This window comes from Anthonomus grandis, chromosome 12 (genome assembly GCF_022605725.1).
Source record: "Anthonomus grandis grandis chromosome 12, icAntGran1.3, whole genome shotgun sequence".
Lineage (NCBI taxonomy): Eukaryota > Metazoa > Arthropoda > Insecta > Coleoptera > Curculionidae > Anthonomus > Anthonomus grandis.
This window is the reverse complement of record NC_065557.1, coordinates 7,445,883-7,590,061: the sequence shown is the minus strand read 5'-3', so window position 1 is coordinate 7,590,061 and position 144,179 is coordinate 7,445,883. Positions and strand designations below refer to the sequence as shown.

The 144,179-nt window shown below is 31.3% G+C and overlaps 2 protein-coding genes and 1 non-coding gene across 3 annotated transcripts; all 3 read left to right on the top strand.

The window, feature by feature from the left end:
* Positions 1-30,080: 30,080 nt before the first annotated feature.
* Positions 30,081-88,121, top strand: LOC126743379 (putative transcription factor SOX-14). The gene is made up of 2 exons (XM_050450438.1): positions 30,081-30,829; positions 84,760-88,121. The coding sequence occupies exons 1-2, from the start codon at positions 30,710-30,712 to the stop codon at positions 85,663-85,665; spliced, it is 1,026 nt and encodes a 341-aa protein (XP_050306395.1). The 5' UTR covers positions 30,081-30,709; the 3' UTR covers positions 85,666-88,121.
* Positions 88,122-134,018: 45,897 nt separating this feature from the next.
* On the top strand, positions 134,019-135,391 carry LOC126743298 (uncharacterized). Its single transcript, XM_050450327.1, has 3 exons — positions 134,019-134,126; positions 134,172-134,439; positions 134,559-135,391. Exons 1-3 carry the CDS (start codon positions 134,019-134,021, stop codon positions 135,389-135,391), a joined length of 1,209 nt encoding a protein of 402 aa, XP_050306284.1.
* A 7,128-nt stretch (positions 135,392-142,519) lies between these two features.
* Trnah-gug (transfer RNA histidin (anticodon GUG)) lies at positions 142,520-142,591 on the top strand. The gene has a single exon. It is a non-coding gene; the product is annotated as a tRNA-His (tRNA).
* The last annotated feature ends 1,588 nt before the right edge of the window (positions 142,592-144,179 follow it).

Sequence of the window (144,179 nt, the reverse complement as noted above, 5' to 3'; positions counted from 1 at the left end):
GTGGCAACAAAAATTTTTTGACTTATGGAATGGAAATGAGAATCCAGTGGTTAAAAAAGTGCCAGGTAAAAGCATTATTATATATAATATGTTTTATTTAATTAGGTTTGACTTTGTATCGTTTTACGAGCTGTAACTGTAGGCACCAGTAAAGACGTTGAATTTGCTGATGAAGAAGTTGGTAATGATAAAGAATTTATGGAGAATTTACAAAAGAAATTATGTCTTCAACAGATCAATACTGCCGTAGCTCAAGAAACAGCCGCTAGAGCTGTAGAAAAGGCAGCAGGAGCTGTAGAGCAATTTGTAGAGGATTACTTCGCGCGACATCAGGAGAATTTTTAAATTTATTTAGAATTTATAGGTACCTATAAAAACGTATATATTTACTATTAAAATTATTAATGTATGGATAATATGTCTTTTGTTGTTGAAAGGGAAATAAGATTTCAGTTTATTTACTTTTCCTATATGTTTATTAAGTTTAATTATTTTGTCAATGTTTTCATAAGAAAAAGTTAAATATAATATACAGGGTGTCCCACGATGAACTGCGGCGATTTTGGCAGATTTTTATTGCTATCAACGCTGCCAAATTTTCAAAATTTTCCACTAAAGCCTACTTTTCGAGAAATCGATCGCCACAGTTCGTCGTGGAACGCCCTGTATGTATAATATATAATTCAAATAACAAAAAAAAAATTTATTGTTTCAACGTTATCTGTAGATCAGTGTTGCAATTTCATTTCGAAACTGGATACCTCGGCGTCTTATTTCAGCGTTATTTGGTTCAGCATATAATTCAGGCATAACTACTTCTTCTGCTATATCAATTTTATTAAAATGTTCATCTGGATCGTTTAAAATGTTTGCACGGTTATGTAAAATAAATCCAGACATGATATATCGGCATACTCTATCTGTTTTAAGTCGAATTGTGTAATTTAACATAGGAAATCTTTTTTTTAACTAACCAAAGCATCTTTCGATAATAACACGTCGTTCTCTTGCATATATTGTTTTAAAATATTTTTCAGTGTTTGTTGCGGGATCTTTAAATGGTGTCAACATCCAAGGAGTTACACCATATCCAGAATCACCCAATAGACAAATTCTCTCTTCATTATTAACCATAATAGGGTAAGTAGGACTATTGTACCAAATTCTGGAATCATGGACAGATCCAGGCCAGGAAGCATCAACACTAGTAAAAATTTCTGCACTATTACATGTTGCTTGAACATTTATGCTAGAAACTCCTTTTCTGTTAATATATTCGTCGCCATATACATATGGTTTTCAAATTTTAACGTGAGTGCAATCAATGGCACCGATGACATAAGGTATTGAGTTATGTGCTGCCCATTCATCTTTAGCTGTATTGATTGTATTTTGGGTAGCCGGAAATTTAATCCAATGATTTTTCTTGCGACAGATTTCATGTGACACTTTATTAATAATTCTTAAAACAGTTGATTGATTAACTCCAAAAACAAGCAAAACTTAAGTACATACTACATTTCTCTTGAAAATCGTAGCATCTAGTAGGTACTTCAAATGTTAGTAAACACTTTTGGTAAATACTACTCGATGTAGCAAGTTCTGGAAAAAATAGAAGTATCTACTTTAAAATAAAGTTTCTTCTCAGATTTTAAGTACATACTTCGTAGAAAATGCAGCAGGTACTATACGTATTAGCAGGTACTACATTTTAATTCATACCACCCATTGGCTGCTTTGGATTGAGCGCAACATCTACACAGGGGGCAGAGGGGACATTTTGTTGATAAACATGCTTCGTATTCCAAGTGATTAACTGGCATTGAGAACATTCGTACATAAAGGGATTAAGAAACAAACTACCAAATACTATGTTTTATTATTTCTTCCCAAAAGGTTTTAAAGTGTCATTAGATTGAAGAGAATAACAAAACAAATACTTTGAATACAACTTTTAATAAATATTGATCTTGAAATCTATATAATCTTACAGCCAAAAACTAAACCAAAATCTTTAAGAAATATAAGAACATAGTGTATTAAACTTATAAACTATTAAAATAAATATTTTTCAAATATTTAAGCTGTTAATTGATTAGCAGCCTAATTAGAAATTTTATCGGATGTGTATTACATTGGCTTAAAATGTCCAGTATTGATACAATGTAATTATAACACTGTATCTAAACAATAATAATTTTGAAAATGGTATAGGTATTAACTAATAAAATTATATACATATTCGATTAAATATAGGTTTTTCCCCTCAATTTTAACAGAACAAAATAAAGTGATATAATAAATCATTATAATTAGCAGAAACTGAGTTGCATTCTTTATTATGAAACAAACGAACGAGTGAATCTTGTTTAATAACGAAATTTTTTAATTTAGATTCTTTAAATCACCAAATTGCCACACACAGCGGCAACGCTGTAGATTTTGTTCAGAAATATTTTCGCGATAAAGGTATTTGGCAACTGCGCTCGTTGTCTACTTTTGTACAGTATTAGTATTAAAAGGATGTTTTGAGTGGTTTCAGTGCATTTTTTTAATTAACATTAGGACTAAAAAATCCCTTTTTGCTGAAAAATTATAAAGAAGTCCAAAGAGGGTTACATATATTGGAAAAAAGGAAATTCAAATCATTCCTTTCACAGGCGAGTTAGGTGTCAATGCTGTCATCCATAGGTAATAATATTATAAAAGATGGCATATTTGTGAAGTATCTATTAAGTATTGGATACCAAAATAGTAATAAAAATGTGTAATTAAGGATATTATTGTAATCTAGCAAATTTATTGCTTATTCGAATCCGAAATGCCGCAAAATTAATGTGTGCAAAAATGAAGGTAGTGTCTGGTCGATATCCAGCAACCAAATCGAGAACGCAGCATATGTCGGTTGCCAGCAACATATTTATAGTCGGCGCCCATTATTATTTAATCAATATAATGCCCATATCTCCTGGAGTTCCAAAGAAGTTTTAATAATTTTTTGTCTAGATATTAACAATGGATAATTAAATCGGTTTTTAAATAGTGGGTATAAACCGAGACAAACTAAGGAAATTAATGGTTACCTTCCAAAGGTTTTAAATCAAACTTAGGTTAACTTCCTTAAATTAAATTAAACTTAGGTTAAGATAAAAAGGTTAACTGCCAAAGGATTTAAATTAAACATTTTTCTGTAATATATAATAAACATTTAAACGGATTTCAGATGGTTACAAACCTCTACAAACGAAAGTTTTTTAATTAAAAATTATTGAGTTAGATGTTATAAATGGCTCTAACTTTTCCTTATAGCCGTAAGGATTTACATAGACCTTTATATTATATTAAAAAATATTAACATTCCTTGAGAATTTCAGGAGATACGGGCATTATATCGATTAAATAACAGCGGGCGCAGACTATAAATAGGTCGCTGGCAAACGACATGTGCTGCGTTCTATATATTGGTTGCTAACACAAAGTGGCAATATCGGATAAGTGCATTGTAAACATAGAGGTATTTTACGTTGCCAAGTTGCGTTGAAAAGTTAAAAATTGGAAGGTTGATTTGACATCATTGTCTAAGAGATGGTGAACTTAAAAAACCTCGCCTATGGTTTGCAGATAGGCCTATTCTAGGCATTCAATGTTCTAACGACAATAGCATATAGATAATGATAATAGCAGGGCTTTTTATACCTCCAATGAACAAATTTTTTCGTCTTTGAGTACCTAATTCCCATTTCTTCTTATGTTTAAATACTTTCCCACATAGCAAATTTATATAATATGTAAATGCTATGTATATTCATAATATCCTGACGTATATACATACAATGACTATTTGTAATGCTCTGTTTATTTTATGGATATGAAATAAATATACATTTGTCACACACTAGGTAATACATGGAATATACTATTAGTACGTACTGTGCATATCCTGAATATACTAGATATTTAAGCTATATTCAAGGGTTATATTCTATGGATGTCTCATAAATATCTATTATATTCTATGTATCTTTATAGAATATACAAATACAATTTTTAATATTCCAGGATATTTAATAAATATTTCTAAGGTATATAGGTACCTATATCCATTAAAGATGATCTGGATATACCATATACAGTACTTTCATTTCAAAACAATCCACCCTTAATAACTTTCTTAAAAAAAAAAAAAAAAAAAAAAAAAAAAAAAAAAAACACGTCAAAATAGATATACAGGGGGACGTTTAATTATGCATTTACTGAAGTTCTGTCAATCACCTCCTCACCTCCAGCTAACCTCACTTTAATGTCAAAATAGAACCCCCATCGTGTGATACATCATAGTAAGGAGCGTAAAATTCTCTATTCAACGGTACTAAAAAAAATTAAATCTGTAAAATAATCTGTAATCTGTAATCTGTAAATGAAAGCACTGTATGCATAATTTCCTAGGTAACAAAATAACGTCTTAAATACGTCATTTTTCGTACTTTCTGGTCTAAATGACGAGTTATTTTGACGTCCTTCCTACCTTAAAGTAACGTACAACTGTTACATCCAAAATGAAGTCCTAAATAAAAGCTAAAAGACGTCTTAAACATAATTGAAAAAGGCTTTTGGAAGACGTCAAATATTTACATAGGACAAAGTTTAAAGACTATTTTAGATCATTTAAAACCACCTAAAATAGTATAAGTAACCTTAAGGTCTTAAAATAGTTTTTGAGGACTTGAATATTGAGAAAAAATATTTTTACTTAAATTCCAAATATATATTTATTTATTCATTTGTAAGTATAACAAAATAAAGCAGATATTCGTTGATCAAGAAAATTCTAAAAAAGGAGTAAGGAGAATAGGAGGAAACATTCAGCACAAAAATACTGACAACTCTTAATTTTAATAAAAGGAAGTTCGCGCCGATGTTTGCCATGTTTTTCTGTATTTTTTTTAAATTTATAAACAAGATTAGATCAAGATCTAAACGCTGTATAAAATAAAACTTTTTTGTATATAAACGGTATATTTCGGGCGGCAGAACATTGCAAATAGAAGTACATATTACAATTACATTATAACCAATGTAGTTTTTAACATACCTACACTTATAAAACAAATATTTAAAATTATCTATTGTTCTTAAGGCATTCTAATAGAAATTAATGATTTTATTGTTTAATTTAAAATTAAATCAAATAACAAAATGTGAAAAGGACTTTGCCAAACGGAGTTTGGAGAGTGTCAACATAGACTGCAACTGAAAAAGGCTATAAAAAAAATTGTTTTATTGCACAATATGGCCGCCCACTTTGTTCATGAATACATGACAGAAGCAAGTAAAATAGTCATTAAAAAAAATAATTCTTGTCTATATTTAAACTCTTAAAATATGAAATAATATACCTGATCTAATCCAATTTGGCTTTTGTTTTCTTAAGAGAAGTCATTGTCGATGTATATATCGAAGGTATAGGCGACGGTAATATTCACAAAATATATACATTTATTATTTATACTTGAACATAAAAAAATTAAGTTAATCTCAATGTGTAATATATATACATAGAACATACACTTTCATTTTTTGCACTTTCTGGACTTGATAGGTATATACAGTGGATATCGCATGCTATGTGGGTTAGTCTATCTCCTATGTTTAATCTCTATTTAAATGTCTGTAAGCACTGAATTTTCAATTTGTTACCAAAATACCAGAGGACTTAACTAAAACTATTGATTTTTACCAATCTATGTGTGCTGCTCAATTTGACTGTGTATCAATAACTTCATCTTAATTGAAGCCTGATGTCCTGAACTCGGAGTTATTTCCTCCTGGCTACAATGTTTTTAGACTGGATCGTAGTGCTGTAGTGAGTGGAAAAAGTGATGGTGGTGAACTCAGACCAAGATTATGTAACACCAATAATACAATTGAAGATATATGGGTCAGTGTCGTCTTAAATTGAAGTAATAAATTGCTAATTTGTACTGTTTATGTCCCCCCTCATGCATCTTGGAATAACTATAAATATTTCTAAAAGTAGAGTCTGTCCTAAGTAATAAAAGTAATGAAAAAGTTTTATTGCTAGGTGATTTTAACTTGCCTAATTTATCCTGGTCGCGTAACAACAAACTAAATTCTGATAACGCCATTGATTCATATAGTAAATGTTTTACTGTTTCAATTTAACAATTTAATTATGTTTTGAATTCAAGGAATAGGATTTTAGATTTAGTTGGAGGTACTAAATCCTTAATAACAGAGGTACTTAAGACAACTTCATTAATTATACAGTTGTTAATGAAAAGGTTCGGAATGGAAAACTCTTCGGTGGAATGATTTATTTTTATCTTGAAGGATGAACTGGAAAAAATATGAGCTACGGTCAGACTATGATAATTTCTCCAAATTACGCAAAACTGTAAAACTAAATATGAGTAAGGACTATTAGGCTTACATTGCTAAAGCAGAGCAAAATCTTAAGCTTGACACAAAATACTTTAGGTGGTTTAATAATAATAAAAAAAATACCAAAAATTTTCCGTTAAAAATGACCTTTAAAAATCAATATGCTACGAATGACTCTGACATTTGTGACCTTTTCTCTTAGTTTTTTAGCAGTGTCTTTGAGCCATCTAATACTTCATCATCAATTAATGTTATCCAATCAAGAGAATGTTTTACGATTGATGATATTCCCAGAGATAATATTAAAAAAAGGTTTCCCTCAATATTTTTGAAATCATGTCCTAGTCTTTGTGAGCCCCTATATGTACTGTATAATCAATGTATTTCAACTGGTAAATACCCTCGGTTTTAAAAAGTGGCCCAAGTTGTCTCTTTTTTTAAATCAGGAAGAAAAGTAATGCAGAGAGCCTCCTTGATAAAAACCAGTTTAAATATTAATGTGGTTAATTATAATTCGGCTTGATCCGTTTGTCAGATGAAGATTAGTTTAGGACAGGCATAATGCTGATCATGAACGAGAGTGTTACTGTTGATTGTAATTTTAAGTAATCAGTTATAAGGTGCATATACTAATAAAAGTCGTCTTATAATCAATTTATGTTATTTTTTATATTTTCTTTGGTTTTTACAGTCTTTTTGAAACATAACACTTATGAGGAGAAGATCTTTACATCCATAGTTGAAAGGCATCTGAGTATACCAAAGTTCCTTCTGAATAAAGAAAAATTATTTATTTGTTTTTCTTGCTGCAGCATGAGACGAAGTACCCTTTCATCCATTATCATCTACTCCGTATAGTCTCCTTATATATACAAGATTTTAAGTAATACTTTGTTTTTAAATAAATAGAGCTCTAACAAGTAATAAGTAATAGGGACAGTGCATAGAACCCAGAAGTTTAAAACTTTAATTAATAGCATTTTGTTCATGTAGGTAAATTTTGAGTTTTCTTATGTCCTTATTTGTTTTTTTTGCAAATTTTTGCAAACAATGAATATAACAGGAATTACTATTATCTATTTAGTCATCTGATTTGGAGCCGCCTAGTCTTACAATCAAGTAAATAACTTTCAAGTATATTACTATATAAGTACCTATATTTAAAAAAAAAATTAAATCGTCATGACTAACACTAGTTGTTTATCAGATTTTTATCAACTATACATAATCAATTTATTATTAAAAATCACCTGATATTCTATAACAAATGAGATTAAACAATGACTAAATTTGGAAATGAACTAAAACACGTACGTTGTGGGGATCACATATGACTTTTCTTAGAATTAAAATAATTATCTTTGATGTTATTATAATTTTATTTTGATGCAATATTGCGTCATAAAAGTCAACTGTTCCGATACATACATATATAAAAAAGAGAAAAACGGCATGTCCTTTGGCATTTTTACTATATACAATATTATATTCATTTACCGACTGCGGCCATCTGCTTGCCGTCAAAAGTGAACCCCTTAGCAAAAATGATTATCCCAAATTATGCAAAACACACAGAGAACTTCAACGGTTATTTCAGTGCCACAAATGTCGAATGAAATGTCTAAAATAAAACATTTTGCGCTCGATTGCGTAACATCATCTTATTAAGTACCGAGGAAAAGACGTGTCGTTGATAATCGGTTCTTCACATTTTTCAACGGAATTTATCGGCAGGCGATCTACCACAAATGCAAATAACAAAACGGTGGTGCCTTTTAATGGGTTTAGTCCGGTAGGAAATGCTGTAAAATTAACTTAATACGAATTAAGTAAAGAATTAGGAGAGAAATGTGGTTAGACATGGCTAAATTTCTATCCAGTTTTTTACCTATATCCTCCTCTTAGTACACCTTGTATGTATAGTTTTTCTAAGTTTACATGAAAAGGGCAAAAGTTAAAAATCGATACACTATAGAGTGTGATGATTGTGAAATAGACAATCCATTAGCATTTTTATACAACTTTTCGGGTACACTTTTCTCTACCTTGCCTACCGCCTGAATATTCTTCACTTTCAGTGCCAATTTGCGGCATTTTGCTACCTACCGTTAAAACATACGAACAAGATTTAAATAGTAAAAATTTTGAAATTCAGGAGCAATGTGTTTGGCACCAGCTACAAAATTTTCATCCAACATGTTATTTATCATGGACATAATGCCTATAAGGCGTTTGTATAATTTATTGTAATTGATATTTTTTTTATTAAATATTCTAAATAATTGCCTAATATTTTACAGTTTTAAAAATAAAAATAGGCCTCCAGCTATAAGCAAAACACAGCTTCTACAAAAACATATTATTTAGTTGGCTTCAGAAATCAATGCTTTTGCTAAAAAATTGTTGTCTCCTTATTGGGGATTTAATTCCAAAGCAAAATAAGATATGATATTTATATTTAAGCTTGCTAAATATTATTTATATTACTACAGTAAGATTCATAACTCGTGAATATGTAGATGTCCATTGAACTGTCATATCTAAACATACACTAAATTATTTAGAAGGCTAAAGTTAAAACATAATTTTTTAGTACATAACACTAGTTTATTAATTAAGATTGGTAATGTTTGTAATGTTTTTTCTATCCATTTTAAATCAAAGTATTAATAGTTTAAAGCTATTATTATATACTAGCAAAAGAGGTATATATACTAGAAAAAATGGATTTTCAGAGCACATTTGAATTTGGTTTTGAAGACTTAGATTTTTTTGTGAGGATTCTAGAACTGTTCACAACTATATTTTCAAAGAACATTTTGCTGTGATTTGAGTGTAATTTAACAGAATGAAATACACTTCCAATAATATAATGTCTATTCATTGTGTAAACTTTTTACCCATTTTTGATATCATTCAAAAAACAATTCTTACGGAAAGAGGTCAATTAATATATTTTACTTTAAATAAGTTACACGCATTGAAACTTAGTGAACATTGCATGCTTATATGGTTGAAAATAATGCTAATTTTTTTTTGCTTTAAATGGAAGAAGCTTATATCCCTTGGTATTGTTTTCTTTTAATGCACAACTTACTAGTACTAATCGAGTTAATTTTTTGTTTGTATAAAAATAATATCTTGGGAAAGTTAAGAAAAACAGTGATTATATAAAAAAAAAATTAATTCTTAGAAGGGCATTTTTGTGCCTTGAGCTTTACTTTGTAAAGTGCTTCCATCAATGTGATAAATATAAATTTTTTTAATGAAGAAATAACTTTATTATTCCTATATTTTTAGGCATAACTTAAATGGGTATGGTGCTCATTTTAAATTAATTTTTAATCCGTCCATATTATGTTATATTATAATTTAATAAATGTTCGTTTATGCCAATGTAAGGTACCCGGGGGTAATAAGGCCCACCTAAGAAATTATAATTATTATCTACGAAAGAAATTTACTTTTTCAAAACTTTTATTATTATAAAAAATATAAAAGGGTATAAACAACATAATGGTAATGTTTGAACACAAAATAATCGTACTTATAAGTCGAGACGCGAACAATAAAAAAATTGGCTTCTGGGCCTTAAAGCATGCAAGTGCATATAATGAACAAAAAACAAGTCAAACGATTAAACAACACTAAAAAAATAAAAAGAAAATATTAAAATAATGATATCCAAACATAAATATCAAAAAAATCCTTTTGGGCGTTAATATCTGCATTGACATATAATAAGATTTGAATGAGAAATAAAAAAAAACAGTTCAACAAAATACTGAGAGAATAAAAAATAAATGTACACACTAAAAAAACAGTATCAAAAAAAGGTAAAATATGTTATTAAGCATAAATCTAATACTTAAAGCATATAGCCTGGACACAAGAAATTTTCAGTATCGTCCTCAGTCAAACCAACACAATCCTCATGGACCCAAAAACCACAAGCAGCACATCGTCTCACATCTGCTACATAGTCTTCGTAGCAAATCACACAGTGCCATTCCTCGTTATGTTCTGATGCAATGGAAGACACAGATTCAGATGACGATTTAGCGGTATTCGGTGAGGCTGGAACGGGATCAAGACTCCACCTCCTTTAAAAATACGGATCGTTTGACTTCAACTGCTTTGTAATTTACAGCTTTACGTCATGGAGCAGTTTTTTTTTGACTAGATCTGGTGTTGGTAACACTTCCGCGAAGGAATTATTCAGAGAGATTAATTTTCTACGTAATTCACTTAAAGGCAGGTAGTTATCAAAGTGATATTCCGAATCATCGGCGGCGGCGGTCGTCTCCTGGTAAGGTCTCTCAGTTACAAGACTTGGGGCAAATGCTTCAATGGGAAGAACATCCTTATCATAAGGGCAAATCCCCGTAGCTCGAAAGCCGCTTGTAATATTTTCAATGGACATTGCTTGCTACCATGTAGGTGTAAAAATCACGCTGGCTGTTTAAATCACGTGTAGGATGTTTATCCCAGTACTTTAATAATTCATCGTCCCTATAAGCTTCAAATGCTCAAAATATAGCTTTGTCCATCGGCTGAAGCTCATGGGTGGTGTTACTCGGCAGATAATATAAGTGAATGTCATGAGCTTCTGGTGGCATCCAAATGGCATTTGGCCCCATCAAAATTACTGGCGGAGGCGACATGTATTCAATGAAATGGTCTAGCCACTTATCACGTTTCTATCGTCATGCTCCCTTTAGGAGTCATCATAACTTTTGTGCCAGCCGGTAAGCCATCTGAGTAGGTTGGCTTCATTCTCTTGCCCTTAAAAAGAATGACAGGCAGTATGACAAGTCCGAGAGCATTAGCGCAAGCGACAATAGTTGCGTTTTCAACGTGTTCATGAGAAATGAAATGCACTCGTTTTGCTCCTTTGGCTGCTAGAACGTTTTGTTGGTGAAGAGTCAAGCGACAACCCTTCTCGTCCATATTATAAATTTTTGATTCTTTATTTTTTTAACTGAGTGCACTCCAACAAACCTCCTAGTTTTTTGAAATGATCTTCTACGATAAAACGATTTAATTTTTGGGCTCTTGCGGGATTCATGAATTGAGATCGACGTTTTGATATTCTCGGATGATTTTTTAGAGAAGTCCTTATCCACTCTCTACCAGCGAGTCGTTTTTCCTCATTGAAGCAATGCCTAATTTTCTTTTGCTCAACATACCTGAACACAGACCTTCTTAATGCTTTTGGTGTAAGCGGAAAACCTTTATCGGCTAGCCGAATTATTTTATTCTCAAGATCAGTCTCTTCATTATCGGTTAAAATGGTTTTTCTACCTAGTTTTCTCTTTACGCTTTGTGATTTAATGTGGTTCCTAAGTATTCTTCTCGGTACTCCGCATTTTTGTTCCACCCAGCGCTAAGATTTTCCCTCGCTAATATACTTTAATGCCTCTCTCATCATCTCTTCATCCCAATTTGCCCTTATCCCTCTGCCTTTTTTACCTATCTTCTGCAAACGAATAAATAAATCTAAGGAATAAGTGTATTCATGGCGGCAAAAAATAAAGCCCAAGCCTTTTTTCAATACTGTGCAGAAAATAAGGCCCGGGCCTTATAACCTGTAGCACACTAAAATTTATTTTGAGGTTATGAAACAACAAACAAACCCAACATAAAATGAAACGCTGCATAAAATAAAACTATCAAATACATAGGTTATCGTGCATATATAATTAATATTTTAGGCGCTTTCCATCGGGCAAACCAGCGTTGGGCCTTAATATCTGGTGGGCCTTATTACCCCCGGTTACCTTATTTTTATTAATCTGTATTTTGATACGACTTGATTTTAGGCCGGAGAACTATTTGTCTGTTACTTAGCAAAAGTTTCTTTTATTAAACTCAAGTATCAAAAAACTGCTCTGTGATACTTTAGTACTATCACCGTTAAATTTTTGCGATACAATTTATGGACCATGTCTCGATAACTCCGACTCAGGTAGAATTCAAAAACTTCAAAACTCTTGCTTAAGACTTATATTTGGTATAAGAAGACGGCAACATATTTCTTATAAATTAAAAGAAGCAGGTTGGCTAAATATGCACAATAGACGAATATTACATATTTTATGTTTTTCTTACAAAATTCTTAAATCAAAAACTCCGCCTTACTTACTTGAAAAGCTTACTTATCGTACTGATGTGCATAATCTTAATATAAGACGTAAAAATCTTTTAACAATTCCTTGCCATAGCAAAGAACTCTTTAAGCGATCCTTTTCTTATGTCGTACCAAATTTGATTAATAGGTTCAAAATAATTAATTTAACTGTCACTGAAAAAACCTTTAAATTAAAAACCAAGCTTCTTCTTTTAAATCAAACTTAATTTTTCTTGAATGCCTTTCTTTATTAAAATACTACGCACATGCTAACTAACTGAATGCAACGTTAAATATTCTATTAACATTTATTATTCAAAAATTAACTGTTTAAAAAAAAAAGTAGAAAAAAGAAGAATTTTTTCATTCCGTTTCATCCATTTTTCCCCCTACTGCTTTTTCCCCTCATAAGTATATGCCTACCTATTTATTTTTTTTTAGTTTGTCTATAAGAATTGTTTTTTTTTCTCTCACTTCTTCTATTATAAGCCTTAACAGAATCCAGGAAGTTGTTTCCTTCTTTTCTGGAAGTCTGAATGCATGGCTTTTTAGTTGCCTTATATACTTGTGTTAACTAAATTCTTTATATATCCTATTGTTTTTAATATGCTCTCTTTGTTTAATATTCTAATATTCAATTCCATGTATATAATCATATTACCTACTGTAATTATGCTTTTTTTTGTATTGGTGGCTAATAAACGTCTTATTATTATTATTATTATTAAACAAACATTAACAATATTTCCAAATTATGTTAAATTAAACAAAAAAAAATTTTTTTTAATTTTTTTTTGTTTAATTATTATCTATGTAGATAAAAATTACAAATAAACTTAAACTAATGGTTTTTACTTGATATTTTTCCATATGACTTCAAACATTTAAAATTTATTTAACATTTGGGAAGTATTAAGATAAAAGTTAAAAGTTTGGTACGGCATAATCCTTGCCTCATTGTAAATACGTATCAAACTAAGAAGCCATCTGTTGTCTCTCTTTATTTATTTCTCTGATTCTATGACTTTAATTATTCATTAATCTCACCTAATTCAATATAATACTTGACCGGACTAAAACCAAATTATCAGATGATTTCAATAGGCACCTTACTACCATAAGGCAGACTTTACACCTGTCACCTTTCGAACCACATCCGTTGACCATCGTGGACATTTTGGCATGAAATTCCAGTGCCGTCGCATATTTTAATATTTCATTCTTGCGGGTATCGATTACTTCATTTTTAATTAGTTCCAACAGGTTAATTAGGTATAGTTTGACTTTTTCGATTAGTGGTAGTTTTATGGATTATAGAGTTAATGAGTGCCCTGTTTGGTTGTAGTAAAAAGTGGGTTTTTTAGTTGCCTTTAATTAGTTCACTTTAGAAGTTTTAATAGTTCACTTAAGAAAATGATGATTTTCGGATATAATTACGGAAGAAAATGTAAAATACGCTTTAAAATGTGGTTTATTACCTGTGAGAGTTGTTCTTAGCCAATGGGTCTCTACAATGCAAATTTACTCAACAGTCATCCTTCTTATATTGTTAGACATAAACTCGAACATCACATAAAAATAATAAAAAAAAGGATATTTACTGTTCTGTCAACTTTTGGCAATAATAAAATATACTCACCGGGAAACTTCCGTTCCCTTGCATCATCTCAGTCAACATCAATTTACACAATGTCACATTTCAATATATACATATGTCAAACATGTTATCTTCCTTTATTTGACGACTAGCTAGTGTCAACTAGAATAGTAAGGTCTTCCCCAGACGCTCCACTGCCGCTAAACAGTAAGCATCTCAACGAATTATACAAAGGATATATTACTACTATAACCTTCTGTTTATTCGTGTCAATCGAGCCCCAGGTAAGGCCCCAGTCTTACCAGACAGCACTCGTGGAATTGCGCATTCGTTCCTAATTGAACAGAGGCTTTCACACCTATTTGTGCGGGCATCTTCAAGATGCGCAAAATAAAAACAGATCTGTACAAACTTACTCATAACGGCCACATATCTACTCAAGATCAACTATTTCTCACATATTCACCACTATTAAATTTAGCAGCCTGATTTAACCAGTAAACACAACTCTTTTTCCAACACACCAACTTACACACATTTCTCTCAAACGTTGCTTTCTGACTGCCTGTCATTTAATATCTTTGGGTGTCCTCTTGACTCAATAAATATTAGAGATCTTTAGCTATAAACGTTATTTTAAATATATCAAGTTATTAATTGATTATGGAATTAATTAAATTGAGATAGAATTATTATAGATCAATAAAAGAGTTTTGTTTTAAATGAGAATACATATATTAAAATATAAAATAAAAAAAATATAATATAATAAAATGATAAAAATAAAATATGTTTTACAAAAAACACTATTATTTTCAACTGATCTAAACACTATTTATTAGAAAATGAAACGATTATATAGAAGAAGGTGGAAAAATCGAATTCTCATTTATATATCCCTATTTGAAAATTAAAAGAGGATGGGAATAAAATCATGTTTTTCAGGTATAATAGGATACATTACGAGAGAAAAACACTATTTCCAGGTGATTCAAACACTACTTAGAAAATGTAACGACGATATAAAAAAAGGTGGAAAAATCGAACTCATTTATATATCTCTCTTTCAGTCTAAAAATTAGAAAAGGATGGGAATAAAATGATGTTTTTCGGGTATAATTAGACACATTACGGGAGAAAAACACTATTTTTAGGCAATCCAAAGACTATTTAGAAAATGAAACGATGATATAGAAAAAGGTGGAAAAATCTAACTCTCATTTATGTATCTCTATTTCAGTCTAAAAATTAGAAAAGTATGGGAATAAAATAATGTTTTTTTCGGGTATAATTAGATACCTTACGGGAGAAAAACAGGAGAATTCTTATTTATGTGAATACATAAAATATTTTGTTTACTTTTCCCGGTTTCCCTGTAGAAATAAGGATTAAAGATTTTTGTTGTTGTTTTTTCAGGTTGATTACGTAGGAGAAAGTATTAATTTAAATAATTTTCAATTTTTTTGAGCTAATAAATTTTCAAAAAAGTCTTTTACGGATTTTGAAAAATATGCTTATTTCTGAAAATAGGTTGTCTTAGATTTTCTCCCACTGTACGGAAAATTAAATGAACACTTATATACCCGATTATTTCTAGAGATATGATTAAAATACCTATAAAGAAAATGTTTTTTTGGCATATTTTTTTCAAAAATCAAAAAAGGCTTTTCATACTTATTTTTTGCAAAAATACTTGAAAAACTTTTCGATTAGCCATAAAAGGAAGAATTTAATATCATAAGGAAAAATTTTAGGTTTCCCACAGGTTTTGAGAAAATTGCATATTTGTAAGAATTTTTCTACATTTTCTCCCACTGTATGAAAAATTAAAGTAATATTTATTTATCTGAAGTCATGAACATTTTTCGGATATTTGTGTTTCTCTTAATTTGTAGATTTTTCAAAAAATAAAATATGAATTTTGAAAAAAATTATAAACCTTAGTATTTTGACCAAGAATCTTTTATTTTTTATTGCTTCTTTTGTGCACAAGTCGCTACTTAAGAGTAAATTTTACAGTTTGCCCAAAAAACTTTAAAAAAAATTCGAAAATTTCATCGGAAATTTAATTTTTCCGAAGGGGTCAAGTACTTTCTCTAACATTAAATTTGTAAAATACTCTCTTTGATTTTCTTGTATAATACCCTAATTTTTTTAAGCAAAAACTCTGATTTTCAAAGGGAATATTACTGAAAATCTTTACAGACTAAAAACAAGCTAAAATATACCTTCTGGAACCTAAAATAAAATCATGTAAATAAATGACACATACCTAAGAATTGAATGCTGATAAATATAATGAGTCTCAGGTACGTCGCAAGACCTTCCTACCCCATTTAATATAACGTGTCCCTCGAAACCTATAACAGAAAAAAAAGAACTCGTTGAAAAGCTCACCAAGGGGGGTAACTATCCTAAGAAACAGAATTAAAATAGTAACTATGCAATCCCTCAAAATGAATATAATACACTTCAACGAGATTTACGACCCCCTCGGCGCGTTCGATTTCATCCGCTCACTTTTTTTCTTTTCTTTTATTTTTTTTTTAATTCGACAGAACGGCCGGCCATCGGTACTTTACATGAACCAAAATTATCTGATTTAAGTTGAAAGCCATAAATTTTAATCAGGCTTTTATTAACTGGAATTAATCATTTCAGCTGCGCTTGTAGGGAGTAACGAACGAACGGTGATGCGACGTGTATAATGGACAAAAAGGGTTGATTTCGGATTAAGAAGGGATTAAAGAGTAGTGGTTTTGCAAGTTCTCTTTTCATCATTGGGCTGATATTGACAGCTGTCATCTTGTCAATGGGCAAAGTGTGAAAGTTTTTATTTGGATCAAAAGATATGTATCACATCTGTTAAGAGTTCTGGGTTTTAGTGTGACAACACCAGAGAATTTGATTTTAGGAAGACAACAAATTCATCACATCTTTTTGTATTTTTAGCCTATATTATCGCCAAGCTTTCTCCACCTAATTAGTTTCACATCTCAAAGCTTCAGCAATGAAAGTGTGAAGGGCATTAAAAGTGTTCTTGCCAGGAAATACTTGAAAATTTATTTGCATTTATTGGGACTGTGTTTTTTTCTATTGATAGTTCAAGTCAATGAGCATTCTGCACAGAATTTATGAAAGGACAAGAGAAGCCTTATTTTATTTTCATATAATGATTTCAGACTACAAAACATCAGCATTGAAGAAACATTTTGAACTTTTATGTTATTTTCAAACGGTCCACTGAATCTACTGTTTGTTAACTTTGAAAATAACTTTTAACTTAATAAGTTAGTTGTGCTAAAATATTCAATGATAACATTTCATTCATCAAAGAATTATTTATTCAATGATTCTTTGATCACTCAATTTCATAGTTTCAACCTTCAACCAAGTAAATAGAGGTAGTTCCAAAGGTCCTGCTTCTTGATCGTCTTGTAAGAAAATTATTATTTTCTGTAGTTGTGTGACAGCTACAGCCATGGAATAAATAGCTTTATCCAGGAAATTTTTATCGTTTCAGTCTGATAAAAGAGATACTAAAAGCCTTAAGTTGATATAAGAAAATTTAAAAAAAATCAGAGCTTTAAATAAAATGAGATAAAAATACGAAAGTACGAAAGGTTCAACTTTTTAATTAAGAACTCTTGTGAGAAAAACCTTATTTTCTGTAGCTGTCGCAGTACTACAGCCATAAAATAAATATCGCCTTATAGGTTATTTAATTTTAAGCTGATATAGGAGATTCTAAAAAATATTACAAAGGCTTTAAGGAAAATGAAGTAGTAATCCCAAAGGTCTAACTTCTGAATTAAGGACATCATAAACATATTAAAAAGAAACCTATATTTAGTATGAAATATAAGAATAACAAATATTTTTATAGCTGTGGTAGAGCTATATCCATGAAATAAAGATTCTCGTAACTAAGAACTCTTCATCAAAAAAATAATAATTTCTGTAAGTGCAATAGAGCTACAGTCATGAAATAAAAAGAATTCAGAAGCGATTTAATAGCCTTTAAGATGATATGAGAATCTTTAAAAAATAATAAAAGAGATTTAAGTGAAATGAGGTAGAAATCCCAAAGGTCCAACCTGCTAATCAAGAACCTTGTAATAAAAATGCAATTTTTCATAGCTATGCGACAGCTACAGTTATGAATAAATATAATCTTGCAGGTCATTTAATAGGCTTCAAACTGATATAAAAAACTTAAAAAAATATTAAAGGGGCTTTAAGTGAAATGAGGTAGAAATCCCAAAGGTCCAACTTCTTAATCAAGAACTTTTGTAAGAAAAATATTATTATGTTTTGTAGGTCTAGTAAAGCTACAGCCATGAATACACAGCGTTTTTGTAGCTGTGTGACACCTACAGCCATGGAATACACAGCTTCGTACAGAGAATTTTATGCGTTTCAATCTGATATAAGAAACTTTAGAAAACCTTAAAAGGGCTTTACATAAAATAAGGTGAAAGCCGAAGGTCAAATTTTGTAGTCAAAAATTCTTGTAAGAAAAATATTATTTTCTGTAGCTATGGTAAGGCTATAGCTATGAAATAAATAGCATCTTATAGGACATTTAATAGGCTTTAAGCTAATAGAAGAAATTTTTAAAAATAATAAAACAATAAACGTACCAGAGAAAAGAGGTAGAATTTCCAATAGTTCAACATCTTAATCAAGATTTCTTGTAAGAAAAATATTATTTTCTGTAGCTGTGTGATAGTTATAGCTATGAAATAAATAGCTTTGTACAAGGCATTTAACACATTTTAACCTAATATAAGAAACTTTAAAAAATATTATTAAGTGCTTTAAATAAAATGAGGTAGAAATACTGAAGGTCCAACTTCTTAAAAAAGAACTTTTATAAGAAAAATATTATTTTCCGTAGCTCTGTAATAGCCACAGCCATGGAATAAACAGCTTCGTACAGGATATTTAATGCATTTTAATTCCATATAAGAAACTTTGGCAAATCTTAAAAGGGCTTTAAGTGAAATGGGGTAGAAGTCCCTAAGGTCCAACTTCTTAGTCAAAAACTCTTGTAAGAAAAATATTATTTTCTGTAGCTGTGTGATAGCTACAGCCGCGACATCATCATCTTCGTACAGGGAATTTTATATGTTTTAACCTGATATAAAAGACTAGACGCGTGATTTTATCAGCGATTCTAGTTTTGTTTTTCCCCTCAATAACTATTATCTAAAGCAGATCGTGATTTCCTCGAAAAAATATGTAGATCAATATTCGAACGTCAAGTTTTATATAATATATTCATGAATATCTGTAGGTGTAATAAAAAAACATCTGATGTTAAAATTTACCATAACTAATGAGCATTTCTTTGGCCTGACCATGAGAACACATTTCTAAATAATTATATTAACGTGTATATTGTTCTAAACGCGGCAAAATTACTTAATTATAGGCTTTGCGGGTACGTTATTTACATTCAGAGCGGCATCTTACGTAATTTTTTACTAGGAAATCGCTCCTATTTACCCAGTGTAAATACAATGATTCAAAAAAGAATGGGACTAGATTTATTCTTTAAGTGGTAAACTATTTACCGTCAAAAAATGAAATAAATAGTTCTTAGGATTATTTAAGAGAGTGTTCATTTTTTTTTTGTAGAAATGTCTATTTTACAACCATAATTAAATGCTGTGGAAAAATATGCAGTGAACTACGTAAAAATTAGAGGGATTAAAGTTTAAAGAATAAATATTTATTGCACAATTCAATGACTAATATAACTCCTAACATTAAAAAGTAAAACAATAATTTTTTAATCGAAAAATTATTCATACTTCTTAAAGTTACTGATAATTAAAATGTAAATTCAAGAAAAACCTGTAAATTTACAAAAAATAATAATTCAAGCCTGATATTATAATTTGGAGATTTTTCTTTTATTTACAGAAGTGAATTTATGCACTTTCAAATTCTATTATTTAAATAATAATTCAAGGACTATTTCGTTATAAAACAAATTAAATTTAGGTTTTTTTTCAGAAAGGTATTTGGGTATTGTCAGTTTTAAAGCCAATGAAACCCGTGGTGGACTTCATTACCGTTATTTAATATATTTTTTGTTGGCAACACTAAATGTTCAGAGTGACCAACATTAAACGGACACAACCACTATAAAAATGGCGGCCACCAGGCAGTGGTCATTTTTGGGTATTGTGGCCATATGCATTAGTAGTTCAGGTATATTTATTAAGTTTGTGCATCATTGGGATTCTAAAATCACGACTCGACACGATCACTCGATATGACTGATTCTAAATAACATTCTCAATTGTAAGTATAACGGATTGCCTAGTTTTTGGCGATTTGTAAACGACGCTTCGGTATATCGTCTGCAACAGTCGATGTAGCTTTTTCCATGTATCGCACTATTCTTATTTAAAGGTATTTGGTTCACTGTTTCTCAAAACCAAATTATTGTAATTGTCTGTCTGTGTTATTTATCATAGAATAATATATAGAGTTTATTTTTACTATATAAACTTTTGCTAATTGCAAACCCTCATAAAATCATCTATTTTGATTTTTATAGAGGGTTGTACCTATTAATGTGGAAACTCTGTTTATAGAAGGAAAGTAGAAGTAGTTAAGTACAAACAGAAAGAAAATAAAAGTGTTTTATTAACTAAATTTGTTATCATCATTTCCATGGTATTAGGATTTATAAGATTCAAATTTATCAGAATAATAAAACAAATATTTTAAAGTACATGCATCTATCCTAAGTTAATTGAAACTTTGTCTCATTTCAGGTGAGGATTACTTTTTTTCATAAATTTTAACGAAACTCTTAAAGTACACGAAAAATACTCAGACCTAATAACGCAACTAACTTATCGCATCTATTCTTAACTAAATGTAACTTTTTATTTTGTTTTCTTTTAAACATAACCTCCCAAAAACTTTAATTGTTTTATTTTCCTACAATTGGCACAGCTGAAATTTGCCAGACTGACCAACATCGAAAGGACACAATCACGCAAAATGGCGGCCCACTAGTAGTGGTCATTTACTTTTCATTGAATTGGCAGTCCAGGTATATTTATTAGATGCCACTAAAAAGCACCCGATTCCTGCTGGCGATCGTGTATGTTCGTAGAAAAATTCAGTCGTTTGATGTCAATGACGTGAATGACAAGAATAACGACACGAATGTACCCGCTTTTTTTGCGTTTGTTGGCTGGTTGTTTACTTTTGTAAAAAAGCTCCAACTAATTTGATCGTTTGATTATTGCAATTATACTGAACTTTCCTTTGTTTCTTTGTGAAATATTGACCATATTGTTGCTTATAGTGTTTTAAAATAATACCTGAAAAGCTGTATTAATTCCAATTCAGCGATTTTAGCTGTAAAGATGGACGGCCCTACTCAAAACCATCAGAATCAGGACCAAACTATCAACAAAAATATGTGCCACTTATGCAGTAAAATGTTTTCTTCCATTTCAGCTAAGAACAAACATATTAAGGTTATTCATAAGCAGCAGCTCCCAGATAACCCAAAGTCACACATTTCTTGTTCCTTATGCAAAGAGTATTCTTGTGAGACTTCAAGTTCATTTACAGGTAAGTCATGATATCAAAATAGAGTCCTCAACTTTCCATTTTTCCAGCGAAGAAAGATTTGAGGAATAATTAAGAGAGCATAAAATAAGCACAAACTATGCACTTGTTCGCACAAGGAAAATTGAAGACAAGATTGAAAAAGTATATTGTTGCAATCGAAGCGATTTTAGAGGTAAATTTGTAGCAATTTCAATTCTAGCAAAGTATTTATTACATACTGTACAGATTCATTGTACTATTTAGTGAAAGATTGTTAAGCATAAAAGCAAATGTAGTAAGAGAACAATAAAATGTAGTAGTTCCATTAAAATGAATGGTGTATGTCCTTCTCGTTTAAATGTCAAGATTTATGGTGCAGGTAACATTATATAGTCCTTTAGGGTATCCAAACAACGGGCCTGGATGATCACCAGTAGCATGGCTGTAAGCCTTATTTTTGTATTGTCTTTATGGTGTGTGAGCAAAGGAAGGGAAGCGATTCTGTTTTAGGTGAACTCCTTGGGGAACGTTCTTCCAATAATATTGAAGCTAGCCATAGTGTAAAAATTGAAACGTTTGTTAATGAGAAGACGACTGAAAATCAATAAGTAGCAGTATAATCATTGAACAAGCAATGAGCAAGAGAAATTGAAATGGAGAGCATATCAAACTTTTTAAGATCTTTAAATGATGAAACTTATGATAAGTAAGTTATCTTTTTATAAAATTATATAAGATGTATTAACATATACCTGTAAATGTCTAGGTGCATGAGACAACTGACATCAATGATGGAACAGGTAAATAAGACAAATACAGCTAAACGAAAAATGGACAAACAAGTTTATTTTCCATCAAAGAAGAAGAAGGAGCAGTAAATAAAAATAATAAATTGTATATTTTTTCTATTTATCAGTATTTTTTTAATATATTAGTAGGTATATTTTTATAGGTTTAAGTATATGTGTATATGTGTATTATAATTTTTTATGTAAGTTTTAGGCAAATATTTGAAAAAACATTACCTATCTCATAAGTTTCTTGTAGTTTCTTCGAGTATTAATCGAAACTGCGAATTGTGAATTAATATTTTAGCATAAAATAATTAAGTTTCTTTTCAAATCAGTTATATACAATATACATGTCTTTGCAGCATTTATAAAATAAAACTTTTAATATATGGTACGTTTATATAACAGTATAACTAATTAAATCCATTGTGTTTTCACTTACCAAAATTACCTCTCTACCTAGGTATAAAAGTTATTAAACAAATTAGGTACTTATTTCAAAAAGTTTACTAACATTTATATATTTAAGATTAAAATAAAATAATATTTTAAATTATATCCAAAATCAAATAAATCCATGTCCGCCCAAAGAAATTTTTAAAACTATTTATTAAAAAAAAAATAATTCAATTTCCATTCCATTGGATCGTTCAACCAAACTGCATTTTTTTGATACTTGCATTAGGGTATTATATATAAAATTAATTATTCAATTTTCTTGTTTGCATCCTTTATTTATATTTAATTTATTTAAAGAATCAATAATTATTATTATTCTAGAAACGCTATTTTTTATTTTAAGTAAATTATTATTATTATTTACATTAATTCTTATTACCAGAAACCGCTGCTTCTAGCAGCAAACATTGCTCTTTTGTTGGTTGCCCGCCAATCCCGCCTTTTAAACAATATTTAAATATCCGAATAGGACAGTCGGTGATAGCCGAATGGTGGCGGGAATCGGGTGCTTTTTAGTGGCGTCGATATTTATTAAGTTCGTGAATGAGACTCATAAAACATATCTTGACAGACGACTCTAACGTTACTGAAAAGCACACAACACAAATATATAGAGAAGTGGTGGTTGCATACAAACTGATAGAAATTCTTGGGACAAATCAGGTGGCATCCTCTCGCTTGGCAACGGAAACTGTTGTAACTAACTTGACAGTTTGACGTAACTAATTGGACCAATCAAAATGATACAAAGGCGTAACCAAATTAAGGCGGGAAAATTCAAATTTCATTTAATAAGAAATCTCATGTTATTTACACGCAATATTCAAAGCAAACACCTAATCATAAAGGACTAAAGGTTACTTTTTGATTAGGTGTTCGGTGTGCATCAGATATTGATCAGGATAAAATAAAATTCTTGAACTTTATAATAATAGTGTACAACATATCACCAAATTCAAAATGGAAATAAGACAATGTTTTTTACTTTAATACATTTATTATTTAATTTTCCTGAAAAATAATTAATTAAAAATATATAAAAAATATATAAGTAAGATAAAATTAAAATTATATACATAATATACAATAATTCATTATAACAGATATTATATAAATTAGAATTAATCTAAAAATGTTTATGCCAGCCCAACCAGATTAGAAAATATTGTAAAGATTTTTGTGTTACGTTCTTATCATACATGTAAAGATATTACCATTAGGTTAATAATATCCCTTTTTACTAACACAAACAGATTCTATAGAGGATAATATATTAATAATAAATGTTTTTTATTCGCAAAAATACAATACACAAAATATTTATAAGCTTAGTACATGCAAATGAAAGGCCGACAAATTCAAATTTCCACAGTGCAGATTCTAGTCTTCAACATTGTGACCCGGAAAACATTTTATAAAGTATATAGTTCAATTACTAATTAGTTAAATTAAATATTTTATAATAAATCTTCTTTGTAAAAAAATATATATTTCACTGCTGAATGAATTATCTTAATCTATATATTAAACTATCGTTTAATATATATTTCTTTCAGTTTCTTAAAAGAAAAATTAAACTTATTCTAAAAACTAATTAATATTCCTGTAACAGAGTATTATCTAAAAAAACAATATAACAAAAAAAAACACATGAATATATGATATATGATATTGAAAAAAAAACTTAATTCAAAGACAAATGCCTACAGAAAATTAAAAAAAAAACAAGTTATAACAAAAACATTCACCCTGATCCATCCGCACTGCAAAACTTATAAAGAAATTCTCTAAATAATTCACATGAAAAGTAATGACAAAACAAATTTTTAAATAAATATGTATTGTAGTGTAAAGCCAGCAGTTTTTAAAATTTGGTGGAGAGAACCGATCAGAACAAATTCTATAGCTTAAAGTTTTAATAAAATTTACATTGCATACTTACCTCATGTTTTTCTTCTAATAGGGACTGAAGGAAATTGAAAAAATCTTTTTGTTTACCAGAACCATTTAAAATAAACCTATCTATCCTTAATTATTTAAGCCAATCTTTTAATTGTCGAAAGGAAATGAGAGGCAATATTTATCACAATCAAGTTAAAAATTAAATATTTGAAAGGTGAAATATCTTGATTGAAACCAACTGAATTAGATTTTTTTACAGACTAAAAATTGACGATACAAAAAAATAACGGTAATAAATAAAATAACATTTTCTTTCTGCAAATCAATTAAAATATTAATTGATGATAATAATATTTTAATTGATATTAAAAATTATTATCATCATATAAAATTATTTTTTTCCTAAAAGTAATCATAGGAAAAAAAGTTATTTATTTAAAATAGCATCCTTAAAACAATTCCAACCCACGCTTTTAGCATACCGCATACGTTTAAGGGCCAAATTATGGACCGGCTGGTAAAGTGTGTGGAAAAGTTATTGTGCTGGTAACATTAAAAATTGAATTATGAACTTCTTGTTTGTCTTACTAGCGGGATAATTCTTGCTTACCAGTAGAATAAGTTAACAACAGGAAAAAGCAGCGTATGAAAGGTTGGTTTACCAGGAAATTTATAACCTCAAATTTTCCAAAGAGTTGGAGCTTGCATAGTTTTGCAAGAAGTTTGTGTATAATATTCTAAAATTTGTTCTTAATCTGTAAGGATATTTTGTAATTTTTCATCTGGTTAAATCTCTCTTTATTTAATATAATAATGCCCGACATACATCTAAGAACTCCCATATAGGAACGTCAAATTTGAGCCATAATTCATATTTGGTCACTTACTATCATCATCATATCTTGAAGGCAGTCCCTCAACACTCAGTGTTATTAAATTATAAATTATTTCCTCATAGGTGGTAAAAGGTGTTATACAGTAGTGCAACCAGTTTTAAATATTTTAAATATTTATATTTATTTATATTTTTTTAAATATTTTCTGTTTGTTTTATACCCTCATACTTTGTTCGAAGATTATTCAGGGTTGGAAGCACTCCTGACATAGGCTTTTATACATTTAACTCTACTGTCAATTTTTTCCCAGGCCTGATCTTTTTCTTTCCAAGATGTTGCATCAGTCTTTTTTGATTCAATTGTACCTGCATATTGACTTACTAAATTACAGAGCAAAATAACTTCTTTTTCAAAAAAGTTTACCGACCTCTTTTTTTTTATCAGGTTATTGAAATATTGAAATAAAACATTGAAATATTTATTGGAATGGTTATTGAACAAAGTCTTTCCTTTTCAAAAATTTTGTAATTTTTAACTAGGTTTACCAACAAATCTTCAGTAAATATCTTTCTAAATTTTATAAAGTTATTGCATTCAATTAGCGCTAAAAATTGTATGTCTGTAAAGTTCTTAAATCTTTCTGTTAATTGTACAACTATTGTATTAAGAATTTCAAAATAAAGACCTTTCATATTTTCGTCAGACTTTTCTTTAAGATTATATGAAAAACTGGTGGTTTGTTTGGCATTATTAACTAAATTAGCTGATTTTGTTTTTAAATTATAAAAAATATCATCCGTCCCTAATTCGCTCAGTTGCGTAATACATGTATCAACATATTTTTTGCATATGACAACATCAAATGTTTTTTTTTGTAAAATGTCATAAAGAAAATCTGTTTTTAAGAAAATTTCGCTTCGGAAAAACACATTTAAAAGAAATACAAATTCAAATTCTAAAAAAGATTTTAGAAATCCCTTAGCACTATTAATAGAGACCGCACCTGAAGATCGATCATTCATATTATTTTCAAACACGGAGATAAATTTGAGGTATTCATTTGTTAGTAGCAAAACATCTTGGATCTGGATGCCCATCTGGTTTCGCAAAAGGACGGGATTCGTTTACCAATCAGGTTGTCTGCAACCACTCTTCGTTTGGCCGACTGATGAAAGAAATTAGGGTTTCCAGATAAAGTAGCAAAAAATATTCGACATTCCTTAATAGATTTGCATCCGTTTTGAAGTACCACATTTAGTTTATGGGCTTAACAGTGAATAAAAGTTGCTTCAGGAGCATCATTTTTAATTTTCATTTGCAAACCGTTAATGTGACCAGCCATGACACTTGCTCCATCATACATAGATAGCACTGTGCCACGAGCTTTTCTCTGTAATTAAATCGAGATAAAACGCTGGCAACTAATGTGTATAAGGCTTCTGAAGTTCGGTCATCACTCACATCGTAAAAACCCAAAAATCGTTCATAAATATTTAGAGATTTTTTCTCTACATATCTTAGTAACATTGCACACTGAGATTTTTCAGTAATATCGGTGGTATCATCTACAATTACGGCAAAAAACTCGTGTCTTTAAGTTGCTGATTAATCTCTTCTTTAATTACTTCACTTATGCAAAAAATAAAATCATTTTGAATGGTTTTGGAACAAAATGATTTTCCAAGCTTTTTAATATGATTTCGTAGTTCTTCATTATATTTTATTTTAGAATTAAAAACTTCAATAAAGTTTTCCCTATTTTCCGAACCTTCACCCTCTCGATGACCACAAAATGACAGTTCTTGTTTTGCTAGGAGTTTAGTGGTATCAATTAAGTTACTAGGTAACATTCTGTTTTTTCTAACTTTCTCATTGTATATGATTTTACAATGTGAGACATTTTCCTGTAGTAAATCTTTTATTCTTGACATGTTTTTTTCTAGTCTTTTTAAATTCATAAATGATGTTAAATGCCTGATTCCGCATGCTTTTATGCTGATCGTTGCAAATTTTTAAGGTCATAGTATCCTTCTTTGACCCAGACAGACTTTACATGTAAAAGAAGAACACATACCCAACAAAATAATTTTTGAGCATATATACTCCCACACAATCAAGGATGGGTATTGTACCAAGATGATTGAAAGGAACGAAGATACTTTGAGCCTGAAATGTAATTAGTACTATTGTGGTTGATCGACCTATATTTTTACAATGTTTAAGATTTTAAAAGAAATGGTTTAAGGAAAATTTGAAATAAATAAATATAATATAATCATTATTTTCTAATATTTAGGTCGATCAACATTTAAAAGAGGATGAATAATGAAGAAAGGTATAGTAAGTTCAATTTTATATATTTAGTCATTAAAAAAAATTATAAAAAAAAACATAATTTGGCATAAGTAGGTTTACTTTAAATCGGTTGAGTATATGTGGTTTGGAACTTCATGTATGGCAGGAAACAAGAATAAAATTGTATATGTATAAATATTCAAATAGATTAGATTTTATAACAATATGTTATTTTATTCTTAAAAATAATTAGTATTATTAAATAAAAAATAATAACATAAATATTATGATATATTATGATTATTTTTTATATTACATTATTAGTAGAAGTTTACTAGATACTAATATTTTAAAGATGAAATATAAAAAAAATATATTGCCATACGTGAAATTTGAACTACTCGTTTCCAAATTATTATCATCGCCCTTTTTTTACCTGATCTTTTATCTTCTTTTAAATTGCATAAAGATGGCTGGGGTCTACCAATAGTAAGAATCTCTCTTTTTTCATTTTCTGTTCTTCTGGAAAACGGAATTTCCAGCAAAGTAGTGGGTCATATTCAGGCCCAAAACAGGCATAACTTTTTATAATTAATTAAAAATGTTTTGTAAAGTCTAAATCACAAACATTTAACACTACAAACAGTACAAAAACAAATATTTCATGTTTATTCAAAAAAAAATTTATTCGTGCTGTTCTCCGCCTGCCACTTGACTGCCAGCGGGCTTTTCCAACTTTGAAATCGTTCCGTACCGGGTATCTTTCGGTTTTTCATGCGGCGACAGCGAAAATCGCCTCAATCGAACCAGTCGGTGGGGATATTTTGTGATTGCGCGGGCGGGTATAGCTCAAAGAGCACGTTCATAAAGTTAAATGTTGAGTACCGCTGACCAATAGGTTTTACCGGATTTATATACTATTTTTTTACCGAAATTAATTTTAAAAGGTCTTAAATATTGATTGATGTTCATTTTTTAAACGAATGCTACTATATAATATCGTATTTTTTTAAATAATTATGCAAGGTGAGGCGTCGCCTCCCTTGCCTCACCGGCAAATCCGCCACTGTACGCCACATTACGTATTAATACTAGTAGTAACAGAAAGAATATCGGATTTGGCACAAAACCAGTATACAAGTACCTTTAACTATTATCACAAATTAAAAACCAAACACTTCCATTATTTTTGTTTATTTTATTTATTTTCTCTGGACTGGATATTCATAACCCTAATCTTTCTTTTTTTCTTAAGAATATCATACCGGCCACAACAATTATGTTGTTGCCAAACTGTAAACCTTCTGCTACTTAACAACAGGTTAAAATTTGGTTCATAATTCCTCTTACAGCTATTGGTAGGTTTACCGAGAGGATGGAATTTATCTGCCTGATAACACACAGGAACGTTACCAGCTGGTCCGTAATTTGGCCCTAAATCAAAAACAAACTCAATTACTCAAATGTTATGACAAATGTTGTAATATCAGTCAATGTCAACGTCATTTCTGAGAGCTCCTGTCAATTTTGCGAAGCAAGATGGCCGATATACGATTCCGATTTTCACCATACAAGCTTCATACATGTGCTGACAAGACAACTTTGACATGACGTAGGGTTGTCCAAAAAAATCCTGGTATACCTAGGGTTGTGAGGAAACAAAAGTTTTATGAAACATTCTAATTTATTGAAAAAAATCAAGACATCCTGAATTTCCTTGAAAAAGAAACATTTAAACCGAAACAAAAAAAAAGTAATCCGCTAAAAAATTCATACTGCATTTTCCAAGCCATTTATCGACCAACTTTAACCAGAAACCAATTAAACTATTACGGCTTCATGCATACAACTATTATGACTAATAACCAACCCATTCCGCAATAATATACATAATAATAATATAGTTTTATTAGTCATATTTTCCAACGGGTCTTAGTTCAAGCAAGTTCAAAAGCGCTCCCCGTCAGGTGCTGCCGCCTCGCTTTGGAGCGGCTTAGGGGCGAACTAAAGTGGCAAAAGCTCCGACGTGGGTGGGGGGAATCACATTACGACGACGGACAGTACAGCGAGCGGATCGAGAAGTTTAGTTCGCATCTAGAGAGCGTTGACTGCAATTGTTTTTTTTCAAGTATTTATTAATAATTATTATTGTCGTTTCGAGATCGTGGTGTGCCGTGGACGACAAAACCAACCGTCTGTAGAGTAGTGTTTTGTTTTTTTCTTCTTGTTAAAAAGATCAAAGGTTTGCCGCATAATATATGTGACTTTATTATAATTTTTTTTTTAAAAGGACGGAATTGCATTTAAAAAACGAATTTATTAACTGTCTCGAGACGCACTAAAGGAGCGTGCTGCGTTCGAATCGAATCAGCTGTTGGTGTGTGCGGTTCGCGCACGCGCCCCTCGTCCCCCTCCAAAGTGCCGCGGTGGGGGTAACCAGAACAGCTGTGAATAAAGATACACACTCAAAACATCAGAACAGACTTGTCAGTGGTGTCAAACCGTTCGGTCGTCCGGTTTTAATATAAGATAATGCTAAGTAAAGTCAAGTGTTGCTAAGTTTGATCGGCACTTGAGGACTTAGACAGATTTTCTTAAATCATTTTCTTTTTTTGGTCATTTATTATCAAAGAAGAACAATATTTCGAGTTGTGCGCGAGTGCGTCCTTCGGAACTAAACAATTTTTATTTTTTTTTTTGGAAAAAAGTTATGGTGCCACAGCAAATGGAGGGTGTTAAATCTGAATTCCCTCAAAACGGTGGGGACCTGGTGTTTGGTTCTCAACTAGTTGATAAAAATTCGTCCACCCCTTACTCCGATGCTACCCAGGTAGGTAGTTTCACACATTTCAGGGAATTTTCTTCTTTTTTGATAACAGTGAGCGAAAAAAATAAGAATAGTGAAATTTTTTTGTGCAGTGCATAGTACGAAATCTCGATTTGGATTTGGCGGATTTTTTGGATTCGTTTTTGGACTATTTTATATTGCGTAAAGGTAACTTTTTTCTACTTTATTTTCTGATCTTAGGACCATCCATCTATAATTAGCAACCAAATAAACAATTTAAAAGTTACTATAGGTACCCTCATTGGAATTTCTTTAAACTAATTTTATACTTTTTACAAAAAGTCAACTTATCAAAATAATAGGTAATTAATTAAAGAATTAACTTGGTCTAGTAGGTATAGCTCTTGAATGCAAGAAGTCCTTGTAGAATAAATGTAATTTTTTTATAAGGAATATTTTAATAATTACCACAGATACCCACTTCACCCTTTGAAATATAAGGAAATAAACCAACTGAGCAAAATAATAATTTGTCAAAGTCCAGGCAATTGTTCTCAAATCAAAGCCTCCGTTTGAAGGACATTTTCAAAATTAAAATCACTTTAAGGCATTTTTTTGCACTTTAAATACAAAGAATCAAAACAATAGGTAACTGGTAAAATGCTTTAAAATCTTTTAAAGAACTTACCTTAATACCTAGGTACCACTTGAACACTATGGGCAAATACCATGAAATCTCTAGTATAGGGCTAAATAAATAATCAATTCTGATAATTACTAAACTTTTCCTAATTCAATAGAGGTCCTGACGGTTCTATCTGAGAAATTTTGTAAAAATTATATGGAAAATTGAGGGAACATATTGATTAATATTTTCCTCTTGATTGTTTTATTATTAGTCTTAACCTAGGGAAGCAAAAGGATTTTTTTCTAATATTACTAGAAATTCCATGATTACTTTATATATAAATATATGTAGGTATTGGGAAATGGTTCTGGAAATCATGAAAAATCCCTCCCAACTCTCCATTAAAACTCACTCTTTCCACCAAGATTCTTATATCAAGTTAAACAATTGATAATTAAATTAAAATACCAGGACTAATTTAATGAATATTTAAATTCATATAATGATATTATATTTTTAATGAAATGGCATGAACAGGGTTTACTCAGCATTTTACTCTGGAATTGGGAGTTAATACCTATATATAATTGGGAATAATTTATTGGACTGTTTATTTGAACTGTAATTTGTTAAAATGAGGTTTTGTTGTAATTTTGACTAAGTGCACCTTGGACCAAGACTAGGCAATTTTATTTTAAATCTGTTAGGGAACTTATCAAAATAATATAAGCGAGTAGGTATATTTGAATATTTAAAAGGAAAAAAAGCCCTATTATAGGCTAAATATATAATAAATTCTTATAATTACTTAACTTTTCCTAATTCAATAGAGACCTTGATAATTCTATAAAAGAAATTTTGTAAAAATAATATTGGAAAATTCAGTAATATACTGACTAATATTTACCTCAATATTGTTGCATATCCAAGTAATCAAACTTAAATATTTCTCAAAAGTAAGAAAAGTTTAATAAAAACAGCTCGGAAATTCCAGACAAAATTAGAAAATAATTATATTAAGTATTTAATATATTTTATATTATTATGAAAAAGAACAAATCTAAAGTTTCTGAACATTTTTAGCAAACTTATAATAGGGAATTATCCGATAGAAACCCATGTATAAATAACAATAAAATTTCCTTTTCTTAGTTTAAAACCACAGATTCTTACCCTAGTGAGGCGAAAAGGCATTTTCTCTAATATTACCTACATGGAATTCCTAGACTATTAGTAGGGAATTCCACCAGTCTATAAATAACAATAAAAATTCCTTTTCTTAGCTTAAAATCACTGGGAAATCCTAAATTATATTTTTCAAAGTTTTACCCTAGGGAGAGAAATTTTTCTATTACATTTCATGCCAAGACTACACTATAAAAACACTGGTATAAAGTTTGGATTTTTAAATTTAACCTAAAATAATAAAATTGAAACCCTAAGGACTAATTAAAAAGCATATTACATTTGGGACTTATAAAAATATGCAGCACTGAGACTGTCGAGGAATTGACACTGAATGTCTATTGCAAAATTGGGCTTATTAAAATAACATCTAAATTATTAAATTTTATGTTGATTGAGTGTGAAAAATCAAGTTAAATAAGGAAATAAAACGCTTCCAGAATATTTGCCAGATAAATAATCAAGGGTTTTCTATAATTTTTTTAGTCAAAGACCTTTTTCCACATAGAACAAAAAGTTTTAAATAACCTTCAACAGGTTTTTGCACCAAGTAACTTAAAAAACAAATTCCAAGGTGCAGTTAAAATCAATGGAAAAATGTAAATCATATTTTTCAGTCTCACCTTAGGGAGGGAAAAGGACATTTTTTCTAATATTACATGAAATTCAACTATTTTATATCCTTCTTATCTTAAGAGATTTTTCTGGAAATACTGAAATTTTTTTTAAATAATCCACTGAAATCCTAGATTCTTATATATAGAATTTGACTTAAACAGCTGATCGAAAGTCTTAAACTAGATTTTTTAAATAATCAAATTAAAACCCGAAGACTATTTAAATTAAAATATTTAAGTTTAGTTATGATATTATATTTTTAATAAAATTGCATATACAGAGTTTACTCAGTATCTTGCCCATACATATATTATAAATTGTACAATTTAAAGTCCTACATATTTACCTTACTCGGAGAATTTCTCTTAAAGGAAAAATTGTATTTAGGCAGAAAGCATAATACATTTAGACTCAATATAGAAATATGCCTTAATATATATTTGTTCAAATATATTTTTTTTTTGTAATTTTGGCTAAGTGCAGCATTGTACTGTCGAGGAATTATAATCTATGCTAATTGCAAAGTGGATCATAATTATTAATTTGTTAAGTTGATTGGGTGATTGTAAAAAATCAAGTTAAATAGAGAATGGAAATTTTCTCTAATATTACATGGAATTCCAAGACTATTTTATATAATGGAAATCTTGAAAAATCCCAAATCTTTGCATTAAAATCCATTCTAAGATTCATGTATATGGAGTTTGACTTAAAAACCTGATATAGGAAGTTTTAAACTAGCTCCTAAAGTTTAATCTAAAATAATCAAATTACAGTGCCAAGGCTAATTAAATTAATATTTAAATTTAGTTATAATATTATATTTTCAACAAAACTGCATAAAGAGGATTTACTCTAGAGGATATAAAGAGGATCTTACTAGAATTTTATTCCTATGTTATCAATTGTACAATTTTAAATCTTCATGTTTTTTTTTTTTTGTAGTTTTGACTAAGTGCAGCATTTCAATATCGAGGAAAGTAGATCTTAGTTATTAATTTTTTAAGTTGATTGAGTGTTCAAGTCAAAATCAAGTTACATAAGGAAATAAAAAACTCTTAGAACATTTGAGAAAATTAGCCCTATAATCAAATATGTTCTATGAATTTTTTAGTCGAAAGCATTTTTTCCGACAGAACAAAAAATCATAAATCAACAGGTTTTTGCACTAAGTCACTTAAAAAAAAATCCTTAAAAAACACATTTCGAGATGCAATTAAAATCAATGGAAAACCCTATTCCAAGACCATTTGACATATTTTTATCGTAGAAGATGTTTCTGAAATTCTTGAAATCTCAAAACATTTCAATAAAAACCACTTTAAGACTCTTATATGGATTTTGACTTTTTCTGAACCAAATTTTTTTGATGACTTCAATTATTTTATAAATTTACATTAGTTTGAATTTTTAAAACAGTGCAAATGCACTGATACCAAGGATATATAACGTTCACAGTATGTAACCTTAACCAACTAAAATATAAATTTAAAAGAGAATTTTTCAACTGAGTCCATGTGTTTAGTAACTTCTGGTAAACTAGTATTTGCTGGGGCTTTATTCGCTGGACTAGGTAAACCTACATGAGTCCTATAATGATATCATCCCAGTAGATGTCATGTTTAGTCCTAGTATAATGTTGTATCCTAGTATATTCTTGTCCACACATGCCTCGGCACTTAGCCCTATAATCAGGAATCTTCTATGATTTGTCTTTTAGAACTTATAAAAATCAACGTTTAATCTTCAACAGATTTTTACTTAAAAAACAAATTCCGAGACGCACTTAAAATCCCCTCCAAACGAAACAAAAACAATCAAAAAAATGACGCTTATCTTTAAATTATTTTTAATCCGAAAAATGAGGTCGTTGAATGTTTTCAGAAATTTCACCAAAATATTATGATGATTATTAATCCGCTGGTAAATAACGCGGTTTTTGTTTTTATAAATACATCATCCACCGCCTAAGTCCTCTTATATTTACGTATTTATTAAAAACACGCGGTTTTTGAAAATCCGGCTCGCGAAGGACCGCGGGAAAAAAAACATGATCAGATTGAAACTTTCATGTACCCCGTTTACGTAACGTAATTTCTCAAAATACCGGCCCACACACGCACTTGAAATCCCGTCCAAAAAACTATTTTTACTTTCTAATTTTAGATTTTTTTTTTGCCAGGGGGACACCTGTTCCACCACTATATTTAGGGCTCCAGTATTCACATTGTGGGGGTTGTAAAGACAGGTAGTCTGAACCATAAAAGATAAGACTTTATGGCAGTTATAAATTAGAAAAAGGGGCTTTCGCTGTTGGAGATAACATTTAAAAATACCATTAAATAATTATTATTATGTTTATAGGAGTCGTCAAGCCATGGGCTGACCTTGGAGCCCTGGTTTTTATAAATCCAATGATTATTTCCTTGTTGGCTATTAAGTTTATTACGGTTAATTATTATCGTTTTTTTTTGAACGTGCAGCTGCTGGGTCTGTTTTGGATCAAGTTGTTCTATAGTCTATTTCAAATCGGTAGAGAGTAATAAAACCTTATTTAAAGTATGCAAAAGGGGTATAGGGTGACTTTTTAGTAATAGATGCCACTTCCATAGCTTGCATTGCGAATTTAATTCAGGTAGTATTATTCGGTTTTGGGTTGGTTTATGAGCTTTTTCTAGTTCTAGAGCTGCAGCGTTTGTGGTTATGAGTAGGTGTTATTTAAAATTTAGAGTACATATATACAGGGTGACAATTTTAAAAATGACCATATCTTAGGAACAAAAAACTAAATAAAAAAAGGCAATTTCTGTAAAATAAAGGGGGAACAAAAATAAGCATATTATCTCGTCCCTATCTACAGCATCTTAGATATGGTGAGATACACTCCTAAAATCTTAAACAGAAAGGGGGTCGAGTGATACATCATATTAAAGGTCTTTCAATTTTCTTTCCAAAAATACCATCAAACTTCAAATCCGTCTTGCCATTCCCAAAAGAACAGCTGTTAAAAATAGCCCATTTTTAATCTTTTAAAGATCATAGAGCGAATTCTGTTTAAGATAGAGCAAAATGGATTTCACTTTCCTGTCTTATCTTTTCACTATCTATCTGGTGACGCTAATTGGACAACCTGTCAGTTGTCATTTTTTTTTGACTTTCACCAGATAGATATTAAGAAGTTAAGATAGGTTAAATTACTTCCTGTAAAACTGTTTATTGTTGTACTCCCTACAACATTAGAATACACACTATTTAGTATGACGACGCCGAAAGGCACAGGCATACTACAGCTCGTGTGAGCGCAACCACAAGTATAGAAATGCATGGACTGGTCAAGTGTACCAATAATGGTAATCCCTTTGACTGGTGATAATTTTACCGACAGACGGCGGGATTCACCAGTCACCAATAATTGTACAAGTAAACCACTCACACGACATGGAAAGTATTCGCCAGTGACAAATATTGGCAAGTAGTATACCAGTCGTGTGAGGCCGGCTTTAGAGGTTCTACTTGTCGTACCTTTCTTTTCCGCAATAGTCTATGAATGATAGATTTTCCTATTCCAGTTATTTGAGAATATTCCTGTGCAACTTATCTATAGCAAAACTAGGATGGTCGTGTTTTACACAATCATGCACATTTGAAATAATACCTTTGTCATTGACTGATAATGCAGAATACACGTGATTGATTGAGTAAACGTCTGATCCATTTTTTATACACTGTGTTGAAATCGCACCTACCTGTACCCTTCTTATAGCTTTCTACTATTTCGACATTAACTAGGTACTTTACTTATGCCCACAAAACTCTCAGAAATTTACATCTTATTACTCTCTACATATTTAAAATAGAGTGTAATGTTTGTTATCCAATTTTAGTGGGATTTGATTTGAGTTAATTAGAGGACCTTGAATAGTTATTTAACTATAAGACCTAATTTGGTAATGAAAATATTTAATCTTATTACGTATCAAAATGAAATAATTTTTAATGTTTATGAGATTGAGGTCCTTTGTACTGTGTATCTGCCAAATTTGTATATTAAATATTGTGCTAATCTGTGTTAAATTTAAAAATCACACCTATCTGTACCTTTCTTATAGTGTTCGAACCGTATCTTTTTTTCTTACTTTATTCATTAACTAGGTACTTTTTTTATTTATCTACGTCCATGGATAACCACAAAACTCTCAGAAATTTACATTTTATTACCCTCTACCTATTTGAAATAGAGTATAGTATTTGTTATCCAATTTTAGTGGGATTTGATGGGAGTTAATTTGGGGACCTTGGATTTAATGCTATAAAACTGTTCATTTTTTAATGTAATTATGTAATAAAATAGAGAGATAGTTTTTAATGGTTATGAGATTGAGGTCCTTTCTACTATCTATAATTTTGGTACAATACCTATAAATATGTACTTACTTTGATTGTCAAAAAAAAAAACTATTCCTGTAAATTCTTTTTAAAGGGTCAAAAATACATAACAAATACCCATAAATCTCCATATTTGATTCTTCCTTTAAAAATTAGATCCAATTACCAGTTTGTCTTTGCCGACGTTTTGGCCTAAACTGAGCAATCTTCAGGGCATCAAGAGTAAGTAAATTAGGTACAATTTTAAAAATAAATCCTCAATTAGTCGATTTTTTTTAACTTTTAATGAATTCCCTTAGGAACTTTTAATAGAACTTTAAAAGAAAATCCTTGGCTTTAAAATTTCAAAATTCCAAGAAGGTAGACAAAAAGTAATTATGTATTCATTATTCGCTTTATTTATTAACTGGGATAACCACAAAATTCCCGTAAATTTACATCTTAATACTCTCTACCTATTTGAAATAGAGTATAGTATTTGTTATCCGATTTTAGTGGGGTTTGATGGGACTTAATTCGAGGACCTTGCATAGTTATTTGATGCTATAAAACTGTTAATTTTTTAATGTTATTATAAGTTCCTGCAAATTCCTCTTAAAGGTTTAAAAATACTCCCTCTTGCTTTCGAATTTGATTCTTGTTTATTTTACCAGTTTGTATTTTTTTGACGTTGTGACTTAAAACTTGGCAATCTTCAGGGCATAAGGAATATCTGAATTTTGTACAATTTTATAAGTAAATGCTTGATTAGTTAATTTTTTAAAAAATTAAATGAACTTCACTTTAGGAATTTAATATAAGGAAATCCTTGGCTTAAAAGTTCAAAAAGGTAGAGAAAAATTAATTTGTACTTTTGCAAGTCATTAAAACAGTCGAAAAGTTCTTATTTGACAATAGGTTCCCAAGGTACTGAAAATTGAAAATTTATTTTAGGCAAAACCTTTTTTTTTGAGCGACTATAGTATATAATAAAAAATATACCTATGTATTTAGGTGGAATAAGCTAACAATTAAATTTGTCTACGCAAATACTTAAAATTTTCCTATTTTTGGGTCCACAACGCAGAAATACCAGATACTAACGCAATTTAAAAATCTAACCGGTGCCAAGAAATTAGCAACGCAAAAAGCCAAAAAATTCACAAATTCTATAATTAATCAAAAACGACGTGAAAAATGTGAAAAAACTATAAAACTTATATATATATATATGAAAATGTTGTATTTGACCACGTTTCGACCTAAATTACATCATCCACAAGCCATTAAAAACCTCTGATCATTAATCACAATTATTTTTCAAAAAAATGCCCACTGTCATCTTAAAGATATTGTGTGAGGGCGTCATTTATTTTAAGCTGTCTAAAGTAAACTTTTTTCAAGGTTAACAAGAACTAGTTTATAATGAAGTAAATTCTGAATCGGTTAAGCTGTGTGAGAAAATTGCCTGGCGGTCCCGAGCCGGAAAATTTACTTTCTTGTTTGGAAAAATGGCCGGGAAATTTACTGCGCTCGCGAACTTACTGGAGAGTTTTTTTTATTTTATTTTTTTAACTTTACTTTTCCTCCCTTTGTTGTTGTCGTAAATTAGTCGGATGATAAGAAGGCGAAAAATTTAAGGGCGTAAACTTTTTTTTTTTTTACTCGAGAGTCATTTAAATTAATATCGGGAAATCTGAACTGGTCGTATAGTTTTTTTTTTTTAATCTCGCTAATATGAAATATTTATCTCGTCAAGGTTAACGTGGTAGTTCCGCAATAATAATAATAATAATATATAAAATTAACATTTACTTTTAGCAAAGCACTTTTTTTACACTCGGAAAAGTAAACCGACACGGGATTAGACTGATTGTCTATGGCGGTCGGCGAGGTGCGAAAGTATGGACTTCTGACTGTTTAAGTTTTTTTTTTGAGACGCGTTACATAACTTTGTCCAAGAAATAATAAAGACTTTATTTTCCCAATTTAACAAATTAGATTTACGCATTATTGTACCTTAAACATTCTGCCCTGTTAAGCATAAGAGTCGTATCTCTATATTTGAATATTTTGAGAAAATAAGAAAAAACATTTTGCCTTTCTGCCATCGTAAGTACTAATATCCTTGAAATTGAATTAACCTTAATGTATAAATTTTGTGACGTAGAATTTAAATATAAACTTGCTTTCAAGAAATTAAGAGTATAAAACATGTTTTTGTTAGTTACAACAAATTTGCCTAACAATTAACAACTAAAATAGTAATGAAGATTAGTAGTTTAACAAATCATAAGTGACCATGTCTATAGAAAAACTACACTTAACAAAGGTTAAAATATATATTATAACTTCAAGTTTTTCATATAAATGATTCTACATACTGTAACTTAATAGTAAACATAACTGTTTAACTTAAACAACGTTTGACGTAACTAAAAAAAAAAATTATTTGTATTTGTAACTAAAACGAACACTCTAACTTATCCAATAAATACACAGCATTATTATGTCAACTGAAATTTTGATTATGATTAACAATTTATTCATCTTCATTTACAGGATGTTCGGATACTGGCAAATTATTCCAAAAGTTCATTCTGGTAGTGGGAATAATTCCACCAAGTCGTTTTATAAGAGTGTCCTTCCTATTTTGACTTATGCCACAAAAGTCGTTCTTGCATTTAGGCTTTTCCAAACCATTCTTTTGGTGCTTTGCTAGTACAAAATTTAATGCTATAGCCTCTTGTTCATTAAATTTGCATTTGTACGACAATGACTGATTTCCTCTTTCAAAATCAACCTGCACCATATTGGTTAAATATGGCCGAGGATTTATTTTGCTTAATTTATACTGAGAACTTTTGTCTTCCCAATTGAAAAAAATGTTAATTTTCATTTCAATTAATTTTACTTTGGACGAGTTAGCTTTTTGAACGCATCTTTATAATCTTCGAAATCAAACACCTTTTTCCGGTGTTAAATCAATTTGACGTATTTGTAAGTAAATTATAAGTAAATATGTCGCATGTACGCTATGTTAGGTTTATTTGTCGTATTTGAACTGCAAATACGACATTTATACCTGAAAATATGCAGTTTGGACAATTTTGCATAACAAAGTGAGCATAATTTCACATACGACAAAGAAAAAAAAATAAACATCTTTTGAGACCATTGACTTTGTGTCCCTCTAATCTCTGAAATAATATAGTTTGCTGGCCGGTAATGAATGTTTTACGACATTTTGATCTGACAAATAGATGTAAAACTTTGATGTGATGTGAAATACCAGAAAATCTCAAAATTGCCGAAAGATGCAGATACGACTCTTATTCTTAACACGGCAGCATTATACTACTGTGAAAAGAGGCGAATTTTAGACATAGATTACTTATACAAATAGGTTTATCTACCCTGCTTTACTTAACCTTAGATAGCTATACAATTTGAAAAAACAGCACAAATAAGAGACTAATTTTAAAATAGAAAGTCAAAGGGAGCATACTTAAATGAAAGTTTTATTATAGGCATATTTTTTTAATTAAACCGTCCTGTCGGAAATTATAATCAAAGATAGCTATAGAGGTATAAAGGTTTAGAAGATTATAAGAAAAACTCCGTTTATAACTAGATGTACGGCTGGTTTCAATTTTAAGCCAGTTTGTTATTATCGTATGATGTATATATGGCGTAGAATAATGAACTTACAAGCCCGCAGGGAATATATAATATTCCATCAACCCTAACACGCCGACTTTCCGTTACATAATGTTGAACAAATTAAACAGCATCTCTTTTTTAAACCTACATACATAAATAAAATTGCTAATAATTAATTATGATCTATAGTATCAAAGGCTTTGGTGTAATCTAAGAGTTAAAATTGTAATTTTTCTCCAAGCTGTGGAACAGAAGGTAAAACACCAATTGAACTTAGATTCTTGTATTTTTTTGCGTCACTACATTTGGAAAAGATCAATTTTAGGATAAACTGTGATGAAATTTTTTAAATGGCAATTCAACGTAGTATAAGCTTCAATTTTCACATGGGTTTCCAGAGAAAACAATATTAAGGATTTTTCCAGTATTCTGCCAGTAATGGGATCAATTTTGCTTTAGATACTCGTGTGTGAACAATAATTGTTCCGGGATACTTGGCATTTTTTTCACGTTTCACATCCTGATAAATGTCTTTTTTTAGTATTGTTATTTGAAAAAATAACGCACACGTATCTAAAGCAAAATTCAATTTAATGTGAAACGAATATCCTCTTTATAGAACCATTCTTTGATAGGAAATTTTTACTCTTTCGTATCTTTGGACGACCTTTTTTTTGAAGTACGTCTTTGCATTTTTCAAATCTTTATTGAAAAACCTTAAAAAACTCTATTTATTCTAGGACAAAATCGACACTAAACCATATCAAATTCAACTAGTGAAAAGACTGTTTCGAAAAATGTAAATGTAAAATCATGTGCTACTATAAACTTAAAAAAACCTATTTTATGTGACTATTTGATTAAATTGAAAAAAAAAGTTATTTCCTGTGAATAGGGATTAATGACTTCACTATTACTGGAGTTTAAGTTTTAAAAATCATATCGACGCGACTGTTAACCATTTCAGAAAGTTCAAAATAAGTTTTTGTTGTGTAAACTGAAATTTCCGTACAAATACACTACTTATCAGACTAGAATTAAATTGGCTGGACTTGAAAGTATTAAATTTCGATGAGCAGAATTCCTTGATATATTTTTGACGATCTGTTTGCAATTGAATGCAAATACCTGCTGGGTCTTACTTAGAGTGCGTGGAAGAACCACATGCCTACAACCACTAAAATACCAAGAGCAGCATCGAACCAACTGTGGAGAACAGGCCCCAAACCTATGATAAATTATACTCTAATATAGACACTTATTGACTTTCACATATTAAGGTCAAAATTCTAATAAAGGCCGATTTTAGAAATTTAACACTTTTAAGAATTTTCCACCTTTCTGTAACCTTTATACTTTAGGGATAATTAAATAAAAAGTAAAATTAATATTTACTTTTAGCGAAGCACTTTTTTTACACTTAGAAAGAACTATAAATTGAGCTCTTTTGAGTTAAATTTCATTTAGTTAAAAGCAGATATACTCAATGGTATTTTGCCCACTTTGTTATGGGAAATTTTCACTCTATATCGTATATTTTAACACTTTTGTTGGAAATTTAATTTTTTAATTACGTTTATGATATGTTCATTTTTTTTTCTTGAAATACTTGTTTTGCATCAAAAACGGTTGACTTTTGCTTTTGACTTGGTAGTCGCTAAAAATATGAAAAGTTCAAATTTTCCCGAAAGGGTAACTAGCCACAAAGCACACAAGTGCATCAAATTATGAAAAATCATAGAAAACATAAAAAAGTAAAGTCACAGAAAATCGAGGAAAAAATAATAATCGGATAAACAAAAATGCCAGCAATACCAAATAAATAATTTATTTTAACTGATATTAATTTGAATGAAATATTTATTTACTATAATTTCACGAGTTTTTTCGTTATTATTTAATGGTTTTGTGCCAATCATAGCAATTAATCCATAAAATATAAATTTATCTACCAAAGCAATATCGACTCTTTTGTCCAATAGAATGTGCTTAAGCTGTTATGGAAATATTTGAATTGGATTTGCTGTGGTGATGTTTTTTGATAATTCTCCCTATGTATCTGCCAAATGAACTTTACGATCAAAATGAGGAGTAAAAATTCAATTAAAACATAAGGATTATTTGATAAATAAATTTTGCTTTAAAAAACTTAACTTGACTAAATTCCTCAACTTGGCTATCTATATAAACGTATTCCATTCTCATCAGAAAAATACTATTTTCTTCTAAATCTTATTTGAAACATTCTAGAAATCATTACAACTGTACACCAAAAGCATAAAGTGGTTTTTCCGTCGAACTTTTCCATACGATTTTCGACAATTTCCATGAGAAATGCTAATAACTACTCCACATTTATTCTTACCGTTATACCGCTATTCAATATTTTCCCTCACGTTTTACAACATAATGCATGCTTTTTCTCATTTTTTTTAATCGAATTTTCTTGATTCAAACAAAAGTGGTCCCTTGCTAGTTCAATGTTCTTTTACTACCCACTTAAACAGCAAACAATAGTAAATAATCACAAAATAATTAAAGTAATTTTCCCACAGTCCATATCTTAACAGCTCGTTTACCATTCTATATAACATATGTGCTGAGTAAGGAACCTTGAAAAACTGCATGCCAACAACCTGGTCGAAGTGTGTTTCACAACCATATTATGATCGTTAGTGTGTCACCATTATAGTTAATTCGCGTTAATTTTTTTTTAGTGAATATTTATTATTTGATTTAGTATAGCAAAAGTGCAGTTTAAGGTCTTGATCGTGACCTAAACGTACATATTGGTGACTAATGACCTACTTTAATGTACGATCCGACGAAAGTTATTATGTCGGAAATTTACATTTTCGGAATAAATTCGCCCCGAGAACGACAATGCCCCGCTAAACTTCAATAATTCCGAAAATTATTCTATGCATAGTAAATAGACGGATTTTAATAACTGAATAACAAGTTAAATAACGCTAATCGATTAGTCATACGTCGGTTATTTGCAAAATTCATGACCCACTGTCATAAATTTACCGTGAGTTGTTTTTTGTGATGTGTCTCTCGGCCCAAGGCTCCCTTCGCAGGTTGGAGTTAGCCAGTCGTATCGATAATTTAAAATAAATAAATTCGATTTATTCAAATGGGCAAGTCACCACTCCGATTAACAGTAATCACAGTAAATCTATTTGGAATCAAATAGACCAATTTCGTAAATTATAGCTCAAACTGGCCTAAACTTTTCGTGAATCACAGTTTAAATAGTCATCTCAATCTCATAAAAAATTGTAGTGACCAAAAAGCCTCATCTCTATCAAGCAAGGATTTGCTGACGTGGCACAAGATTCAACTCATAAGCATATCTTAAGAACCGTTAATCCAACCGAAATAAATGTCACAGATTTATGTGGATACTCACGTACATTTCAAGTATATGACATCGACTACTCTAGGTGAACAGCAAAAGAACATATGATGTGTTCTTGACCAAAAAGTATTAGCTTTATGAAGCAAGGATCTGCTGACGTGGCACAAAAATCAAAAACCATTAATCCAACGAAAATAGACCATACAGAAAGTCATCAATCAATTTCACTTCAAGTGATTATGATAGGCATTGCTCTAGGTCAACAGCAAAAGAAGATATGAGTGAATTTCATATTGTAACTTCTCTGCTGGTGACATAACTGTGAATTTTAGTGCATAATATGCCTTTAGATTACAACTACATAAAACTATTAAAAAAACCAAATAATACTTAGAAAATGGACTTGATTTTGATCTAAAGGTTGACGTCTTATTCACGCTCTTGAAGCCTGCAGTTCTTCAAGTGATTTACGAAGAAAATTACGATACAACTGGAAATATTTTCATTGCACAGGAATGTAATCGGTTACGAATATTTCAAGATGATACCAAAAACAGGACATGAAATTTGTAATAAAAGGTATAGATTTGGACTCAAAGAAAATCTCTGATTTGCTAGGAAAGACGAAGACGAAGATATCTTATTAAGAACCCACGGTAGTAGTTGTATCAATGAAATTATTTGATGATGGTTACAAAAACTCAGCAGATCATCTTCTCTCAGTAATTCACTTACAAGTTCTCGGGGACTTCTTGTTCTTAAATTCAAGTTTCTTTGATCTGGGAAAGTATTGCCCTATAGCCAAGTCTTGAAGCATTATTTTATTTAAGTAGTAACAAATGTTGCAAAGTTTATTTGTTCTCATACACTCTTACTAGTTTTCTTGTCCCACTATGCTTCAGGTTCTTTTCCTTTTATATTCTTCCAATTTCGTAGTAAAATTATTGGTGATGTTGTGAAAGCTGACTTAAAACGTTTGGATAGCCAAGTCTATTATTAAGCACGTCTACTTCCTTATACAAAATTGATAAGAAACCCACAGCAAGCTTCCATAAACTTGAATTCGTGCTTATGTGGTAAAAAGAATGGCATAGGCCAGCACTCGAGCGGCACTCTTAAATTAATAGTCTTCATAATAATTTCGCTTTGATAATTGCATGGTTTTATCTCGGTTAGTAGATAAAGGCTGCTGCTGTGAAAGTTAACAATTATCCTGCACGTGTGGTACGAGAAATTATGCAAGTACCACAACCAACGGTGAGTCAGTCGAGCATTTACATATTAAAAGAAATATAATTATTCGTATAGTGTATTGAGTTGAGCGAGGTACAGAAACAAAAAAAAAAACAGCAGATTGCCAAATAAACCTGCGATAAATTGCATCATGCACGGCAATGATTTATTGCGAACGATATCAAGCTATTTTTAGAGATAAAAATCCCGATGCACAGCGTTTAATCGGTCAGATAGGAACGTATGTATGTATATACGGGAGACATAAAAATGGATGTTATCTCTGCCACGTGTCTAGTTAAAATTTTGTGCATAGAAACAAGCTGAAAGGCTGGTCAAAGTGTTTTTGCGACTGCAACACACGCAAACCCAATGTAAATATAACGCTGATGAAATTTCCGTATCGCGATTTGGGTTTTGCGGTTTTTTTTAAAGGGGGAACTCTTGGTATTAGGATTTTCGATATATACGAAAAGTGTGTTTGCTTAGGCTTATTTATTTGTTATGTAAGTCTGCTTAACATTACATTGGTTTATTTACAAGAAAACGTGACCCAAAATGGACATATTCGATCAGTTAGGGACTATCGTTTCTTTGCATTATAAAAAAATCAGTTTCGCTTTCCTGAAACCCAAGTTTAACCTACTTCAAAATGTCTATTATCCTGTAAATGTATATCAACTTCGATAAAAGTAGAAGAATTTAAATACTATACAAAAATAAAATTAAAACTCTTAAAAATAACCTTAACCGAAATTAGCTCTTTAAATAAAAGGCTTAAGCAAACCTCCTTTTATAAAATTGGAATAATCAACAATTTTCTCTCGCAATTGCTCTACATATGTTGGCCTACTAAGTTCGTTTTTGCAAATGATTTCCCTAATATAACTCACAAAATAAAAGTCATTTGGGGACAAATCTGGAGATCTCGGAGGCCATTCAATATCACCCGTCCCATTAATAAGACGATTAAGAAATTTATTTGTTAAAGTATAACGAGAGAAAGCGGTGTTGCTATTATTTTGAGCAATGTGTAATTTTCAATTCCCCAACCTGTATATTAAGATAGTAGTATACAGGTTGGGGAATTGAAACTTAAATTTAACCCTAGTTTAACTAAAAACAAAGACTTCCAAAAAACAACAAGAGGAAAAGGGAGGATGAGAGATTCTGCTTAACACTATAAAACTACTTACGACAAAATGTTATTAAAAACTCAATTAAGTCCCAGACCTCCTTTTCTTTTTACTGTTTTTTTTGTATTTCTCTCTTGGACCTTTTCTTATAAAATTTTTCTCATAGTTTTTTTTTTCTTTTATTATTCATCGCTCTCTTCTGCTCCATTAGCAGACTACAGACAATAGAAGAATAAAAGAGCACAAGAGTTATTTAAGGTTCCATATGATTTATTTAATTAGTTACCATATTGTTGTATTTTCATCTCCTTTTTGCTTACCACAACTCCGAGTTATCACAAAGTTCAATTTTCTTTGGGACCTTGTCTTTCAATTACATTCATTCTCGTTAGTCTCATTATTTTAGTTTGTATAGTTTACTTTCTTCTCATATTGTTTAGTTTTTTCCTTTTTTACATTTTCCAGGCATTTTAAACAATTTTTCAATACGTTTTGTACAGTTGAGGTAATTTTTCAAATTTTCCAGGCAATTGTTGAAAATTCATAAGTGTCTCATACTCCTGGAATATTTTTTGCATCTATTCCAGGGGTCACTTTTTCGCGACAATTGAAGCAACTTCTCAAGTGCGTCATGGAATAATTTTCCATTTAGTTAACGAATAATTTTTCATATTTTCCAGGCAATTGAAGCAAGTTTTTAAGTGTATTATGCTTCTGGAATCATTTTTCCATTTAATATTCATCCTTTTCTACTGCTCTACTTGCAGACTGTAGACAATGCGTGAATGAAAGAGCACGAGAGTTATCTAGTTATGAGGCGATTTTATTCATTTAATATTTACCATATTTTTTTAAAATTTGGTTTCTAGTGCTGTCGATGGTGCTATTAAGCTCAAGTTTATGTTTTCTATCAATAAAGGAAGGTAGAGAAAGATTTTTTTATTTATTTTCTGTAGGATCTCACCACGCCATTGCTAGAAAGATGATAACCTCGCAACACTAATTTCTTTACAATATAAGCCAAACATCCACAAGACTCACATATTGGCAACGTCAGTAAAATATGATAAACCAAATAGACATTGCCATATATCACGAGGTTGCCACAGTACCTATAATTTCTCAAAACTTTCCAAAATTCAAAGAAGTCCAAAATGCACGAAACATTCAATGGAAACACAAATTTCTCGTGTCGTTAAATCGGCAACATTGGTAATATAATTGCTGTCGGACTTTACGGTACATTTTTAATAAAACGTAATATGACGTTGCAATATACACGTCTATTTCATACCTATTTTTCTTCATTTTCACTATCTTCTTCTTTATCCCTTTCACGTTCTTTGCCTTCCTTTTTTCTTTATCATCAGTTGGAAGATCTTTAGTTTTTTCAAATTCTCTCTCTTTTATGGTAGTTTTGTATGCTTTTTTACGAGTATTAGACAGTACAGTCTTGCTGCTTGGCAACGTTGCATATTATTCATCTTATTGAGATTGTCCTTATAAAAGCAACAATTATTAAACTCCTAATTTCTTTACACATTAGGGAGAAAATACACAAAAAATGTCACATGTATCAAGTTTCTAAGTCATTCATGAATATGAGATCCGTGTGAGTTGCTTGACTTTGGGTATTAGGAGAAATTTTGATAAAACGCCATTTTGTTGAAACGCACTCACGAGGTTGTCAAATTACACATGATTTTTTAAAATTTATAATAAATTTATGTTTTTTACATTATCACTTTTTGCCTGCTATGGCGATTTTTGAAATTGAGCCAAAATTCATAGCATATGCCACTAAATTACACTCTTTATTAAAAACTGCAAAACTTTTGATGCCTTTTAGGCAAAAAAACTGTTTTTCTTATGCGCGGAATATATGTATACAAACAACCAATAAATCACATTTAGATATCGTAATTAAATATAAATGTAATCTTAAAAAGCAGAAAATTGGCAGCATTTAAGTGCTCGCTGACCTACAATGTAACAACTTAGAAATTTATCGTATGAAAATGTACACACGTGCCTTGTATTAAATAAAAAACCAATAATAACTCAGGCAAATTTTAGTGCCAAAATAACAGATCTACTCACAAACGTGCTGAAGGTAAGATCTGGTCTATTCCAGATATTTTTTGTACCAATCTTATGCCATCGAATGAGACAATAAAGTGAAAAACTCTTGTTTGCAAAAACTTCCCTTTTCCTACGAATCCCGTCATGTTAAATCAAAGACAGCACTTAAACAAACAGTGAAAATCGCATTTATTCCCTATACGTTCAAAAAAGGAAAAACATTCGCAAAACCGCAGCAAACACACCGCACCACACACAACATTTTATCGACAAGGGGAGATATCTGAAAGTCCGAAACTATCTAAAGTGTCTAAAACCGTGTATACGTCGGGCTCAGCAGCAGCAAGCAGTATTACCGATAGAGAGAGAAAGAGAAAAAGAGCGAGAAAGAGTTGCAAAGAAAAACTTTCCAGTTTGATGGATCTGGCAAAATAAATAAAACTTTTCCAGGGAATATCCCGATGCAAAGAAAACTATGGCGAGACCATCGGCAGGCAGAAGGCCAAGAACGTCAGTCGAAGATTTATACTTTGGTTTATACATTCCCAGGGCGTGTTTATTTTTGTCTTTAAATCTGGAGCCGCCGGGGCTTGAATGATGGAAACACGTGTTTTTGTACCTCGGTGCACCGGAGGCATGTAATAAGAAGAAACTCTGAGTGCGTTAGGAATTCAAGGTTATGTATTTACGTAAATAACCTGCATTAAGTTATTAGTTTTTGAATTCCTGCAGAGTATTTTTGTCCCTTAGCAGAAGATTCCTGAAGATGGCCTGATGGGTGCTTTGTTAGAGGATCTGAGAACCATGATTTTCTTCGAGAGAATTTTTTCAGGGTGAAAAAATTGATGCATTGCATGTTCCTGAATGGCAGCAGGCTCTGTAAGTCTTCTTTTTTTTTTTCAATTTAATATCCATCTACTTCTTTTTATGTCTTCAACATTAACATCATTTTTTATAATTTTCCTAATTTCTTTTTTACCAGAGATTAAGGTTTTCTCAAAGTATTTGATACTTGTTCTAATATTTCTTTCATCTTGGCTTTATCATTCTTAATTGCAATTCTTTCATTACCTTGACGTTGACCACAAGTGTGTTTATCCCCTTTTCCACTCATAAAAGCGAATAGAGAAGATTTCCACTACCATAACGAACACCTCAAAGATAAACCAGATTATCCTTAATGCAAGATCCAGATGATATACGTGTTTCATGGAACAAAATCAGTGCCAACAAGGAAAAACTGTTAGAAGTAATAGAGAATTGCTGATAGCTCTTACAGACTGGTCTAGATAGAAGGAAGAGCAAATTTCGCCTGTTGGACAGTAATAAATTCAAATCTGATGACAACTAGGGGAAACTTACTTTTAGAGAGTAAATCATCAATATTAGAACCTGATGGTGCATACAAGAAATACCAGGACAGAAACCAAAAATATCTTCAATATTATTACCATTTTTCCAATGCGTTCTTCACCAGGTATTGAGGCGCTTTTAGGCTTCAATACCTGTTTTGCCTAATGTTTTTGTTCTTCTTTTTATCATTGCCAAATTCTCTTTTTTCGCATCACCTGTATTTATCCTCTCCTCCGCTAATATAACTGGAACCTATAGAGGATTCATCTAGCGCCGTAGAGAACTCGCCTAAGATAAATTAAATGATCTTTAATGAAAGATATGTACTCGATGAGACCAAAGATCTATTGAAAGATCTTTCAGAAGCAGTAAATAGCCTTCTCAGAAGACTGTATGGTCTGGATGGAAGAAAGATAATGTCTAGGATCAAATTTTGACGGTTTGATAACTATAGGGAACCACAGTTAGAGAAGTGAACCTTAAATATTAAGAATGGTGTGATGGACATGGTCAGCGAGAACATCCAAGGAGTCATTTTTCATTAATTTTAGGCAACTCAAGCCGCTTCTCACTTATTCGAAGCATTTAAAATAATTTCTGAGTTATTCCAGGCAGTTGGAAGGGTTTTTTTACTTATTCCAGACACCAAAGTTATTTTTTACTTATTTCAGACGATTGAATAAATTTCTGATTAATTTTAGACAACTGAAGCCTTTTTTTTCACTTATGCGAGGCATTTGAAGTAATTTCTTATCAATTCCAGACAGTTGAAGACTCTTTCCACTTATTTCGGGCGTTTAAAGCCCTTGATCATTTATTCCCGATATTTCAATTAATTTCTCTTCCAGGCACTTGAAGTGTTTTCTGGAAGAAATGAAAAATGGCTTCAACTGCATGGAATTATGAAAAAACCACTTTAAAAGCTTGACTTGGTTTTAAATTTTAGGCAGTTGAGATTAATGGCTTATTTCTCTTATTCTTTTTTTACTTAATTCGATATCTTACTAATTTTAGACAGTTAAAGCTTGTTTTCACCTGTTTCAGGCTTTTGTAGTAATTAATTCTAGGCAGTTGAAAGCTCTTTTCACATATCCAGGGCATTTGAAGCATTTGATCATTTATTCCAGACATTTCTCCTTTAAGGAGTTTGAGGTGTTTCCTGGAAGAAATTAAAAATAGCTTCAACCTACCTGGAATTGCTGAAAAAACCACTTCAAAAGCTCGACTTGGTCTTTAATTTCAGGCAGTTGAGGTTAATTGCGCATTTCTTTTACGCATTCTTTTCATAATTTGATTTTTTACTAATTTCAGGCCTTTAAAGCCTATTTTCACATATTTCAGGCATTTGTATTAATTAATTCCAGGCAGTTGAAAACTCGTTCCCAGCATTTGAAGCGTTTGACCAGTTATTCCAGATGTTTAAATTAATTTCTCTTTTAGGGAATTTTGAGGTGTTTTCTGGAAGAAATCTAAAATTACTTCAACTGCCTAGAATTTATAAAAAACCACTGTAAAAGCTCAACTTGGTTTTTAATTTCAGGCAGTTGAGATTAAACTGGTAATTTTTTTCCCAATTTAATTTTTTACCATTTCCAGACTTTTAACTGTTTTCACCTGTTTCGCGCATTTTTAGTAATGTCAAGCAGTTGAAGCATTTTTTTCACTTATGGGAGGCATTTGAAGTAATTTCTCATTAATTCCAGGCACTTGAAGACTATTTTCACTTATTCCAGGCATTTCATGCCTTTGAAAAGCCTTTTCCTTTAAGGAATTTGAGTGTGAAATGGTTTTTTGGAGGAAATGACAAATGGTTTTAACTATCTAAAATTGACAAAAAATTAAGCTCGAAGTTGAAGCCCGTTTTACCTGTTTTGAGGTATGTTTAGTAATTCCAGACAAGTGAAGCCCTTTTTCACTGATGCGAGGCATTTGAAATAATTTATTATTAACTCAAGGCAGTTGAAGACTTTTCACTTATTTCAGGCATTTGATCAGTTATTCAAGACCTTTGAATTATTCACCTGCCTAGAATTGATAAAAAGCCACTTTCTTATCAATTTCAGACCTTTGAAGCTTTTTTTTACCTATTTTAGACATTTGAAGTGATTTTCTATTAATTTCAGGCAGTTGATGCCATTTCTCAATTATTACAGACATTGAACAAACTTTAAAGAAGTGATATCTACTGCCTGGATTGATAAAAAATGACCTTAAATGCCTGAAAAATGCTCCCGGTGACCTGGTGTATACAAGAAATGCCAAGACAAAAATAAATATTTCCTTTTTTATAAATATTATTAATTTTTTAACTAGTAAGTCAAGATATCTGGGACAAAAGTTACCTAATCAGAGGATCTGCTTTGGATCTGGAAACTATGATCTGCCTCTTAAGAATCTTCATGGTTTCTTAGGAGCAGCTTACAGAAGGAGTGGATAAACCATTTATAGTATTTTTATGGATGGACTATACCAAACTGCTAGGTACCATAAGAAACAATGAAGATTTACTGAATTGTTGGGACTTTCGGTCTTGGACCATCAGTTTTTCAGTTCTCTTCAAATCTCCTCTTTTATTAACGAAAATATACTAAAACTTTCAGTAAAAGAATCCTAATCCAAAGAACTAGGTTACGCCCCTAAATAAAGTTTATTTTTAAAACTATCTCCTTAATTTTCCCTTTATTCATTTAAGATCCGGTTTCGACCCCACAGTGAAGAAATTCCGCTCCGGATATTGACAATTTTAAAATCGTAAACCAGCAGAGTAGTAAAATCATGAGAAATTTAGTGGCTACTTCCAGATTTTCTCCTTTAAGCGGTTGTTTATATCCCCAATATTCGGGGGGGTTAGAATTTCGGTTTACGACCAACCGAAGTAAAAAAAATAAAACAACAGAGGGGCGCCTCTGGTTTTATTTCAGCTGGCCCGCATCTATCAATCGTTTAAAAAGGGCAAAATGAAAAATTCGAAGAAATAAAAAGAGATTTAAAGTTTGTCCCCCTTTTTTCTTATTTACGACTTTTTACGAACCGAGCGGTATTAACATAAGGGATTTGGTCTGGGTGACTTCGACGTTCCAAATTACGCCATAATAAAAGTCCCTAAAGGGCGCCGCCTGTGTCCTCCTTTTTTCTTTTTTTTTTTTTTTTAATTTTATCTCCTCCCTAAATAAAGGGACCTTAAGCCCCGGAAAGAAAGTAAAAGGGAGCTCGTAATAATATCAATCGAGGGTGGGCTTTTTTTTTGAAACTTTCTTACTGTTTTATTACGCTATCGGGAAATAATTTAATTAATTCCGGAGAGGGGCTGCACAAAGGATACGGATGTTTTTTTTTTAAATTAATTTATGGTAATGGAGAGGATTATATTAATTAGGTAAGAAAAGTAAAAAACCACTTTTTTGTGTTCTAAATATTTAGGCTCTATTAGATCTGACCATGCAGAAAATACCGTTTTTAATTGCGTATATCTCAGAAATCCTTTGCCCAAAGTATGTCATGCGACCCATCATTTTTCATAGATTTTTACCTAGAATCTATAAATTAAAAAATATATAAGTTGATATGTTTTTATAGGGAACTAGTTGATCCAATGCAAGAATCTCGCACTGCTGCGTCTCATATTAATTAAAGTTCATAAAAGACGATCTTCAACTGCGGATATCTCAGAAATGCTTTGTCCAAAGTATGCCAGTTTCATCGTCGAATACGTCAGCCAATCCCAATTTGGGTGCTACACCTATACGTACCAAATTTCATTTTTTTAACTTAAAAATTAAAAAAGTTATAGGGGCAAACCACTTTCCTAAGACACCCGGTATAAGGTGTCCAATTAAAAATAATGCTCTACCAAAAGACTTAATATATTTTTCAAAGACAAGAAGTTGAACCGATGCCAAAATCCAGCACATAGACTCACACACATCTGATTGTCACATTGCGGCATTTTACAATGGAGAAACTAACAAGCGGGAAAATGCATCATCGGTCGAAAACCTTCGTTCGTTATTTATTGCCCAAGTTGCTTCCATAGAAATAGGAAAAATGAAAAACGTTCCGCCATGGCTAGACAAAATAATTGATATGCCCCGACTACAGAAACATACCTTGCTATATGTACGTCCTGTTTACTGCACAGAAGCCCATTAAATATTTAAATGGTAGAGAGTAATCATACGGTGGTGAGTCTTTTTGTTTGAAATTGATACATTTGTCAACCGGGTTGTTATTTTATAACGAACGACTGGACGAATTTATTGGTGTTATTTGACTGGCCGACTGGATTCTTAAGTAGCTATCTTGAAGTGATATAACTCGTAAGCACCACCACCTGTAATGATATATGATGCATGATGCATAATATTCATGCCAGTTGCTGATTCGAACCAACAATTTGGTCTTACAGAAGGTGCGCAATTATGTATTTATGTATTTATTGGAAAATACATCTTGGACACAAATGTATGTCAATAAAACGAATGAATTGGTAAATTAACTATTCTTATCAGATTTATTGTCTCTTTCTGTCTTCCAATGTTTAACTTTATTAGGTAAATAGTGACAGTTTTCATTAAAACCTATATAAAAATTGTCATTCTTATAATTTTTTTTCTTTCATCTGTTTCAATCTTTAGCTCTTTCTTGTCATGGCACTTTTATCACTCTTATTGTTGAATCTGATGCTCTTCGTCAGAGAATGTCAAGATCAGTGGCATATTTATTATTTTCAAAGGATGTGTAAATAAATTATTTAAATTCTGTCATTTTATCATCACTTATCTCAGACGACCAAGATTGAGAATCCGTCATATTTTTTTTACTTTGACTTCTTATTTTTAATATTTGACTTACTCTTGATTTATTGCATAAATTCTTTCTCTAAACAAATTGATCCATCGAGATTACACACATTTTTTTTTCTCTTTTTGTCTTGAATTTGAATCACCCATTCTGTCTTTGTTTCTACAAGCTCCTGTATTCAACTCTATCAGCTAAGTCTACTTATTATTCCTATCATTTTTAATGGACGTGATGATTAAATTCTCCATGGTATCAGTTTGTTTAGATGTTTGCTAGGATTTGTGTGATTCTGTTGTAAATTGTCCTGTTTCTTCTATGCATTCAACAAACCTGTATCCAAGGATTTATATTCAGTAAAAGTTGAGCAAACTAAGGTCTCTTTGTTAAAGAATAGCGAGAATTAATTATTTCATTTGTGTTATTGAATTTTGTCATTACCAACCTCAAACGACCAGGATTGAGAATCTTTTTTCATCATCTTTTACTTGAATGGTGGTAAATCAATCAGTCAATTAAACCCTAATCTTATCAGAATATGCTTAAATAAAAGCTATTTTCTCTTTCTATTTTGGATTCTAATAACTCATTCTATCTTTATTACTTTCATGTTCTGATAGTTCCATCAGCTAAAAGTAGTGACAGTTTCTATAGATATATTGATTAATTGCTCCATGGCGTCAGTTCTTTTAAATGTTTCCTAGGATTCGTGAGATTCTGTTGTAAGATGCCCTGTTTCTTTTCTACCTTTTTCTTTTTTTGCTCTGGATCTTCTTCTATCTTTCTATAGGATTCAAAATGGCGAGATTAGATTCCATTGTTATCACATTATCTGGAATGACCTGGAATGTGTCTCTTTCAAATTTTGTTATCTAGTTTTGGTTACATGACCTGTAATTTACTTAACATTTTTTCCATTCTTAATTTATTTCCTATATTTTAATTATTTTAGATGGCCAGTATTTAGATTTTGTCTTATTTTCAATATGTTTTTCTTTTTCCATTTTTGTTTTATATTTGTAGTATTGAAATGGTGTTCATGCTTTTGACCTCACAAATATATGTTAAGAAGTAAAAATAAATAACTATTCCAGTAGTAGCAGTTTATCTGAGTATTTAGTAAATTCGGAATTAAGTAAGTGGTACTAACTAACAATTTTTATGTCTTTCCTAGGTTTTTCCCACTTTTCTCTATTTCTTTATTTTCGTTTAATTCTCCTTTTCTTAATAGTCTCCTCCAGATCCAAATCCGGTAGATTCTGCTAAAGTTTCGTTTTCTTCTCTTTCTCTGCCATTTTCTCTTCTTGTTTTTAATCTTTAGATCCTTCTTTTCAGGTTAATTTGGCTCTTACTGATCTTCATCAAAGGCTGGTCAAAATTAATTACTTTACTTTTGTGACTAAATTTTATCACTATATACCTCAGATGACCAGGAGTGAGAGTCTGCCATCATCGAGTGAATGACGGCATCATGAAACGAGTGAATTAAAAGCTAGTCTCATCAGAATGTGCTCAAATAGAAGATTTTTTCTCTTTCTGTTTTGAATTCCAACTAATCATTTTGTCTTTCTTCCTAAGTTCTGAGTTCAAGTAAGTAGTGATAGTTTTCATCAAAACCAATATGAAATTCGTATTTTTTCAATGGATATTGATTAACTCCTCCAGGGCATCTTTTTTGCCATTTCCTTTCAATCTTCGGCGTTCTCTTTCTATTGGATATTTACAATACATAATGTTAACCGTTTGATGCAGTATCTTTAAAACCTTGGTCCAGATCTATGCTCTTTATTCCAAAAAAATGGTATGACTAGATTCCATTTTTATCATATCTTCTGGAATGAATGTGTTAATTAATGTTGCTATATCTGTTTCAGATTTTGTTATCTAATTTTCATTATATTTCTTGCAACTTATTTAGGATCTGTTCCATTTGTAATTTATTCCTTATATAGTCAATCTGTCATAGATGGTCAGGATTTCGAATATGTTTTATTATCAAGGTATCTTTTCGTGGTTTCTTTTTTTTTGGTTCTTTCTTCGGTTTTTGCTCTCCTTTTTCTCTACTATTTTCTTTCGCTCTATCTGTCCGCGCTACTTCTACGACTCTTATTGTTGAATGTAATACTCTTCGTCAAAGAATGGTGAGAATTAATTAGACGACCAGTATTGGGAATCTGTCCTCATCTTTTATCAAATATTTTTGGTATTCGACTTATTCAATTTTCCTCCACTTAGTTTTCCCATTTTTCTTTATTAATTCTATACAAGTGATCCACCGAGAACATCGAGAACATAGTGGTAAATGAAGCAGTCACTTGACTAAGTAAATTGACTTTGAATTTTCGAGTGAATGTCTAGCTGAAGAAACTCACAAAAAGAGATTAAAATATGGTATATAATATACTTAAATTTTTCTCTAGAATCTAAAGGTTTATTGAACTTAAAATCCTACAAATAATTGCAAACACAAGCGATTTTTAGGTTAATTGATTGATTTTCTGGTTGCACGCAGGTCCTGTCTTGACCAGACCTGTATGATGCCGTGTGTGTCTTTGAAAAAATGAGGCTTTTTGAAAAATCAACTTGAATTAAACCAACAATAAAAAGTGCGTAATTTTTTCAAAATTCTTGAAAACTGAACTGCTTTTTTGACTGCCTGGACTAAATTAATTACTCCATAATTACCGAGTCATATTTTTAAAAAAATACACTTATATAGACGACCATTAATTTTCGCACGCAGGACCTGACTTTGTCAGACCTGTATGTGTGTGTGTGTGTGAAAAAATGTGGATTTAAAAAAAAAATAATTTAAATTGAACCACTACCGAAACATTTCTTTGTAAAAACGTAATTTATTACACCCAAGCATTTTGCATGCACCGTCATATGCCTGGAATAAACGATCAAGTGCCATTTTAAATGCCTGGATATAAATGGATCGATAATTTCAACTTCTGATTAATACAGAAATGATGTCAAACATCTGGAAACAAAATGCTCTCAAAATCCTGAAAATCAAAGTAAGTTCTTTCCATTGCCTAGACCACTAACATTAATTCCATAACCCACTAAATTCCTATAACTTTAAAGCCATTAATTGGTAAAAATCAGTACACTATTCAACGTGGTCTTATACCGGAATAAAAACGCGCTAAATACGAGACATAAATCTTCAGACGCAGTAAATAAAAGCACAATTAAACTGTCACAGAGCGACGCTGACAGGTTCGCAAGTAAAAACCAGAAAATAATCACAATTCGTAACCGAACGGAGTTGAAATGCTTAACGACCGTATACACCCTAACGGTCGTGCTCCGTTTGGTTTATAAGTGAAGGTGAAACCGACTTACCATTTTGCTACCTACCATAACGCAACACGCCGCTTATCTATCGGCGATTCGTATTTATTATTATTATTATTATTAATTTCCTTAGAAAAAGTTAATGCATTTTTACACGGTTCGTGATTCTAACACTTTATTAATAATTAGAGGTCTTACTTTAATCTGCAGCGGGATCTTTTTGAAACCGCTTATCTGAGGAGGCGCTAATAAATAAGAGACTTTTGACCTAATTTAAAAGAAAAATAACTCCCTTTGCGAGTTTTGTAGCAATTACTCAAAAAAAGAAAAAAAAATTAACCGGAGCAATAAAAACGCGTAAATATAAAGCTTTTCTCGCTTTTATACAAAACACGGCAGAAACACTCCACGGCAGTTTGCAGGAAGCGATAAAAGCATTAAGAACGTAATAACCATTATTCTTTTTTGAAGGATATGCTGGCAGAGTAAAAACCTTGCAGGAAAAAAAGGAAACCCGATGACCTTAGGCTGACGAGAGATAATGCGCCCGGCTTTTAAATAAGTATATAAATTCTCGTGGCGCGACAAGGAAATCGGTAATTACTAAATAAATTTACCTTATGCATTTAAAAATCTGTTTGTTAATTATGCCACTAATGCGGGATTTGTACACGTGAGATCGTCGGTCGCGAATTTAATCTGACTACTTTCAAGGTTTCCTCTTCCTATGGTAATAGGCGCACTATTTGAGCAGCAATAGAGGAAGATGAAGAATATGAATGCAAAGAAAAATAAGAAAGAACAGTCAGCATATGAAAAAGAAACACAAAGATACAGAAGAGTATATAAGAAAAACAAGAGGAAGAAAATTCAAAGGTTAAGAGAGAAGCCTAATTTGTACTTTATTCACAACTAAATGTACTGCAACTTAAGGCTATTACAAACAAGGGATGATCAATTTAGAAGAAACAATAACGAAGACATTATTTAAAAGTAAAAGAATTTGAGAAAAACTGAATCATGAGAAAAAGAGCAAGCAGGAGAAAAGAAGCAATAATGGTAAAGACATATTTCTAGTAATATATGGGGAACTAGATGCAGTAGTTTTTTAATATATGTATTCTAAATTTAATGGTATTTAGGGAAAAAGAAAGAGGAGAGACAGAAGATGATAAATTTAAAAGGAGCCAACGACATTAAATTTATCAATTGGAAGGCAAAGAAAAATATGAATAAGAATAAGAAATAAATAAAGAAGACGAATAATGAGGAACACATTTTGGGAAATAGAGAAAATATGAAAAAAGAACAAGCAGAAGAAAAAAAAAGACTATTATATGCAAAACTTGAGGCAATAGTTTTTCTTATATAATTCAATGCTTTTAAGTAAAAAACGAAAATGAGAGACATAAGATATTAAGTTTTGAAGGAGCAAAGACGAAAAAGACATTCATTAATTGTATAGCAAATAGAGCACTATTTAAAGCGCAATAGAAGAAAGTGTCTGAGAAGAAGATGGACAATGTGGAAACAATATGGAAGTAATGGAACATATGAAAGAATAGCATATAAGAAAAAAAATAATAACGAAGATAAAGCAGACCAACAATGCGGAAGACTTTTTGGGAAATAAATTAAATATTTTAAAAAAAGAGCAAGAGGACGAAAGGTTATAAGAGTTAGAAAGACGCCTAATTTCTAGTTCTTTCAGAACTAGATGTACTGGTTCTTAAAAAAAACTATTTTAAAATTGTAACTTAATGAGACAAAGACAGAAGAAGATGATAAATTTGGAAGAGACAATGCCAGAGGAAAAACAGGAATCAGGAAGAACATAATTAAGGAAATTCATGATGGTGACAATAATTTGAGAAATAGAGAATATACATAAGAAGCGCAATCACAAGAAAAAAACATTAATAGTGAAGATATAGTATAATATGCAGAACTGAATGCAGTAGTTTTCTAATATATGGATGCTACAGTCAATGCTGTTAAGTGGAAAGAAAGAGGAGAAACACAAGATGATAAGGTCAAAAGGGACAACGCCGAAGAAAGCATTCATCCATTGTAACATAAATGGAGCTAAGAAAGAGGAGTAAGCACATGAGAAAAAAGTAGATTAAGAAGATCAAGGATGAAGAAGATACTTCAAGTTAATAAAATAAAATACCAAAGAAGACCAAGTAGATTTATATTTATTACCTATTTTAATGACATCAAAGACTGAAAAAATTATTAAAGATTTCCATAGAAGTCTTTAAAAAATTAGAAGAATTTGTTTTTCTTCTTCGAGGGTCATGCTAATTCTTGCATTGAAAATATATTTATAGTAATATGTGAACTAGATGAGGTTTTCCAATATATGGACTTTAAAAGTGTTACTGAATGCTGTTAAGGGAAGAAGCATGAGGGGAGAAAGATGAAGATAGTAAAAATCTGTTTGCTAAAAAATCCTGCATTAATTATGCAGGATTTTACACGTGACTTTCAAGGTTTCCTGTTCCTATGGTAATAAGAGCACTATTCGAGGAGCAATAGAAGAAATCATCCAAAAAGGAGATGAAGAATATAAAAGTAAAAAAGAAGAGGCAGTATATGAGAAAATAAAGAACAGCAATGATGGAAAAGAGAAAATTTGAAAAATGATCAAGAGGAAGGAAAAACAAGATGTTTAGTTTGTAGTGTTACTAGATCTACCAGTCTAAAAAAAATCTGAAATGGTAACTTAATGCTGTTGAATGTAAAAGAAAGAGGAGAGAAAGAAGAACATGATAAATTTGGATGACACTAAGACGAAGAAGACAATAAAAAGTGAACGACATTGAGAAAGAAGACTAAGCACTTAAGGAAAAATAAGATGAAGAAGAGAAGAAAACGACACATATGCCAGCTAAACTTAATTTCATGATGTGTTAAATCTGGAAAGATGAATATGAGTCAGTTCTTCAGTTTTTGATAAGCAAACACAAATTCACTGCAGATTTAATAAAACCGCAAGACTTCCAACTTTCGCTATTTCTATAAGATCAAAATGTACTGAAACTGCGTTGTAAAGAATTAAATGAGCAAGTTTGTGCGTTTATCGTAAGGAAAGTCGATTCCAACGAAAATGTAATGAAACTACAAATCTTTCAGCATCAACTATTCCCTTAATACTTTCAGAAGATGCTGAAGCTTCGATGCAAAGATCTTTAATGTATTTGCAAGATTTTCAATGTCTGGTAAGGAAGAATGAATGATTCTAGCTTCAGCAACTAGAAATCTTCACTTCGCTTGAAAGGAAAATGCGCTATATTAGATTAAAATGAGCAACTTTAGAAGCTCCATATTAAATACAAAACTTATCCAATCACATTTTATTCGCTGTTATGCAGCTTCGAGCGGCAGTTTTTTAATTAATATTACGCCATTTGAAGTTTTAGGGCTTTTCCCAAACACACGGGGTCCTAAAAAGTAACTAACTAACGAGTAACGGCTAAATTCAGCGTAAAAAAAAAGTGTATAAAGCGTGCATGCACGTCCGTCCGTATGTATTTAACGTAATTTCGCGAGCAATGTCAATAGGAGGAAAAAAAGCGGAAAAAACGGCAAAAGGCGTAATTTGAAAACGGCGGCTTTTACGAATGAAAATTTCGTTAGCCGCTACTGAAAATATACGGCAAAGGGACCATAGTGGTGGTAGAGGGTTGAACGAGAGGTTAAAAGCCATCAAAACGTATATAGGTTATTTGAAAGGGTCATTTGGATCAATTGGAGGGCGAGTGGTTAATTAATATTTAACATTTTTTGCTTTGCGGTGTCTTCTCTCAGGGTTCATTGATGATAACGGACATCAGTCATTGATCTTCTTGGGAAAACGAGGTGTTCATATCTGTTGGAAATATTTATTTTATAGTGATTTAAGCAGTAAAAGTAGAATAATGTCCCAAAGATTTTACTCTTTTCAAAGGCTCTACTACTCTTTGTTTTTAATTTTTCTTTTCTATTTTCTCTTTGAGAAGAAAGGTGGGTCCTTACGACAATTAAGTTTTTTTATAATGTTCTATAGGCTGCGATATGATAATTTCAAGCATATTTGGGATACGCTCAGGAGTTTTCCCGTGAGTCGTTTTTTTTTGAGGAAATTCCCGATTCTGCCTTTGTCAAAGCAATAATTAGCAGTAGAAGGTCGATTTACTATACTCTTAAGAAGATTTGGACCTAGTTGGAAAAAATAGTGATAATTATTAATCCTAATAAATAAAAAAACTAAAAAAATCGTTATGAATCGTGTAACCGACACACGTTTTCGTTGATTATCGAAAGACCTATAAAAGAACAAGGGCGTCAAAAGAAAAACCCGCTATAATTTGAATATATCGAGTAGCAAATAAGAAAATGTCGCTTTAGGCTCGAAATAACATTTCCGTTTGTTCGTTGAGGCTCGCGTCGAATTTTTATTACCCCAATCACGATGTTGTCAAAGTTATGAAACACGACTGAGGTACACGCACCAAAAGAAACCAACCCGCGCGTAGGAAATAGAAAAAATAACGCAGTCTGATTGACTACTACGTGAAAAGCATGTCGATATATCGTCGGTATTCCCTTGCGGGTCGACTATAGGCGTGCGTGTGTTTCACATTTCCACGACACGTCGCCTAGTGCTTTTCAACTTTTCCCGTTAGCCGACATCCATAAATTAAACTTGTCGCACTGGAAAAGTTCTCTTTTCTTTTTTTTGCCCTCCCGGAAAATTATCATATATTTACCCTTCGGCTCTGGTATACGCTATATACAGCCGTAGACGGTTTTAATGACCGGTTAGTCCGACTCGTAGTCTCACGCAGCAACTTTTTTTTTACTGCATTTAATTATCGACGACAAATATAGCATTACAGATTGCCCAAGTGACGTAAGCAACATAGACCGATAGAAGAACTTGAAAAACTGGTGTCTGTTTATGGTTCTCATGCACGCTTCATTAACTTGGATTTCCTGAGTGCAATTAAACGGTTTCGATCATCGGATTGAATTAGTCGAGATAATTGTTTTATTATGGCTTATAACGTGAATCTGATCACGTATTTTTAGGAAGAAGTACAGAAAGTACAAGGTTTCAGCGAAAACTACAACCCAAGCAATACGTCATATATTTTTAAGTACATTTTTCGTTTTGGTATATTTATCAACCGTGTATACGAGGGATGTCTTTTAAGTTTTGCATATAGAAACATAGAGGGCGTCACTAATCAAATGTCATTAGTCAAACTTAACCTCAAACTTTACTTTTCTTAAATTCAAAACGTCAGTGCGATACATATAGTTTTACAGCTACAGTGAATTTTTAAAGGTAGCAAATTGCGCATACCATGGAATTAAACAGAGAACATTTTCGGGCCATCATTTTTTACAATTTTTGAAGGCAATTATCTCAACAAGAATGCTGTGCTGAGTTGATTTCTGTTTTCGGTAATGAAGCACCACATCAGTCGACAGTTTCTCGTTGGTATGCAGAATTCAAGCGTGGACGGGTTAGTCTTAGCGACGATCCAAGGTCAGGTGCACCAAAAACGGCTGTCACCCAAGAAAACATCGATGCTGTGCGTATGCTTATCACGGAAGGTCGACATGTGACATATCGTGAGATTGAGGCTTCATTGGCGATTTCAAAGACCTCAATTCAAAAAATTTTGCATGAAGAATTACGGGTAAGAAAATGAGTTTCCCGCTGGATACCGCATCTGTTAACTGAAGAACAGAAAGAAGCTAGGGTGATGTGGTGTAAACAACTCTAGACCGCTTTGAGGCAGGAAACTCTAAAAATGTGTACAGCATTGTCAGTGGTGATAAATCATGGATTTACTCATATGAACCTGAAAATAAACGTCAGTCGTCTGTATGGGTATTTCAAGATGAAGAAAAGCCAACAAAAGTCATTCGTTCTCAAAGTGTATCCAAAAAAATGGTTGCAACAATTGTCTCAAAAGCAGGTCATGTTGCAACAATTCCTCTGGAGAATCAACGAACTGTTACTGCCGATTGGTACATTACCATTTGTTTGCCGAAAGTCATCGCTGAGCTTCGAAAAGCGAACCCACAACGACGAATCATCCTCCACCAAGACAATGCAAGTTCGCACACAGCCCGGAAAACTATTGAATTTTTAACTTATCAAAACGTCGAATTATTGGATCATCCTCCGTACAGTCCCGACCTAAGTCCCAATGATTTCTATACTTTTCCAAAAATCAAGAATCAACTGCGTGGTCAGAGGTTTCAGACGCCAGAGGAAGCAGTTAACGCTTTTAAAAATGCAATTTTGACAGTACCCACAAACGAGTGGAATAACAGCTTTGACAACTGGTTTGAGCGCATGCAAAAGTGCATTAAATTTCGTGGGGAATACTTTAAAAAACAATAAAGTCGTTAAAAGTTATTTTTTGTTTTATTCCAGCTGCATATGCAAAACTTAAAAGACAACCCTCGTATATAAATATTTGTATATAAATTTTTATCAAATTTGAATATACAGTGTTACTACATTAAATATTGCATATATGTATATTTTCTGCAGAAACATTGTTTTTCATCAAACAAACCCTTACCCCCCCACCCACCCTAAGCATTTGCCCAGTAAGAAATTCTTTAGAAAAATCACTGTTTTTCGTCCAATTTAATAGCACTGTTTTTGTATTAAATATTTATTAGTATACATATATATAAGTATATAAAATTTAAATAAACAAACTATGTTATTAGATTGGATGTAAACGACGAAACCAGCTGTTATTCATTCGTATTATTTTGGAAAACAATGATTTTTGAAGATAATTTCTTACTGGTATGTTGTGTGGGGTGGGTGGGGGGGTAAGGGTAGAGTTTATGAAAAACGGTTTTTTCAAGAAAATATTTGCCTGAAAGAAAAATGCTTTTTAAGAAAATCATAGATGAGAAAACAAATTTGAGAACATTTCGGGGGAATAACTTTCACGCGACTTACATATCTAGTTTTTAATCTCGATTACTACACCTCAAATATTTGATGAAATTCTTGAGTAAAGAAAACACGTTAATAAGACATTAAAAAAAGAGACCCAAACGGGATCCCTTATGAGGAACACCAGAGGCAGTGACTCCTTTACTTTTGAAATTTTGCACCCTTACTATTTTAGTGCGATCTTTAAGGTAACCCTGAATCCACATCAACATACTACCCGCCAATACTAGCTGCTTCCAATTTCTGAATGAAAAAAGTATGATTGACCGTGTCGAGGGTCTTAGAGAAGTCGGTATATATTGCGTGTACCTCAAGTGATCAGAAAGATGTTAGCAGATTAGGATCAGTACATGTTTTTCTAAGCAACCTATATTGTTTCTCACTAAAGATTCTTCTGATACAGTAAAATTTCTTTCAAATAACTGCAGCATTGTAACAAAGCTGGAGGTACTCCATCTCCATCTTCGTGTATAGAAGAAATCGGAATTTTCAGATCGGCAAAAAATAATTCTTTAGGTCTCTTCAAATTAGTGTAAACACTATAAACAGATAATCGCAATTAGCAATAATGTTTTGTCGTAATATAGCAAGTTTACTTCGAATACCTTTTACATTAAGGGTTCAGTGATAGAAGTAGTGGACATACGGAAAAAGTGATTTTGATTACACTAACAAGTAATTCCATTTGAATCAAACATCGACCAAAACAGAACTTTTATATAAAAACAATTATCAGATTTTTCCATTTGCAATTTTCATTGCTGATATAACCAGCGGGTGACACCGTGCATGTATGTAATTCTAAACAGCTGATACCAGATTTATCGTCGTTAATAATTGCGAATTTGCTCGATATTTGCTTTCGCCGAGTTTGCATAAACACGGTCTCGCACACTGTAGCCTGGAAACGGGCAAAAGAAATAAATAGGTTTTCCGCAGCAGCTGTACATATGATAAATTTAATATCGACGTATATATGCACATTGCGGCTGGTAAAAGAACACCGACACCCTTAAATAAACCAATATACGGCGTGTTTAAAAAGGGAATAAGTACCCACCCTATCTCGAATTTAAATTATGAGGTGAACACTTTAATCCTTTTAACTGTATAAATCATCAGCCGACAACCATTTATCCTAGACGGCAGTCTCATCCTTGCGCTTGCAGAACGATTAATAAGTAATAAGATGGCTTTAAAGTTTTCTACGGTTTAGTTGGAGATGGTATAAGAAAAACTTTTAGTGGCTGAAAATGGTATTAAAAGTTTATTAAAATTTATGAATGAATTATCCTTATTTAAGCTACTTCCTTAGTTAATCAGTTCTATGAGGCGTTTGATGCAGACGAGGCGAAATTAAAGTTTTGCATCTTTAATTCATCAACGGACTTTGATATCAATATTTGACGTTATATAAAAAAGTTGAAATTTTCTTTTGGTAACCTCCTTTGGAACTGGGATCTGCTAAAAAAATCTCCTCGTTATTGGAACTAGAGTGTTCTTAAAATTTTAATTTCCTTAAGTTCTATCGTAAACGTAGAATAGAGAAATTCCGTGCTGCCATACATTATCAACTAGAGCGATTGTTTCTTAAATTGATTCAATGCTTGATCAAGCCAAACTTGTTTTTCACCTTTTTAATTTTTTACTCAATACTCAACCTGCATAATATGCTTTATGGAATTTCTTTCTGGAACTGAAGTCTGCTTCGAATGAATTTTCTATTTGCTCGTTATGTCCTTACGTTGGAACAGAAGCTTCATTCTTGAATTATTGGGAAATATTACATTGATCACTATTCCAGTTTGATGAAACCAAATTGCTACGCTGAATTTTCAAGCCAACAGACCGAACAGTGTTATGATGATTTATGTATATCATGATTGATGAATATCATTAACTTAAGAAATATTAAATTATCTTAGTATTTAGGATCCCAGCCATTGCTTTGCCTCAAGCCAGACATTTTTGTCCAAGGAAGTTATCCATTAATTTATTTCTGGAATCTTTCCTATAATGTTTTTACAGTTTTCTATTTCTTGATTAAAGTCTATTGTTGGAGTAGGAAAGAGAAGCAACGGTTTATCTGGTGGTTCATATTTAAAAAAAAAATAACTCTGCAAAATCAAGTTATTTTAGAAATGGTGTTATTGGGTTTAAAAGGTCTTAGACTTTTCGCCTTTGATCTAAGAAAAGTTTCAATAACCTCAATACTAAAGTTTCAGTAATCAGCTCAAAAAAGCAACTCCATTAGATTTTTACTTAATTTGTACTACTTGACTAATTTATTTAATATTTAACTAATTATAATAAATTTTGGTTAATTATTCCATCTTTTTATCCTCAACACAACTTCTTTTAATGATTTAAAAAATTCGTTTGGTGTTTTATGAGGGTCGACTACCAAATCAATCTCACCAAAAGCTTCGTTGCTTTTTGCTTTTTTTTGTGTGAGATTTATTTCATCGATGATGATTTCCGGTAATACCTCTGACCCCTGCCTAACTATTTTCTTCGTAGATGTCGTTGTCTCTGACTTTACATTTGAGATCCTTTTTTTTGACTCTTAGTGTTCCATTTATTTTATTATTTTTTTAGCTTTTGTTGTTTTCTATTATTAGTTAGATTTGTCTTTAAATATATGATCTATTGTCTCTTCTACTGATTTTTGATAGAAGTTTTTATTTTTTTCAATTGTTCAGTAGTAGTCGTCTCATCTCTTAATTATTGGCTGCTTTCAGTAAATTAAAGCTGAAGAATATTAAGTTAAGCCTGCAGAAATCTCTTCACCTCTGATCTAATGAAAGTTTTCATAAATTCATTACTTAAGTTTCAGTAATGAGTTGAATATGTGATTTTTAACACCAACTTCATTAGATTTTTGCTTAAATTGTACTGCTTGACTAATCCATTCAACATTTAATTATTTGTAAGAAGCTTTGGTTAATTCTTGGTCCTTTTTTATGCTTAACTGATCTATAGCAAACTCAAATTCTTTTAATGATTTAAAAAATCATTAGACCATATTTATCATTATATTCCAGATGAGCTTTCTTTGGCATCATTATATTCTTTTGCTTCTAGTGGTTGACCATACTCTACTTCTGAACTTTTTAACTCAAGATTCCAATTTTCATTATAAGGTGAGGGACATGGATTTGATGGAATAAAGAAGGCAGTGCTACTCTTGGTAAATAAGTTAAAAAATTATAGGTCTGCAGAAATTTTAAGAGTGAATTATTCGCTATAACTTATTGATATTTATTAATAAATTATGCTTATTCAAGCCATTTTTTTAGTTAATCTGGTCTATGAGGCGTTTGATGCAGAGGAGACTAATTTAAATATTTTTTTAGTTGATCAAGGGCCTTTGATATCAACATTGACTGGAAACCTCCTTTGGAACTGCGATGTGTTAAGAATTTTCAATTTCCTCCTTATTGAGAATTATTACAAAACACATTTATTATTCCTCTAGTTCGTTTCATCTACTGCAATGTACTTGTATGTAGAAGTCTCATAATAGTTACTAAGGGAAAACCGTCATCATTAATGTAAAATAAAGGATCATTGAAATAAACCTCAATGAAAACTTATTAAGAAATCTATAATAATTATAATATTAATAAATATTAATCATGTAAATATTTTTTGACGACGTCACTGGTAAAGATTCCTTATGTCGGTGCAATCAACAAAGCGATCGAGCGGCGTTGCGATGTTGTTGTCTTTTTCTCTAATATACGTTAACTGCATTCATTTCACTTTGAATATTGACTTCTTTATAAAGTATCTTATCATGTTTATTAAAGAAAATGCATCAAATTTTATAAAAGAGGAATCGGACAAATTTTTACAATAATACAAAGTATTTTTTTCCATTTCTACATAAACATTTGGCATCATTGCCTCAGAGATGTTGCAAACAAACAAACTGCCTATATGTTCCAATGCAATGCTAATTCTAGCCTTTCAATGCTCTAAGAATATTCTAATATGCAATATAAAGTCATCAGTGATATGAATATGAAAACACTGCAAAATTTGGGAAATAGAAGCTAAAGAACATTAAGTTGGGTCTGCAGAAACCTGACATTCAAGTTTATTTTCGTTATCACGAAACGAAAGAGCAGTGATACAAAGAATGTTGAAAACCTCGAAATATTTAACTGACTGTTCGAAACCCTTTTGAAGCCAAACCACAAAGAACGTGAAAAATCCAGAATGCAGCAAAAGATTAAAAACACGAGTCGGGGTTAAAAACGACTAAAAACCATAAAAATTAGCGAGTGCCGCAAAATAAAAACAGCACAAACACGGGAAAAATATCGGTGGCATTTTCCTCCGCGGAGCTAGAAAATCCTACATCACCCCGAAAAAAGAAATCCCCAATATACGTATTTTAAAGCGTAAATGTTTCGTAAAGTATTAGGCGAGATATACAGTTATAGTCTCGCGCACATATATATAAAAATGATAACACTCAATTCCATTTAAAGTGGATTACTGTAAGCTCCGGGGACCCAATGCTGGGGTAATTAAAATGGCCGCAACGTCCAATCGAATTTGCTGATAGCCCAAGGTCCGGTGCTAAACCGTTCATGGTAACCGGCTAATCCGTATATATACTGTTCGAATTTCAAATCGTAAATTTTGATCGGTTTTAATTTGCTTTAAAAAAAAAAGGTCTGTTGGGGACCAAACAGATAAATCCCCTCAACAGTTTTATCTTTAATAAATCTTCGCCGAATGTTATAAAAACGAATCAATTATATCTTACGCTCCAAACAGTAGCAGCAGCAGTTAGTCTCCTGTTTCTTTCGCCCTCACCCACCAAAAGAATATTAATGGTCGCGTTTTAGTTTTTCCTCTTTCGGTATCGATAAAAACATAAAAAGGCAATAATAGCGTACCATAAATAATAGTTATCTGGATGCTTCTTTCATTTTTGCATTAATACCTAACTAGGATCGTTTGTTAAAGGGGGAGGGCACCAGAAAAAGGAGTGAGAGAGCTCGGGGGCACAGTCGTTTGTTCTGGCCTTGCTGTATTTTTCTTTAAAAATCTGGCGACAACAAACGAGGTCGTTTGGAAAACGAATGGGTCTTGTTGGTGGGTTTGAGGCAAGAAAAGGATCAATTTCTTTAATGAATTTATTGGTAGAGTCGAGTCAAGGAATAACATCAAGTTCAAAGTGAGAATCAAGTTATGAATTAATCAATCAGGAGAATTGTTCATCGGTCTTCGTTTTAAGAGATTAAGGAGAAAAAACAGATAAATCAGTTGGACACACTGAAGAAAAATTTTTGATGAGATTCTTAGATATTTGATAGACTCATCTGATTGTATTGGCAGAGATGAGTAAATGTAAAGAGGGTCAATCATCGCTGTAAAGTCATTTAACTGGAATTAGTTGGAAGGACCAAGAAAGTGGTTTGTGACTTTTGTGTCAAATTATTTTTATCAGAAAACATCAATATTTCTTGTGAGAGCAAATAATTGGCCAAAACAAGTCATTCAGATGAAAACTGAGTGGAATCAGTACAGATAACCAAAGAAGATATTTGATCTGGTTAGTTATCTTAAAGAACCAAATAGGAGGTTTGGTGAGGTTTTTGGAGATTCACTGAAGAAGAATCACTGCAGGTTTAAATTCTTTTCGTTTTAGAGGTGAAATCATTCAATAGTAAGAAAAGCTGCCATAGATAAGCCGATTTATTTAACTACAGTTACAGGATTTATATTAATGATTTAAAAGCATTTAGAACAAATTTTTCAAGCTCCTTTATGTTAAAACCAAATTTAGTGATTATCATGTTGACGTTATTCGAAGACATTTGAATCTAATAATAATTAATAGGCGTTTATATACAGAATAAGATATACAAAAAAATTTAATTCTATTTAATATGACAATTCCTCTCGAAATTCTCCAATATGTAGGATAGCAAAAAAGAAGCAATAAAATTTAGTAAGGATTTGGATTTCTTTAGTGTGTCTCCAAACTCCTTTAAAAATGCCTTGAAAAGAACACTAAATTTATTCTTCTTATTAAGTTGGGTTACTTCAGTTATTTAGTTAAACTATGTAAAAGTAATGTAAATTAGTGTCAGTTCATATTCTGGATACCATTTGTTTTTTTAAGTACTGTGTCACCTTCAACAAATGGAAAGGCGATGGAGACTCGAGATTAACAAGAAAGCATATTACATACCAATTTGCAACCACATAAGGTTGGCCAAAGAGAAGTGGTCCAAAGATAAAAGGTTAAGAAATCGAAACTACTTCAGACTTAACTAAATTGAAGTAAAGAGAAGTGATGTTCAGGTTTGGCTCAGAAAGAGTTAAAAGAAGTTTATGAAGATGACCTCAAGGCAATTGATTCAGCTAAAAGATGGTCATAATTAGGCCTAAAAAAGTATATGATCTAAATTCCTATCCAAAAAATTAACCTGGAATTAGGTCTTGTAATCAAAAATCCCATGTATTAGCCAATTTGTTCAAGTGGAAGATGCTTTCTTCAGATAGAATAACTAGAAACTAAGGTTGGTGAGACTTTTGGAGAATGCACTAAAGTGGCTTAAGAGCTTTGGTTTTAGAGGTAGAAGAAATCTTTATTTCAAAAAAAACTTCGTTTACATCTCTAGTAAAAAGCATTAAGATAAAACTAAACTTAGGCAACAATTAAATTATAATACGGTCTAAAATTTGTCTAGAAAATATTCATCATTGCTGTAATAAGCTTTTTCTATAATTAATTTCTCAACTTCTATCCTAAATAATTTCTAAGATATAGTATTTCTAAGCCACAGTAGAAGATGCTTAAATATCTTCTGAGTGAGTTTTGGGTTAAAGAGGTTGTGGGTATTGGCAATTAGTAAATGATGAACAAGTAGAATTTACATTTGTTGGGTGAATGATTGAAGAATACCTTTTATGCATTAAAGAAGCAGTCTCAAGTATAAAACATGACAAGAGTATTAATATTTGTAAACTGATAAAATATGGCTTGACAAGATTCTCTATGGTTGCAATAGAAACACTGAACTGCAAGAATAAACACCATATCTTAGGTGTGAGTCAACCAAAGCATAATAAGCATCCTCACTCTGATGATGATAAATTAATAAATTACAGTCTTTTTTACATTTGCTAAATCCTGATTAACTAATTCCTTAAGAATAGTGGTATCCTTGCTGTGCCAAAGAAGAGTAGGGTCATCAGCAAATGAAGTGCTCTGGGCATACCTGATAATCCATGGTAAATCATTAATGTATAAAAAAAAGAGAGGACTAAGAACAGACCTTTATTTCTATCCAGAAAATAAACCTGGAACTAGATCTTGTAGCCAAAAAAATGTATAATGACCAGAAAAATTCAGTTGCAACAGAGACTCTTAACGGATTGCTGTCAATAATTGTAAATCTACTGTATCCAACAAAATTCAGATCGATTCAATGAAAAACTGCAAGGATTTAGTTCGTACAGTTAGTTCCTATTCGTGACTCGAGTGCTTGGAATCCATCCTTCAAATTTAAGAAAATAATTTTGAAATGTTCTCTATTATCACGTTCATCCCCTCGTATATCATTATTGTTTCATGCCTTGCAGCTCGCCTTTTCCCACGTACCTAGCACTTTAACGAAAAAAAAAACTCTCATTCGTTATTAATGACGCGTTGCAACGGGGACGTAATAATGTGGGTAAAATTAAAAAGTATGGCCGCGTTAACGTTACCACAAAAGAATTTAGATAAAAATGCCCGATAAGCAAAATAAATAGCATGTAGTTAATTGCAAAACAAAACGGGGGCACTCCAGTGAACACCACCACCACACCCCCCTCCCTCTCGGCGTATATAAGCGATGGGGTCAAAAACAAAACAACAAAAAAACAACAACAAAGAGGAAAAGAATGAAAAGGAATAAAACAAAATAGCGACGTGACGTTAATTAATCTTTCAGCAAAGCAACACGGTACGGTACGTACGATCGGGGCCTAACGAGGGGGCATATCCTCGACGGATGAGATGCCCCCGGGGGCAACGCGGTACATGTGAACCGGCCCTAATGCGAAAAACTGGTTTGAGCGGATAAATCAAGCGTGCGTTGGAGAAAAAGAATGCGCACGACTAAACAGAGATCATGCACGCAGCGGGTCACTGGGTTCACGGACTACCGGATCCCGCGGTAAAAAACTACACTTTTATTCTGTACGGGTACAACAAACTTTGATGTCGGATTTTGTTTTTTTCTGTTGTTATTTTTCCCGCTGTGTTTTCAGTTTATCTTCGTACACGTTCGGTACATTGGCGCTCTAAACCCTATATATGTGGTATACACGTATTCATTTTGGTCCTTCGAACCGGATATTGTCTTTATTTTTAGTTTTTTGTATTAAAATGCGTAGCAAATTTTGTAGTTAATTCTACTAGCTAGTATATAAATAGAAAATAGAACTTTTAAGACAAGAAAAATAAAAAAATTATTGAAGAAAAATTAATTACACTCCAAATTCAGACCTTACGGATGAAAGGTTACCATTTTTAAAATTATGATGTAAGAAAATGCTCGATATAAAAAAAATAATATTAAAATAATGCGGTATAATGTTGAGGTCTAGAGAGGTGATCTCGACATCTTATCTCACGGTTTTGAATGAGAATTAAAAGTAAGTAACCTCAGTCTTAGTAGGGTTTATCTTTAAGTTGTGTTCCTTCGAATAATCGGACACTGGGTTTAAGATCTTTATTACGTAACTCTTCAGTTTCTGCCAGATCATTAGGATCAAAGCAATGTATGGATTTGCAGTCACTTCAAAAAATGTCAAAGGTGTAAATGAGAAGTAGCAATGATCCATATGGAACTCCAGATATTATGGTTTTAGCAGACAAATAATTATTACGAATTCAAAGATACTGCTGCCTAACTAACAAATGGCTTTGAAAAAAGAAGACATAGGGCCCAAGATGCATCAGCTTTGCAAAAGTAAGTCAAGGTCGATTATATTAAAAGCCTTAGAGTAGTCGAAACACACAGACCGCCATGCTGTTATCTAAAGCTCTAATTATGTGTGTCAGGTTCAGTCATTTGAAGCCTGATTGATGAGTTGGAAACAAGTGGTTGATTTTAAGGAAATCTATAAACTAACTCTTTTAAGAATTGTTGACATGACCGGCGAAGGTCACTTAAATTGATTGTCTTACTGTCTTTTGGGACAAGAAGTGATATGACAGACTTTGGACTTAATTGAATAAACATATTCAATTAGGATTCCGAATAACTTCAATATTTCTCTGCCTTTTTTTCTATAGGGACTGGTATCAAGCAAATGAATCACCTTTCGTGCACTTTCCACAAAAAAACTTCGCATTGACTTAAGCTGTAGTACTTTGTACTCCCGTTACGAGTCTTGCATCCAAAAATCTCAATTTGAGAACTTCTTTTTTCGTACACATCCAGAGTAAACAGGATATTTCCAACCACGTGGCAGCTCTGTGAATCCTCGAAACCAGTCCTTGCTTTTCTATTGGTTGGAAAGGTGCTACTCTCTTAGCCGCCATACAACTATAAAGAGGACCAGAGGAAGTCAACCTAGAAAAGGCTGGAAGTCCGCAGGATAATAGGCGGTTGCTGTTTTTAAATATTGTCTCTATTCTTGGTCAATTCCATTGCTAACATTTAAATATTGCTATCCTACATACTAAATTTAATAATGAGGTACTGTTGTACGCAGCATCGCTCGTGGCATTGACGTGCAACATCTTCAGTCGTGTTGGTAATGATCTCTTTAACCCACAAATTGCTTCTGTTTTTTTTGTAACATTTTGAAAGTTGAAGCAAAAACGGGTTTGACAAGTGTGGGACAATCAAAAACTAGTTCTAGGCCCTGAAACTTAAATGGTTCCATCCGATCGGTTGCCAGCAACCAAAATTGAGAACGCAGCATATGTCGGTTGATCTTTATTTCCGTAGAGGCTTATAACCTCTACAAATCGATTAATATATTCATCCTAGAATTCCATAATTTTTTTAATTAAAATTCAACAGACTTTCATGAAAACGGATCGACTTTCATGATTGGAAATAATTTTTGGTTATAGCAGCAATTTGTGTGTCAAAGACAGCATTAGCAATACAACTGACTAAAGATGTTGCGTACCAACGCTGTTAGAGTGCGCCACATGCGATGCTGCATATAATAAAAGAGTTTGTGATCACCTACCCTAAAATGAAGGAATTAACTGGAATAACCAAAATGCGTTCCAATTTTTGGTCCTTCGAACTGGTCATTGTATTTGAGTTGGCTCTTTTTTTAGTTAATTGGCTTTTTTTTTTACTAAACTATTGATTTCACATTAACTTTTCAACTAATGACGAGGATATTAATAAAAACATACAAATCTAATGGTTGCTTATGGGTTATTATTATGTATATCAAATGTATATTTAATGGTTTTACGAGTTTGGTTGATTAAATAGTAATGATATTTAGTATAGGCTTACCTTATATATCTTAGTTCTAAGGTGTCACATCAAAAATAAAGATCATTGATCCGTTTAAAAGCATACGTTAATTTGTCTATTTAAGTTCCTAGAAAATTCGGCAAAAAAATACGCTCATTAATTCGGCGCCCTGGAGTGATACATTACGCTATGCACCAGTAAGTCCCGAATTTGTTTACGCCGTCTATCCTTTCGGTTAAATGAATTTCGTGGAATAAGCCATTTGTCCCGTATGTTTTTATTGGATAAAATTAATTTTAAAGGGATTCCTAGAACCGGTTTACTGTATATAGAGGTAAATTATTCGTTTCGCGCAAACCTGGTTATTAAAGCGTCAGCGTCTGTGTGTGTGAAAATCCTTGAAATACACTTAAACATATCCGACTTTCGCAGATGCCACCAGGGAGTCCTTTCAAGACCATACGCAGCTGATTTCCTCGACAACTAAACATATTACCCTATTTTTACCCGGAGGTTATCGGGAAAAACAAAGTCTGCGGGGATCGGTTCAAACATCAGCATCAACTGGAACAAAATACGTAACCTCAATTAAGGTTTTTCTCTTTTTTGTTGATAAATAACGTTCCTGTGCCAGATTTTTAAGGCTCATTCTGTTTTTGATCTCTCGGTACAGCGCTATATAACCAAAGTGGGTCAGCCAATAATTGGTTTTTGGTTATTGATACACACGCACACACTCGTCTGTTTGTTTTCTGATTAGTGCGAATAAATAGGCCAGTTCGATACAGAATCTGGAAAATGTCGAGTATTTAAATCCAGTGGAATTTATTTATTTCTCAAACGAAATTGATTGCTGTGGGTCAGAATCCGTTGATTCTTGTAGAAAACACCAGATAAACTTTGACAAAATTGGGCGTAGGAGGTTAAGTGCATTATGTTGTTAATATAAGTAATATAGTAGTTTGCTGAGTGAATGATTTTTATGATAACAGTTACATTTTCAAGAATTAGTGGCTCTTAGCACTTCTGTTTTGAAGTCTTGTTGGATAAATTACCTACTTGATCTCCAGTAATACCAATTTTTGCTTCTGAATTCCTTTGAACCCAACCCAACCTAACATAATTAACTGATAAAGTTGAGAAATAACTTCAACCGAAGAAAATTAAAAACTTTCTTAAGGAATCATAAATATTAACTTTTTGTCTACAAATGCGGTGTTTTGACCCATAGGGCGTCGCCATAAATAAAGCATCGAAACCGATTACCTCAGCGAACCATAAAAAACGAATCCACCACGGATAATCCGCAATTGCAATAATTACTTCTGAAATTGAATCTACCAATTACGACACATCAAAACCGAGTTAATTAATAACGGGCGAATTTAATAGTTTACCTAACGCGAACAGTTTTAAAGCAACCACGAGTCGTATTATTATTTTTTTTTTGACGTGCAAATTCAGTTTCTTACCCACCGAACCATGTCAAATTAGTCTAATCATCGTCTATATAGGCCAAGGCGGCGCGAGAATTAACAGCAAAAGATCATCATCGTGTTTAGATTTTAATTACTTTAGGTTTCGACACTACCTGTAACACCTTTATTAACGTATTAACGACCGATAGTTGCATTGAACAATGGCCGAAGAAGCGATATAAATCGGACCCCAAACAACCTACTTAATATTCCCGTCGGGTCTTATAAGACAAGTAGAAATATAAAAGAGCCAGTGGCCAACAAACTGGCTGTACAGTAAAAACCAAATCCATTTAAACGCCATTTATAGAAGCCAGTCAGCTGAAATAATGCTATAAGCTTAATAAGATTGGCTTTGGCAAAAATCACTGCGTTGCCGCTCTATCAAGTCGGAATTAAAACAAGACATAAACCTCTTGGGGTCTCGAGAGATCTGTCGGATTTGTATTGAGATTTTTGACAGAGGATTTATAATCTCGACTCTTTTTTTCTTATTGGGGTGATTGGGTATTAGATAAAAATGTCGATTTAGATGAGCTGCTTTGAAACTCTCGTTAGTTCAATAAGCTTGTGTCTGGATGAAAAAAATATATATAGTCTTTTTAGAAATGCTTCAGTGATACCTATTGCCTTTCACTTCTGGACCAATTGAATAATGCAATCAGTAGAGCAAAAAATACACAATCTAGTGGAAAATTAAGTGCTGCAGGAAAATTTAGATTTAATTTAGCAGAAGTATCTTTGACATGATATTCTGTGCAAGGCAAATCCTGGGTTTGATGATAACCACAGAAAAAATTAAAACTAACTCAAAGGCCATAAAGTCAACTTTAGAATATTTAAGCTTTTGATGCTGGCTAGTAAAATATTCTGGCTCGAAGAACCAAAATGGTACAATTACACGAAATTTATTGAAATCTAATGAATTGCTTTATTGCAAAAAACTGACATAAAACGTTCAAAATCTAGCATGGTACCTAGTGAGTTAGTTCAACTATTCGATTCGGGAAAATGTCTACTTTAAAAAACTTTAATTTTTCCTTATTGTTTTCTATATCGGCCCTAAAAAGTGTTGCTTTAAGCTAATTAGGTGCAAATTAATTAAAAATAAAAACAGAATTTCTAGAAAGCCCGATATGATCAAAAGGGAATCCAAATGTAAACAATTTATACCCTGCCGTGAGACTTTTAATAAAGTCCTAAAATTTCAATTTAATTTTTCAAAAAAAATTAATTAAAAACCTTTTTCTACTTTATATCTTGGCATAGGACTCTTTTCATAAGCACTTAGGCTTGAAATTTTATTTAAAAAAAATGTATGGGACTCTTAATATGACCGAAATATTAATATTTTTTCAAAAAATATAAACTAAAACAGTTTACTATTTAAATGTCTTGGCATCTTAATAAGTTTGGAATTTAATTTTTTTTAAAACATGCATGAGACTCAAAATATGACCAAAATATTAATATTTAAAAAAAAAAATTAAACAACATTTCACTACTTAAATACCATGGAATGGGACTCTTAATAAGTCCTTAAGCTTTGTACTTAATTAGCTTAAAATTTTTTTTTTTAATGCAAATACATGAATGGGGCTCTTAATATAACCAAAATATTCATCATTTTTCAAAAAAATTAAATAAAGCTTTTACTACTTAAATAAACGACCAGTTTTACTATTTTTTTTTGCAAATAATGAATGGGACTCTTAATATTATGATCGAAATATTTATTATTTCTAAAAAAATTAAATAAAACCCGTTGACTACTTAAATGCCTTGGCAGGGGACTCTTAATAAGGCCTTGAGCTTGAAATTTTATTTTTCCTAAAAAAATGCGTGGGACTTTTAATAGGAACAAAATATTCATGATATTTCAAAGTTTACTACCCAAATGCCTTGGCATGGGACTCTTAATAAGCCCCTAAGCTTGAAATTTTATTTTTCTTAAAAATCTTAATTTTTTTTTTATTTGAAAAAAGGACTCTTAGTATGACCAAATTTTCATAATTTTTTCAAAAAATTAAAGAAAAACCATTTTCTACTTAAAAACATTGGCATGAAACATACCTGACCAAGCAAAGAAACAAGCCTGAACTTTAATTGTTCCTTAAAAATGCAAATAGATTAATGGGACTCTTAATGTAACCGAATTATTCATTATTTGTCAAGAAAATGCAATAAAGCTTTTACTACATAAATGCGGGACCAGTTTTAATTAGCAAAGATTAAAATTGAGAAAAAATAAGAATTTATTCAGAAAATTATAATTCATTAAAATCTAGTTTCTTAGAGCAAGAATTGCTTCAACGATTAATAATTAGTAGAAAAAAATATATTCAAAAAAATGTACTGAAACATAAGATGAATTCCTAAAATGTTTATAAATATTCCGGCTCGAAGGACCATACAAGAACTTAAAAAGATTATGTTAGCTAGATGATTACATTCATTAATTTTATTGTATTTCTTATATTGTTCTTCTTTTTGCTTCTTTCCTGGCTTTTTCACAGATTCAAATTAATAAAACAGTTAAAACTTAAGAATCGAAGGACCAAAAATTTTCAGATTCCTTTAATTAAACCATAATTACCTGCTTTGTTGGGACGAGATCCAAATTGCCATCCAAAATAAATTCTAGCCCAAAAAGTCTATGGTCAAATTGCAATTTCGTATCAAAGGACTTGTTCGCACAATAAATTTATTAACTATTTATTTTTATACGTAAAGCTGACAACTAAATCACAAATACGTGTAAAAAATTCATAAAGTCCGGCTCGTAGGACCAAAAGAAAAGAAAGAACCCTCCCCCTTAACAAAATAAAACAAACGAGGACGTAAATCAGGGCAACTACAATCGTTTCATTTCCTTCTTTGCCTATTTTCCTTCAAAAAATCTGGCGACAACAAAACGATGTCGTTTAGAAAAGAATGAACACCCTCTCTTTGGTGTTTTGTTAAAAGAATTATGACCAGCACGAGCTTTAAGTCGGCAGCTTTTAAGCCCGTCGGATTAAAGGATGTGAGCGGTTAGTCTGTCGTTGGAATAACACTATTAAACCCGTGATTTTATTTTGACTCGCCTATAATAAGTAAGCCGTTTCTCAATCTAATACACGGTTTCCTTTGCTTTTTCGAAATTTATTTACTTATATACAGGTTTTCACAATTTCCTGCGTCGCTGCTATCAACGACCTATAATAGTTGTAAATTATCATATTTATATGATAAAGTAAATTAATTTCACCTGTTTTAACCGGATATCGAGCGAGCTTTAAAATGCCCTGTATATGGAAAAAGGAAGTTAAAAAAAAAAACTTATCCGCAAGTTCGACTTAGTTACAAGTTGGATTGGCTACGAGAAAGATATGTCGTGTGATAGAGGAAATTGTATAATGGCCCGACGACATGCAAGGGCGATATATTGGCTTTTCCTTATATATATATTTTCACAAATCTAATAACAGTAAAGTTACCGACTGTCTGGTTCTCTATAGCGATAGACGCGTTATGATAAAACCATATTGGATCATAAAGATAAGTTAGTTTTATGAACTTTTTATTTTATTTATAAATAAAAATTGTTGCTTTAGTAAGAATTTTTTAGGAGATTGATCATTTTTCATTATACCAAGCGTCAAGTTTCTCATCCATCAATCTGTTTCAAAAATTTAATTGGATTTTTCCTTGTCTAGACTTTGTTAAGTGTATTTTTGGTCCTTTCAGTCGGAATTGTTCTTAATTTATTATTTAATTATTGTATTTATAAGGAAATTGTTTTGATTCTATGTTTTATAGGTCCCTCGAGCCAAATGTGCATAAATATACTAGTCAATTGTCGTTTTATTGGCTTTAAAGTATAATTTTGTTAGAATATGTTTGGACCTTTGAACCGGATTAGTCAATTGATTTCTTGTATTCTATTCGTTACTGATTTTTAAATTTATTTTAGAATCTTATTTCGTTAAGTTAATATTTTTAATTGGTTAATTCTGATTTTTCCTGTTTTATGAACTTTTTATTTTATTTATAATTAAAAATTGTTGCTTTAGTAAGAAGTTTTTAGTAGATTGATCATTTTTCGTGATACCAAGCGTCGAGTTCCTCATCCATCAATCTGTTACAAGCAAGTGTTTAGGAAAAAATGTAATTGGATTTTTTTAAATTTTTGGTCCTTTGAGTTGAAATTCTTCTTAATTTATCATTAAGTTGTCGGATTTTAAATAATTTGTTTTTATTATAAGCTCTAGAGTCGTAATTTTCCTTATTAAAGTGCTCTTTCACTTCGTTAATGATGTTTTATTTTACTGTAAAGTAGATGATTGTTAGTTTATGTTTGGTCCACTAGTCCAACCATTTAATGGTTGGGTTTTACTCTATTTTATTTTTCCCATGACTCATTTTTTCCCATTCAATTTCTGTTTTTTATTAGGAAGATCGACAAATTCCTCAATTGGGGCTAACAGATCTCTTATTCGAAAGTCATAAAAACGAAGACCATGACCATCAAAGTACTTTCTGTGTAGATAGTACGCATTTATCAGACTCATTTATAGAACATGAGTAAAAAGTTTGTTATACCACCTTATTGTCTTTCTGTTGCAAGGATAATATGAGAACATTTGATCCTGGCCATCAATTCCTGACATATATTTGTTGTAGTTTAGAATGACCCTAGGTTTTACAATTTCTTTTTCCCTTTTATTTTTAATAATTTCAGTTTCATTTGCAAATTCTGTGCTAATATAACAGACATTCCGCTTTTCCTTCCATTTTCCAATGTGAATTCCATTGGAAAACCTGGATTCATTTTCTCCTCGTTTTAATTTCGCCTCCATGACTTCTTTTGGGTTGTGTTCGATTTTTTTAAATATACCAGTCAATTGTCCAAGATCAAGATTTTGCTACTTAATTTTTGGTCCTCCGAGCCGGAATTTCTTTATTAATTGATTTTTGATTATTTCTAAATAGATGGTCTTGTTCTAATTATATAACGTTATAATTATTAGTCCTTTCAGCAGATTTTCTCTTTAGCTTTAGACGTGTTACAATTAAAGTCTAATAGATCATGAAGATAGTTAGTTTTATAAGCTTTTTATTTATAATTAAAAATTGATTTGATTCTTAGTTTTATGGGTCCCTCGTGTCGAAGTCCCTCAGTCAATTGGCGTTTTATTAGCTTTAACGTAATATATTGTTACTTTATATTTGGTCCTTCGATTCGGATTTTTTCCTATTTTATTCATTAATTGTTGGTTATTTTATATTTGTTATTACTGATTTTTAATATATTTTAGGAACTTAGTTCGTCGAGGCAATATTTTTAATTTATTAAATCTAATTTTTCCGATAAGTTTCTATATAGAGAAAATATTTAATTGGATTTTTTGTTTTTTAGAATTTAAGTGTTCCTAATTTATTAGTTAATTGTCATATTTTAAATAATTTATTTTTATTACATACTTTCGTGTCCTAATTTTTCTTATTAAAACAGTTAAGTGCCCTTTCACTTCGTATCATTTAGTTAATTGCTGGTTTTTAATAAAATTGTTTTGATTATTTATTTTATGGGTCCCTCGAGTCGAAACGTTCATGAATATACCAATCAATTTTCGCTTTATTGGCTGTAAAATATGATTTTGTTTGTTTCTTTTTGGTCCTTTGAGCCGGATTCGTTACTGATTTTTTAATATTTAGTTTATTTTAGGACCTTAGTTCGTCAAGTCAATATTTTTGATTAGTTGATTCTGATTTTTTCTATAAGTTTTTATTTAGGCACTATTTATTTTTTTTATCTCACTTTACTGATTTAACTTACGGTCCTTCCATCCGGGTTTTCTCTGATCATGTTGTTGATTATTTCTGAATATAGTATTTTGTTCTTAATATTTAATGTGTAGAGTAAGTGGAGTTTCTCAGAAACGGTAAATGCTAGGTTGACGATTCACGTGCCAAAATATTCCGAAGCCAATAATCTACAAAGCTTATTCTTGACTCAGAACGCTATATTTTGCTTCTGAGCTAGCACTGAATTTATTTGGGTTTGCTAAAAGACCGCTATCCATAGAACACACATGCATCGAATAATTGAAATTTATCAGAAAATGTAAATGGTAGATTGATGATTTAGGTGTCAGAATATTCTGAAAGCAATAATCTCAACATTTTATTCTTGGCTCATAACTCTATAAGCAAAAACTGCCATCCATTGAACCACATGCCTCAAATAATTGGAATTTAATTATATATAATTTATTGATTTACTAAGAAAATCAGTTCAAAGGACCAAAAATTATCACGCTTCCTTAACAAAAACAGTAGATAAAATATACACACATTTATCTAATTTTATACTCAAGTATAGGGAGGGAAGGAAACAAAATATATAAAAAAATAATTGTATTTCCAAATCTCCGTACTCAACACCTTTCACTGTTTATACTACATCTGTTTCTAAATGATATTATTTGACACGAATTAATTTTTGGTCCTTCGAGCCGGATAATTTTGCAATAATTTAACCTTTAAATCACGATAAACCTATTTTCGCTTCAATCATAATCGCAGTGAGTTCAATATACTCCCCATAGATCAAGAGATTCTCGAGTACTACTCAAGGAAAACGGGTCATTAAAGACGTTTCGGATCCGGCGCAAAGTCGCGATTAAAATACAAACCCGAAGTAGAAACCAGAAATTTAATGATCCAAAAAAACAAACGGAAAAAAAAATTATTCTCGGTGCATTATCCTAAACGCATAATTTTATTTCATGGCTCGGTAAGTCTTCTTTTTCAATAGCGAAACCGGTTTTTTTGTGTCGGGGTTTAACTGCGCCGTCATTGCAGGACCGTAATTCGTGACAATACGGACTATATTATTCACTAATCTTAATTGGTAAATAAACTTAATTAAAACCCCATTATCTATAAAATAACAAACACACATTGTACGTACACGTACTACGGCAATTGTTATTTAAAAGAGAAAAAAAAACTTAACACGCCTATCCTTGATACGACCAAACGCGCCCGCTGTTTTTTCCATTACGATCTTCCGGACCTGCGCTCTTGTCCGTATAGACACCACAATCGTGAAAGGACAGAAAATCCTTTTTCAGATCTTATTGTTTATGTGTCCTTGCTTCGGCTCGAGTAGTTAGTCCCCCGCTGAATATAGAAAACCGATTCTTGTCACGATATTTTCTTGCTTCGTTATTTAAATTCTTAATTGGGATCCAAATCGAGATTTCTTAACCTTGCATCAGAGTTAAATTATGACATATAAGCTAACAATGTATCTCTGCTTGTTACAGACAAAGAAGAACAATCCAAACCACGTAAAGAGGCCAATGAACGCTTTCATGGTGTGGTCCCAGATAGAACGCAGGAAAATCTGCGAGGTATCCCCAGACATGCACAACGCCGAAATCTCCAAGAATCTTGGAAAACGTTGGAAGATGCTCAACGATGAACAGAAGCAGCCCTTCATCGAAGAAGCCGAGAGGCTCCGTCAGCTCCACCAGAGGGAGTATCCCGATTACAAATATCGCCCCAGGAAGAAAACCGCTAAGCCAGCCCCCAAATCATCCTTGAAGAAATCCTCAAAGAGAAGCGGCAAAGCGAAGAAAAACGATAGCAACAACAACGAATCAGTGAAAGAAAAGATATTCAACAGGCGTACTTCGGTACCAGAATCTGTATCCGCTAGACTAAAAGATAGACTTACCATACCAGCTACGCCAACAGTGCTAGAGCCAGTACCAGAGACCAAAATCGAACCGGTAGAACCCATCACATCCAGAATGGAAATTAGTTACGACACGTATGATTCAGTGAGACACAATCTGAACGCCTCACTCACCCAACTGCCCCCCATTAGTTTCCTAGCTAAGGTACCATCGAGTCCTTCCTGCGAAACCCCCGATTCACCCGAAAGCGCCACCATATACGAAGACTCTTGGGTGAATTTAGTCAAAGAGGAACCGGATGATCGGCTCACGTGTGTAACCCAAATCGCCAACACCCTAGATGACTTAGATAATATAGAAATCTACCCGATGGACGGGGGTATTGACCTGGAAAGGCTAGTAGACCTGGACAATAACTTCGAGACGACATCAAATAGCTCAGGGTCACATCTGGACTTCACAGTTCCCAGGGACCTGTTCCCTATAGACAACAATTGGGTCGGGGAAGTGGAGACTTTCATGATGTCTTGAAGGGACAAAACCTAAGACTGTTGGACACATACAATCAGTTTGTTAATGAGCCAATGATGTGCTTGGAGTCCAGTTACGTGGTGAGGCGAGACAAGAGGAGACCACCACGATATCGTTATAATAATGTTATTTATATTATTTAACCCCAGTTTTGATCTCATTTTTTATGTACTGTGTATAAACAAAACAAAAAAAAAAGAAAAGAAACAGTTCGTTCATTGTTAGGTTCACCAGTCTTTAATTAATATTAATTTTTTTGATCTACCAGTTTTTCTTTTTTAGTGCCTATAGCTCATGTTTGTTAAGGGGTGCGCCTCCGCCACCACCACCATTACAAGGCACTTTTATTTTTTTAGTTTAAACAGATTTTTAAGGTCCTTCGCGCGTTATGCGTTGGATATAATGTCAGGCTGTGATGTATTCGATTTGATTCGATAATTTGATGACCAATTTAGTTTTGGTTAGTCAAATTCAAAAAAAAAAAAATAATTGAGTCCGTTTTTGTGTAGTCGTTTAACCAGGTGCTGCTTTTTTTGTGTCTTTTGTTTTTGGTGCGTTTTTTTAAAGGGCTGCAGTCATGGCACTTGTGTTAGATGAGGAATATACAGGGTATCACTAAATTTTTTGTCTGTGTGTTTAGTAGAAACTTTGAACTTACTTTAGTTGTCTGAAAGAGTCATGGAGCATAGTTTTGTTCAAGCAGTTGATTCTCAGAAAGAAAGTCATCAATGTAAAAGGGAGTGCAGTAGTTATTTGTTTCTTACAGGCACTAATGGTTGAAATTGGAAAGCCTTAACTGTCTGGAAATATGACTGATGTTTTTTTAATTAAAACTTGCTTGGAAAATTGAATTTTTCAAACACAGGTTTCAATAATTTTTCCAGTTACAACGGGCTTTTAAAATCGAATAAAACTACTTCCAGCAAAAAAATATACGCAAAAATTTACATTCAAAAAAAAAAAAAAAAAAAAAAAAAAAAATTCATTTTTGGATTATTATTATTTGTTTAGAAAATTGACTTATTATTTTGACTTAATATTGACTTAAGTTTATTAGAAAGACAGTTTATAAGAAATATTTTTGGAAAAATCTTTTATTTTCACTGAAAAAAAGAAAGTATCAATTGCCTAAAGAAAACACCTTTGAAGTGCAAAAAAGGCTACAAAAAAAAAATTACTACCCGAAACAGTGGATCCTAAAAATTAGAAATCCGTAAGACTTCAAGAATTGGTTATTTATTTTCAAGAGAAAACTGGGAAAATACAAACTGCATTATAGGATTTAAGCTACCTGGAAAAATAAACACAAAATTTACCTTTAAAAAAAAAGCCCCTACTGCTTGGAAAAAATTATTTGTTTTTGGTTCATTATTTTGTTTGGAGAACTGACTTTTTCCAGTTCAAATAATTAGTATAGCTGCCTGGAAAAATGTCAATTTCCATTTAAAATTAATCAATTTCCTGTAAGAGTATTTTGTTTTTAATGAAGGAAATCTGTGGAAGTGCCTGGAAGAGAAACTTTGATCCAAGTAAAAATTAAATTATAAAGATTCAACTACCTGGAAAAATTATGTTATCTATATTTACCACAGTTTTTCAGTCATTTTTCCAGTTCGGCTGTCTGTAAGAATGGAATAAAATTACTACCATAAAAAATAAACAGAAATATTATCTTAAAAAAAAACCAATTTTATTAAAAACTATTTCATTTTCTTGGCCACCTGGAATAAAGTTAAATTAAGAAATACTTAAAACGATTTGATCTTCCTGGACAAATCTTTTAATTTCACTAAAAAAGGGGATTTAACTGGGTGTAAAAATAGTGTAAAATTGGTCCAATAAAAAAATAAACACAAAAATTTAATTTTACCTAAAAAAAAAGTCGAAAACGAAATAAAAAGCCTCAACTGCCTGTAAAAAAAATATTTCTTAATTTCTTGGACAAATCTTTTATTTTTATTTAAATGCATGTAAAGAAGAATATAAAAAAATCTGCTACCTGTGGATCTAAAACACTGTAAATACGTTTTACTCCAAGTAGCCTATTTATTTTCAAAGAAAAACTGGGAAAATACAAACTGCATTATAGGGTTTTTTTTAAATTTTCTAAGGCTAGAAAATGTTTGTTTCTATTACAAAACTGGACAAAAACCAACTGCCTGGAAGAGTGACTTTATTAGTAAAAAAATGGAATTATTCACTTCTTCCAGGCCATTAAAGAACAAAAACTCGTCACCTAATACCCCCTGTATATTTCTTTAAATAACATATTTTAAACATGACTTAAGATACTGAGTTTGACTTGCGCGTTTCATGATAAAATATTAACCCTAGGGTGCTGTCCTCAACTTGTATTTAATTAATTTAGGTTTGCCTTTAAAGTGAGACGAGTGGACATATAAGTTATATTATAAATAATTGTAAATAACTTATATAATTATAAAATTTATCTACTATGATCGACTTTATTTCCATATAATTTATATACCTAGTTTAGGGAGTAAACAAAAATATTATCCTGTATAAACTAACTAAAGTTACTTAATGAAGAAATTTAATCTTATTACTGTATTATTAACATAATTTTATCTGTATACCTTATTATCTTTTTCCGCCTTATTTATAACTAAAATATGCTTAGAAAAATCTTATGTTTATTAACATATAACCGGAGGGCAGCATCGAAAGGTCCAAGTCGAACTCCTTATGACCCTTTAAGAAAATTGAATAAAATAAAATGTGGCACTTTGCATAGGGTACTCATATTTGTAGCATATATTTAAACATGATGATGTTTTATATTGGCCAAAATATACAGTTGTACTTAATATGATGTTACTCAGTTGGGATTGGATCTGATTGGTAAGGAGGGCCCCGGAACGGAAGAAACGGGGTGGTGTGTGTGTTTTTTTGTTTTTTGGGAGTCTCTTGTTTTATTTTTTTGATAACGGAGTACTTGACTCTGGCGTACTGAAATTGGACTGATTTTGTTTTTTTTTTTTTTTTTTTTGATATTCTCAGATGTAGTTTTTAGGGTGATTCCCCATCCTGTATATCTTTCCGTTTCGTTGGGTCTCTTTAATGTAAACTCGTCGGCAACGTTCAGTAATCACACACACACACACACACGAATTTTGTAAACATAAGAAAACTTGTCATACACTTGTCGTCTTTTGTACATACTGATTTCCTAATGTTCCTTCTATATAAGGGCGCTCGGAGCAATGGCGCCCCCCTCCACCCGTTAAAAATAATAATAATAATTTGTACGCTTAAAACTCTTAATCTTCTCGGTTAAAAAATAAATTGACAAGTCAATGCACAAATTACATCGTAAGATGAATATAGGATATAACGTTTTTGAAATTTATTTAGCCTATAGACAACGATATTTATATATAAATTTAAAAAAAAAAAGATATTATATACCTTGGGCGACTTGCCACGCGTCAATACATGTGCTTTCAATGTTTAGAATTTACATTTAGTAGGAAAACAGCACAAATACTTTTACTGAAGTTTAATTAAAACTTTTTGTTTGTTTTTGTTGGGGTCTTTTTTGGAAAAAAAAACATTGAAAAATACTAAAATGTGTTATTTATATTTTATTGTACTTTAATTACTAATGTTTTTTTTTTGCGTTAATTGGTCTTTTCTTTAGGTTTCAATTAATTAATTTTGGATTTTGCATACAATTCTACGAAATTTGATAAGTCACATGTTATACTTTAATGAAATAGTTTTCTCAGAGATAAGGCGTATACAAATTCCTCATAAAAAAATATATTTATTTATTTGTAATTTTATATTAAAGTCTTAATTAGTTGAAGTGAAAAAAAAAACTTATAAACTAAAATAATTTAGTTTGTTAAGCTCTTTTTCCTGAAAACAATATTTGAAATAATCACTTTCGATTTTTGAGCTTAGGTCATTTAAAATAAATAAAAAGTCATGGTTTTAGGTTTCAAATAATATAATTAGACTTTATTAAAATATATCCCTTTTTTACAAAAATAATCATGAATTTTTGTACTTTTTGCTCCTAATTTGTTATTTTAATCTTAAATATTCAAGTTTCAAATAGTATTATACTTTTTTTTTTATTATTGTATAATTAACGCAAACTTAATAAATTAAAATTATTAAAAAAAAATACTTTGCTTACGTCATCTAAATTATTTTATTGATAAAAAAAAACATTTATAAAAAAGTGAAAAAAAAAATTTTACATTTTAGAGTTTTTTATTGAGCAAATGTTCGAAATTTTCAATTGAAATTAAAAATCGGAGATATTTACGTCAATGTTTAATTATTTTTTCTTAAATAATTAAATTAAAATTATTTAATAGAAAAAAATATATTGTTTACGTCACCTAAATTATTCGGTTAATCAAGAAAACATTTAATTAAAACAAAATAAAAAATAATTATAAACACGCATGTAATAAAAGTGCAAAAAATTAATATTTTACAAAAAAAACTTTAAGATTTTAAAGTTTGTAATAAAACCTTGACGTTCCTTGGCAAATAAATGTATTATTTCTTTTTTATTTATTTTTTTTGTAAATTAGTGTGAGAATTAATTGCTTAATATAAATATAATAAATTAAAATTTGCGTATTTTCAGGTCACAACAAAACATTACAATTTTTTACACAGTTAAAAAAGTGAAAAAAATCAGTTACGTAAGTTATTAAATTTTCTAAATACATTTTAGAAAATTTAATTATTTTTTTATAAATTTTTTTTAAAATCTCTACTTAAAATTAAAAATTTGAGATATTCACGTCAATGTTTAGAAAATATTGTCAATTTTTTTAAACATTTATTTTAAGCAAAGTTAAAAAAGTAAAAGAAAAAATTATAAATACACACTTAATGAAAGTGCAAAAAAATTAAAATTTTACATTAAATTTTTATTTATTAATTCCTTATTATTTTGGTAAATTAGTGTGAGAATTTAATTTATATAAATTAATTAAAACTTTAAACTGAATTCCGCAAGTTGTCATGTCTTAAAAAAGTTTTAAAAAAATTTTACTCACGTGGAATCAACTGAGAAAAAATTTAAATAAACAAATTAAAAATGTTAAAAAAATTATTTTTTTAACACATTTAATAAACGTTCAAAATAATTAAAATTTCACAAAAAAAAGTAATTCCTTAGCAAAACTTGGCCAAATTTATTAATTATTTTTTGTCAATCTGTTGTTATTCAATGATTCATTTGAATATCAAAATATGAATATTAAAATTATAAACTATAAACAGCCGATTTTCACATCACAAAAAAATAATTATTTGTTTGCTCAGTTGACCTAACTTGAGAAAATACCTTATTTAAACAAAATCAAGAATTTAAAAAAAAATATATAATTTTTGCATATATTCAATGAACCTTAAAAAATAATAAAATTTTACAAATAAAAAAATTAAATTTCGTGGCCAAATTTATCCATTCTTTTTGTTTTTATCAATCCAAAAATGTAATAATTAATTTAATTATAAGAAACTTAAATTATAAACCGAAACAATTTTTTTTTACTCGCGTGGCCTAAATTCAGGAAATATTTAATTTAAACAAAATCAAAAATGTAAAAAAAAAACATTTATAAAAAAGTGAAAAAAAAAATATTTTTACATTTTAAAATTTTTTATTGAACAAATGTTCGAAATTTTCAATTAAAATTAAAAATCGGAGATATTTACGTCAATATTTAATTTTAATTATTTTTTCTTAAATAATTAAATTAAAATTATTTAATAGAAATAAATATATTGTTTACGTCACCTAAATTATTCGGTTAATGGAGAAAACATTTAATTAAATCAAAATAAAAAATAATTATAAACACGCATGTAATAAAAGTGCAAAAAATTAATATTTTACAAAAAAAACTTTTTAAAGATTTTAAAGTTTGTAATAAAACCTTGAGGTTCCTTGGCAAATAAATGTATTAATTCTTTTTTATTTATTTTTTTTGTAAATTAGTGTGAGAATTAATTGCTTAATTTAAATATAATAAATTAAAATTTGCGTATTTTCAGGTCCCAACAAAACATTACAATTTTTTACACAGTTAAAAAAGTGAAAAAAATCAGTTACGTAAGTTATTAAATTTTCTAAATACATTTTAGAAAATTTATTTATTTTTTTAAAATCTCTACTTAAAATTAAAAATTTGAGATTTTTACGTCAATGTTTAGAAAATATTGTCAATTTTTTTAAACATTTATTTTAAGCAAAGTTAAAAAAGTAAAAGAAAAAATTATAAATACACACTTAATGAAAGTGCAAAATAAATTAAAATTTTACATTAAATTCTTATTCATTAATTCCTTATTATTCCTTTTGGTAAATTAGTGTGATAATTTAATTTATATAAATTAATTAAAACTTTAAACTGAATTCCGCAAGTTTTCATGTCTTAAAAAAGTTTTAAAAAAATTTTACTCACGTGGAATCAACTGAGAAAAAATTTAAATAAACAAATTAAAATGTTAAAAAAAATATTTTTTTTAACACATTTAATAAACGTTCAAAATAATTAAAATTTCACAAAAAAAAGTAATTCCTTAGCAAAACTTGGCCAAATTTATTAATTATTTTTTGTCAATCTGTTGTTATTCAATGATTCATTTAAATATCAAAATATGAATATTAAAATTATAAACTATAAACAACTCATTTTCACATCACAAAAAAAAATAATAATTTTTTTGCTCAGTTGACCTAAATTGAGAAAATACCTTATTTAAAGAAAATCAAAAATGAAAAAAAAAATTTAATTTTTTCATATATTTAACGAACCTTTAAAAATATTAAAATTTTACAAATAAAAAAATTAAATTTCGTGGCCAAATTTATCCATTCCTTCTGTTTTTATCAATCCAAAAATGTAATAATTAATTTAAATATAAGAAATTAAAATTATGAACTGAAACCATTTTTTTTTACTCGCGTGGCCTAAATTCAGGAAATATTTAATTTAAACAAAATCAAAAATGTAAAAAAAAATATGTTTTTTACACATTTAATATACGTTCAAAAAAATCTTAAAATTTTACAAAAATTACATTAAATTCTTAAGCGAAACTTGGCAATTTCTTTAAATTGTCAGACAGTTTAGGAATTTCATTATTTACTTAAATAAAAAAAACTCAAAAACAGTGATTTGCATGCCACAAAAAATTAGTAATTTTTTTGCTCTTATGACCTAAACAATAAATAGGCATATAAAAAAAAATAAGAAAAAAATTAATAATTTTACATGAAATAAAATATGAAAAAAATGCCTATATCTTTAAATTTCTTGGCCTATATGGGATAAAATCATTTTTCTCTTTTATTACGTTAACGTGTTATTTTCATCGAACTATATACTTATTTAATTAAAATTATTAGGACGTTTTTATTTGCTTAATTAAAAACGTGTCACTTTAACATAGTAAGAATTATCGAAAAATACATTATTATAATATATAAAACATATTCTTCTACTCCTTGGATATTGTAGCTTTTTAATTTTTTTGTTGGTATAAAAGTTTAAAAATTCATCGTAAAAAACTAAACATGAACAAAAAGGAAGCCCATTAAGTTTAAATCATTGTTAGTTAATATAAATATAAATAAACCACTTTATAAACCCTACAAAACAAACAAAAATCACACTTTCATTTTAAATAAAAATAAATGTAAATTATTATTCAGGAAATTACCCTCGGTAAAATATAAATAACACGGTCCTCATTATCAAAACTTTCTAAAACACCTCGGGGGACTTACCCGAAAATTTCAGCACAAGTTTCCCCTCCATACATAAACTCCCGCCCAAAACTAAATCAAAATTATCTGGACGTATATTTTTCCGAAAAAGGGGTTGTTTCGAGGAAGGGTTAGGGAAACAAATATAATAAAATAAAATTCCTTGCCGGGAAACTCGGTATCTGTGTCACGAATTGAAACAAGGGTATAATTGATAAAAGCCGACATAATTTCCAAAAACTTTTGTTTGCGCGAATGAGTTTTAATTAAATTTGCGTATATGGAAATTTCTGGACCAGTTTTCAAAAAAAAAAAATCTTGAATATTTGTGCTGCTATAATAATATAACATTAATAATAATAATAATAATTAAAGTGAAAATTAGATCGACTGTCCTTATATTAAGATAAGAGTTTTCGAATTTTAAAATTTTATGAATACCTGAACTAATAGTGGTACAGCGTATATCGAAAATAATGTAGTTTTGACAATTCTGTGTATTTTTGTACCGGTAGTATGTTATATTAGACAGACAGTTGCAGAGTTACCTGAAATGAGGCGTATGTAAAAAGGACTTTTTGCATGCCCCGTATAAGTTTCGACTGAATTAGATTGTAGGAAACGATTTTTTTTTTAGTACCAATCAACGTCTTTTCTAAAATAGAAACGCAACATACAACCTTTTGGCCTTAAAATAAAAGACTTGCAAAACTAATATTTCGACATATAAATATAGTCACTGAGATGGTGGTTGGTTAAAAGTTCTCAATATTGCTCTAACTTTTGTTTTAAATTTTTTTTTATAATTATTTCGACTGTACTTTAAGGTATAAGCTCTGCATCTTTATTGGCAGTATGTACATATTTAAAAAAAATAAATAGTGTAAAAAATTGCTCATATTGTAAAAAATAAAATTGTTTTTGTTGAGAAGTGTTATGCGATAAGTTTTTGGAATATTGCAATAATAATTTAACCAAAATTAAAAAAAAAGGGAATCCGAATTTTTAAGGAACGACAATTTTTCGATTATCCGTCGACTTGTACAGATTTTGAGGCGGATCAGGTGGTTTTTTTGTTTTAATTTTTGTGATGAAAGAGGGAACGAGATGTTATTGGTTTCACATTGTTAACTTTTACTTATTATTGGTGAACGAATTATTAAGAGATTACGAGTTTAGCAATATTTTTTCATCATGTAATATAAATCCACGCATTTTGTAAATCCTATGTATTATAATCATATTAAACTATATTGAAGTTATTATATAGTGTGTAAATTTTGTATTGTAGTTGCTGTTAAATATATTATTATATGGCTAATAAAAAGATTTTTCAATTTAACTCAACCAGACTATTATTATTTTTTCCCGTAATAATCCCTTCTAATTTCCTATAAGTTTAAATAAAAACCATAGTAATATCCAAAAAGGAGTCTTTAGAAGGAAATTTTGGAATTAAGAGGAACCGAAAAATTTAAAGAAACTGGTCTTGGTCGGTATTCTATATGCGTAGTAACGTTGAAAAAATATCATTTTTTTGTATTTGCATCTGGATTTTCTACATTATTGTTTAAATGATCTGAAAATCTAATTTTTCTAATGTAATTATGCAGCTACAAATGATGACTATAATTTTATAACAATTGTTGGTTTTGAAATGGATAACAATATTGAAAATGGGCAAGATGACGACTTTTGACTATCTGATGGATTTATTTGAACATTTTTTAGATTTCTGCCTTAATATAGTACATACGAACAAATAATTTTACTACGATTGTCGTTAACTACCAGAGCAATTCAAAAGTGACATGCTTTAAAATCCAAGATATCTTAAAAAGGTTTGGTTAAAAACTCTTGGACCTTTAACTTAATTTGGGGCATTTAATACCAAATACAATGCAATTGGATTAATTCAGCTACTTGCAATAGTTTTTGAGTAAATCAAGTTTGAATCCCAGGAAACCGATCAAAAGTCAAATACTGTTATGGTTCATTATGCGGGAAAATGTAAGATATTTCAATTCCAAATTGAATACAATCAGTTTCATTGAGCTACTTGACGTAATTTTTGAGTACATCAAGTTTTAAACCCAAGAAGTCGATCAAACGTCAAGGTTGATAATCTCGTAAAATCCAAGATATTTCAAAAAGTTTTAGTTAAAATTTCTTGGACATTTATCACTTTTAATGCATTCAATTCCAAATCCAGTGCAAATAGTTGTATTGAACTCCTTGGAGTAGTTTTTGAGCAAATGAAGTATGAATCTCAAGCGGTCTATTAAAATTCAAGAGGCGTCAAGATTGACCACCTTGAAAAATTCAAGGTATCTCAAAAAGTTTGAAGTTAAAGACCCTTGGACCCTATACGTAATTTTTATTGCATTATTTTCAAATCTAATGTAAATGGCCTCATTTAGCTACTTGAAGCAATTTTTGAGTAAATCAAATTTTAATTCCAGAAACTCGATCAAAAGTCAAGTTCGATCATCTCGAAAGATCAAAGATATCTCAAAAATATTTGGGTAAAGACTCTTGGATCCCTAACATCATTTTTAATGCATCCAATTCTAAATTTAATACAATTAATTCCATTAGGCCACTTGGAGTAGCTTTTGAGTAAATTGAGTTTGAATCTCCAGCAGTCTATCAAAAGTCAAGTGGTGTCAAGGTTGATCACCTCCAAAATCTAGAAAATTGTAGTTAAAGACGCTTGGACTATAAACATAATTTTGATTGCATTTAATTTCCAATTAAATTCAATTGGTTTCATTGAGCTACTTGGACTAATTTTTAAGTTTGAACACCAGGAAGCTCAATAAAAGTTAAGGTTGATCATCTCGTAAAATCTAAGATAACTCAAAAAGTTGATACTGAAGACCCTTGGACCTTTAACATTAATTTTACTGCATTTAATTCTACATCCAATGCAAATAGATTCATTGAACTAGATGTAGTAGTTTTTGAGTAAATTAAGTTTGAATCCGAGAAAGTCAATCAAAAGTTATGTGCTGCCAAGGTTCAACATCTCGAAAAATCCGAGATATCTCAAAAAGTTGTGGTTAAAGACCCTTGAACATGTAACATCACCTTTACTGCATTCCATTTCAAATCCAATGCAAATAGCTCTATTGAACTACTTGCAGTAGTTGGTTTGGTTCCATTAAGCAGCTACTTGCAGTAGTGTTTAACTAAATTAAATTTGAATCCCAGGAAGCCGATCAAATGTCAAATGCTGTCAAGGTTTATTAAGCCAAAAAATGCAAGATATTTTATAAAATTGTTGTTAAAGACCCATGTATCCCAAATAATATTGTTAATGCACTTAATTCTAAATCCTATGCCGTTGGTTTTGTTGAGCTACTTGATGTTGTTTTTGAGTAAATCGAGTTTAAATGCCAGGAAGTTCATCAAAAGTCAGGGTTGATCATGTCCTAAGTTATCTTAAAAAGTTTCAATTAGCAATTCTTTGACCTTACATTTAATTTTTATTACTTTCAATATTAAATATAATGCAATAGGTTTTAAGTAAATCTGGTTTTCATCCCAGGAAGTCGATCAAAAGTCTAGTTTGATCATCGCGAACAATCAAAGATATCTTAAAATTATTTATAGAATAAATTTTGCTTTGAAACTCTCGGTTCTTAAACATCAATATTAAAGCATTTAATTCAAATCCAATACAATTAGTTCCATTAAGGTGCTTGCAATAGTTTTTGAGTAAATCAAAGTTGAATCTCAGGAAGTCCATCAAAAGTTAAGTGCTGCCAAAGTTCATCATCTCGAAAAACATAGGATATCTCAATAAGTTTTGGTTAAAGGGCCTTGGACTTTTACATCATTTTTACTGCATTCAATTCAGAATTCAATGCAATTGGTTTCATTGAGTTGCTTGCAATAGTTTTTGAGTAAATCAAGTTTAAATCCTAGGGAGTTCTTTAAAAGTTAAGTGCTCCCAAGGTTCATCATCTCGAAAAATCCAAAAAGTTTTGGTTAAGTCTTTTGGACTTTTACATCATGTTTTGTACATTTAATTATAAATCAAATGCAACTAGTTTCATTGAGCCACTTAGAGCAGTTTTTGAGTAAATCAAATTTGAATCTCAAGTAGTCCGTTAAAAGGCAAGTGGTGTCAAGGTTGATCGCCTCGAAATGTCCAATATATTTCAAAAAGTTTTGTTTGAAGACTCTTGGACCCTCAACATCAGTTTCACTATATTTAAATCCAAATCCAACGCAATTGGTTCCATTGAGCTGCTTGCAACAGCTTTTGAATAAAGTAAGTCTGAATCCCAGGAAGTCCTTTAAAAGCAAATTGCTGCCAAGGTTCATCATCACATAAAATTCAAGATATCTCACAAAGTTTCTGGTAAATACTCCTAAACCTTTAACATCATTTTTACTGCAATCAATTCCAAATCCAACGCAATTAGTTCCATTGAGCTACTTGCAGTAGTTTTTGAGTAAATTAAGTTTGAAACTGAGTAAGTCGCTCAAGAGGTTGCTCTAGTATTTTCTTTGCCAAGAAATTGGCAGTAATATTATCTAGTTGGCTGTAGTTGATCAATCCAAAGTCGATCTTGGTACAACCAATGTAATTTCTTGTCTTTATCGTCTTATTTATGAGATCCTATAGTTATCTCACACTGGTGTTTATGTACTGGTTTTCCAAAAATTGTATAAAACAGCATGTTAAAGTATTATACAAATTAACGTTACGTTAACGTTATAAAATAGCTTCAAATTACAGTACCAAATACAAAATAAATAAATAAGCTATAGAATAATTAGGTACCAGGTACCAGAGCATTCCACATTTTACTACGTGATCTCGTGTTTATCATTATCCCAAAAATATGTCTCTTTAAAAGAATAATTTGTGGACATTTTCCAATGTCAATAATTAAAGGTAAACTGCTAAAACCTTTATTGAAAAATAAAAAAAAAATTGATACCTAATACTTTGCATCTCATTATATTTAGTGACTTAATATACCACTATAAAATAAATTTTATAAAATAAATTTTATCCACTTTCAATAATTCTCATATAATTTAAACAGTAAATTTTAAATTGATGACCCTAATCATCCCTGTTGGTGCACCAATCTATCTCCCCATGACAGTTCTACCCTATCTACCTTAAGCCTTAAATAGTTCTTCTAATAATCTCCCATTAACTACTTGTCATTTCTCTACATCTAAATCACGTAACTATTAAAAGCTACCCAGAGTGTACACTAAACATTATAAAGTGCCCACGATCAATCATTGCACTTACTCACGACAACTTCCCACCGAAAACTATTTACCAATTCGACATTCCCGACTCCTAAAGCGAATATTTTTAAAATAACTCTCCCTCGAGAAAGTGAAATACGAAAAAAAAAATGTCAACGACTTATCGGGGGTTCGTGTTTTGTTGTTAGATCGCCAGAATAATTGATTGTCAAAGCAAAACCTAAATGTAAATATAATGAGCCGTAGGACACGTCGTTTGTCATAGTCCAAAGTGTGTACCGGGTGTAAATTACCTGCCTAGATGAAAAATATTGTATACGAGGGGTGGAAGGCCGTACGTCCTTAAGGGATAAAGATTAGGAAAAGAAAAGAAACCTTAACGTTCGCTTTATCGCAAGAGTAATTACGGTCGTCAGCTTATCGGGTGCATAATAATATTATTACGGCCCGAGGTTTTTGCTGACTTGCAATAATGTGTGATATAAGACGCATTTATCACTGTTTAATTACTTTATTTGCACGTGATTATACGATTTATAACACGTTGATTTGGTGCATGAAATGTTACTTTTACGGGTTCAAGCCTATGAAATTTAGGCGGTAAAATGGTCTCTATTATCATCAGAATGGAGGCTTTCTTTCGTTGTACAGTATGAAAAACATACCTGATTCATAATTAAAATGAAATAAACAATCCATCTAAGATAAAATATCAAGTTATTAGATTTTATTGGATTTCCAAATGTCACTATTTGCAAAATTAGTCATTTCATATATGAAACCCTTAAGCCAACTCCAATCTTCATCACATCATCACATGAATGAGGCAATGATGACAACAAATTACATTAGCTCTACTAAGATCAACTTTGGATTTACCAACTATAGCCCGTACTGCCAACTTGAGCATACTTATAACCATCTTTACGAACTACTATTAGTTTCTTATCAAAAAAATTTATTATTTATATTTAATATTTAATTCTTTAAGGTCAATTTATCTTTATTTATCTTTAAGGTCAAAGAGTACAACACTTACAATTTCCAAGATTTAGCAGCGGAAGAGCTTGTGCCCTTTTCAAGAGTCCGAAGTAGACAAATAGATCTTCGAAGCTTATTTAGAAATGGCAGAGAAGCTTTGTGATATTATACTAAGGCAATAGAATACTTAAACCTGCAGCCACTAAGGATTTTAAATGAGAACCAAATTATTGTGGATCTGCATAAACGCATATGCAAAATGTAAATGTGATGTTAAGGAATTTAGGAATTGCAAATGAACGATTAATAAGCTGAAAGTGAAATACTGTAGGCAAAAAATAAGTTTCAGGTAGATGAAATCGCTCATTGAAAATAGAAACTTTAGAACTTCTACGAGATAATTAATGGTAAATATGAAAACGTTTTGTTAACTTTAATCATCACCATCTAAGAAGAGCTTCATCTTAAGAAGAGATCTCTAGGCTCAAAAGTAGGAAAATAAGTGTCAATGAAAAACCTGGTGGTCGTAGAATGGAGTACTGTTTCCAATTCAGAATATGTATGTACATGGCAAATTCAATAAAGAAATCGAAGAATAAGCTTAGGTTGCCAAATAATCTTAACAACCTCCAGGTGAAACAAATGACTGTGTCTCTTACAAATTAGGTAATAATTATTGTTGTTCTGGATATCCTGGTTCAGAAGCGGATTAGAAAGCCTTTACCAAGCGATGCATATGTTGGGGGTTCGCAAAAGTGAACAAGAAGCGATCGTAAGACTTGGCTTTCGTATTACGTATTGAAAATGGCTATTTACAAAGGTAGTAATGAATCAAACTCTAAGTCACAAGTCTCAAATTAAATTAGATGTGATGAGAGTTTGTTTCATTACTATTTAATATAAGCCGGTCTCTTTGAGAAAAGATGGACTATTTCTTGGTATTTACAAAAGGTAAGGCAACATTCTGAGAAAAAAAAAATCAAACTAAATTAGACTGTATGGACATAGGGATCCTAATGGAAGATTTGATAGTCATCAATTCTTGTCTTGAGGTTGGTGTTTTTCCAAAGTTTTCTGCAAAAGAACTGAAACGCTCATAAAAGATCTGATAGTTATGGATAGTTTTAATGTTAGTTAAAGTAATCCAGGAATACATTATTAAATATTCTTACCAAGATGCAAAAGTGCCGACCTAATAAGTTTTTTCTGTAGCGATTACATTACTTTTAGATACCAGAACATCCCGTATTTTAGTACACCTTAACCCCATAAGACCCAACTTTTTTTTTTTTTTTTTGAATTTCTATTTGAGTTTTGGTTAACATGTTTGATTTGGCTCAAAAAAATAAAAAAAAAATTGTTTTGATTCTTGGGTCGTTTTTTTGACCATTGGGTCGAAAAATAGACCGTCCTCATATGAGAACGCTGGGCTTATATAATATATGTAATCTCATCTTGAAATATAAAAAAAACAAATAAGTAAATATAAAAACTTCATATATTACAAGATAAAACTAATGTACTGATAAAAAAATCAGAGGTGTTTATGAAACATGAATTAAAAAAACTAATTTTTTTTATGAAAATTTTTAAAACAATAAGGTACACAAAGAGTGACATTACATTTCGAACAAAATGTACGGGGTTTACTTTGGCATGTGTTAAATTGACATCTCCTTTGCTTTTCTCTCTTGGCTACCAAGTGATTCTTGCCATCATATTTTACGTTTTCTGTAACATTACTCCGACACGTATTTGACAAACTCAAGGGACGACCAAGGGCTACTCCTTCCATGATCAATCTTTAGGTCTGAATAAGCCACATCCATCCTGAAGTCTTTTATGTATTTTTTTTCTTTTCCGGTATGTATGATATAGTATGTTATAGAGAATTGAGCTATTTACGATCGACATGTCTATCACTCGAGTAAAAAGGCACCAATACCATTTTTTGCCCCATACTGATATGTGATGTTTTTCAAGCAACCAATCATGGTGGTCCACCCCTCCCATATGCTTATTGTAGTTGGCAATCAAAAGAGTTTGTGCAACTGGAACACGACCACCTTCTTTTTTGTTCCACCTTTGTACAATAGTGGTTGGTAAAAGTGTATCAAAGTTGGTTGCCACCAAAACGCACCTGCTATCATTCCATTTGACTATAAGAATTTTTTGGCTACTATCAAAGTGCCAGTCATAGGCCCCTCTCGGTTCCTTCTCGAGTTCTTTGGATGACTGTGGATGTCCCACTAGGACACTTGGATGATCAATTTTCACTTATGGTTCCTGTGGCTTGGAAGCCTTCTTCTTTTAGGCTACACAAGAGGTTGTAACTCGTAAAAAAGGTGTCAAAGAAAATAATGTGTCTTTCAGGATTTTTTACAGTTTACAGCATACTTGTCCCTAGAGGAATCTTGGGCTCTGCTGTTGATTTATTATCCTTGCCACAGTACAAAGTTGTAGCAATACCCATTATCACTACAAAGCGCCCATAATTTGTATCCAAACCGTTTAGGCTTTTCTTTGATAAATTGCTTTAGGCCATGGTGTCCAAAATATTTTACAATCATCTCATCAATCGATATAAATGTATGGAAAACTCCCCATTGCTGAAATTTAGTATTTGTTGCCCCAAATAATGGCCCTATTTTGATATGACTTATCGTCTTTGTTATCATTTGCAAGGGAATTGTCAGCAAAGTGAAGACAAGATTTTATTTCTTTGTAGGCATTTCTGGAAAATGCATTTTTCACTAGAGGAACACCCAAATCTTCTTTTTCAGACCAATAGTCTCTTTCACTTGGTAAGGCATGATAGCCAGAAAAAATCAAAAACCCGATAAAAATTTTGAGGTCCTCCGAAGAACAAAAAAATCATGTTTATTTTTCTGATGGGCGTATCTCATGGTCTCTGTTTGAAGAAGATTATAAAGATCATCATCAAAAAACTTCTCAAATATTTGTAGTGGTGTTAATTCCTGTAATTATTCTTTTATTTTGTGGAAAGCTTCGGCACAACCTTCTTCTTCAATATTTTCATACATCGGTTCTTCCTTAGTCCATTTTGGTGTCCAAGATTTAGTGCTGCATGCAACCTTTTTCCTTTTTATGAAATTTGACAGCGGTAGATCATCTTCCGATTCCCAATCATTTTGTTCTTCTACCTGTATCTCCACAACCCCTGGGACGTCCGGACATCAACCGCGGGAGGTAATAGCGCAATATCAGCATCTATTTAGTTAGAATAGAGATATTCTACCGTATCGTCTAAGTTCTTAAAACTATGTCTATTTATTTTTTGCCAGTCTAAAAATAATTTTAAAAAATATGTAATAATCCAGTGTTCTCATAACTCATTTGAGGACACAGAGATTTAGATCATTTTACAATAGTTCAGATTTTTACAATATTTCTACATCTCTTTGGTTGTAAAACACACTAAAGAAAGTATCTTACCCCTACTACTAAAGTAAATATGACCTATGGGCCTATAGCAGGTCTTTCTAGTCAGAATCTTTAAGAAACAACGTGATTTTCGCCGGAGAAGTAAACAAAAACACTAGTAAATACCACCTGCAGAATATTGCGTAGGCATTGCTCTAATGTTCTAATGTTCATCCCGAACATCAAAGACTGGATCAATCCTTTTACAATTTCTAAGACTTGGCAGTAGAGAAACTGATATACTTTTAATAGTTCGAGATAGATAAATGAGTAATTTCCTCTAGGCTTATCCAGATATGACAAAAACGCTTTGGTACATTACTAAGGCACTAGAATACTGGAAACACAAGCCACTTGCGAGGATTCTAAATGAAAAATAAATAGTTGTGAATCTGCATAAAAGGATATCCAAGATATATGAGAAGGAATTCAGGAATTGGCAATAAATGAGTCAATCAAATGAAAAAAAAAATCAGTAAGTTAAAAGTGAAAGAGGAAGTGTAACAGAGTTAGGCAAAATGGAGCCTTTAGATTGAGGGCTCTTGTCAATCACAAGTAGAAACCCTAGAATATTTACAAGATAAGTGTTATATGTTACAAGAAATGTTATATAAGAAAACGTTTAGACTTCCTCCCTTAGTTTTAAACTCCATTCCTCACCATCTTAGTAGAACTCCAATGTAAACTCTTGTAGTCAGTTAAGGAAGTAGTGATGCCTTGGATTTGATCTATAGAACTGTGTTCAATCCAGAAAACGTCCAAGCTACTACTTTAATCAGGATATCCAAGAATGAAAAACTCAAAAAAGCTAGGGCTGCCTTGTGAATGAGTAGAGATATTAAGAGTCATAAGATGGAGTATGGTTTATAATCCAGAAGCTCCCAGAAAAGTAAGAAAATTCAAATATACTTGGAGTCAATACAAAGAGGCTGGTGATGTCTTGAAAGGTTCTAGAATTAGTAGTATTTAATATTGTTAGTGATCTCCCATCTTAACCATCTAAGAAAACCAGCAAAATCAACATTCATATAGTGAACTATGCTGTTACTGTTGCTGTGTTTTAAGTTACAGAACTAAGTAGAAATGAATGTATTTATAAAATACCTAATGCTGGTGAATCTGAATTAGTGAGTAGGGACGGGACCTTAATAAAAGACTTAAGGGTTATAAGATAGGGTATCCTTTTCAATCTCGGAAGTACAGAAATCCAAATATACTAGTAGGCAACACAAAAGGGCTGGTGGTGGAATTGACAGTATTAAGTCGTGTTAATAAAGAACCCGTTAGTCATAGGATGGAGTACTATTCCCAATCCAGAGGATGTCCAGCTCAATCAGGAAATGGAAGAATAGGTTTAGATTACAGAGTAATGGCAACCTTCAGGTCAAAAAAATTATTGTTCTTCTGGACATTCTGTTCAGAGTAAATAACGAAGGTTAGCGAAAGTGAACAGGAAGGGATCGTAAAGGATTTAGCGTCTGTGTTGTATATTGAATATGCCTATTTAAAAAGGGCCTATTGTTGCTTTTAAAATTTTTAGTAGACTATATGAGAACTGGGCTCTTAATGATAGATTTCGAGATCAGAAGGTGTTTATAGTTAAAGTTGTTTCCGATGTCGAAGACCTGCATGCTACCGGTTTAATAAGGATCAAACTATATCAACTCAAGGTTGATGTTCCAGAATTGACAAACTGTGTGAGGTCTAAAATGCTAATGAAGGACCCGATAATTATGAACAGTCTCACTGCAAATCAAAGCAACTTATGAATATGTTACGAATTATTTTAACCAAGATGCAAAAATTCCGACCTGATAATTATTTTCGGTAGCGACCATTCTAAGTACTAAAGCATTCAATATTTTAGTACGTGATCCAATGTTACTACGAGAATTCATATTATTCCATATGCGTTTGTATTATTTTTAAACAACTTGCTGCTTTATTCCATTTTTGGTTTTGTCCAATAATCATATTAAATCTAGCTTATTTCATTACTGGTTAACTTCCTCATTTAAATCGTGTGCATTTTCTGCCAAATAAAATTAACTTAAGTATAAATTATTGTCTTGTTGTCCTTCATTAAGCGTAATTAAGCCAAACAGAGCTCTTTTACGCACTTGTGTGACATTTAACAATTATCAATGCGTTGTCTAATGCGCGTTTGACAAAACAGGAAGTTCGTAAATTGAATTATTTTTAAATTTTACAATAATAAAGCCCAAAAATGATTTCGAAACCGGCGCCGTAATATATGCGTTTCCTCATCATCTGCAGATTGGATAAAATGATTTTTTTTTTTAGTGCAGTGTATGAGTAACGCTGCTATAAAATACATTATTCAAGGCTAACTTGCTTTATGGGCTTTTACCATAATTGTTTTAAATATTATAAATTATTGTAATAGATAGTGAATAAATTGCACAAAAAAAAGCCGCAAAAGGTGTTCGTTTAGAAAACGGGTTTAAACAATAATAATTGACTGATTAAAGGTCAACAACAGCATGGATTTCGCAAGGCAGATAATAAATAACAAATTAAAAATTTTTAATTGTTATCAAGTATTGCGCCGAATTGTCTGATGTACGATGGCAGATAAAATCGCGAATTTGATGACGCAAGGGTAAATAATTGCAAGCGCAGTTTCAAAATATTAAAACACCATTAGTTTTGTTTGCAAGATATGCGAAAATTTTCGTGTGATTACAACTTTTGTTTTTTTTTCCTATGTGCTGATGAGTTTATGGCTGCTTTAGTCATCATGTTTTTTTTGATATCTTTTTTCGACGTTTCAGCATGTAAATTTATCAGAAATCGTGTAAACAGGACAAGGCAGCTGCAACTTTATGGTTTTAAGCATGTAGCATAGTAGACTATAACTTATACAAAATGTCACTTAGTTAGTTGCTGATTTCAGCAAATTCTGGACTTAAGTATGAATATAAAAATAATGTCGTCGCTTCCAAAATACGTGGTCTTTTTTTCAAACAAATATTCTGTATTAAAAACAGTTTTAGTAATTTTTAGGTTTAAATAAATTATAGGTGATGAGGCCACTTTTTGCACTTGATTTTATTTCTCCACGTGATTATTACATTTTTTGGGAAAAAGGGGTATGCCACTATTTTTTTGAAAAAAATATATTTTTTTTTATATTCTAATAATTTTCATCAATAAAGGTGATTTTGTCATTCAATGCCCAGCAGTCACCAAATTTGAAAATTTTTAAACCAAATTGCAATTTTATGAATTTTATTACTTGATAGACATTTTTGGTCATAACTTGATAATTTAATTTTTCCATAATTGCTTCACGACTAGTAAGTGGAACTCCTGAGGATTAATTTAGGTGCAAAAAGTCACTCAAAAGTGAATTTAGGATTTGAATAGAAAGAGCCTTTTTAGTTGTACTACTTTTTTTATCAATTTTTTACTTTTGAAAATACTTCTATGAAATATATGGAATATTAAAAAAAATTACACATAAAAAAGCTCAACTATTTTCGAACAATTTCATATATAAACGTTTTTTGTGAAGATGATTTTATCATCCAAGGTCCAAATGCCACCAAATTTGCAGATTTTAAAACCAAATTGTAATTGTATGATTTTTATTTTTTAACGGACATTTTTGATCATTACTTGGGAACCACTGGAAATATTTTCATAATTGCTTCACGCCAAATAAGTGGAACTCCTGAGGATGAATTTTAGTGCAAAAACGTCACTCTGAATTCAGGATTTAAATAGAAAAGGTATTTTTGGTTAAACCACTTTTTTTGCTAATTTTTGTTATCACTTTTATTGAAAATACTTCTATGAAGTAATTGGAATACATTCAAGCATTCATTTTATAATTTTAATTTCTTAACAAATATTTTTGGTCATTACTGGAGAACCACTAAAAATATTTTTATAATTTTATTACGACAAAATAGTAAGGAAGAATCTGAGGGTAAAAAACTATTTTTTAATTAATAAGTTTGATAGTTAGGGCCATTTTGGTTTGAGAACTTTTATGTCAAATAAAGAAAAAACTCTAATTTAAATTGATTTTTTTTTTGGATAACTACTGATGCTCCCTTTATAAAATCAACTACATTTCATGATAGATTAATTATTCTTCAAATGGTATTTAAGATACAATAATTCGTAACATATTTAAAAATAAGATCTTAATTAAGCACCGAACTTGCACTTTTTCCTAGACTTTCGTAGACCAAACCTACAACAACAGATGGATTGGTAGAGGTAACCCATGGCCAGCAAGATTACCTGATTTGTCACCTTTAGACTTTTTGTCTGGGGCGCCATAAAACAGGAGCAACGAGGACCTTTGGGGTAGCTGTGGAATTTTTGATATTTTATTTTGTTAAAAATTAATAGGGTGTTTCAAAAAATAAAAATTGGACACATATGTGCTGCAAGTCCATCCCTGTAGGAGTCAGGTCACCTAAAATTTCCTAAAAAGGGGCCTCATAATTTATTATTTAAAACATATAAAAGATTTTTTTTTTAAATTTCAGCACTCTGAATTTTGGAAACAACGCACTTTCGACCATCGGTGTCATATCTCAAATTACTTCTCTATGGTTCTTGTATATACTCTAACATTTTTACCAGTTGAATAGGAAGACAATATCAAAGGTGATATTAACAAATTTGAGTATAATCGAGGGACAAATCAACTCTAACAAACTTCTGTCTATTACCTAAATATATTTATAAAGCTACTAAAGCAGGAGAGAGGAGGAAGTTGGACGCTATGTATACTGCCTGTGAGAAAGCCTTTGACAAAGTCGATCCCTGTATTTTTTAAATAAATTGGTGCACTATGATTTTTATATTTTTATATGCACTATATTACGGTGATTCAGTTCTACCAGAAATACTACTGTATGAATAGTACAATGCATTCAAAAAGTGGTTGTGAGGAGGTTAATAATATGGCTCAAGCAAGACTGAGAAAAACATTGCTAAAGTGAAGAAGTTGGTGCTTGAAAATCACCACTTCAGCATAAGAAAGTTGGCAACAGCTCTTGTAAACCACGATAATGCATGATTATTATCATTCGATTTTAAAAGGTACATTATGAAATTTAACTAAAACATCTACGATAATAAACATGAGACACAGATTACATATAGCCCTTTGAAACTATTTTTGTAATGAGTACCGTGTTCTGCTTTAAAACAGTTAAAATAAAAAAAACACAATCTATGGGACAAAAAAATCATTTATACACCCAAATACACACGGCAGCATCATTGGATCTAAGATGTTTTTTCCAACAAAACTAGCATTGGTGATGGTCTAAACAAAGGGCGAAACATTGGCATCTTTTCTGAAAAAAGATCAGTGTTAGAAAAGCTCCTCACACTACGAGACATAAGCTTTATTGAAAATTACAGAAAGTTTTGACATTTTTATATTATTGAATGGTTACTTGATGGTGGTGCCACCAATATGCCTGTCCGAAACTATAGCAGTTTTTAGCGGGAAATTTAAATATTTTTATTATTTTTCACGACCCTTTCGCTGATTTCGAGGTTATATACTGAGATCATGATGGGAGCACCCACATAAATGAAGATTTTTTTAAAGCTTGAAAGTTAAATAAATAAGATTGTTAATGCAGTATAAAACGAAAACTTGACTTAAATAAGATCATAGAAGGAGAGAGACACGAAGAAAGAAAATGTCATGAAAACCATGAAATTAAAACTGAATTTAAAGGCAGATCTTAAAAAAAGGAGCCAAAAAAGCGAGATGATAAATAGATAAAAGAACAAGATTTACAATTTATTATGAGGCAAGTAACATAGAGAAAGAAAAAAGAAAAATTACTTAAAGTGACACAAGACAGAAAGGAGAACCGGAAAAACGAGACGAGAAACAAAAACATTTTTTGTAAACAAAATCATTTTATTCCAGTCATTTGAAGTTATTTTCAGTTTCTTCCTAATGTATGCAGTCCTTCCAGAGCCATTGAGGCAGAGAAGTAGTTGGACCTTGTGTATACTGATTGCAAGAAAGCTTTCGACAAGGTCAATCCTTGTGTTCTTCTTAATAAGTTGGTACAATTTGGTTTCTCATGATAAATTTGAAAAAGTACGTTTTTCGCTTTTTTAAGTGAATAATTTGGTTTTAAACAGGTTAGTGGTTCTTGAAAACCATCATCATTTAGTGTTAGAGAAATAGCACAAGAGCTCAAGATTTCAACAGCAAAAAATATTATCTAGTTACTAACTACATTTATTAGTCTTTTTCTTATAAGTCTATTTCATTTACGGTAATAAATATACACACACTGATTACATATATAGTTTCTTGTTTTAAATTATTTTTGATATAAGTAACTGTATTCTGCTTTAAAAAACACGATAATTTACGGAACCAAAAAAGTAGTTACTATATACATCCAAATACACATACACCAACGTCATTGGACATAAGCTAGCTGCTTTTTTGAACAAAAATTGCCTTGGTGATGGATTAAATAAAAGCCAAAACGTTGCAATTTCTATTAACAGTTGGTTGTAACTGGCCGAAACTAGTGACCTTAGCCGTTTTAAGCGGGAAATTTAAATATTTTTATTGTTTTTCATGACCCTTCTAATTTATATACAGGATTCATAATGAAAATACCGATAAAAAAGGGATTTTTTATATTATTGAGAGTTGAAGAGTGAGACAAGAAACAGAAAGAAGAACAAGATAAGAAGCGGGAAGAAAGATCTGCTCAAGATCATAAATTCAGTACATCATTATAAATGAAAATGAATGAAATCATGAAAATCGATTTTACCGAATTTACAAGAGCGAGATGAAAAATAAATAAAAAAACAAGAAGAACAAGATTCACAACTTATAAAAAATCTTTATATGAAACAGAGAGACGATAAACTTCAAAGTTAAAAAAAAGCAAAAAGCAGAAAGAAGAACTAGATAAGAAACGAGAAGGAAGATCTATTTAAGATCATAAATCGAGTACATCAATATTAATAGAGTGAGACAGGAAGAAAAAAAAGTCATGAAAAAGTTTTTACTACTACGTAATATAATAACACAAGAGCGAGACGAGAAATAGGCAAAAGAACAAGAAGAACAAAATTCACGAATTTTTATTGGAAAAGGCAAGTAACAGAGAGAAGAAAAAAAAAGAAAAATTACATAGAGTAACAAAAGGCCAAAAGGAGAACAGGAAAAACGAGGCAAGAAACACGAACATTTTTTCTAAATAAAATCATTTGTTCTTGTTCAAGCCATTTGAAGTAATTTTTAATTTTATTCTAGTCATTTGAAGTCATTTTTAGTTTCTTTCTAATATATGCAGTCCTTCCAGAGCCATTAAGGCAGAAGAGCAGTTAGACCTTGTGTAAACTGAAAGGTGCGCTGGCATTTCTTCCGGAACAAGATCATCATATTATTTGAGGTCCTAACACTACAAGACGTTAAGGTTGATCAAAGATTACAGGAAGCTTTGACATGTTTGTTATTGAACAGTTGCTTAATGGTGCTGTTATTAATATGCCTTGCCGAAATGAATGACCTTAAGCTTTTTTAGCGGGAAATTTAAATAAATTTAATATTTTAATGACCCCCTTCAGCTAAATTCTTATAGGGGTCACACATTTTCATACACAGGCTCATAATAAAAATACCGTTATAAATAACTATTGCAATACCAGAGATTGCTCTCCAGGCTTGATTTTTTTAATTTTCACTAATATATCTGTTTTCTCAAATAAAGAGAGTTAATTGAAAAAATGATCGATAAAGAATTGAGGTTAAAAGTAATGTTACTGATTAATTTAGCTTCAATTCAACCTCTCACTTAGTTCATCTATTTACCCATAAAAATGTTCTTGTGAAATCATACCAGTGTTGCAACCTCGCGGCGTCAGTGCGCATTAACGGCAGTCACTTGTGTTATTGCTACCTTTGACTTATTACTAAATAAATATTTACAATTCTCCTATTTAGATTCAAACCTGTTCAAGATGTGATAATGAAAACTTGACTTAAATAAAACCATGAAAGGAGAGCGAGAGAGAAAGCACTGAAACATTATAAAGCTTTAGTAAAACTATAATAGAGAGAACAAAAGAGAGAGGAATAACAAGTTAAAATATAATTAACAAATTATTTTTTTTCCTTATTATATTATTGCAGAAGCAAAAAAGAAAAATAGAGTAAAAAAATTGAAGAAATTGAAAAATAGAGTAAAGAAACTGAGAGGAGAACAGGAAGAACGAGACAAGAAACAGGAGGATTAACTTAAAAGAAGAAATAAAAACTTGACTTAAACCATGAACGATTATCTCAAGAAAAAATATGGGAAATTTAATTTAAAGGAAGCAAAGAAACCTCAAGAAAGCCAATGAAAGAAGGAAGACCTTTAGAAATTAAATAGAATTTATAAGCAGATCTTAAAAAGGAGCAGGAAGAAGTAGCTAAGAAACAAGATCGAAAACAAGAAGAACGAGACCTAGAGCTTGAGATGAGAAAAAGAGGGTTTTTTGAATTGGAACATCGAATCTGGAATTCGCCATCTAGTAATGCAAGCAATGAACAACAACAAGCAGATAGTAATATTTTTTCGATTGTTTTCCTTGTATTATCCTTCTCAAATTATAAGAAAAATTTCTCATTCAAATTCACACTTCTTTTCATGCATCTATCGATGATATGATTGGTTAGAGTTCTATTTCTTATATTTTTCATTTCAACGTAGTAGAATTGGAATCCACTTGAGAAAAATTATAAAATCACAGAAAGTATTTTTGATCAGATTTGTGAGGGGTCTGGTTGTTTCACTCAAATGGAATATTAGTGTATAATATAAAGCCGATCATCTTTAAATTCTCTCTTCTTAAAAAACAATAAAAAACTACTCGCCAAAGATACTTAATTGCGCAAAACAAACCTCAATGTCAAAGAAAATATAAACCTAACGGTGCTCGATTTGTGCTTCCTTCCCGGTCCAATGTTATAGTGGTACTTTGATTGCGACAGGCCAGCATAAAACCAAATCGGTAGTAACAGCAACCATAATCTAACAGAACTGCGGTATACTCCGCGTGGTAAACTGCAATAAACTTGAAACCGATTCACGTGTAACGTGGTTGTTTGAAAATATCATTCGGATTCGTTCTACCTTTTACCTTTCACTGCACCTTTTGCTCTTGGATCGATTATAGAAAAGGTGTGGAAGGATAATTATTGGTATTAGTTTATGGGCTTGGACTGGTTACCTATTAAAACAATTATTGGTATAAGTAATGGGTACTGAGTAGAGATTTCAACGATAAAAAAATATATATGTATAAGGAAGATTGCGTTTGGGAAGGAAGCCCAACTATAGAGAATTGATGGTTATAACATTAAGGACGTTCTTAAATCTTTTATATAAATATAAGGTTGTCGATGAAAACGGTATTAGAATGTCTATAATGAACATAAATGGATAGGCAACTTGGGTCTGATTTTGTTCTCATAAACAATCTCTCATGGTACTGAAAGAGAATGATAAGCAATTTAAAGAACAAATTGCCTTGGATCTCTTATGGTACCATTTATGGCTTTATCAAGAGACTTAGCAGCAGGAAAGCATCAAATCATTTAGCTGCTAACGAAAAGAACAAAAAGACTTAGTTTGCATAGATCTTAGAACATTGCTGTTGGACAGCTAGGAAAATATGACTTTCGAGGTGAGGCTTACTATTGCTTTGAAGCAGATGGTCCAAGTGAGGCAGTAGTGAAATTCTAAGGTAAGTAGGAGATTTTTAACTTGATTATTTTTTCATTTTTACTTGCGAACGAAATTTATGTCCACGTTTATAAGACCACGTTGAATAGTGCACTGATTTTTACCAATTAATGGCTTTAAATGAGCTCGCAGTTATAGGAATTTAGTGGGTTATGGAATGGATGTTAGTGGTTTAGGCAATGGAAAGAATTTAATTTGATTTCCAGGATTTTAAGAGCATTTGGTTTCCAGATATTTGACATCATTGATATATTAATCAGAAGTTGAAGTTATTGATCCATTTAATTCCAGGCATATGACGGTGCATGCAAAATGCTTGAGTGTAATTAATTTCGTTTTTGCAAAGAAATATTTCGGTAGTGGTTGAATTTAATTTGATTTTTTAAAAATTCACATTGTTTCACACACTCACACACATATGTATATACAGGTCTGGCAAAGTCAGGTCCTGCGTGCGAAAATTCATCTATTAATTTACAAGGTGCTTGTTTGCGCGGTTGTCTATATGAGTGTATTAATTAAAAATTTGATGCATTAATTAAGGAATAAATAATTTCGTCCAGGTGGTCAGATAAATACTTCAGTTTTCAAGAATTTTCAGAAAATTACACTCTTATTATTGGTTTAATTTAAGTTAAGATTTTGAAAAATCCACCTATTTGTTCACACACACACATCATAAGCCGCGTATCCACTAGCATTAACATTTGTAGCAACATTTGTAAACGTTTGCGAATATTGATAAACGCTTGCAAAACGAAGTACCAATCATCACATGTTGTTTGAAATTGTTCACAAAGCAGTTTTGAGAGCGTTTGTCGCGCATCCAGGTCTTTTTTTATTTTGAGGATAACCAAGAATAGAAAAATGGTAAAAATGGCCCCGTTAAGTAGAAAGAAACTTGCTGCCTGTGCTGCATTAGTATTTTGTGCACTAATAGAAAAAGAAAAGAAGAAAAAAAGAAGGAAACATAGATTTTGGGTGTCTAATTTTTTAAAAACTAGAGTTTCTATGCAGCTGATTTCTGATATCAAAACTGACAGGAGTAGCTTATTCAAAAATTTTACTCGAGTTTCGCCAAGAGATTTTGATTTTCTGCTCTCAAGAATTTCTCCAGAAATACCTAAAATTGACACGAACTATCGAGAGTTACCGAAATTAGACTGGCCATCACACTTCGCTTTCTAGCGACAGGAGATTCGTATGCCAGTCTTATGTACCTCTTCAGAGTTTCGAAGCAGCTCATTTCTAGAATAATTCCTGAAGTATGTACCGCCATCATGAAAGCATTAGCGAGCTATGTAAATATCTATCTGTCTTCACTGAAATCAGGCAGAAATCCACAAACAAGTCAAATCCTTTGAAGTTACCGACTTTTCGCGGAACAGTGACAAACGCCTGCAAACGTTTGCAAATGTGAGTGACCGACGTATCCACCGGATAAACATCGTGTTTGTAAACGTTCCGTTTGTCAGGTGGATACGCGGCTATACAGGTCTGGTCAAATCGGGTCTTGCGTGCTAAAATCAATCGATTAACTTACAAATTCCTTGTATTTGCGACTGTTGGTATGATTTTAAGTTAAATAAATGATGTATTTTAAAAGAATGGAAAAATAACAAAATTTTCAGATTCTAGAGAAAAATTCAAATAATTTAATGAGTCACATATTATAAGTTGCCTCTCTTGTGACTTTCTACGGCTAGTCATTCACTCGAAAAAAGTCAAATAACAGAAATTAAGGTAAAAGATGATGAAAGGTTTTTGTCTGAAGTTGGTGAAATGTAATAACAAAAGTGAAATAATTAATTCTCGTAATTATTTAACGAAGAGCATTACATTCAACAATAAGAGTCGTAAAGGTACCATGGAAAGAAACAGCTTAAGCAAATGGCATAGAAAAAAAAACAAAGATGCAACGACAACTTTACAGAATCTACTGGATTTGGATTTAAAGGAGACTAAAAAAAAATAAGAAACCACAGGAAAGATTCATTGAAAATAAGACAGATTCTGAATCCTGGACATCTGAAATACTGACAATAAATTAAATAAATAATAAATATAATGAACGTTAAAGGACAAAATCTGAAAGATACTGGCCAGATGTAGCAAAATCAATTAAGATATTCATTTCAGAAAATATTACAAAAATGGAATCTCTCTCGCCATTTTAGGATGAAGAGTACAGGTTTGGACTAAGGCTTCAAAGATACTGCATTAAACATTTAACAATAAGTATCGTTAAGGTCCTAAATAAAGAGAGAACAGAAGATTGATAACGAAGTAAAAAAAGTAAATGCCTAAGAAGAAACAGAACAACTTACAACTGAGTCTCACAAATCCTTCAAAGATCTTCTATTTGAGTACGTTCTGATCAGACTAGTTTTTAATTCACTCGTTTTATTGACAGCCTGATTTGCCACTTTTCAAGTAAAAGATGATGCTAGATTCTTATTCCTGGTCATCTGAGGTAAGTAACTAATAATTCAATAACAAAAGTAAAATAATTTATTCTCACCAGTCTTTGACAAAGAGCATTAAGAGTTACAAAATTAGCATGAAAAGAAAAAACAAGAGATTGAGAACATCAAGAGAAAATGGCAGAGAAAGAGAAAAAAGCAAGACCTTAGCAGAATCTACTGGATTCGTATCTGGAGGAGACTATTAGAGAAAGGAGACATAAAAGATAATAAAGAAACAGAGAAAAAAAATGAAGATCAAAAGTGAGAAAAACCTAAGATAGACATCAACACCGTAGTGTTTGGTACCCCTTACTTAATTCAGAATATTCTAAATACTCAGATAAACTGCTACCACTGGAATAGTTAATTATTTTTACTTCGTAACATAGATTTGTAAGGTCAAAAGCATGAACAATTATTTTTACTGACTATAATAAGTGGGGATAAACTTGCTTAGTTGCCAAACTAATTTACAGTCAGCTATAACACTATTTCAATACACTTTTCAATACTACAAACACAAAACAGAAAGGGCAAGAAAAACATATTAAAAATAAGATTTCTGATTTCAAAAATCTCTGTGAGCTGCACTATTGTAGCAGACGACACCTATATAAAAGCAGATTTAGAAAAAAACTCCCACTCATGAATAAATAGGAAAAGAATTGGTCATATTCAATAATATTAGAATAAATGACTATGAGATGCTCCTAGTATTTTTTTAAATGACTTAAATATTTAAATTTTTTTGACTACCTTGGTGACATTTTTGTTACAAATCATGACTCAACTTCAGAGACACCCTGTCAAATAAAATGATCGATAAATAACATTGCCCCGTAATAAACAAACCTCATAATTAAAATAATAATCTAAACATTATCAAAATGTTTACTAAATTCACGCAAATTATTATTAAATAAAAACTGTTCTAGAATACATTGTTGACTCACATATAAAATTTTAAAACGTCAGCTCCGTAATAAGCACATACAGACATTTAGACGCAAAATAACATAAGATAAGAACTAATCTCCGATTACCCAATGTTATTTTTTTTTTCGTTGCACATTAATTATTGTAGTAATTTAAACCAGCTGCATTATTTTGTTTATCGGTTATTATTTTTAGGTTTATGGTCCGGTTATAATGGATGTTGGATGGAAAAAGTATCATCATCCGATGAGTATATTTGCCTTTCATAATTCACCTAATCTAAGGCCTTAACAAGGTCTGTAGTAAGGTTGATTTTGCTCTTTGATGATGAGCTATTATTATTCTAGATAGGACCTTACCAACGATGAAGAGCAATGGTGTGCCATAGTTACCACATTGAGTTTTGTTTTTTTTTAAATTATTATAATTTTAGCTGCTGTACTTTAATCACTCGCTATTAATTTTTTATAGCTCATATTCTCTTTTGGACTTGAACATAGAGCTGAGGTTATTTTTCAGAATCTTTTCATTGTCTGTGACTATTAAAACGTAAATTTCTCGTTCTCCTTCAATCTCACAGGATGCCTTTCAGTCACTAGTTCATTCTAAATATTGACAAAATTTCAAAGGACTAAAACCAGGAAATCATATTTTTTTACATAAATAACTAAACGTAGTAACTTTCCTTCAATTATTCAAACATAGATATACTAAGAACGTCGTTCTTATCCGCACTTATGTAACATTTTGCATATTTTATAAGTGATAAACTGTGGCCTTTTCAGTCGCACTTAACACGAAATTAACATCTAAAAACATTACGAAATAACCATCGACTATGTTTCTAAATCGGCGCTAATAATAATTCGTAGTCATCGAGAAAATTATAATTTAAAATATAATGCAATAAGAGACGTTGGTCGTATTCCGGCAACAAGTCCCTCAAGGATATACGCACGTAGTACATAATATACAAGCGCATTCGTTCTCTGTATTAGGAGTATTTTGCATGTTGCTGTATATTTTAATTTTTCATTTTACATCGTATGGAAAACGCAGCCTTGGGTTTTATTTTTGTTTTGCGATTAAACTGATACGCAATTGCTTATACATATATGCCGTTGGGTTTTGTGAAAGTTTGTGTGATGGTGGAGAATTATCGTCTCTTTATAGGGAAAAAACATGAGGCTGATGTGATGTTGCATAACTTGCAAGGTTTTTAGTAGGAACCTACTTTAATGCTCTTATTCATCCTGTAATATTAAGTAGGTGCCTACTTCAAATTAACCTTAAGGGAACTCAGTTTATTTAGAAACTAAACTCAGAATGCCCATTTTAAATGTTTGAACACCTCTAAAGGTACTTTAAAGTTGGTTGAAGAAACTGACATTTTCTAAGAACTGGAGTTCCATTGATGCATTTTGGTTACTTTAAAACAGTCAAGAATATACACAGTTATAAGACTAGCATACAATTCCACAATAACTAAATTTAGTTAGGATAATTCAAAGTAATTGAAGATATTCGTAAGCAAATTTTTAGACCATATTTCAGGCAGGCCAATATAACCCAGATCTAAATTATTATTATTAGTCAGCGGAATTTTTCAATTATGTTTTTCTCAACTAAGTTTCAGTTACTTTAGAACTATTTAGAGCCATCTAGATTCTGGATATTAAGTTGACAGTAATTGTAAATTCAAAATCTTAGTAGAGTACATTCTAAAGCATATTTGATAAGCTTTACATGAGATGAATCCTTATATTATTTTTAATAACATGTAAGAAATCTAAGTCCTCTTGTCCAAATACTTTTTAAATTATTTTGAGCTTTGTAGACATTTACATGCATTATATTGGGTCGAAAGTCTTAAGCATGCATTAAGTTACTCAGTAAACATCCGAATAAGGCATGTTTCTTGAAACTACATCTGCAGCAGCAGGTTTTGCTCTCATAGATATCGTTAGGATGACTATGAACTTTATTTATTAACATCTAATAGATTCCACTTAAACACTTCTTAGAGTCATATTAGTAGAAGAAGAATTGGTGAGTTAAGGCAATTTAAGTTGTTTAAAATTAAATAAACGCTTCCAAAAAAATACTCTATGATCTTGGTATATTCGTTAAGCTCTGGAAGAAACTCAAGTGCTTAGAATTTTTCCTTATTTCCTCGTTATTTAATTATAGAGCTATTTAGAGGTTTTCAAAGATCTTAAGTGCCTGGACTGACTCTTCATATTACTTGAGTTTCTCTTACTTACTTCTAGCAGCTTATTTGATGGCAATTAGATTTCCCTAATTTACTATGAATAGTGAACGTCCAATAAGGACCTTAAGTGCCTGGACTTACTTTTCATATTACCTTCAACAACCTGATTTTCTCTAACTTTGCTTTGAAAAATCACCTGGATTTCTGGAACATAGGTTGAAAGGAGGATAATATGTTGTAATTTTTTGATATCTAGCTTAAATCCTTAACATCATTTTCTGTACTAACTTTCCGTTATTTTAGAACTTTTTAGTCAATTTTGAGGTTAGAGCATAAGCGTTATAGACTCATGTAACATCTTAGACAGAACTTAGTTATTTGGAAGCTTTTAAAAATGGAGATGTTTAGGAAAAAATCTTCTTGTTTATGCTATAGTAGATATTCTGGATAATCTTAAGCACCTGAAATAAATCCTTATTTTACTTACAAAAACTTAAAAGAAATAAAGAGTCTTTCAAAAAGGGATTTTCATATAACATAGCCTCCACCCTTAATAAATTCAAAATTAATACATTTAATTTTTCTGTTGTGTATTTAAAAAATAAAATCAGGCAGCAACTCCTTTAGCAAATTTAGATTTTTATCATTGAGTTTAGCAGATCTAGGGTAGATGTAGATAATAATATTATTATTCGTCCACATTGTTAGTTTGGTTTAATGTAGGTCTTTTTGCCTACTTTATATATAATTGGGTTACTGGCAAAAATTAAGGAATTATTGTGAAGGTTATTTGAGTGCTATAATGAAAAGTGTATAGCAATGCATGGGCTTTAACAGCCCCTTCCTGGGGAGGGATGCTAAATAAAAAGCCTTTAGTTCCAGCATTATATGTATGTAAATATTATAAACTATGTAAATGTTATGGAACAATAAAATTATTTTTTATTATTATTTATTATTATTAAATAATTTCTCTAACAGTTACCATGTAAGATTCTTCCAAGAATGGTCCAAGTAAAGACACTACTCACGTAGCAATAGGTTTCTGCTTTCAAAGGCATCTTCAGGCCGACTAATGCACTCTTTTTATTATCTAATAGATATTCCAGGGACGTATATGACCCTGAACGTTAATCAAATTGAGTCAAGGTTATTCCAAGAAATTGAGGATATCCATAAAAAAATTATAAGACTATGTTCCAGGCATTCCAGCTGATCCAAAACACTCCAGATCTAAAATATTAATAAGTAACCAACTACTGTATCTAAGAAATCTTAAATACACGTTAACTAATTTTGAGCTTTGAAAAATGCAGATGTTTAATAAAAAAGCATTTTTGTATTTAATAGGATTTTAGATAACCTTATGAACCTGGAATAAACTTTCATCTAATTTTCAAAAAATTAAACTTACGTGAGTATTGACAATGCAATTCATTTAGCGAGCTCCACCATGTATACAGCAAGAGATTGAGAGTACCACGAAACAAAAATGTTTACGATTTACTGTACTGACCCATCTAATCAAGATTAAGTTTACTCACTAGGGAACCTCGGTCCCCTTGATTCAGTCATGCCAACAACCATCAATATAGTTACTTTATGTTTGCTAATAATTTACATATATATCTTCTTTCTTCGACGACTAGCTAGTGTCCCCTAAAATAGTTAAGGCTACCCCAGACGCTCCACTGCCGCTAAGCAGTAAGCATCTTAACACTCGGAAACTATGTGAAAGTTTTAGCAAAAAAAATAAAACTCGCGGTATTTTTTATAATCAATTTAATTGATGTATATACAAACCCATAAACTGAAGTAAATATATTCACGTTTCAACTGATATTACCAACATTCACTTACAGGAAAATTTCCAAGAAATAATTTTCCACATTAAATCGTTAAATGTTTTTTTGTTGGATGTAAAAAAAAATAATTTCTGCATTCGCCGCGTCTCGTTTTGGCGTCATAACTCCACGACGGCTGTATGTTTACCTTAATTCATATTCATGAATCGTAAAATTATATTTTAACGGTTTATTTAACGAGTTCGAGGCACATTAAAATAATACAAAAAAAATGATGCATTATTTCTTCCTGTTCTACAAGATGGCTTTTTAAATTACTAATTTTAGTCGGCGACAAAATACAAGAAGGTGGCGACGTGATTATAAGTATTAATTACTTAGATATTACTTCAAAGAAACTATTTAACTATTAATATCTTGCCGTCAAGCTGTCAAAAATCTTTATAAATAAGAAACTTATATTGCATTTCTTACAGAGACGACGGTTACCATATCATATATAAAAATTTACATTGTCAATTTCGGGAGTAGCGTCTTGAAGTATGTCCTTCATTTTATCTTTCCTTTTCTGCAGTGAAATTTTGCTGAAATCAGCGTCGTACATCTCTTATATACATTGGAGAGATGCGACGGCCTGCGCTTTTCCATAAAATTAATGCAGGCCCGGAAAAGTTAGGAAAATGTGCTTATGAAATATTTATGTGCTTTAGCAGATAAGATGCTGAATACGTGATTAATCTTAGTATAGAAAACTCTAGTAAGTTTTTATTAATAATTTTAGTTTGTAGTTTTAAAAGTGTTCCTGTCGCAGCATAATTCCTATGGAACCAGCCAGTTTTACTACCTACATAAAAATAGGTTTAAATTGTATTAAGGACATTTGGACGTGTTTAAGGCAGAATGGCCAAATTATATAGATAATTTGACCCCTATTATAAATTATATAGGGCCAATAGAAAATCGGAAAATTTTTATTGATAAAAGGAAAGTAATAAAAATAAAAATGCACTTCTCGATAGGGTGGGCGTGGTCAAAAATCACTTTTTTGACGAAAAAAGCCGTTGCGATAGTTTTTGCGAAACTGACTGTGCCGAATTTCTTATTGATGTCAAAGACCTCCATGGAAAGCTGCTCTAAAACGGCGCATTTTAAGATAAACTTAGTAAAAATGAGATTTTCATATGCTTAAACGTTAAAATTTTAGCGCGGTACTTAACCGGGTATAGTATAGGTATAGATAATATACAGGGTGAGCCGCATTATTAAATATGACCCCCTTTTTGAGCCTTTTTTGACCAACTATTTCAGATTATCCTAATAACTTTTTACTGGCAATACCTAGAAGTTTCAAGCTTTTAGCATTTACAATAATTTCTTAAAGTCTATTTTTGACCCAATCTACAACTTTCTAGGTAAAGTACTTTTTGGTTTGCACTCTTAATACTGGCATACCTATGACCCTTACGAAAACCATTTTTACCCTCAGACACCTGGAATTTATCTGGCTATAATCCGCTGAAAACCGTTTTAATTTAAATGATACCGTTTTCCTAAAAAACGCTAGTTTCTACAAAAAACCCCAAAAAATTGCAATTACAATCGACCAGCCATACGCTGCCGACCCAGGGACCTAACTAATAAAACAACAAGTTAGTGGTCCAGCAGCCACTAAAAGCATAGAGACGACATCACAATCAAATACCAATATGGCGAAATGACGAATCCAAAAGGTTTCAGATAACGACAGCAATAAATGCATCTACAGGCATGTAGGTATGGCCTGCAAGTCAATATGTAATGAAAATTTGTTCTCCAATGATTGAATAATTTAGAAAATTCATTACAAATAAAAACCTATTTTTATTCTGGCCAATTATCACAGCAGATTTATTTTTGTACATATGGTTACTATTTACGTATGTCAAATAACGTAACAAGTTTGTACAAATTTCGTTACTACCCCGTTTTGCATCTTTATGAAAAGGGTAAGTTTTGGTATTTGATAATGTTAGAGTGAAAATGCGAAGCTTCCGTAAATGCTTCAGCCAGCGGTGGGGAGTTTTTATGGCTCCAATATTTATTTGTTCGATTAATAAACTATAAACTTTAGTTCTTAAAAAATCGTCATTTGTATACATTTTTTTTTAATAAACTGTTTTGTCTCCTTAGGTACAAGGGTTGTTCTCCCGTTTCTGCTTAAAGCGCCTATAAAGGTGTCGTAGAAACCGAAGGTTATAATTTTTAATACCTTCTATTATAATTTAATAAATTATTAAAGAGCATAAAAGAAATTGACAAGCAACTCCTTCTAGATAATCCTTTATACTGTCTTAATCATAATGATTCTTTTATGTAAACTTGCTAAGCAAAAATATCCTACGCTTTCTGGAGTATTTATGTGGACTAACTAGTCTGTTTAGTACTTATTTAGTTTGTATTGCAATAGTGTTTTTTTTATCTGTAAGTTCAATTAACTTTAATTTATAAGAATTTTTAATAATTGAATACCTAGAATAAGTTTGAGATTGACGCATACTGTGATCTTTTGAATCTTTGTAACAAGAATTGAAGAAATAAAAAATTGCAGATCCAGTTTGAAAAGTCTTGTCATGCCATAAATGGATTCAAAATCTATCAGAGCTCTCACGTATGCTCTATAAAACATTAAAGATACTTTGGGATCCCAGAAATCATGGACGATCCCAATGAAATGATATCTTCTTTTTGTAATTGGTCTAGTCACGTCCAAAAAATAATTTTTCCAGGAGATCCAGAATGTTACTAAAAGGTGAAATGCAGTAGAAATTGAAAAAGGCACTTTTGACTCCCAAATTGGTATAAATATACTTAAGAGATCCAAAATTCTTGGACTATTGCTATGAAATTATGTCTCCTGCCCATAATTGGTCTAGCTTTGTCCAAAAAATAATTTTTCCAAGAGATCCAGAATGTTACTATAAGGTGAGATGGGATAGAAAGTCAAAAAAGTCACTTTTGACGCCCAATTCGGTAAAATGTTACTCAGAGATCCAGAATTCATAGACGATCGCTATGAAATGAGATCTCCCATCTGTAATTTGTCTAGTCACGTCCAAAAAATTATTTTTTCAGGAGATCCAGAATGTTACTGAAGAGTGAGATGCAGCAGAATGTCAAAAAAGGCACTTTTGATCCCCAAATCGGTATAAATGTACTTTAGAGATGCAAGAACCTTGGACTTTCGCTATGAAATGATGTCTTTTGCCTGTAATTGGTCTAGCTACGTCTGAAAAATAATTTTTCCAGGAGATCCAGAATGTTACTAAATGACCAGATATGGAAGAAATTCGAAAACGGCACTTTTAACCCCCAATTCGGTATAAATGTCACTCAGAAATTCAGAAATCATGAACGATCGCTATGAAATGATATCTCACGTCTGTAATTAGTCTACTTACGTCAGAAAGATAATTTTTCCAGGAGATCCAGAATGTAACTAAATAATGAGATACGGTAGAAATTCGAAAAGGCATTTTTGACCCTTAAATCGGTATAAATGTCACTCAAAGATTCAGAAATCATAGACGGTCGCTAAGAAATGACGTCTCCCGTCTGTAATTGGTCTAGTCAAGTCCGAAAAGTAGATTTTCCTGATGATCCAGTATGTTAGTATAAGACGAGATGCGGTAGAAAGCCAAAAAAAGCACTTTTGACCCTCAAATCGGTATAAATGTCACTCAGAAATCCAAAATCCGGGACGATCGCTATGAAACGATATCTCATGTCTGTAATTGGTCTAGTCACGTCCAAAAAATATTTTTTCCAGGATATCGAGAAAGAAGGTAAAATTCGAAAAAGGTACTTTTGACTACTAAATTGGTATAAATGTCACTCAGAGATCTAGAAATCTTGGACAATCGCTATAAAATTATGTCTCTCGTCTATAATTGATTTAGTCACGTTAGAAAAATATTTTTTTTAGGAGATCTCGAACGTTTCTTAAAGCTGAGATACGGTAGAAATTCGAAAAAGGCACTTTTGACCCCTAAATCGGAATAAATGTCACTCAAAGATCTAGAAATCATGAACGATCGCTATAAAATAATATCTCCCATCTGTAATTGGTCTAGTCACGTCCAAAAAATATTTTTTTCAAAAGATTCAGAATGTTGCTGAAAGATGCGGTAGAAAAAGACACTTTTGACCCTTAAATCGGTATAAATATCACTCAGAGATCCAGAAAAGATCGACGATCGCTATAAAATTATGTCTCTCGGCTGTAGTTGGTCTAATTAAGGCCGAAAAATATATTTTTTAAAAGGTCTAGAATGCTACTAAAAGGTGAGATGCGGTAGGAATTCGCTAGAATAAAATAGAATTAAGACATATGCAGTTCCCATGTTAATTTTTAATCCAATACAATACTAAGGTATTTAAAGGCGCTTCTTCAAGGAATGACCCAATTTTCCAGCTGTACATTTTCACGATGTTCAATTCTATGCCTGGTAAAAACTAAAAGTGCTGACATAGGGATAATGATATAAAATAATTTTGCTGACTGATGGGAAAAAGTGGCAAAAAGTGAATTATGGTAAGACGCATCGAATAAAGTCCCGTTCACGTGGCGAGAAGCCCCAAATGACGTACCGCTCAATTTATTTTCATCAAAGCGGGATCAATTTGTTGCAGAGGAAGGCAAAGAAGACGCGTGGCAACAAAAAAAAAACAGGCAAATTGTTTTTATTCCCGCCTTTTGAAAAGTCTCTCTTTCTCTCGTAAAAGGCAAAAAGGCAGAGCCCCGTCTACAAAAGGCAAGAAAAAGTGTTTATAAGGAATATGTCGACGTTTTATTTACATTCGTTTGTTTCCACGCTCGGTGGAACTTAAGAAAATGACTTTGCTCGAATATGGCGTCGTTACGTTGACAAATTATGATTGCCCGAAAAGTAGCAGGGAAAATATACGGTTAGTTTTTTGGAAGTAATGACTTGATGTATGTTTTGTCGGGGTTTATGTCTTGTTTTTTCGAGGTCGACGAAATGTACCCGTACTTTTGTTTCGTTCGATTTTTATTTTTATTTAAAAATGGCCGGTACTTAATTTAAGTTGTTTTTGTTCTTTTATCACCATGTTTTACAAGCAGCATAATTCAACGACGTCTTAAGTGCTGAATCGATTAAATGATTTTTTAAATTTATCAGAAGTCAGTTCTTCAGGCACTTATGATCCCCATAAATTGTATATATTCTAAGACTTTTTCTTTTGAAGTATACTCCTGAAAACAAGAAACCTCTAAGCGGTCCTATAACTTGAAACAATAAGCAAATTAGCACCGCATAATTAACACAGATACATGTACACAAACATACACGTTCAGTGACAAAAGAATCTTTGAAGCCAATAAATGAAAATCACTGACGTTAGATGAGAACATGCTACTTGAAGAACCCGTGATGCCTCTTCTAACCTACAATTAAAATACAAATAATTTTTCAAATCGAATATTCTTCTATCAGATACGGGTAAAAACCTGCATCTACAATATGGTCGGGACCCAACCGAACAATCTCGTCCCAGAGGGCCCTAATTTATCAAACTACCAACCCGAAGACCGGTCGAAATTTAAGTTTTATGGGACAAAGTTAAGCGTAGCTAATTACAGAGGATCGAAATCATTATTTTAAAGGTTTTTATAAATACCTTCTTCATCTCCCAAACCGACCGCACTCTTTTTCTACCTGCGAAAGACACTAGCAGACCTATCCCGCCTTGTTGCCAAATGGGCGATGGCTTAAATCACTTCTACTTAAAATCTGATTAAATTAAGTAACTTCAAAAAAAACAGAAGCTTATACGAGTTAAACATGTTCGAAAACTTTATAAAGTGATAAAAACATTTACATATGAATCAATTTTTTAGAGTAAATTTAAGCAGTTTGACAACCTCACGTTCCGAATAATACAGCTGTTGGGTAATGGCAGGTATGAGAAAATAAAAAGGAAATAAAAAACCGAGGAGTGGTTTTTGATTACTCGAAATCGTTTCGTTTTGAAGACTCCCATGAAAGCTCAAGGCTGGAAGCAGACCGTCAAGTCGAGTCAAGAGAAGAATAAGAGGCGATGCTGATGGATAAACAGTTTAATTGATGATGATAAAGGTGTTAATTTGGGTTGGAATCACTTTCTCAAAAATATTGAGGAACAAGTTAAAGTCAAATCAAGTTAAATCTCTAGGAACGAATTCACTTATAACTTTTTAGGTGATACACTCTAAATGTGTCCGCCAATCTTACAGCAGTATTAACTGTTATAATTAAAGCAAATTTACCATGTCAGAAAGTGAATTTACTATATTTATTAAAAAACCTAAATGATACTAGATTTAGGAAAATCACAGCTTTTTTACTGTCGATATAGTCATTTTGCATAAAAATTAATCCATATGGTTAAACAACCCGGCACTCTTACAGAACGTCACGAAAATTACAGAAGCCCGTAAAACTGATTGAAATACGGTTAAGATTCCCTGCTTACATTATTAAACCATCACAGGTACCTGTAAATTCGAATCTTAGGCAGCGTGCATCTTAGTAAGCCAAATGCAAGATCGAAATTGGTATATGAATAGAGGTACTAAGAGAATAGGTTATTTTATTAGACCAAACGTTCCTGCAAAAAAATCACAAAAAGAAACTCATTAATAGAAATGCTGGGTGCTCTGTATTAACGTGGAAACCACTAATAGAAAATGATGCTAGTAATTCGAAAGTAATTATTAATAGCACTGGACCACACCAAGTTTAAAGATTTGTTAGAAGAAACATACAAATAGATTTCCTAACAAATACTGATCCGCCCAGAATTGGGAGTATTAAAAAAGAATGGCCTGTGCTTTCTACTAAAAAAGCTATATTTTGGCATTTTCCAAAGCTGACCCAAAAAGCTAAGTATAAGAAGTTTAGCATTTTTGATAAGCATTTACTTTAAAGGAGATTTGTCGACCTTTTGTTATCAATTTGACATAAGTGCAGGCTGTAAATATATAATTTTTTAATAGCTTACGGTTTTTTCTTTTTTTAAGAACATCAAACCTGAAAGTCAAGAAATATGGAATCGCATAACTTTTGGAATTATATTAAAATTTGTATTAATATGGATGTTAACGTTGTTTTGTTTACATTCGTTGTTTACAATTCCATTAAGTGTATCTTTTATTCTTTGTTTCACTACAAAATAAATTTGTTATGTTAAGATATGTTTAAATAAATGTATAAGGAAATATATTTTCATTTTTTCATAAAAGCTTTTAGTTTGGGATAATCCCACAATTTTTAAACGAATTTTATAAAGATATTATATATAATTTTATTATATATAAATATTAGAGCAAACATATATTATATCTAAATATAAAATAAAAACACAGAAAATATACCAGCATTTTCTAACCAAAAATATTATAGTAAATTTACAGGGTCTCTGAAAAATGCTTAACCTTTTTTACAGGATTTTTACGGATATAATCGTTGAATTTGCATTAAAACCATTGTAAAAGTACAAGACTACAGTAAATCGTTAGTAATATTGTTTAAAAATTACTATAATTATTGCTTACATTTTACAGAAGACCGCAGTAAAATTACAAAATAAAAAATTCACATTTTTACAGATATTTTAAATTTACAGTACTAAAATAAGTTTACCACTTCTTTTGCTGGCAATATATATGACCTACTAAATTTGCTATAAAATTACCACATTTTGATTTTCAGTGTAAATTTAATTAGGCCTCTTGCTAGTTAACTAAGAGAATTAATAAATCTTTTTTTAAAGCTGTCATTGAAAATTACTTTTGTAACTCAGAATACCAATATTTGCTGCATATAACTGCTGATCCAGAATAGGTTTGCCTTGACTATTGGATTCTCAGAACTAGTTGATTCTAGTAGAGTCTAAATTTTAGCCAACGTAACATTTCATTAAGATCAGGCAGAGTTATCACTTAATCTTGTCAAAGGGATATTGTGATTTCTCTAATTATGATTTTTTTATCATTGATCATTTATTTTACCTGTATTATCACCTAATTAATGGAAATCACCAATTCTGACCTTATCCCAAGGATTAACCCCAAATACCAGCCAATATTCAAAATCAGCCAAAAATAACCATCATTGTGACCAATAATTTAATTAGATCAAGTTTCTGGAATAACGTTATCAATACAATTTCTTAATAATTCTGGATTAAACTTAATTGGATCAACTTATTACACCTGAATTGGCTTCTGTCCATGTTTATTTATCAAATGTGTGCTAATGTCGATCCAACGTTATATTCCAGCAACTAGCTCATGTTAAAATCAACTGCAGTGGATAAAATTAGTCATTTAAAGTTGCATCTGAATAAATTTAAATCTGAACGACGAAATGTTGGCTCAAACAGCACAGATATGTATTAAACACGTATTTTGCACGTACTTAAGTACAAACCCCAAAAAAGTGTAGTAAATAAATTATCTGTTCTTCGCAAGCATTGTGAAAAACAGTCTTCAATTTTCTTTGCAAGCTTCCAATACCTACTTGTAGTGCTGCACATTCAAATTATATTGATAAAGTTTTCTCTTTAATTAAAAACTTAATTTTGTAATATACTTATTTAATATGAGATGCCTTATTTTTAAGTTTTGAAAATTATCTTTTAATATGGTAACTAACAACCTCAGGATTCTTGCAACAAAATCGTATTTATTCCTTCCCCCAATAGCAGAACATTCGGCAACCTTATAATGTATTAGCATTTTTTTTTTGCATTTATTACGTGATGGTGATGATATTATTACATAAAATTATATTTGAATAAAAAATATTTAATTTAGCATAGAGGAATGCAGTTTTCATTGTCTTCTTTTTTTCTTTCTTTATTTATACTAATATGATTACTTAACCAGACCTTTTCAAAGTTAAATTTATTAAAAGTGTGTCATTACATTTCTGAATAAGTAATTTTTTGTAAAAATTAATAGAAAAACAAATATTAAACCAAAAGATAAAGTGTTAAAGAGAAAACAAAATTAATAATAATGCCCTAAGGTCGTACATCTTGAGTAATGTGTAATAAGTTGTGGATATTATGTGATACATATTTTTTACCATATACGGCAATAAATGATTCTACAAAATACCGAAATAATATTTACGTATAATTTAAATAAATTCCTAGTACTAGGCAGTATTGTAATTTCAACATGCAGAATATTCCAAAGAAAAAAATTTAAGTATCTAATCTATCATGAGACAAAATAGATTTTAACACGAGTGGACCTGTATATAGCAAAAACTGTTTATACTCTGTAGCTTTCCATCCCTTACACTTAATAAGACTTCTTGATTTTCGTCTAAATTCAATAGGGATGTTTGCAATTTGTTCCTTTAGTAATTCAGAAATGCGTTCTATTTTTTTATGGGGTAACTTTGTTGAAGAATTGCCAATACACTAAAATAGCTTTTTACCATCCCTAAGCAAATTAAATGCATATAGTCAGGTGGAAATCTCTTAATTATATCAAAGCTAGGAATCCTTTTAATCAAAAAGATTCCATTGTGATGACCCTCTTGTATTTTTGGTGGATAACCTGAATCTAAACGTAATTCAAAAATTTTTCAAAGAAAAATTCCCTCTACATTTTGTTGTGTTACATTTTGTAGATAAATTGTACCCAGAGTATGTAGAATAAGTTTCTTGGTAGAGATATCACAAACAAACCCTTTGACAGGAGAATAATTGATTTTTAAACTCAAAACCGTTATTAATTAATTGTATTGCTTCATCTAAAAAAAGAGTTAAAGATATATTAGTTTCCCTTGGTTTTTGATTTACATGATAAAGCCCTATCAAATCTACATGTTTAGAACCAAAAGTGCAACATAAAATTGGATAAAAACAGCTATCTGAGCTTTTGAACAGAGATAATTTATCAATTTTCACAAGAATTTCAATGATTTTTGTCTGGTTTGGTGGTATCTCAGGATGATGAGGTTCGAGTAACTTTAAAAGATCATTACCAGCGACATGTGTTATATTGTGGACAATGGCCCATCTGGATATACTATCTGCTAATATACCAGAGCCTATTTCTTGTGAGAAATAAGAGTTCACACTGCTATCAGCTTCAATGTTTTACTCAATAGGAAGGTTTATGCTTGTATCAGAATTAACATTGTTCCAATTAGGTTCATATTTTTTTAGTATCATTAAAATTTGCAGCTTCTATGTTAGGAAAATCCAAACTACAATCACTTTAATAATAGTCTGAATTACAACTCTTATCAGAAGATGAATCTATTTCTAATAATGCTGAAGAGCTGTTTTACTAGATTCTGGAAGATGTTTTAGCAAATTGTTTACTAAAGCGACTTATTAAAAAGAAGTTTATAAATAAAACGGATTATTATAAAAGTGTTCTTAGTTTGATTTAAGGAAGTATGATTCGGGTTATAGGTGCTTAAATAAATAAACAATATTAGAAAGTACTTGTAGCTGGTAGTAAATCGTTTCTAGCACCGAGTGAACAATAAAACTATATTCATAATAATTAATAGAGGGTTTTTTGATATGGAATCAAACCCTGGAGCGTATATCGATTACCCCTGATGATCGACACCACTGTGTCCGAAACATGTAGAGATCTTTAAATAACTAAATGTTTAATAAATAAGTGGAGGGAGACTGCAAGATTTTCATTTTACCTTAATATAGTTTTTTTGTTTCTTTTTCAAAAATTTCTATGTTTTGTCCTATTCTTGTATAATCCATAGAAGCTAAACATTTTCTAACTATTTATATGTATTTTAATGTATGTCCGCGGGACGTATCTAATGTACGTACTAACTCCGTATCCAAAAGTACGTATTAAATATGTTAATTTCGTAACAATGAACATATGGACATAAAAATTACGTACCCAGGACGTATGATGCTTTTTAAGGGTTTTCGGTCCTATTATTAGATCACTGTACTACTAGTTGAACTTCTTGACCTGAAGTTTTATTGTTACCATGATACGTCTCATCTTAATATACATGACGTGATTTAATTTAACATTATTAAAAATTATTTTACCTGACCCACTCGACACAATAAAGACGATCTTAAATGCTACAACCGTGATATATACACCATTAATATCCCTCAGTCATTCAAGGACAGGACAGTAAAAAAAAACCATAGGAAAGATTTAGTTATAGAGATCTATATCTACGATCATTATTCTCAGTAATAGAATTCAAATGTCTCGGTTTCGTGTCTAGGTGTGATTTTTTCGGTTGTACGGTTCATCGCGGGAGCAAACATTTTGTGGTTTTTATGGGCGTTTGTTTAGGAATGTTTGGAGGGTTTATTGTAGGAGATATGCATTTATTGGATGAAATGAAATATATTGTGCCTTTAATTATTCTTATTGTTGGGGACAAATTATTATATTATTTTATTAAATAATGTTCTTTCATTGTCTAACCAACATTTGAAACAGCGGTTCATTTCCAAACTTCAAAGTTCAAGTACAAATCTACGTTCCAGATTAATGTTTCATTTGCTAAAGAAAAAAAATTTCAAATGATTTTAAAAAAGAAGAAATTAGAAAAAATGTTAAGAAAGTTTTGAACAATAACTTCTGAAACTGCTTTAGAAACTTACCGTATATTTATATATTTACTGTCACCTATTCCAAACATTGCAAAATGATTTTCCTTACTTGAAAATTGTGATTTTCTTAGATCTGTATCTGTCTATTTCCATTTGAAATAAAAATTTAATTATTTCCGAATTTTTAATTATTATTTTCTAGTAATTTCGAGATGCTGAACTTGCCAATGACCCCGTATTATCAACGATATACTTTATTATGTAAAAAGAGCAGCGAGGACAACTCGCGACATCTCGGGGTACACGTGGAGAGCTAGCGAATGTTCCAGAGCAACGAATACCCTCTCCGCTAGGAGGCTAGTGCAGCTCTGAATATTGGCGCCACTTTTAAATCGAAATAAGTAGTATGAAATAATTACCGTGCAAATAATTATTTCTGGTAGTCTAAAGCCCTTGTGCTTAGTTTTTACGTGTGTTTATAATCAGTTGAATATTTTGTGGATCGATTGTTTTAGATCAGACCTAAATGAACAGTAAAGGCACTATAATACGACCATTATCATCTGTTCGATCTCACAGGATTTTGCCATCTCACCATATCACAGACAAAGACAAACATGTTTATTGGTGTTAATACTACATAATAGAGTTTACACAAGCCTCAATATTAATATTGGTCATTAATCTACAAGATCCTTTCAATTGATGAATACTAAAAAACTTTGAGGTACAAGGTACTGCTTCTTTAATTTACACCCTGAGAGGCACCATTTTACCATAAAGTGGCAAATTATTGAAAAACAGTGGTCAGAAAATTTCATATTTATTAATGTTCATTTTAGCATGTAAGAGACAATAAAATATTTGTAGGTTAGAAACAGTCAATATGGTAAGTATAAAGAAATGTGCTCTTTAGTCTGCCCTATAATTTAGATCTAGAAGAATTGTTATTGCCTATTTTTGAATAGACAAAATGACTCCAATCAAGAATTCTTTAAGATATTCTTAAGTGAATATATCCAAAATAGGCTAATTCCCTGGAAGATAATCCCTGGATGACAGAAGAAATTAGTTTGAAATTTTCGGAATATGAAGAGATGACGTTAAAAGCTTGAAAGAAATTTAAAAGAATCACCGGAAGGATAAACTTTGAACGTCCTAAAAACTCTAGAAATGCCTTCAGCTTTTTGGAAGGAATAAGGTTTTACTTCCAGGCAATTGAAGCAGCAACTTTCAACTATACGGAAAACCTAGAAATGGCTTCAACTTCCTGGAATAAACCACACAAAGAAATAAGAAATTTTTTCCAGGCAGTTGAACTATGAGCATTTAATTCCCTGGAAGACTGAGGAATAACCTCAACTTCCTGAAATAAACGACTTACAAGTGCCTGGACGAAATAAGGAATTACTTCCAGGCAATTAAAACGTAAGCATTTATTAACAAATCCTTTTCCTAGTAGATGCACTAAGGACTAAATTTTGAAAAGCAAACACACTAGAAGTCTCTTAAAGATATAAGTAATTAAACATGTGCATCTACTGTTTAGAAAAGTAACTTGTTTAGTTACAAAATCCTTTAAATTCAAAATACGAGTAGTCACAACAAATTTTGACTTTTACCAAAACTCATACTTAATTAATTAGCAAAAAATTAATCAGCAACCCTCATTTGTACTAGCATTGTCCTAGCATTCTTCGTCAATGTGATATCGCGAATACGATAAAATCAGTACTTGAATCACTACTTTGAAATTCATTGAAATAGATCAGGAAGACTCAAAATGATTGAAATCTTGTTGTAGACCATTTCAATTCTCCACTTAAGATCGACCAGAGAAGTATAATTCCATTACTTTAAAGATAGTTTTAGAGCAAGAGTTCTGAAGGAAATACGGTCTAAAGCAGTAAACTCAACATAATTTATGCTATCTAGATCTATCATTTGATTAATTACTAGTGAGGTACCGTAAAACGGGGCTACTTTGGCACACGGGGTAACATTGGCAGAGCGTGCGCGCCTTTGTTTATATTAAGCTTGTTTGTCTAGTTTTAATATTCAATGTCCGAGAGTTGTTCAGATAGGTCGGTATGTTCCACGGCGCGAAATATGGTGCGAAATTATAGTAGGTTGCCTGGATCGAGGCCCTATAAAAACTACACGGAAAAAAATTTAGCGAATGCATTGCAAGCTGTTAGGGAAGGGAGGATGTCACAAGTACGAGCTTCCAAAACATGGAAAATACCTTGAGGCACTCTTCAGAATAAGCTGTTTGCGAAACATGAGGGTCGTGTAGGTCACCCCACCATCCTTACCCAACAGAAGGAGAGGCTAATTTCAGAGACCATCAACCAGGTAGCAGATTGGGGTTTTCCTGTTACTGCTAGTGACGCCAGAGAAATCGTGCAAAAATATGTTACAAAAGAAGGCAGAAATATTTCTGGATGGCCCAACAATAGACCAGGACCTGACTTTGAAAAATTTATTACCAGAAATAATATTAGCATTCGATTGGCATCTAATATTAAGCGTGCGCGTGCTTCGGTTAGACGCGCCGATATAATGGAGTTTTTCGATAACATTCAACCTGTTCTGAAGTCCATTTCTGCGAAACAAGTGTTTAAAACTATGATGAGACTAATTTCACAGACGATCCCGGGGCCAAAAAAGTTTTAGTTCGTAGGGGTACTAAAAGGGTTGAAAAGGTTCAAGAACATTCGCGTTCAGCAATAAGTGTAATGGTCTGCGGAAGCGCAAATGGAATCCTACTACCACCAATGGTAGTCTATAAAGCCAACAACATTTACGAAAATTGGACTGTTGGTGGCCCTCTAGGGGCAGTTTATGATAACATCAGCAGTGGATGGTTCGATATGAATCTCTTTGAGGTATGGTTTTTTAAACTGTTGCTGCCCCACGTCAAAGAAAATTGTAATGGTGAATCAGTTGTTCTTTTAGGTGTTAACCTAGCCTCACATTTTTCTCCAACCGTGGTAAAGGCTGCTAAAGAAAATAATATTTATGTGGCTCCTTTAACCCCCAATTTAACTCACTTTATGCAGCCTTTGGACGTGGCTTTCTTTGCTCCCATGAAAAAGAAATGGAGGGCTATTTTAGACGATTGGAGAAAGACTCGTCGCGTAAAAGGCACTCTGCTTAAAGAACACTTTCCGAATCTCCTGAATCACTTGTGGAGATCTCTACAGGAAAGAGTAGAAGAGAATTTAAAATCCGAATTTCGTGCCACCGGAATTTGTCCATATGATCCGCAGCAGCCTTTATCCAAATTGCCAAAAACTCCAATTGATGCATCTACGAGTGATATTTTGAATGATAGTTTATTAGAGTTTCTTCAGGAGACACGTGGACAATCAAGCACGAACCCTAAACGAAAGCGGGGACGAAAAATTATTCCCGGCAAAGAAGTCGATTGTGAAGAAACTAAAGAGGAGCAACTAGCAAGACAAGGAAAAACTAATTGAAAATGAAAATAATGACAAAAAGAAGATTGCGGGAAAAGGGAAAAGCAAAATTTTTTTAAAAATTGACATTAAAAGATGTCAATCTACCATCATCCTCAAGTACCCACAATGAAGACAAATGCGGAATTTGTGCTGCTTATTGGTCTGGTTATACTGGACCAGACTGGATTCTATGCAATGGTTGTTTTAAGTGGATCTGTGGTATTTGTAACGAGGGATCCAAAGAAAAATATTATGCCTGTGAGGCATGTGAAGATGATTAGTATTTATGTTATTTTGATTTAGTTCCTTTCTTTTACTGTGCCAAATATTAGAAAAATATTTTTTGTTAGTTTTTAAGTGTTTTGTTTATTTTGTTTAAGAATATAGAAATTTCATTAAAAATATTGAATGTTTTATTTAAATACAAAAAAAAAGCCTAATTTGGTGCCAAAGTAACCCCAGGATGGGCCTACATTATGTTTATTCACATTTCCGTTTGGGTGCCAATGTAACCCCAAACACAGGGCTACTTTGGCACCCATCTTTTTAATTTTTTTTTCAAAAACGGTTTTTTGTAAAAACCCTATTTTAAGGCAGGTTATAAGTATGACCCGTATTGTTACTCTTGATTTTTTTCAAGTTGATTCGATTATAAATGCAGCGCCTAGAATCAAAAATGTCTCAAAACCTGCACAAAGTAGTCCCGTTTTACGGTAGACAATAATGCAGTAGAACTGCGTCAGTTATTGTACCTGCTTTATATGATGTGGGTCGATAATTAGTTAGATTATTACAAGGACTGGGAATAATTGATTCTTTAATACACATAACAAGAAGTTTGACCAAGGGAGACCTAGAAAAAACCTAATTTCTATTATATATTTGTCATAATTATGTATAACACTCATTAAATTTTTGTGAGATTTTATCTACCTAAAATTGCTTATAGTATTTTTATATGCTGTTTGTCAACCTGTTAAAATAGAACCATAAAAAAAGAACCTCAATTATTAAATCAAAATAACTCAACTAGTATATTTCTTACTGTGAGCTTTAGGTGGCCTTAAATTCAATAAAGAAGTATGACCTTGAAGTACTTTACCATGCATCTTTGGAACATAAATTGCAACTTTCCATTAAAAGACCTCTTTTAGTAACTGAAGAAGTGAGTAAAAACGAAAGTCAAAAACTAATCAAACATTGTCCAAGGGGTTAGAAAACATCTTGAAAAAGGATTAAAAATTGCTTTAAATTTAAATAGCTATTAATTTTTTCTTTCAGTTCCCAAGGTTCCTGTTTAAATTTCCTATTACTGATGTTGTGACTGACCTTATACAAAAAGAAAATATAATGACTAAATTGAGAAACTAAAATGTTGTTTTAGCAGAAAACTTTTTTCTACATCACCATTTTTTAAGTTGGATTTAAATGATTATTAATTTAAAAAGGGTTTTCTAAATAGTCTGTTACAGTATTTTTCTCATCGTTTGGCAACAGTGTCACATAAGTCAGTCACGCTGAGTGAGGAATTCGCTCGACTCGCATTGGCCGTTGTTCAAGATCTCTTGCATAAAAAGCGACGTTGCCTGACTGACAAGACAGACAAATTCTACAGGTTTTATATTTTACTTTAAAAAAAAAACTGCGTTTCTCAGTATGCTTATAAACCTTCTTCCAATGAGATATAAAACAATTTTTTTCTATATTAATATATTTTCAACGAAACGTCTGTAATCAAATTTGACATTTATATAATTTAAAATTTACGATCCTAATTTTAATGTTAATTTAACAATAAAAATAGGCAATAAAACCGTTTAACAGTCACTTTTATCAAACTGGAGGACCGAAGAATAATTAGATTTATTTAATATCGTAGATGGCCTTGGGTTATCCTGATGCATCCGTACAGCGAATAACAATTAGTCACAACCATATACTGATAGCCTAATCTAAACATGTTATGTAGTAATCGTTTTCTTTTATGGCATATTGAAATAAAGCTGGCCTGTCAGCCTGTTATTACCGCTTGATTTTTAATTTTCTTTAATTTTAGGTTCGGTTCTACTTTGTTGCGTTATTATTATATAACGTTAGTCTGTGCAATACGAGTCATTTGAAGGTCCCTCTCGCGGTTAACCTATCATAATATATTATATACTTAGGTAGGCGCAATTGCTTAAGATTGAAAGCTTTTATATAATTTATTAAATATATGGCACACTAAAATTAGGTATTCAGCTGATGGTTTAAATTGAAATTGTTAAATTGACCCTGTCATGACACTCGCTTATTGAAAAGTTGCTCTGTGGAAAAGAAAAACGAAAAAGTAACCATCGAGCATCAGCCATATTTCGAATCCGAATTTAGACAATGCCCTTTCTAAAGTGAGTCGCATCAATAATACATTTACCAAACATGCTAACCTGTTATTTTTCCGTTCTTGCATTTGCCTTCATGAATTATGAATTTGCCTTTTCCAAGATGTTTCGAGTTATCAGAAGATAAGTTGCCTATGGTCGGTAGTAAAAGTGATGATACATAACTGTCCCGTTTTTAAAGAATATTTGGATCGTTTTAATTTTAATGTTTAAAAGTGATTCTTGAAGTTATTGGGTTTTCCAGTATACGCAGAAATGTTCTAGGGATAGGATATTTGAAACATCTAAGGATTATCCAGGGAAATAACCGTGTTATTAAAATTCTTTGGCATTTTTTTTGACATGTTTCAAGTTTGAGCAAAAAATTAAGACTTTTAAGCTAAACTTAAAATATTTTCAGATTCACATTTTAAAACATAATTCCCATATATTCGTTTTAATTTATTATTTTTTTTAAATCAATATATTATTCTAATAAAATATAAATAAATAATTAAATTAAACTAATTAAGTAATTTTAATTCAGAATGCTTCCATTTTCTAATATTTTTAATATAATAAATAAAACGTGGATTTCCTCGGTTTTACTGTCTGTCTATTTTATTATTTTTTGAAACCAATTTCACCAATAAATATTTAATAAAATATATATAATATAATAAAAAATAATTTGTTCAACCAATAATTCATTAATTTAATTGATAAAATAGGGATAATGCCTATTTAAACTAAAGAACTAAAAAAAATAAGTAATAAAAACAATTTTAATGTGTAATTTTATATTTCAAAAAAGCATAAATTTGTGATTAAAACTAGCTGAGTTTTCTTTTTTGAAATTGAGTTTTCTTGAATTAAAATGATATTTCAATTCAAACCATTGACGTTCCAACATACAGCGAGCAATAAAAATAACGATTTTATGAATGTTTTTTCGAGACACTCAATGGCTACTGAATTATTCTCTCCTTTTCTTTGTTTCTTCTTTTCTATTTTTGAATTTTTTTCTGCCTTTTTCTTTCTAAATTTTTAATTTTTCTGATTTTTTTCCCTCGATCACGTCAAGTGCCTTGAAGACATAATAAATTACTTCTAAGGGCCTGGAAATCATAAAAAGGTCTATCTCTAAAAACATGAAAACAAAAATTATTTTTAATACCTAAACGAAAATTTAAATTTTTGAAATAAAATTTAAAAATATTTTAAGTGCCCAAATGATATGGAAAATTATGTTCAACTCTTGGAAAAAAAATTTCCAGTGCATGGAAAATATAAACAATGACGTCAAGTTGGTAAAAGGCTAAAATAAAATTGAAATTTATTTTAAATGCCTGTAAAAAATATAAATTCCTCTTAAAAACATTAAAATACTAAATCGGCTTGCGCAATACTAAATAGTAATTATGATGGGTTTTCGCCTGTAAAACAATTTACGGTATTATTTATTGCAAATTCTATTTCACTGATTACCTCATCTCAACGTTGTGGACTTTCAGTCGATTTACATTGCAATGGGCACGCGGTCCTCCCGTTGCAATGGACATGGATTATTTAATTTTTGCCATTGTAGGTGGATTTCTATAAACAACTTCTCTTATAAAACCCCATAAGAAAAAATCTAATTTTGTTAGGTCAGGCGATCTGGCTGGCCAATTAATAGGTCCATTCCGTCCAAACCGTTTTCCTCCAAACGTCAAATTTCAATGTTTAGGAACATTTCGAGACAAATGCGCAGGAGCTCCGTCCTGTTGAAACCACATTCGCTCTCTAGTAATTAATGGAACATTCGCAAGTGATCTAGGGAGAAAATAAGGTACAATTCTCCATTAAGATGACCATTAAAAAATGGGGATCGATAATAGTGCCCTATACATTTAATGACCACCTGTACTGGTCGATCTGCCACATGAAATGAGCGTTTTCGGATGAATAATAGTGAAAGGTATGCCTATTTTCTGATCTATTTTTATGAATTGTTACTCCATCTGTAAATAGCATATAGTTAAAAAACTTGAAGTCATTTTTTAATTTATTCCTTCTCCAAGTACAAAATTCAAGTCGTTTTTGTATGTCCCTATCAAAAAGTACTTGATGTTTATGGATCTGGTATGGATGAAAATGGTTCCTTTTTAAAATTCGTTGCACTGATCTTTCACTTATTCCAACTGCTCTTCGGATATTTGCTTAACTTAGGTGATGATCTTCTTATACCGGTAATAACACATCTAACTTTAGCTCCTAGGTCCACAAATTTCGCTAATAATCTTCTAAAAGATTTTTCATCTGGACAGCTCCTATCAGGATATTACTCTTAGAACAATGTTTTAAGGAAACATCCTGTATATTTTAAAATATTTTCTAGACATGCGCATGGTTTAATGCAATGCCAATATAATAGAATGCAGTTTTAAGATTCAAGCAAGTAACATAGTTTTATCTCTTAACTAACTAATTTAATCTTTGATAACTGGTATGGACCAATTATCTCTCAAAGTATACTTATTAAGAGCAGGGAAATCTACACAAACCAAAATCAACCTAAAAATGAGGGTTAATATTCAAATCCAGTTCATGCTTGAGAACACATTTAAACAGTAACCTCTCTATTTTGAAAAAAAAATTAAATCACGACCAATCAAACATTTCACAGGAATAATAGCCTCAATTAAACTGAATATTATTCCACAAAATGACACAAAAATTTATTGGTACCATAATAGTAAGCTAAGTATTATTTACGCATACAAAATCTTTGTTGTTCACTTCTTTAAATCTGCTGCACGACTGGTAATTTTTAACACCTAAAGCTGGATTTACAGCTGGATTCTTTCGCTCTAGTAGGTTTCTTGCAATAAAAGGCATATTGTCCAATCATGTTGCAGTTGAAACATCTGGTGGCATCTTGATAATTGTGTGAAGAAGCTACTCGCCTTTTTCTCCTATTTGCCTTAATTGATCTCGCAGGTTTTCGGTTAGGCAGGTTCCTCTCAGTAATACAGGCTTTCCTAGCACTAACAACTCGTTCATATGAGAGCATATGCTGAAATAAATGATGTTTATCAACGTGCACTTTAGACATCATAAAGTTGCTCAGTTCCTTGAACCCTTTAGCAACTTGCTCCTTAGTCTCTTCAAATGACAAATTAAGATCTTTAGAAAAAGATGCCTTCAAGTGAAACTATATGATTCTATTTTTTTTTTAGGATCCTGGATTCGTTCCTGCGTTTTACTCTATAAGTTAGTAGTATTTTTGATAAAAATAAACGTTTTTTCAAAAGCTACCTTAAATATGCAATACTACCATTATATAGCAGCTCCACTAAGGTTGCTCTACCAGGCTCACCCTTACCATTACAGACTTCTATGGTCTTGGACAAATTAGGGGTTATATTGAAATTTCTAGCATCTTCCTCTCTAAATCGAGACTCAGGTGCTGGTTGTTAATGCAGCTAAGCATTTATAAAATTTCACTATTCTGCTGCAAAAGTGAATTTAACATGGATCTCTTTTATCATCTAATCTAAAGATTTATCATCTAATTCGTCAAAATTAGGGCTTTCTCACAGGAATTAGGGATTCCCATCTACAGACGTCTTGCTTTGTATCTTCGATACTTAAATCAGCAATAATTTCATAAATAAAACATGATGGCCTTTATCTCACATAAGCGTTGTGTAAAAAAATCAGCGAAAACCGGAAATAAAAAAATACAGAAAATATATAATTCGAGAATCCTTTTGGACCATAACCCGCACCTGAGACTATTGGATCATCCAGATTATTTTAAATAAAACAAGTCAAACTGACTTTTCCTTATTTTATATTTTTACCATCTTGATTTTAAAAACCGGAATCTTAATCTCCCTCTCTTACATCATCTGTGTTACGTCTTGCCATATGTCTTACCTAGGACAGTTGGCGGGAAATTTAACATTTTTAAAATACCGCATTTTTTGAAATATTTTTTTTTCATTTATGCTCCAATCTAAGGAATAAGAAAATCATAATCAAAACAAGCAAAAGACAGTCGGCTTTTTCTTTGTTCATATTTTTTGTATAACATAAAGTTTTTGTATTTTATATACTTTATTAAACTTTCCACACCTCCCGTCCATTTAGCAATAAATGTTATAATAAATGGCATTTATTTGGGTATAAATTATTTACATATTCCTGGAAGGTTTAATTAAAAACATTGTCACAATATACCGTTAGTACATTAATTATTAATTCGTTAGTTCATTCGTAAATTATGGAAAGTTTTTTTCTAATCCAATTAATAAAATATCTGGAAGTAAGCGGTTAAATGAAAACCGTACATCCAGAAGGAATACGCCAAAAACTAGGTTATGTTGGTCAAATATGACATACCTAATATCGATTTTTCAGTATTAAAGCCACTTAAAATACCTTATTATGGATTTTTTTGTAAAATTACTTGGAGAATTTTTTTTTTGATTTGCTATATAAAATTAAAAATATACAGACATGAGTGCTCATGTGCCTAACCTCAAAGTCACTCATAATATGCCAATTTGTTTAGGTTATGTTGATTAAATAGTACAAAATCATATTTTATTACCAACAATTATAACCAATGATTCTAATTTCAATGAGAAATAAGTTATATAAGAGTGAATATCCAATATAATTCGTCAATACATAAAAACTGTTCATAATTATCAGTTGAATTCACGCTCTAATAAATTTCTATAATAAAGTGAATAAACTCAAGCACTTTTTAGAATTACACTCCATGTCTCCGTTAGCCGTGATCGTCTAGTGGTTAGGACCCTACGTTGTGGCCGTAGTAACCCAGGTTCGAATCCTGGTCACGGCAATGTGTGAAGCATTGTCACGGTGGAGACACTTTTTTTATTATTTTTTTTTACATTTTTATTTTGATTTTACATATTTATGATTTTTAGAATAAGAAATTTAAATAAATATATCAATATTTAATACATTACTTTACTCGTTAATTTCTTGACTTGTGAAGGATCCACGTTCTAATCTTGATTATGGTAGTAGGCAAACATTAGAACGGTTGAGGTAATTTTTTTCTTTTTTTGTACGAAGTATTTGTGTATTTGAGCCAAGGGCGTCGCGCCAGAAAGGGGCAGGAGAGGAGAGCCTCTAGAGGCCTAGAGGCTACCGCTAAACCAGTCATCCAGCTAATGGAAACTCTACTTTTGAAAACGTATATTTCGTAACTAATCACTTATTAATTTCTAATTTCACTTAATAATTAGGTAACTTCAATCTAAGATAAGGCTTTACTATACCTAAACATATTTACATGTCGGGGGCTCGAAGCGCTCGCAAGTGAAAAGCGAATTGAACGATTACGCTCACTTTGAGCCAAGAACCTACGGATACTACGGAAAACGTACGACTTTGCCAAAGACGCCCAGTATTTGAAAAGAAAATTCAATCATTCCTGGTTGGAAATGTACTCACCATGGTTAGCATACTCCCGCCAACAAAAAGGAGCCTTCTGTAAATTCTGTACACTATTTCCACCCAATCTGAGCTCCGTTAGAGGTGTTTTAGGTTCGTTCATTATAAGGCCGTTTTGTAAGTTCAAAGATGTTCATAAATACTGCAGAAAACACGCAGATACTCACTTTCATAAGACGGCATTAGAAGCAGCTAAATCTTTTCTTGATAATGTGCCAGTAGATGTGCAAATTAACAAATACTCTCAGGAAAGTCTTGAAAAAAACAGGAAAATTATCAGATCGATTATTTCCTGCATTGCGTTTTGCGGATCCCACCACCTAGCATTAAGGGGGGCAAGCTATGGTGATGGAATTCTGGAAGGGCTGTATAAGATGCGAATTGACGCAGGAGACACTATTTTAAAAAACCATCTTGAGCATGGAAAGTAAAATGCAAGTTATCGATCGGTTGACATCCAGAATGAGATTATCAGTATTTGTGAAGATGTTATTAAGGCCGATTGCATCAAAAATGTGAAGATATCGCAAGCATATAGCATTTTAGCAGACGAAACAGCGGATATCTCTGGAAAGGAACAGCTCTAAGTTGGCATAAGATATTTTGATGAGGAAACCAGCAACATTGAAGAAGTATTCCTCGGATTTGCTAAACTTACAGCCTTGGACGCTAAATCCGAAATGAATTCCTGACGAAAGAGGATCTCGATCCAGATAAATGCGTTGGTTTGGGATTCGATGGTTGTTCCACGATGTCTGGAAAAGAAGGTGGCGTTCAGGCTATTTTGCGTAAAAAATACAAGAAAGCACTATTTTTTCATTGCTCGTCACATAAACTCAACCTGGTAATCAATGATCTGAATGCTCTGCCGGAGATCCGAAATACAGTTGGGGCCATCAAAGATATAATTATATTTTTTCGTGAATCGGTTCTAAGAAGAAAATTAATACCCAATATTCCCAAGCTGT

Excerpts from the sequence above, each read along its gene's own strand:
- LOC126743379 (XM_050450438.1), top strand. The coding sequence starts at position 30,710 with ATGGTGCCACAGCAAATGGAGGGTGTTAAATCTGAATTCCCTCAAAAC. Across the intron at positions 30,830-84,759 it reads CTTACTCCGATGCTACCCAG|ACAAAGAAGAACAATCCAAA; the intron begins GTAGGTAGTTTC and ends TGCTTGTTACAG.
- LOC126743298 (XM_050450327.1), top strand. The coding sequence starts at position 134,019 with ATGGTGCGAAATTATAGTAGGTTGCCTGGATCGAGGCCCTATAAAAAC. Across the intron at positions 134,127-134,171 it reads GGGAAGGGAGGATGTCACAA|AATAAGCTGTTTGCGAAACA; the intron begins GTACGAGCTTCC and ends GGCACTCTTCAG. Across the intron at positions 134,440-134,558 it reads ATTGGCATCTAATATTAAGC|ACGATCCCGGGGCCAAAAAA; the intron begins GTGCGCGTGCTT and ends CTAATTTCACAG.